The sequence below is a fragment of the Rhinolophus sinicus genome, chromosome 5 (assembly GCF_057876585.1).
Source record: "Rhinolophus sinicus isolate RSI-liver-muscle chromosome 5, RSI-T2T, whole genome shotgun sequence".
In the NCBI taxonomy this organism is placed as follows: domain Eukaryota; kingdom Metazoa; phylum Chordata; class Mammalia; order Chiroptera; family Rhinolophidae; genus Rhinolophus; species Rhinolophus sinicus.
Genome location: NC_142505.1, coordinates 107,411,783 through 107,536,746, shown reverse-complemented (window position 1 = coordinate 107,536,746; position 124,964 = coordinate 107,411,783). Strand labels below are relative to the sequence as shown.

The following is a 124,964-nucleotide window of genomic DNA, read 5'->3' as shown; positions in this document are numbered from 1 at the left end:
TACCGATAACCTTGGGAAAGGCAGTTTCAGAGATGTAGGTGGGAAGCCAGGCTGCACTGAGTAGTGCAGTGAGAGGGAGGTAAGACCTGAGTGGGTGCCCTTCTTTCCAGAAGTTTGGCTGGGGAAGGCGACGGAAATGGGGCAGGTGGAAGGAGATGGGGTGTTTCGTTCAGCTCTGAATCCCAGGGCCCAGCCAAGCATTATTATCCCCAAAAGACAAATGAGAAGACTGAAGCTTCAAGGGGCGGACCCATGGCCCAGGTTTCCAGAGGGGACTGTGATTGGCACTCAAGCATGCCCTGGCCTCTCCGACCACCACCCCGCCTGGCTCCACCACCTCCCCACCCTTGCCCGCTCATGCTCCTTCCCAGCATCCTATTTTTCTTTAATGAGCAGTCTCTATGATAATCACAGTTGGCCTTTTTATGAACTAAACAAACCAAAGCTGCAGGGTGTTTTTTGTGTTTTTTTAACAAAAGAGCTCATTGAATAAGCAATGGGCTTTTCTGCAACTATTTTTAAAGATGGAGCTGCAGGCTAGGCTATGAGGAAAATCACAGAGAGCGGTCTCCTGAAGGTCACCCAACACAGAGGGAAAAATCCAGAGCTGGTGGACACTTCTCTACCCCACATGCTGGGCCCCAGCAGAAAACGGAGGTCGTGGGTGTGACTTGTAGAACACAGCTCCATCCTGCCGCAGGGGCGTCCAGGGTGGCATTTTCCCACCAGTGGCCCTCCATCCTCTGCAGTGTCCCTAACCCGGTCCCTTTGTCCAGGACATGGCCTCTGCAAAACCCTGGGCTGCACACTTTCCAGAAGGAGATACCACAACTACACCCGCCCCCCTTCACTGCTCCCCACATTCCTTCCTCCTCCAGGTTCTCACCTCCGACACCCACATATGAGTTTCTGATCAATCCACTCCCACCGCGAGCCCCCCAGGAGCACAGCTCCCTGTATTTGGAGAATATTCAATGCATACATGTACCTTGCTCCACCCAGAGAACCGAGACCTCAGACATGGCCCCTGCCCTCCAGGAACTCCAAGATGGGGCCAACATTTCAGGGAACACAAACCTCACACATAATTCCCAACCACTTCCAAGGCATTGTCTTGGGAAACTGAGGCTCAGAGAGGTCAATAGCTGTCCTAGGGCTCAAACCCGGGGCTCTTTCTGTCTACATGATTCCAGCCTTTTTTACACAGTGCAGGGAGCTCTCCCACTCTAGTTCTCCCACTAGAGAGCTCTGGTTCAGGAGACTTGGAAGGTTCTGGAACTTTGTGTGAGGACATGCTTGGCAGGTGCTGCCAACTGGATTTTTGGTCAGCACTGGGTGACTATCTGGGCCTCAGTCTCCTCAGCTGTAGATTGGGTTGATAACAATATCAGTACTAACAGTAGTAGCTGTTAATATTTACTGGGTCCTAACTATGAGGCACATGGCACAGAGTCCTCTCTGGCACATGACACCATTATTTCCCCCAATTGAAACAAGGAAAGTGAGACTCAGAAGAGCAAAATGTCTTGTCCAAGGTCACACGACTTGCATAGATTTGAACCCGGCAGCCTTGCCTGGCTTACCTTGCAAGGCTGTTGGGAGGATGCAAGAATGGGGGAGATTGGGCTTGAACCCCCTATTTCTGCTCTCGGTTCTGCTGCAAGGCCTCCCTGCTCCCCATCGTTGGAGCCTGTGCGCCCCCTGCTGGTCAGAGCAACTCCTGCCGCTCAGCCTCTTTCCTGGTGACACCTAGGTCAGGTGGGCACCTCTGAAGGCCTGAGGAGCAGTAGGCTGGGGGCCAGCCCACCAGAGCAGCGTGGGGGCCGGCAAGCCAGGAGGTCAAACGCTAGCCTCATCACCCAATCCCCTCTGCGACCTTGGGTGAACAGCTCAGGCAGGAGAAACCACTGTGCAATTAATTTATGTTTTGTTCTTATTGCGTTTTCCCCTTCCCGGTTCCAAGAAGAGAGCAGACCTCCGTGTTCCTTTGCCTCCGGGTCTTTGTATCAGTTAATCACCACTTACTGGCTATTTTGGTAAGTGCTGAACTCGAGGAGATGGCCTTGGGACAGCTCAGCTGTGCTGTTTCCTAGAAATCACTCGGTTTTATCTGTTTGGGCAGGAAAACACTTCCCCAACAACTGTGAGCCCTGCCTACTGTGTTTCCCGGAAAATAAGACCTAGCTGGACCATCAGCTCTAATGTGTCTTTTGGAGCAAAAATTAATATAAGACCCAGTCTTATTTTAATATACGATACGACCCAGTCTTTAATATAATATAATATAATATAATATAATATAATATAATATAATATAATATAATAATATAATATAATACTGGATCTTATATTAATATTTGCTCCAAAAGATGCATTAGAGCTGATGGTCCAGCTAGGTCTTATTTTCAGGGAAACACGGTAGAACCTAAGGCAGGTGGGCAGGCTCTGACATCGCCTGCTCTGAACACCTGAGACTACAGAGTCATCAGCAACCGTCCCCAAGTTACTTTCTCAAGAGCATCAAATAAAAACAAATCTGGGCTTAGTAAGGAAGACTTTATTCAAAAGGATTGTTGCAAGGCAGGGGGAGGGGAGGGAATTCCGGCAAGAGGGCGGATGCACGGACCATCAGGTCTGCAAGCATCTCCAGAGCTAAGCAACAGAGATCTCGTCTATAAAAAAGAGAAAACACATGTAAGAAGAACCCGGTGTGGGAAAGTAGGATGAAAGAGTGGCATGATGGGATAGAAGATGAGAGAGCGTTTTACCCTGAGGCCAGCCTGTTTCTAAGGAGCTCTCTGCCAGCTCCGCTGAGGGCCTAAGTTCTAAGGGCCTGGAGGGAGGAGCAAAGCTTAACCAAAGGTTGGTTACCAAGCACTTTGTTCCGAATGACCAGTGGAGACAACTAGTTCAGGCAATCATTTATGGGGCAAAGGAAGGGGATTTTGAGGTCTGTGTCTGGCCTTGTCTTGTCATAGGTAAACGGGGGAGGGGGGCCTCTGTGACTCTTCCCCAATTCACATAGAGAAGGAGGTTCTTTGCAATAAGCCATTTTCCAGAATACAAAGGGTAGGGTGTTCCTTTAACCCTCTGTTTTCCAGGAGCACAGGGTTCGGGTTCTATTTAGCATCACCAAGAGTGAGAACACTGTTCTTAGTGGGTTGAATCTATAAGTAGCAAGAATGTTAATAGTGTCGGTGCTGGAATATAAGAGTAAATAGACCACAGGCATTGATGTTTTTCCTAATTGCTGATAAAACTCTGGCGGAAACGTGTATGTAGCCCCGGGTTGAGCAGGTGGTGGTGGTGGCTGTGAGAAGGCACCTGCTGGGATATTTGCTATTGTCTTCACCTCCTGGAGTTCAGAAGCCAAGAGCATCTCCATGGGGACCCTGAGCCTGGGGAAGCCTCGTGGTTTTCTGCCATCAGAAGAGCCACACATGGCCACCAGAACTCCCATCATTGCTGTGGTCTGGGCTGGAGTCGGGACTCTCGGTGTCTTCTGCACTAGGCGCTGGCTGGTGGCTATTTCGGTGATTCGTGGCTTGGCGTCAGACATCCACGGGGCAGGAAGCCCCAAGCGGCTGGCCTTGCCTTGTTTGTGGCTGCACTCCCAGCACTTGGCACAGTGACATTCACTGAATGAATGAAGGGTGAGCCCTAACGGCAATGGGGATGTGATCAGACCACACATGTCCTGGCGATAGCGTGAAAACGATAGCCCATGAGGCTGGAGAGGTAAGTGGGAGTGGCCTGAATGCCAAACTGAGTTTGGATGTGGTGCTAAAGGTCATGAGAAGGCATTGAGGGTTTTGAGCGGGAGATTGCGCTGACCCGACCTCTGTTTGGGGGCAGAGGCTGTGGTTTCTGTTTGAGAGAAGATTCAGCCCCTGCCCCCTTCGCCCCCATCCCCGGCCTCCTCCAGGATCTGACTAAGAGCGGCCCAGCACCTGGTCAAACGCTCACTGGGGATTGGCCAGAAACTACTGCCTGAGTGGGAACAACTGAGTATTTTTATTTATTTATTTTTTTGGTTTCAAGGGAGGCCTAGCCTTGCGTTCTTTGTTCTGCGGCTGTCTTCCTCTCAGAAAAGCTTGTAGCGCCCCCTGCTGCCCATTCCTGGAAGCACACGGTGGCTTTGGGGGAAGAAAATAAGGAAAGCAAAACCCTCCCACTCCCAGAGGGTGGTTTGCCTACCACTGTCTCCAAAATACTGACTCAGCACATGCCTCTCGTGACTGACTGTACCCAACATTCTTTCCATCGCCAGCTGTTGCAGCCCGCGTGCCTCTTCCCACCCCTGCTCCTGGGTCAGAGGGGCTCATCTCTCAGTGGAGGGGACCTGGAATCCCACGCACTCACATCATGTTCTGAGTACCTCCAGGTTTGGCCTATGTAATGGGTTGAATACTGTCCCTCAGAAATCATGTCTACTTAGAACCTCAGAATGTGACCTTGTTTGGAAAGAGGGTCTTGGCAGGTGTGATTAGTTGAGAATCTCGAGATGAGATCATCCCGGATTTAGGGTAGACCCCAAAGCCAATGACTGGTGTCTGTATAAGAGAAGGAGGAGCTCAGAGATACACAGGACAGACAGCCGTGTGCAGGAGGCAGACATGGGACTGATGGCGATTACAGAACAAGGAACGCAGAATGGCCAGCTGGCAGCTCCCAAAAGCCAGGAGAGAGACGCGGAGCAGAGATTCTCCCTCTGAGCCTCTAGAAAGTACCCTGCCAGCACGTTGATCTTGGACTCCTGGCCTCCAGAACTGTGAGATAATAACGTTCTGGGGCTTTAGCCACCTGTGTTGTGGGAGTTTGTTACGGGAGTCCTAGAACTCTAACACAGCCTGTTCCAGGATCTAAGAAAAGACCCGTGGGGCGGGAATGTGGCAGGGAGGGTCTGGGAGACCCCATAAAGCAGGAAGGGCCTAGGCTTATTCTTAGAGCAGTGGGGCCATAGGGGACGCTTCGGTGCAGCTTATGTTGTTAGAGGTCACTGCACAGAGGCCAGGGCAGGGAGGCCAGGGAGCAGCCCCCAGGTGAGGAATGGTGCCTGCAGGGGAGACAGACCAACAAGCTTGGATTGGGGGTATATTCTAGAAAGAGAGCCAACAGCACTAGCCAACATCGGAGAGGATGCAGGAAGGTAGAAGAGCAAGAATCAGCATCTCCCAGATGTTTAGCTTGAGTACCCAGTGGGTGGGAGGTGAGGTTCCTCATGGTGGGGAAGGTTCTGGAGATTCCTGCTCAGAGGACAAGACTGGGAGGAGACTGGAGCCCAGTTCTGGACCGGTGAGGATCAGAAATGTCCAGGGGGCGTGAAGTGGTACCTCACTGCGGTTTTGATTTGCATTTCCCTAATGACTAACGATGTGGAACGTCTTTTCATGTGCTTACTAGCCATTTATATGTCTTCTTTGGAGAAATGTCTATTTGAGTCCTTTGCCTATTTCTTCAGTGGGTTGTTTGTCTTTTAGCTGTTGAGTTGTAAGAGTTTGCTCTTTATACTAATTGTGTAACACAAAGAAACTAAAGCTCGGACAGATTAACTGACTTGCAAAGGTCTTGGGAGCCAGGCTAGGACTCCTATCCACTTCCTTAACCCACTTCCCTCCTCAGCTGCAATTAGATTTCTGCGGCTGGAGTTGTCTCGTGCTGACCTGTGGATGCCTCAGAAAAGTGATTAGGAAGGAAAAGATGAGGCAGAATAAAGGGGGACCCCTCTTCTGAAAGGACTTCCCAAGGACAAGAGTCCTGAGAAATGCCTTGTCCTGGAAGGGGCAGAATGTTCGGGAAGCTGATTCCCAGGTAGGCTGCTCTGCTTGTATGAGAGTGAACATGCATGTGCATGTGGCGTTTGCCTGTGTGTTCACACATGTGCACGTGTCTGCAAATGCCACAGCTACCAGGGCCCTCACCATCTATGTCCCCTGTCCTATGGCACCCATTGTACCGCGGGGAAGAGACTGCAGGAAGCACGGCCAGGGAGGGCTGCCACCTGCTGGTCATGTTGGGCACGGCAAGAAGACAGTGTGCAGGCCTGGAGCGCGGTCTCCTGGATCAGATGCCCAGGGTGGTAACCGCCTTTAGAGCCCCTAGAAGGATCCTTTTCTCTGGTCGGAAAACATTGAGTTCTTTCTTTAGAATCTTCTCTTTCCTCTCCTAAATTCTAGGTATTGTGAGGATATACGTTTTTGGGTTTTTTTTGTTTTTTTTTCTTGGGGGGGGGGCGGTGGGGAGAGTATTTTTCCTCCCTTTCTCCTTTCCTTGATGATATTTAATGAGCACCTACTATGTGCCAGGCATTGTTCCAGGTGCTGGAACTAGAAATAGTGAGTGCAGTAGGCAAAGGCTCTTCCTTCTGGGAGATTTTATTCTATGGAGGGAGAAGATGAAATAATTAGTAAAAGTAACAGCAAGTTCAAAGGTGATCAGTGCTATTGGAGATGGGTACCGGAGGCAGGGAGTGCCTCCCTGAGCTGGTGATATTTGAGCAGACGTGAAGGAGGTGAGGAGGGAGCCCCACGCATGTGTAGGGAAGAGCATCCAGCAGGGGGAACAGCCAGAGGAAAGCCCTGAGGAAGGCAGAGCTGGGAGAGGGATGAGGGCAGCGAAGTCAGAGGGCCAGGTCATGCAGGCCTTGGGGCCACTGGAAAGATTCTGAGCTGGGGCACAGTGAAGGATTTGAGCAGAGGAGGACATGGTCCTAGCATGGTTCTGAGAACACACTGGGTCAGCTGAGGGGACAGTGGAATGGGGACGGCTCCGCGGGGGCGGAGGCGGGGCGTGGGGGCCAGGAGGAGTCGTTGGCTCCAGGATCTGGTTTGAAGGGCTTCCGGTTGGATGGCTGGGGGCTGTGAGAGACGGAGCTGCCAAAACAGACACAGGGAAAGTGTGTCCTGTGGCCGCCGAAACAAATGCCACCAACTGCAGAAAACAACAGAAATCTATTTTCTCCTACATTCTGGAGGCCAGAAGTCTGAAGTCGAGGTGTTAGGATCTGAACTGTGTCCCCCCATGTGCATATGTTGAAGTCCTCACCCCAGCACCTCGGAATGTGACCGCATTTGGAGATGGGACATTTAAAGAGGTGATTGAGTTAAAACAAGGCCATAAGGGTGGGTCCTAATCCAATCGGACTGGTGGTCTTATAGGAAGAGGAGATTTAGGACAGAGACACACAGAAGGAAGACCATGTGAGGACACAGGAGAAGACAGCTGTGTACATACCAAGGAGAGCGATCGCAGAAGAAACTAACCCTGCCCACACCTTGACCTCCGGCTTCCACCCTCCAGATTTATGAGAAAATAAATTTCTGTTGTTTAATCCACAAGGTCTGTGGTACTTCGTTATGGCATCCCGAGCAGACTAATGCAGGCACAGCTCAGAGATATTTCGGGTCTGGTTCCAGACACTAAAATAAAGTGACTCATGATCTTTTTGCTGGTAGAGGGTCTTGCCTTCCATTTGTAAAATATGCAACATTTGCGAAGCATAAAAAAGCAAAGTTCAATAAAACGCGGTCTGCCTATACATAAGACTCTGTCCCATGCCTCTTCCAGCTTCTGGTGGCTCACAGCTGACCACTGAGTAGAAAGGTACCTGTGACAGTATCTGCACCCACGTGCCAATGACGCTGAAGTCCCAGAATGCTCCCTACATGGCTCTGCTCACTAAAAGTGGGGTTCCCCAGAGTGGCACAGGGGGAGGGAGGCAGGGTCCATTGCCACCCATGTCCAGCTTAGGGCAGACCCACTGAGTGCTGGGTGGTGGGTGGCAGGAGAGAAGAGGCAATGAAAAACAAAACCCTCAATCCTCTCTCAGAAGAAGAAGAGCTTCAGGGTGCAGACCCAGAGGTTTGCAATTGTGCGGGCCTCAGACCAGTAGCGTCAGCGGGACCTGGAATCTCATTTAGAAATGTAGAATTACAGGCCCCACTCCAGATGTCCTGAACATGTCATTGAACAAGACCTCCCGTGATTTTCATGCACGTTGAAGTTCGAGAAGCCTTGCTGGAGACGCGGGGCTCTCACACTTGAACCTCGAGGGCTTGTGGAAATACACATGGTGGCGACCCCATTCCTCAGGTGCTCATTCAAGGGCCCAAGGAGCTGCATTTTCAACAAGTGCCCAGGTGAGGCCGACATTCTCACTCGGATCTAGGGTCGGCCCAGGGTGTCAGACTTGGCTGCATATTGGTCACCAGGGGACGCTTGGACCCGCCTCCAAGAGACCCTCATCAGAGTCTGACCAGATGGCGATGCAGCTCGAGCAGCAGTTTGAGAACCACTGTTCCAAACCCCTGGACAGGTCCCCAGGCCCCAGACCGCAGCTCTATCCAGTTCACTTCACCAGAGAACATGCCAAGGATATCCCAATGCAGCCAAGAACCGCTCAAACTTCTGTGCACGGAAAAGAAAGCCTTGGGCCACCCAGCATAGGCTTGGCTATACTCAGAGCACACAAGCTTTATTTAGCAATTATAATAGTATGTTATGAAAATGAGCTTCACGACTGTGGGTATACAGTTTTCTGCACAAAATCTGAGAGCAAATGATTACAGCAACAGAGCTCTGCCCCCATGGCCTCAGCCCTCCACCAAACAGGCCCAGGTTGCTCCCAGCACCCCTGAATGGTTGGATGGAGACCTAATCGTGGTCTCGTCTATACTGAGAAACTGCTCTCTCTACCTGATCTGCCTACCCCAGCCACTGGGCCAGAGAGGTTGGTTCCCCTGCCAGGTTCTGTCTAGTCCTGCCTCTTCCTTCTCAAGCCACCCTCCACCCCCAGGTGAAACTGGGCAGGAAAGAACACCTTCCCCTCCCAGGGAACCCAAGTCCCCACTGGCTCGACTTCTCTTTTGCTTCAAGGCCTTTTCCTCAGTGGAAGTTAACATGGTCTCAATAAAAGGTGCTATTTATAAAGCACTGTATACTCACAAAGTACTAGCTCTACCTGCACCCAGCCCCCAGCAAGCAGGCAGGGAACAAGGTGTCCTTAGAATGGGACCAGGTAGCCACAGGGACAGCACAAAAAGGGAGGGGCCAGGACCAGGAGCCATTGGGGCCAAGTGAGGGAGGTCAGATTTCATCTTAGTTCTAATTCAGGGTACGTTCCAGCAACCTACTGGACGGATACAGAGGAAATCATCTGAGATGTCTGTGTGACACGTGCGAGTGTGCATGCCCGCTTGTCTCTATGCGTGACCTTTCATGCTGTGTCCTTAATCGTTTTTGACCTTCCTCCTAGCTCTCTGACTTTAGCGGGGCTGCCTGGAGAGGAAAGCTCAAATCCCAGATGGAGGCAGACGTGCCAACATGAGAGGATTGGGTGAGGGGCAGCCAGGCACAGCTCTTCAGAGGCCACATGGAATGTCAAGTCCTGCTTGGGGCCTTTTCAACGGCAAGGGGTAGGGTGGACTTGACTGAGAGGTGCTTACAGAAGTGGTTAGACTGGACAGGAGGCTGGGGGCGGGGGTGACTGAGGGGGGCTTGTGTCAGCAGCTGGACTGTACAGATAGATGGCTGGCCAGGGCGGATGGCCCCACACTCATGAACCCTCCTGCTGGGTGCATGCACCACCCTGCCCAAAGCATCGAGTCGGCAGTTAGTTAAAGCTGAGACGGGTTGTGGGGACGCTCACACCGTGTAAGTTTTGACAGACTTATAGAGGGGCGGCAGTAGCCCGTGGTGCTCGCGGGCTCCCTCCAGGTACTCAGACGGTGTCTCCAGCAAGAAGGGCCCACAGCACATCTGGCAGCAGCACTTGACCCCAGTGGGTGGCTCCGGATTCTTGTCAGACATGGGGGAAAAGTCAAAATCAGCCACCTACGGTGAACAAAACCCCATGGGTCAATCACCCCCAACCCTCCCAGCCTCCCCGTCCCCTGCCGGGAGCCCCTTTAGGTGCCTAACAAGCTCAGCTGCCTAGTGGCAACATGCACAGAAACACCCTCTGGGAGCCACACAGCACTTCGATGTGCCCTTGGCTTATCTCCCTCTGGGGCTCCGTCTTTCCACTGCCCTCTCCCTTACCAGCTCATGGGCACAGCTTCCAGGCAAGGCGAGAACACAGGAGGTAAGTCAGATGGGAAGAAGCCAACTCAATACATTTGCCTGGTCTATGGATGCCTCTTAGGCACATCTCCATCAGCCCAGGGCCTTGTGCAGACATCCAGACCCCTTCCAAGCTCTCTGGCCTGGCCCTCATGCCCTCCCCAGAGACCCTCACTCTCTCCCTCTCAGGGCCCGGTGGTCCAGCCCCCAGCCTCCTGAGCACTCACCTCCGCCATGCCCTTCCGGTGTGCATTCCTCAGGCTGATGTACATGATTAATGCCAGAATCATGGTGATAATCGTGGCACATGGGAAAGCAAAGACAGCCGGCTGCATGCCTGGGAGTGAGAGAGGGTGCCGTCACTGGCCTGGTAGCGAGTGCGGAATGCCAGCTCTCAGGAGCCCACAGCAGGGGAGAGAATAGTCAAACCCCTCCCAAGGTTTTCCTCGGCTACATGCATTCCAACTAGACAACCCAGAAGGGAAAGCCAGGATTTCACAAAAACCAAGTTGGCATGTGCAAGGGTTTTCAAATACGTCCACAGGTACTGATCGTAACTTTTAAGGGCTGCGGCTCGCGTCCCCACCCTGAGTGCAGGCTGGAATAGCCTGTGACGGGGTGGTGGCAGAGGACTTCTAAGCCCAGGCCATGGAGGCCTTCACAGCCTCCTCCTTGCTCTCTTGGGTGACTTGTGTTGGGGGAGGGAAGCCAAGCAGCCCTGTGATCTGTCAAATCTTTCCATTCTGTGGCAGCTCTGGGGTCACTCATTGATCCTGTTGCCAGGAAGCTGCAGAGCAGAGCAGGAAGAGCCCGGGGTCTGCAGTTAGGTGGTCCTGGGTTCGGATCCTGACTCTGACCAGGCTACCTGAGACTAATGTTAACCTGAGACGCTGCCGTGGGGACGTGACAAGGTGAGATGTGACCGTGCCAGGTGCGTGGCAGGGGATCAGCAGGTGTGAGTCCCCTCTCACTCTCCCTCACCCTCCTCCTGTGTCCCTGCCATATGACACCTGTGACACCACCATATGCCACGAGGATGTTTCCCAAGAGAAGGCAGCAGTGGTTACCTGGAGTGCGGTCTTGTCCACGGAATTCTGGGGGACCCCAGGCACTCAGTGCCCAGGAGGTGCTGGGGGAGGCATGGCCCACGCCCCCGAAGGTGCCCACAAGTCCCAGAGTCTGCCTGGCCGAAGGTCAGCCAGGGTCTAGAGTGGAGTTCAGCGTCTGCTCAAGGGCTCCGAGGGGTTGGGGAGACTGGAGGGGATAGTGGCAGCATCTAGTACACTCACAGGGCCAACCCTGGGGACAGTGCAGCTGGGAGGCTTCCCCTTTTGTACTAGACAGGTGGGACTCGGCTGGGCATCTGAAACCATCCCTTAGAGTTCAAGGAGCCAACTTGCTCCTCTACATAAGGAAGCACTTCTCCGGGTCACAGGAGAGTCCCCCTGGAAATGAAGGGTGGGACCTAATGCCATCATCAGCTAATCCTGTGACTGTAAGCCCGTGGCAGGGCCTGACGATGGCGTGGAGATGGGTGTTCCGGGGGAGGAGGCTGTGTTCTTAGGGGATGAGAGGGACCTTGCACTTTCTGAGCAGCTCACACAATAGTCCCATGAGTCTGGCAGTCACCGCTAGGGATGCTGGTTTTAGTGGTGGCAACAGTGCTGTGGCGGAGGCCACGTGCTTGGGGGAGGTGATAGGGGTGGTGATGGGGGTGACAGAGGGTGCATTGCAATCATTGTGGCTCATTTCGTATGGGAGCATTCACACTGGAGACCTGTGTGGCATTGGTAATGTCAAAGGGACGTTGACAGCTATGGTGGTGGCAACGAGAGAGCTGAAGCTGGGGTGACGTTGGGACGGCACGGCAGTGATGGCGTTGGTCCACGTGGTTGGCACGGGGGCTGATGGGAGGGGTGTAAATGGCTGTGCTGATGGCCATAAGGGTGTAGCAGTTAGATCACAGAGCTGTCTGCTGGCTCTGGACGGTGCTGGAAGAACTGTCAGTAGTGTGTATGATACTGGTGGCAGCAGTGCTGGCTAAGTTGGCTGCTGGTGGCTGAGTTGCCTGTTGTGATTGTTCATGGTGCTGGTGTCGAGGGGGTGTTGGGAGAACTGATGGGTGCTAGAGCTGGTTGTCGGTGGCACTGATAGAATTTGGTGGGGGCAGGGTATGGCCAGTCGGTCAGGGTGTTGGTTACTGATGATTCTCGTGTTGGAGGGGTTGGTTGTTGATGGCATCGGCAGAGTTGGCTGGTGGCAGCATACTGGTGGTGGTGGCAGGGTTGACTGGGTTTTGCTGCCTCAGTTGCTCTGGAGTGGAAGGGGAGGTGTCACTTACTGGAGGGCCACACCTGGATCCTGTGGTACTGATGCGTCTTGCTGATGACATTCTCGGCCCGAATGCTGAAGCAGTAGTCCCCAGGATCCCGGAAGACGTGGGTCAGGTTGTAAGCTGTGTTGGCCACGGACACCGGGTGACATTCCCCTTCCTCCAGCGGGAGGCACTCATGCTTGAGACGCCAACACACAGTCAGAGGGGGGCTGCACGGAAATGAGGGCGCTTTTTTCAGAAACGGCTCGGCCAAGAGAGTGAACACAGATCAAATGCAAAGGTCAGGTGGCCATGAACTTCAGTGTCCTTTCCAGGACAGAACAGCCCAGTGTCCTGGCCTCTGCTTCACACCTTCCAGACCAGGGAACACAATGGTACATAAGAGTCAATGAGACAAACAGGGACATGCACAGACTGTTAGACGACACAGAATGAGTGCTCCAGTGACACATGAGGTATGCTTTCTGGAGGAGGTGGCATTTGAGTAGGATCTGAAAGGGAAAGTAGGCTTTTGATCGGTCTAAGGGAACATTTCACGTTATCTGCCTGCCACAGCACAGGCTCAGAAGACGGAAAACGCAGGTCCATCTAAGGAACACCAAACCAGAAGTTCCATTCCACTCACCTTCCCAGGAAGTTCAAGGTCACCGTCATCTTTTGGAAGCTCTCAATTTGGGTGGGCCCCGAGACCTGGATGCCTTGAAGGGTTTCTGAAAGGCAGAGAGGACCCCGTTAGCCTGGTAGCTAAGGACAAATGTCTCAGGGCTCCTAAAGCCCGGGCTGTGTGACCACCACCCTGCCCTATCCAACCCTTTCCCAAGGGTGGGTTGCAGATCCGTCCTGGGCATGCTTGTGTCCTGCTTCCCCGGGGAAAGCAGCAGGCGCCAGAGCAGGCTCAGTGAGGGGGCTGGAGGAAGCAGGCAGAGCTCCAGGAACCAGGACCAAGGGCTGGCTCACATTCCCCCCCAAAACCCTATCATCTGTGCTGCGTGGGGAAAGCGCCACCCGTTAGTGGCCACAGCACAACGGAGAAATTTCCTGTAGCGCCCAAGGGCCCCCTCTCACCAAAGCCAGAGAGAGACGGGTCTCAGTGTTCCCTCCTGTGCCGTAGACTGGGGCACAGTCCTCTGTGCTTGTGCCCTTGAGCAGAGGCCAATGGAGCCAGGGAACAAGGAGCGCTCCACCCGCCCCCGCCCCCAGACACCCACCGTGCAGCTTCAGTGAGGCAGAGAAGTCTCCCGTCTTCTGCGTGATGCTCTTCCCAGCATCCAGTGTTGCCTGTTCCCACTCGGCCACCACTTTGAGCTTCACAGTGAAGTTTCCAATGATCGGATAGTTATAATAGACCATAGCATCTCCAGTCACCATCTGGGTGCTGTAAGGTGACAGGGAAGAAGTGACTCATGTGACTTCTTAGAGTCAGGGATGGCTCAGTTACCAAGGCCTCATGTGCAAATCTGTCATCACAACAGCAGCCCCCAGAGCCCACTGGGGCTCAAGGTCTCCTGTGCTCGGGTAAAGTGGCTGTTGGTTGTCTTTGTGCATATAAGGTACAGGTGGGAGAACTCCCAGCAACAGGTACCCGTCACCTGCCAGGAAGTGTTCTGCTGCCCCAGCCAGGAGTCTAGGAGAGGCTGTGTATTAGAGACAGGCCCAATCTGGGGAGGGGAAAAGCATGAACTTTGGAGTTAAAACACACCTGGTTTTGAATCTCAGCTCCAGATTTCCTATCTCATCTGTAAAACAGGGAGGGACATACCCCATCACAGGTTATAATACAACATATAAAGTATGTAAGTTATATCATGCTCTTTCCCTTCAATTGCCTGAATCACTTTTTAAGAAGTCTAATAGCAATTAAAAAAAAATACATTTGTGTTGATTTGTCAATGCTCTTTTTTATATAGATGAGGTTTAACAAACTTTTATCTATTGTATATCTTCCAATTACTTCCTCCCAGCTTAACCTTTGTCTCTTGGTTTGATTTACTTCTTTCACACTCAAATTTTAAATCTGGTGATGCCAAATCTAGCAGTTTTTCCTTTATAATTTCCACCTGTTTTTATTCTTAGACCTGCCTTCCCCATTGTCGAATCATCCAATTGTATGTGTTTATCTACATTTCAATCTAATCCTGGTTCATTATGTTTAATTTTGGAATCTATCTGGAGTTGCTTTTGTTTGGGATCAAATTGTGTTTTTTTCCCCCAAATAGTTAACCAACTGCCCTGCTACCATTTATTCAATTATCTATCTATATTCACTGGCTAGAAATACCACTGTTATCATATACCTACTAGATGTGTATATACACTTAGGTTGTTTCTGCCTTTCCTGGTCTGTTCCATTTTGAGCTGCCTTTTGTTGCTGCAAATTATCTGTAGCTTTAACAATAGTTATGTATGCATTTCCAGTTCCTGTCCCCACCCCCATTCATCGTCACTCTGCTTTTCTGATTGTTCCCCCTTCTTCCAATATTGAGAAATTCCCTTTTCATCTTTTAAATCTTTTTAAGGTTCTCAGTATGATGTGTGGTTTTATTAATGTAAATCCTACAATTTTAGGCTAAGTTTATTCTCTCAGTTTTTATGTTGTATAATTATTGTAAAATAATTTTTTGATTGCCATTACATGGAAAGCTATGAATTTTGTAGCTTTTTTGGTAAGCAGCTATATTACTAAAAATCTCTTTTTAGTTCTAGGATTTTTCAGTTGAGTCTCGTGTTTTCCAGGTAAATAGTATTGTCATCTGTGTGTGATGATTTTTTTTGATACTTACATTTCATTTCTTGTTTTATTTAGAGAGGCCTGTTGGGCCAGCCCCCTTGCGTTAGGGCGAGATGCTTGTCTCTCTTTGCACAGTCCCCTAGCAGTAGAGAATACTTCCTCCCCTCTCCAACGAGAGTCTGCATGTCTAAAATTGTCACCCAAATCCTTTTATCTTCAGAGGAGAGAGTCCTTGGGTTCTTGACATCTAGCCCAAGAGCAGCCTGTCCCTCCCAAGCTGTATCTCCATTCCACATTTTTCTGCCTTCCAAATCTTGGCATTCCTTAAGACCAGCTGTTTCTTAGGCTTGCAGAGAAGACACTGGAATACCAGTTTTCCAAGGTCATCAGAGGCTCAATAACCCTTCACCTGCAGCACTCCTCACCCGCATGGGACTTACAAGCTCACCTCCCTCCTCAGCCAGGAGCTTGGGGGGGCTCGAGTGGAGTGAGGGGTCTCCACTGGGCACTGCTCTTGCATGAATTTGAAGTGTCTGTGGGCTACTTGGGTTCAGTGCTTGACTCACACTTCCTGACCTGCCTCCTCTAGCCTGGCTTGTTTGGAGAGAAGGAGTAAGGAGAAATGAAGCCAGAATAAATCCCTCCAGAGTCAAATGGAGAAAAATCCTTCCGACATTGACCTTTGTTAAAGGGCTGTTGGGGCACCAGTAACCTCCTGTACGAGATTGCAGGCACCTCAAAGGTAGGTCCCATGACTGGCTCCCCCTGGTCCCCACACAGCCCAAGCTTGGCAAAGAGCAGGTGCTCAAGGAATGTTTGGAGTGAGAGTGGGCAGGTGAAAGTGGGACAGTACAGGGTACCCTGCATGGGACGATGAGGCCCCCACCATGGGCGGTGGCGTTGGGACATCGAGGGGGGTAAGGACATACCCGTCTCCGAAGTCCCAGCTGTAGAGAAACGAGGCGCTCTTGAAGAAGTTGCTCGGGTCATGGAGGAGGAAGGAAATTTTAAGGACTGTCTTGGCGAGATAGGAGTTGGGCCAGGGCAGGGACGAGTTCTGGGTGACAACGAGGTTCCCCACAAGGAGCTCTGGGAGAGAGAAACCAAGGGAGGGTGAGTCCACGCGAGGTGGCAGGAGGGCGGAGCCAGGGAGTGACCTCACACATGCCTGTGAAGCTGGGTGGTGGCAAGAGGGCCCCTCCCCCGAGTCATCACGTTGAAGGCTCACAGCAGGTGTGACATGCATAGCTTTGCTCCTGCACCCTTTTCACCAGGACCATAAGCTTGCTGGCACGAAAGATGCCCAGGAACAGAAGGAAATGCACAGGCTTTGAAAGTAACTTTTGGGAAATATTTCCAAGTATTAGATGAGCCTTAAAAAATTAGCAGTTCTACTGATCGTATCTCCACACCCAGTGATCTGGGCTGAGTGAAGACTTCTGCTCAGGTCTTCTGTTCTTAAAAAAACAACTGTAAGAGCTGATTTTTTTCACCACAAAAGCAGAGGGTAAGGCCTGCTCAATCAAGCTCATTTGGAAAATGCGGAAAAGTAGCATGAAAAGAAAGGAAACTGCCTGTCGTTCAAAACATAACCATCGTTGACGTTCTGAGAAACCGCAAAGTACTGCTGTGTGTACCTGTACGGTACATGGTGTATTAACACGGGTGACCAGATTGGCTATAGAATTTTGAGTTTTGCTTTTTAAAATTTTATAAGCACGGGTATGAGTGTTCGCTGAGGACATTGCAAACTCTTTGTAAAGGTCATTCTTATTCGTTATACAAATTATATCAATGTATTTAACAACTCCCCTTATGGTTGCAAACTTAGCTTGTTTATATTTTCTTCTATTAAAAACACTACTGTAATGAACACCTTTGTGCATAAATAATTACCCAAATGGAAGTTTATTTTCTGAAGATGAATTCTTTAAGAGACTATGAACTCCAAGAGAGCAAGGACTTCTTGAAAGGAGGGAAATTGGGGAAGAAAGAATGAGAACGAATGGGCCAAAGAGTAAAATTAATTTATAACCATTGATACATGTTAATCAGCTGCTCTCCAAGGGGTCGTATTAATTTATATCCCCAGTAGCAATATACACTATAAGTGTCCATTTCAGCGCAACTCTGCCAGCAGTGGGTATTACCATTTTCTGATCTTTTGTTAACTCAGCTGGCAACAGAGAAGGGACCAGGGGTCTAATTTGCATTTCTGTGATTACTGGCCAGGTGAGATGTTCTTCTCTGCACCAAGAGTCTGAAGGCAAATTAGCAAACAGGAAAGGTCCTCACCTGTGATGGAGGGGACGAGGAGGCTCCTTGCCACGGGCTGGCACATCCAGCAGTTGGCGGCGGTGACCCAGACAGAGACGGGGAAGTCCCCAGGCTCGTTCCCCACAGCGCGGATGGTGGAGCTGAACGCCTCATCCGTCTTCCCTGTGAGCAGCAGTGGCGCATGGATCCAGTGGAAGCGGTAGAAGTGAACGTTGGTGGGCAGGACCAGGCTGCCGTTGTCACTGGCCACCAGGCTGGCCGTGATGGTCACCTCTGCCCCCGTGGTAACAGGGCTATCAGTGGTGAGTTGGAGTTCATACATGCCTACAAGCCCAGGAACAAAAACTGTGTGTTAGAAGGGGACGTGGCAAGGAACCCTACTGCCACCCTCTAGGCTGGCTTCTGTTCTGTTTTACAGGTGGAGAAATGGAGGCCCAGGCAGCCCAAGGGACTTGCCCAGGAGGCACACAGCTAGTTCATTGTCAAGCTGGGATTCCAACCCGGGCCCGACTGACTCCAAATCACACGTCCTTCCCAGCGTCCCCAATTTATGTCACAGAGCATGTGTATGACATGGGCTGGACCTGGACAGACTGACATCTTAGTGATGCAGATGACAACTGTACATGTCACCCGAAGAACCACTGCGGCTGCTGCCAAGGAATGCCCACTATTACCCACTCTTTTGGACTGGTTTGCGTGGCACACAAAATTCCAATTTGAAACACAAAGCTGGAGGCCTTCCACCTTGACAGTGGAGAACGAGCCTTGGGAAGAAGGGCCACTGTGACCCGAGCCAAGCCCCCTCCTCTCTTGGCCTGAGTTTCGAAATCCACAAAGTGAGAGGTTCTGGATCAGCACTGCCCACTACGGCAGCCATGGGCCATGTGTGGCGAATGAAGTCGTAATTAAAATGAGACGAAATTTCAAACCCACTTTCTCAGTCACACGGGCCACCTTTCAAGTGTTCATTAGCCACACGTGGCTACGGACCAGCATTTTGGGTAGCGCACGTACAGAATATCTTCCTTCTCACAGGAAACTCCACTGGCTGCCCTGCTCTACATGACCTCAGGATTCCTGCCAGGGTCAACGCTGGAACTTTGTGATTCCAGCTGGGTCGACTCCTTGGGAACGTGAACTGAAATCCTGGGGATGCAGCTCTTATGGGGAACCCCAGAATTAGTCTTGCGGAGAATGGTGTCTTCAGCATATGGAATGGAGGCCAGGGAAGAGGGCTTTTACATAACACTTCCCTCCCGACCACCACATTGAAGGTAAGACTCATTGTACCTGAAAATAACGTGCAAAATAAAAAATTAAAATATGTTCTTAAAAAGTAAAATAATCAGTAACAACCATTGTTACCATATCTGGGCCTTTCCTACTATTTTTTTTTAAATCATGCTCTTACTCTGAGATTATATATTCTATTGTTTTTTCCAATTCTGTATCATAGGCATTTTCCTAAGTCATTATTCTTCCATTGCTTTAGGTGGTTGCACAATGTTTTATTATATGAACAAGGTAAGAGTCTAAAACTAAGACTTGCTTCCATCATAAAAGTAGCACGTATGTATAAAGAATACTAGAAATGTCCTATTATCCTACCTCCCTAAGATGACAGTTGCTATCATGTTGCCGTCCTCATGTCTTTTCCATGCATACACATTTCTAATTTAGTCAATCACACAGCACACAGTTTTGAACTATTTTATTTTCACATGGCAACATATCAAAGGCATGTCCATGGTCACATTGATACGAGTGTCCACAGTTGCATGCTACTCCCTCAGGCAGGTATATCTTCATTCGCAGCACCCTCCACGCTTGTCAGTACCACTACTGCACAGCTTGGTAACTCTTCCTGTAATTTGTCATTTTCCTCTGCAGGTGAGATTTCTGAAGGGCTTCAGGCTAAACAGTGCCCAGTCTGCTGCAGTGCACACCTGGGCAGAAGAGGTGAGGCAGAAGGAAGGGGGCCCAAGGGCTGCCAGCCCCACTTGCTCATTTCACTTCCTCCCACCCACCTTCCAGGTCACAGGCACCCCCTCCCGTGGCTTCAAGTACCTCCTAAACGCTGATGGAACCCAGTAAGGCAGACCTCCTTTCTAGGCTCTAGACCTGCACCGAGCAATACACTAATCTCTATCCATATGTAATTAAGTTTAAATTAACCAAAGTTAATTACTCAACATTAATTAGTTCTAAAAATTCAGTTCCTCAGTCACATTAGCCACATTTCAAGTGCTCACCAGCCATTGGTGGTTAGAAGCTATAGCACAGATCCAGAACCCTTCCTTTATCACCCAAAGTTCTGTTGGATGGTACTGTTCTAGACCCTCTGGACTTCTCCGCAAACCTACCATTCCCTTCACCTAGTACTCTGTGTTAGGGTTAGTGGACCCAGCGATCCCAAGCACCCACCCCAGGCCTCCGCCACTCTAACTCCCCCTTCGTGGGCACGCTCGTCTCCTCTCCATCACTACCAACCTGCTTAAGGCCAGCATTCAGCCCTGTCTGGTGACTGCTACGTCCTGTCCCTGACCCTTGGCTTCCAGTCCTGCCCTACTCTCAGCCACCCCCAACGACAAGCTTCCTGCACAGGTAATCTCATCATGAGCAAGTGTCAGGGTGAAGCCCGGATTCACACCTGGCACATCCATGCTCTAGCCGCCACTTTAAAACGTGCAGTTCCCCACACCGTGCTCGGAGCTCCCTAGCCTCAGGGCCTTTACACATGCTGTCCCCACTGCCCTCCCCCACCTGTCTGTCCACGGATATAATCTCTTCCAGGAAGGATTCCCTGAACCCCTCATCTCCTTGGTGCTCTCCCTGAGCACACAGTTGTTACAACCCCATGTCTGGATGATGGTTTCCTCATCTTCCCTACTGCACTGCAAGCACCTGAGGAAAGGGGGCATCTCCATCTCCCCTCTGCCTAGCAAAGTGCTTGGCACATAGTAGGTGTTCAACATTGCTGCTGCTGAGTGGCACTTGGACACAAGGGTGTGGCAGAAGGACCAGCCCACCTGGCAATGCCCCAGGAGACCGTTCACCCACATGGTACTGAGCCCTGTCCTTGCCCCACCCCCACAGGTGCTAAGGACACCAGAAGGACAGGACAAGCCTCCTGCCTTCAGGGAGCTCACGAGAGACCTGTTGGACTCAGCAAAACTGTGAGGTGCGTGAGTGTGTCCTCAGCTGCGCCCCATTCGCCTGTGGCAATGCTGCCTGTCCCCACTGCTCCAGCCTTTCACCTCACCCATGCCCCAAAGAGAGGATTCTAGACTCTGGCAGGAGCTGCCCCAGGAAGATAAGGTATGTATTTTACAATGAGGGACTAAGTCCCCTGAGCCCCCTGGGATCATGCTTTTGCCTGGGGCCACAGAGCAGATCTGCAACACCCAGGCTGAGTTCCATTCTATCTCCCTCTGGCTGCGCGGGTAAGTTAGCATTTGGCCGGGGCCCTGCAGAAAGAGATGCTCAAAGAGGTGCTCAGATAAGAGGCCATCCCCTCCCCTCTCCTTCTCGGTCCTGCCCACCCCCTGTCGAAGAGCGTGGGCCAGAGTGAAGCTGGCAGGTGGCGGGGACATTCGGCTGGTTGCGTGCTAATGGCCATAAAGCATCTGCAGCGAGACGGGCGCATGTCAGCACGACGCAGATCCGTTGCCAGGGGAATGGAATCGGGAGGGCAGCGGTCTCCGGTGGGAGGAGGGAGGGGCGGGGGGAAGGGCTGTGACTACAGCAGATAATGCGGCAGATGCTGGCGCAGCTCCTGGGAGACCCTACCTGTCCAGACACAGAACGTCTCCAAGGACACTTTTTCTCAAGCTTTTTTTTAAAAAAGCAGATGTTTCATAGCACCTGGGTGATGCTGTCCCTCTTCCTCAGGGCTCTGGGAAGTATCCAGGACATCCAAGCTGAAATGGACCATGAAAGCTTTGCCACATATAGCTGAAAGGGCCAAGTCCAGGTCCTGTTACCCGACCCATCCAAATCCATCTTTCCAAGTTTAGGAGCCCAGGTGACACAGCCGTAGAGTACAGAGCAGCCAAGACAGGGGCTTCAGGGGCACCACAGGTGCCCAGAGAGACTCAGTGCTTAAAGGGCCAGAGCAAAACGCAAAGGGACAGCTGCCGCAAAACTTAACCCCCAGGAGCAATGCCCACAGCAGGCCCCAGGGCTTCCACTCGCAACACACACATTTTCCCTGACACCACAGCACATGAGGCCCTGAACGTTCTAGAAAACGGCTACATCAGCCTTTTCACACTGCACATGTAGACAACCCAAAATACTTCCCAAGGAACCTCTGAAGCCTAGATAACACAATTGGGAATTAATTAGTGGTCCAGGATACAGACTTCTGACATCAAACCTTAGAAAGCACGCCATGTGGCCTGACCCAGACCCTATGAAGAGTGAAAAGGGTATCTGAGCCTTTATTTTTGTCCTGTGGGTTTTCCCCAACCCCATTCCTTGCTATTTGACCATATCCTGGGTGCAATAGGCCAGGTTGAGAACCACACATGACTTCCAAAGAATTCTTTTTCTTTTTTTTTTTTTTTTTTGGTAATTTAGGCCACATTGATCGTTTCTGGACACATGTAACCTAATAGAGAGGAGACCCCATTTTTATATGAATTTCTAAGGGAAAGCAGGTAGTCCTGACCAAGCACAAGTCCCACAAAATTCTCTTATTTCACCCCTGAAATGCAGTTTTTATTTTATCTTGTGGCTTTTATTTCACAAAATTGCCTTAGATCTCTTCCTCTCTGTCCCATTATTTTAAGGTGGGTAAAGAAAAATGTTGGATAATATTTAACACCCTCCATAGCTGCTCACGTCCCAACTGTCCCCCAACAACTCTACAATCTGGGGTCTTTTTTGTCATGAAAATGAGGCAGAAAAGTTGGTGCTAGCCTTCCAGCGGTGGGGCGGGGTGGGGGGTGGGGGGATGGTGGAAGCGCTACCAGGGACACCGGGTGGGACCCGGTGGAACCTGCTCGGGGTCCATTTTGGAAACCATTCCCAGAGAGGAAATGGCAGACTAGCCTCCTGGGCTCTAAAACTGCGTCCTCCTCTCAGCTAACACAAACAGGGTGGAAAGGTTCTCCAGATAAGGCGACATTTTAAGGCAAAAATCGCTGCTCCACGAGCAACTGGGCCGCGCTCCCTGGGGGGCTGTGGCGTGATGATCCACCCGGCACATTCTCAACCTCCCCATTCTCAACCTCCCCGTATTGTCCACCCCTCCCCCAGCAGCTGCGAGTTCCCCAAATATTGGGATGGATGCACGGGCCACTGCGCGCGGTTCCCAGGACAGCGCTGATCTGGGGGTGGTAGCAGGAATCGAGGGGTGCGGGGAACCCCCTCCAGTGGCGAGGCGACTTCCGGGGAGAGCGGTGAAGGAAGAGAGGAGAGGGCTTCTCGGCGCCCAGCTGGCCCTGTCCCCTCCGCAGAGCGGTGCAAGGGCTCGGGGGAGGAGAAAGGTGCGCGCAGGGCGCACGGCACCAGCTCCGGAACCCCGGCTCCTGGCAAGGACCCTGGGCGCACCATGGCTTGGGGAGGGCGGGCGGCCGGCCCGTGCGGCGCCTTACCTGCGGCCACCCCAGCCGGGGCCAAGGGCAGGAGGCAGGCGAGCCAGAGAATGCGGCTGACGCACGGCCACAGGGCCGGGGCCATGGTGGCTCCGGGAGTGGCAGGAGCCGGAGAGGATGTGGCTCGACGCGGCGGCGCGGGCCGCTCCTCCGCACGCAAGGCGCGGGCTGTGCGGGGAGGTGCAGACACGGCGCTCCCTCGTCCTCGCTTCGGGACGCGGTGTCGCTGCACACCGCCGCCTCCTACAGCCAGCAGTGCCGACCCCGGCCCACGTCAGCCACTCTGCATCCTCTCCCCGCGCTCCCTCCCGCGTCCCTCTGTCCCTCCGTTGCCTCGCTGCACCCTCCTCTCCCCCACAATCTTCCCCTCCTCTCCCCAAGATCCTCCCCTCCACTCCCCAGGTCCGCGCTCCTCCAGTCTGCGCCCCCTCCCTCGCCCCTCCTTTCCCTCCCCTCATCTGTGACCGCGGGCTCTGACTCAGCGTCCCCAGAGGTGCGCGCAGCGCTCCGAAGCCCGCGAGCGAGCCCCTTTGAATTCTTCTCCAGGTGACATCTCTGCTCGTGACGCACAGGGCTTGGAGATGCGGCTCTTCATTCAAGAAACGTTGAGCGCCTACTGTGTGCCAGGCGCTGGGCGACGGGCCTGGAAACACCTTACGTCCCTCCTGAGAGAGGGGCTTGAGCACAGGGGCCCTGCGCCAGCAGTTATTCCTCAGTTTACCCTCTCTGCGCTTGCTGTAAAATGGGGCTTATGCTCGTACCTGGGCCCATGGCGACGTCGCTGTCACTGAGGGCCTTGCAAGACTCAGGCAATCACGATGAGGAGTGACCAAGTGGCTCCTTGGTCACTCCTGGGACTGAGAAGGCATTTCCATGTGCCACAACAGAGCAGAGCGTGTCTTCCCTCCTGGAAGGTAGCCAGGCCTGACTGGCCTTAAAGACCGGACACCAGCAGCCTGGGTCCTGGTCCCAGGCCTACCTATGATTTACCCTGTACCTGGGCAAGGGATCGTGCCCAGAGGAAAGGGGTGGTATGGCTCCTCCAGCCTGGCAGGCCATGCGGGACCCTGATTGCATGACCCGCTGTATGTGAGTTACGGCAGTAAAGGCATTGATTGCCCTACTTTCCCACACAGCTGTGGGCTCTGCCATCTAACTCACTGGAATGGAGGTGACAATAGATCTGAGTGAGCCCGCTTAGGAAAGTTAAAAGTGCTAGAAAGATGTCACACTCCAGTTGCCTGTCACCATCATGGGGACATAAGAACCAGAAGGCCTAGAAACCAGACGACTGGATTTTCCCTGAGAGTTACATGACCTTGGGAAAGTCACTTTCCTCTCTGTGCCCCAGTTCCTTTTTCTTTCAAATGGAATAATAATAGTCTCTACCCCAAGAGATGGTCGTTCGTAAGGATAAAATGAGTGCTTTGAACGTAGTAAGCTCTCAATCGTGTTGGCTGCCATTAGAATTGCTTGAGGACTTGGGAGCATTTTGTTGTTTATCGAGAATTAAGAAAAAAATTATGCTTGAGAAAAAAATAATACTTCAAGTTTACAAATCGAGCTTCAAATATTTAACTCTTTAATATTATTCAAAGGTCTGGTTGTTAGGTCTGGTATTCAAAATGTACTAAATGCATAAAAAGAATAAGAAGATGTATTAATTTTTAAATGTGTAACTTTGCATTGAATAATAATTTTACAGTAGCCACCCTGAAGTTGATGTTGATGTGACCCCTCTTTGCCTACTTCCTGTCTATTGGCCAGGATTCCCCACAGGCACCCCTGACCCCAGAACCCTGCCCTCCCCTGGGCTCTCACAGCACCTGTCGGGATGTTAATTCTTGTCATTGAAAATCTTTCTAAAGCAGGTCAGTGGGTCTGTCGATCCTACCTAGCAAGGTGGTAGAATGAAAACTCCCTTTGGAAACAGAAGCGCAGCAGCCCTGGGGTTAATATACCCACCACAAATCCTCACTGTGCTGCACTGGAAATGTAATTGTGGGATGTGGGGCCACTGAGCTGATAATAATCACCCCCAGATCAGCTCTGGAGAGGCTTTGGGGCTACATCCTATGGTAGCCGGGAAGGGGCAAAATGGAATTCAGCATGAGCCCTTTGTTGAATTTACCATGGCTCCAGGCCTGGGTCTTGGTCTGTCAGGGCAGCTGGAATTTTCAGACCTCAGGACACCCAGTCACCCTGTTGAAATTCATGAGAAACTTAGGGAAGATAAGATGCTGGGTTATTAATTCATCATGGGGAAGGTTCTTGACAGGGGTGGAACCTTTAGGGCCAGTCTCCCAGAGGCTCAACAGGTGAGGCAAAGGTGAGCAGGGACTCCAGCATACCATGGGACAGTGGAGGGGGGATGGCCTCTTGGTGGCTTTCAAAAGGTCAGGCTGAGGCCCAGTGCCCTGACCCATTCTCTGCAGAGACCACCTGGGCAGACTGCTCATGCCCACCAGAGGGATATTTTGGGGCACACTGTATCCTCCTTTTTAGTGTTCCAGCTGACCCTGCCTAATGGGTCCATATAGTATTATTCCAAACAGGGTACAAATTTACACATATGTTCATGGACTGAATTGTGTCCCTTGAGAAATTCATATGTTGAAGCCCTAACCCCCAAAGTGACTGTATTTGGAGGGAGACAGAGCCTTTAAAGAGGTAGTTAAGGTTAAATAAGTTCATAAGGGTGGGCGCTAATCCAATAGGATTGGTGTCCTTATAAGAAGAGGAACAGCCACTAGAGACAGCTCTGTCTCTTCCAGAGCATGAAGGAAGAGAGGTCACGTGAGCACAGTGAGGTGACGGCCATCTGCAAGGCAAGAGAAGAGGCCTTCAAATGGAACTGCCTTAGCGGCACCTGGATCTTGGACTTCCGGCCTCCAGAACGGTGAGACACATTTCTGTTGTTTAAGCCTTCCAGCCTGTGGTACTTTGTTAGGGCAGCTTGAGCTGACTAAGACAAGAGCCGATGGGCAATAGGAATACATTGGTAAAGAAAGACAGAAAGACAGCTTACTGTCTAGGAGGGGAAACAGATGATAAGTGAGTAAATAAACCATTTCAGACTGTGAGGTTATTGGGGGAAAATACAGGATTGTGACAGTGGGGGCAATGGTTTTCTTATATTGAGCCTTAAGGAAGGCCTTTTTGAGGTGACATTTGAGTTGATCAAAGATGATAAGGAGCTAACTTTGTGCCTCTGAGAGGAGAACATTCCAGACAGGTGTTGGTGGGCATGAGGCACAGCAAAGCCATTGTTGCTGGGAGGTTCGCAGGGCCAGGTCGTAAGCTTGAGCTGAAAAGTCTTTGGAGGGTTTTAAGCAGAAGGGCGTGATCTAATTTACCTGCGAGGTATGACATTGACACCGTCCCCAACCTCTAATTCAGGTGATAGAAAAGAAAATAGGTAAAAATCATAACAGCATGATGGGTATTTTGCTAGAAGCTATGACCATGAGGAAGTGAAGGGATTTCACCAGTGTTAGGGCTAGGCCTAGTTATGGTTCTTTCTGGTGTGCCATTAAACGGAAACTTATCAAAGGATTTGCCTACCTGCTGCTTTTTTCTCTCCCCTCCCCGCCAACAATATTAAACAACCAGTCAGCATGCTGGTTTCAGCCCTCAGATTTTTCAACCTTCCCCAACTTTGCACCTCCTACTTCTTGTGGGAGAGGGGAGTGGGCCACTTCTTCCATGTGGAAAGGGGTGTTCTGACCTATTTTATTTCTCCTGGGGCAGAAATAATTGGCACTAAATACATCCACTCGCAATCTTAGCACTTCATTGGAGGCTTGTTCTTGAGTGGCAACATGAAACAAGGAAGGAGCCTGTTTCCCAACAGGGCACTTTGCCTCCAAGCTATCTGCAGGTATTGCAAAGCTCTATTTTTGCAAGGTGTGAAACGTATCTCTCTAGAAAGGGAACACAGAGATTTTGGTGAGTTAGTGATGCTGGGGAGTGCGGGTAGGAACAGTCAGGAAAGGGTAGGAGGTGGAGCCAGGCCCTGGAAGTGGTAGAGGTAGATCAAGTCAGCACTTTCAAGCTCTGACCAGCTAACATGGTAACCAGGGGTTACCAGGAGCAACTCACTCTTCACTCCCTCCCATACATGGAATGGAGTCTGTATGTGAGGCAATGACTGGGGTCTGAGACGGTTCAAAGGGCGCCTCTGGAGTCACAGGGCCAGGAGCCACCACGTGCCAGTCAACAGCTGTAGGAAAAAATAAGAATGTTAAGGTCCGCCTCCCCATCAGATCATGAAAGGGGCGGGGTAAGAGGACTTTGCTGAGCGTTATACGCAGGCGCAACCGCTCATTGCCTTCTGGGAGTTGTAGTCATCGGCACAGTATTGCTACAGGGAGGACTACATTTCCCAAAAAGCCTGCCAAGCCGGGCGCGCACCCGCAGGAAGGAGTGTGCCACGCCAGGTGCTGAGCGTGAGAGGCGCGGAATCTGAGTTGCCAGAGCGGTGCTCAGCACGATGCCCAAGGCCAAGGGGAAGACTCGGAAGCAGAAATTCAATTACAGTGTTAACCCGAAGTGTGTAAACCGGAAGGCTCGATGGAAGGCAGCGCCACGGATTGAGTGGCGAGGGACCCGGGGTTCAGGACACCGGGGGCCGGGACCGCCAGCGAGATGATGGTTCGGTTGTCTCGCTCGCGTTGCTTGTAGCTCCCACATCCGACATGCCTGGGACCACGTCACGTTGGTGCGGCAGAACCTGGCCGAGATGGAGTTGGCTGTGGATCCCCAATAAGGCGGTGCCCCTCCATAAGAGAAAGGTACTGACATAGCAGGGTCCTGGCTGGGACCGCACCCCGCCCCCGCCGTACTTAGCTGGGTTTCAGACCTTGTTCCTGCCCATTACCTTCCTCACGCCCTTCCAGGGTTTGCGACCCCCCCACAGCCAACTCGGCCAGCCTGCACCGATTGTGCTTAAGGGTCCCCTTACGACCTCCGTCGTACTCCCTCCCCAGCACACCTCCGACTTGGGTTAGAGCTTCCCCTTCCCTTCACTAATTTTCTCTCTGAAATGAATTTGTTTGGAGCCCTTGACATCTCAGTAGTATTTTCCAGAATTTATCTTTTTCTGCCCTTAACTTTCCTAATAAGGACTCCCCAGAGTTTGAGATCTTTACACCTTTACCTCTAGGCTTCCCTGGGGCTAGTTTCTCCCAAGTAAGTCTTTCTGGACCACCCTTTTTCCCTCCGTAACTTCATTCCTGCTTTATTTGAATTCACAGCGCTTGTGAATACTTGGTGGGTATAGTATATATTTATCTTATCTGTTCACTGTCTGGGCCTCTTTCCCCCAACATAATCTCCGTGGGGACAAGTACTGTGTTTCGTTCACTCTAAGTCCCCGGTGGTACTTAAGATGTGATGTGCAGTAAATAGTTAACCTAATGAGTGGGCTTGCTGACTGAATTCGTCCCATTGCCTTTACGCCAGTTTTTTATCCCTTCGTGCTAGAGGGAAATGGCACTATTGTTTCTTGAACAAATACAAAGCTGCAGCCAAGCACTTTCAAGTTGCTCCTCCCCATAGAGGAGATCCAACGTCTCCCCCTCATTGTAAATTATAAAGCACTTTCGTGTGCATTATTTCATTCTATTATCATCTAAGAAGTGAGGCAGACAAGGGGTATTATGCCAATTTCATGTAGGCACAGCAAGGAATTGCTTGCTTGAGTCTCTTGGGAACCGTGAAGCCTCCAGGGCGTTGGTTCTCCTTGTCATCTACTCCTGCCTGCTCTTGCGCAGGGATTCTTGCGGGTAATGCAGTAGTGTTGGGATGGGCATGAGCCGCTGGAATTTTACCTCATCCAGGGTCCTTTGTCTACTGGTCTCACTAGCTGTCCTCTGCAGGTCAAGGCCATGAAGGTGGACCGAGAGGAAAGGCCTCAGGAGCTTGTGCGGAAGCCCTCTCATAGACTACGTACGCTACATGGTGGAGAGCCATGGGGAGGACCGCAAGGTGAGTGGGTCGGCCCGGCAGGAAGAACCACTGGGCCCGTTGGCAAGGCACCCGGGCCATTCACAATCTGATCTGCTTGCCTAGTGCCTAGTTCCTGAGACTGAGCAGAAACAAAGGGAAGACTCTAGGAAAGCAAGCCCACTGACAGAATGCTTATCGCTGGGATAGGCTGAGTGGCTGTCCCACAGGTATGTTGTTTTATTTGCATGGTATTTTTAAAGAACTTGAAATAGTTGTCATTTTAATTATGGGAGGTTTCAAATAAACATCCATGTTTTTGGCTTCTGTTAAAAATCAAAAGATCTGGCTACACTGGACCCCTGCGCCTAGACCAGATTTGTTGACTGTGCATGGAGCCCACACCACTCAGCTCGCCCTAGCTCCTGCCTGGTCCCTGTGGGCATCTGCACCATTCTCCCCACGTACACCATGGCTTGGGAGGTGAGGAATCGAACCTCAGGGACCGGAAGTGGCTTGCCCAACTCCGGCTGAGCTAACATTTGAACCTCTGCCTGTCCAGCCTTCTAGTGGCTCTTCTCCCTTCTAAGTCTATGGCCCAGGATGAGAATTACTATCAAGATTCTCCAAAACAGATTCAGAATAAGATCAATGTCTCTAAGCATTTTTACCCAGCGGCGTGGCAAGCCTTCGTTCATTCTTTGCAGAAGAATGAGATGGCAGTTAAGTGACTGGTTTATATCTGCCCCAGATGATGCCTCATCCTGGACCCGAGAAGCTGGAGCCAGGGTTTAAGGCAAGGAGGGGTGTGTGGTTACAGGTGGATCTGGCCAAACCCCATTCTCTGGGGCCAGGCCTGCCTGATCTGGGTGAGGTGAGGAGGCGATTATTCGTAGGACTACAAGCAGGACGTGGGGTTGTCACTGGGCATTGTCTTGGTCTAGACACTTCATCCTCAGCTACTGAAAATACAAAAATCCTCTTGTTCCTGACGTTTCTCCTACAAGCACCTAAGATGTTTCTTCTCACTGCTCTAGTGAAGGGCTTAGTGTTTTTACATCGATTTCACATAAAACCCTGTAAGGTGTGTGATTTTATCCTCATCTTACAGGTAAGGAAACTGAGGCTTGAGAAGCATTAAAGGGCAGGAAATTGAAATCAAGTCTTTCTGACAACTAAGCCTAGGCTCTCCCTTGCTGCCCTCCCCTTTGGCTCCTGAAGGCAGCCCCTCTGTCCCACATGGTCAGGACAGGCTGGGCGAGTCCCGGAAACCCCTTCCCTGTTGGGCTCAGCTCCCTTAGACTGCAGTGACTGGCCACTAACTAACCCCCTCGAGCACAGGCGTGAGGCTCTGGTGTGCAGCAGGGCTGCTGAGGCCCCTCACTACTGGCCTTAACTTCTGTCCTTCACAGCATCCATTGATGCTTGGACGAAGCTGGCCCCTTACTGTTTTCCTCATTCAGGTGCCAGTGTTAGGAAGCCTTCCCTACCACTGTCCCGTGCCCCGGGCTGTGTAAGCGTCCTGTAGTCCCCATGCCCAGACTTCCTGTAGTGGTACCACCCCAGTCAGAACTGCCTTTCGGTCTGCTTGACATCCCCTACCAGACTGGGCGAGTGCAGGGACCTGGCCTGGAATCCTCAGAGCCCGACCCAGGGGGGCTGGGGGAATGCTTATAGAGTGGCTGACTGCATGGCCCTGTGACCTCCTTGCTGACCTCTGGCGTGGAGGCAGTCAGAAGATGTCCTTGCTCCCATTCCCACACCTCAGCTGACAGGGTCAGAGCCAAGCAGCGGGAGAGCCTTTGGGTACCTCCCAGAAGGTACTCTGTTAGCCCAAAGCTTACGTTCCTTACCCCCACATGAAGGGCCAGGGGACTGGGACTTGCTGTTGACAAACTATCACAGGAAGTGTTCGGGGACCGCCCTCCATAGCTGCCCCTCACTGGGACTGCAAGTACCCAGCACGGACTCCTCAAAGTCAGAATTCACTGAAACCACTTCCGAGTTTTTGGCATTTATTGTATAGTCCCTCAAACGCCACCAGCACTCTACCTTATGCAGTCTGGGTTTGCGAGGCATGGGCGGAAGCAAGGCCTCTTTACGTTCAGATGTTTACGGGAATCCTCCCTCTGTCCCTTAATGGGCCCATCTCCCAGAGGCAGCAGACGAGGAAAAGCGGAAAGTTCCCCTTTTCAGAGCTACCAGGAAGGATGGGCTGTGTGAGGGTCAGTGTCAGCGGCACCCTGCTCGGACGGTCCCGGCTGAGGTCTGGGCAGCTGCACAGGATGACACCACAGGCGAATTTCAGCAGCTGGTGCAAGATGCTGACAGTTGCCACTAAACTAGCCTACGAACAGGATGTTTTTCAAAGGCAAGTGGAAATGTTTTTGGGAAATCTGATGTTTCCTTTCGACAGACAGGCCAGAGTTGGGAGGTTTTCGTCAGCACCTCTGTGGAGGACCAGGAGGCAGTGAGGGGCTGACTTCTTTCCCTACCCGGTCTTACAGCTGGTTCCACGGCGTCCGCACAGGCTTATAACGGGCAGTCTGGGCACCATGAGGTATCAGAGAAGGCTTCTGGGGATGGGCAGTCGGTCCAAGGTGGGGTCCCAGCAGCCTCCAGAGCCGTCCTAGCCAGACCATCCACATGTCCAAGCTCTGGGCCAGATGCTCTCCTCCGCTCACCGAATGGCACATCAGAAGCCATGATTCCATTGAAATAACTTATTGAAAGAACAGATGCCCCGCACCAGGGTGAGTGATCCAGACACAGGTTCTATAAGCAAATAGAGCAGAGCCTTCTCGCCACCATCTTCATTATAATACGAGCTGCCCAGACACTCACTCCCTACCCCCACGCTTAGGTAGGTAGGTTGGGAGCTATAGGTCAGGGCAGACTGGGGAACAGTGTCATCCAGGCTAGCTGAGGTGAACAGCTCCAGGTAACGCCCCAAAGCAGTTACTGGGCCTGATCAGAAAGTCACATTCAGGAGTAACTGGTAAGAACTCCAGGCCAAGCGTCTAGCTGTTCTAATGGAAGGCCATTCTCCCGCTTTGCCCAGTCTGGTCCTGGTAGAAGTCAGAGCCAATGGGCACGGTGGCATTCTGCTTGGCAGACGGGCCAGCAGGCCCATCAGAGGAGCAAAGCCGTCAGTTACAACTGCTGAGGCCCACCCACAGGCCAGCAGAACCTCTAGTCCATGCCCGTGTCAGAGGGGGGCACTCTGGACCTTCAGCGCCCCTTCTGGTGCCGCTGGGACGTGTGGGTTCTGAGTGGGCTTTAAAAGTAGCTGAACTGGATAAAGTTAAACCCTATTCAAGTTCACCTCCCCCCGGGGGGGCTTTAAAACCTGTCCTACATAATGATGCTCGATAGACCAAAGGCAGATCTTAATGAGAAGAAAAAGGGCCTCCTCAGCGATGCTGGTTCCCTAGGTAACTTTCAAGCACTGGAGACAAGGAGGGGTTTGCAGAACGTAGAATAAGGTTTCTCAATCTTCCAATGGCAAAATGAAAAGTTGTCAGAAAAGTTTCAAAGGCTACTCTAAAACCCAAGTTATTCCTTACACACTTAAAAGCAGACCAATCACTTAATGCAGAAAGTCAATTGGGATTTCAGAGACAGTGATTCTGTTCTGGAACCCACAGCCCAGGAGCAGAGCAGCCCCTCTTCAGCTCTCACGCCCATTCAGGACTTCCGGCGCTTCCCTCCCCACCACTCTTCTTGCACGAGCCACAGAACTGAAGCACAGAGTAAATGTCAAACGAAATGAAGGCACGTAATCTCTAGTCTCAATTAAAAAGCAAACTGAACTGGATATCCGCTCTAAAAAGAAGTCCATTTGTGGCTGTCGATTATTCAGTGGCCCCAGACAGACAAAAGGCTCCTTCTTTGGCCTGCACTAAAGAGAAGTGTCAATGCAAAGATGGTCCTTAGACTGGCTGGTCCCTGGAAATAGGAGATTGATGGAATGTGCATTGGAGAGAATGCCAGAATCAAAGGGCCCAGAAAGGCTGAGCAATGTACCCCAGGGTACCCTGTGGGCTACTCCCCATTTCTTTTCACCTGGATTTACATGATTGAAATTTCCTCTCTGTCACTTGTTATCCACACAGAAGGAGTTTTGTGTCCCTTTCACATAAATGTCCATGTGGATCGACGGGAAGTACTACGATGCCAGTTAGAGCCTCAAAGGGCTGGGGAAGCTGGAGCTCTGTCTCCAGCGACACGGATAGTTATCACTTTGTTCATGATTCCACCTATTTTTCCCAAGACAATCACCTGGGGTTTTGATTACAGCACCTGGAAACGGCCTAAATCTATGGCCTGTTCCTTTTATAAATAAATAAATAATTACAAGGCAGTTCTGAGGCCAACGCCCAGCTCTGGTCGAGTCTTCTTCCCAAGGACATGGATTCTTTCCTCCCCCACTTATGTAAACATGGGCATTGGCACAGTTCATGCAAGAGCAGCAGCTTCTGTCTCCAGATTGGGGGGAAGACTTCAGGTTCTCTGATTAGGGCATGAATACCACTTAATCTGTAGCCATAAGAGACTGACGGGCCAGGCCTGGGCTTGGTGGCAGCAGGGAGGTTTCAGACAGCTTGCGAGGGTCTCCAGGTTTGTCCTAGCACTTCTAATCCCCCCGGCTGGGAAAAGCATCTCCAAGATAGAAAGAAACACAGAAATCCCCTTCTTTTAAAAATGATGGCCCTGGGCCAGAGAGCAAGAGACTAAGAGACTGCACAAGGCCACAGCCCACTGGGCAGAGCTGGGGCTGCAAGACAATGGGACTTGGAGCCAAGGCTCACTGCGGACGCCCAGAACCTGCCCACGTGAGGGGCATGGAGTTGCCAGGAACGAACAGTCTAAACTGTAAGTACTTCTGACATCTACACTGGTCCTCCACCACCAGGACCTGCAGGGAGGGAAGACCTCGCCGTGTACAGGTCAGAGGAGGGGGCCTCCACTGGTGAAAGCTGGATCCATCACCAGCCCAGAATGAGCCAGGCACCATCCTCACCCACCCTCTGCCTCACCCACCTCCCCGCTTCGGCCTTATACCATCTCACCAGGAAGGTTTCTGCATGGTTCTTGGCCTTGCCCAGGCCCTGCTCATGGGAAGGCAAGCAGGGGAGAAGGGAAGTGCTGCCCTGTGGTTCCAGGCCCAGGCCCAGGCTGGTAAAGAAGGAAGAGCAGCAGGACGGGGTCCCAGGGCTGGGCGGTGGGCAGGCGGTGCCAGTCTAGGAGAGAAGCTCCAAGAGCAGCTTCCAGATGTGCACGGTGCCAGGGTCTTCAAAGCCGGATCCTGCCGGGGCGATGCTGGCTGCCAAGAGGAAGACTTCCCGCTGGGTGGCGACGGCTTGCAGGCCCAGCTCCTGCTGCAGCTCCACCACGCTCATGGCCTCGCCCAGGTCCTGGGGTGAAACAGCCAGTGGGGACAGCTGTCGTTTCCCAGCACCCAGCCTTGTCACCCAGGAGATGAACTGTTCCTGGGCTACTTCAGGGAACACTGGGCCGCTCCGTCTAAACTCTCTTCCTCATCTCTGACTGCTTTGCGCGAATCTCCTCTCATCCCATCATCAGCCACGGTGGTGAGAAACAGCACTTCCTGTGCGCCAGGCATTTTGATAGGCACTGAAGTCTTACTAATTCTCAGTCTGCACTTAACTGATGGGGAAATTGGCTCAGGGAAGGTGAAGTCACTCAGTCAAGGAAATAGTGATTAAGTGGCAGAGCCAGGTTTCAAACTCAGGGTGGTGTGATACCCAAGCGTGGGCCCCTGAGAAGCATCCTAGCTGTTCCCTAAACTCAGCAGTGGAGAGACCTACCGGAGGGTCACTTCCAGACAAGGGCCTTGCCTCCACCAGACTTTGAGACACTGGCCGAGGAGAAAGAGGCCACTACAGAGCACAGCTGGTGAGGGTACGTTTTAATTTCAACCCGGACCCAAGATTAAAATGATTCTTGGAGCAACTCATGGAATGCTGGGACCTTAGGTGCTGTCTCCTATAGGTCCAAAATTGCTATAAATTATAGTTTATTCCTAGGATTACGTAATTTATTGGCCAAACTGGGGTACTTCTGAGACTCAAAGGGGCACTATTATTAATTATACCAGAAAAACAGGCATAAATGGGGACTGTCCCAGGCAGACCAGGACATATGGTCACCAATTTATAAATGATTGTCAAATATTTCCCACTAGGCAGGGGGAACCTGAGGTCAAAGACGTACAGCCTCTCTCCAGACAGGTTGGGAACATGTCCTGTGGCTCTCAGGGACATGGGCACAGGTCACAAGAAACATGACAGGCCTCCGTACAGTGGCAGTTGCACATGGTGTTGAGGATGGCACGTTAGGTCTGACACTGAGGGTTGCTGGGCCAAAGCAGCCCCCTGGCACCCAGGAGAGGTACGTGTAGTGCGTAAGAGCAGGGACTTGGAGGGAAACCTGAGTTCAAGTCCTGACGTTGCCACTTCCAGCTGTAAGTTGGCACTGAGTGGTAACAGCAGGGCCTATCGTGGGGTTTTGTAGGGCTGAAGTCCGGGCATGGTTGGCAGGTGCCTGGCACTGTGCCTGGCACACTGTAATACACAAGAAATATTACATAATCCATTAACTTTTCATCACTTCCCAGCTAGAGCTCTTGGATCTAGAACCGCAAGTCACAAGAACACAGCGGAGTGGAAAAGGCACAGGTTTTGGAGTCCGACATCCCAACTCCATGCTTTTCAAGGTGTACAACCTTGGCGAGGTTGCAGAATCTCTGAGCTTCAGGTTCCCCTTCTATAAAACGGGACTAGTCGCCCACAGCTTGGAGGGTCAACAGAAGCATAATATCAGGTGTCATTCAAAACCACACCTGCATCTTGTGGCTACTTAGGATTATTTTTCCCATTTCTCCAGGATGACAGGCAGGCACAGGGGAAGGCGGACAGGATGAGGACTCGGGGTGAGGAAAGAGCAGAGGCAGAGGTGGGGGACGGCGCTCCGCCAGGCGCCCAGGTCGCGGGCGGGGCCTGTCCCTCCCCAGTGCACCTGAGCCGGCCTCCCGCAGCCCTGACCTGCTCACCTGCTTGTTGGCCACGACGACGACAGGCAGGTCGGGGTCCTTGTCCAGCAGCTTGTGCAGCTCCTGCCGAGCCCAGGGCAGCCGCGGCCGGTCAGCCGAGTCCACCATGAACACCAGCACGTCCACTTCACTCACAAACTCCTTCCAGTAGAAGCGCAGGTTCTGGCTGCCACCGACTGAAGAGAGGCCACGGGCCAGCTCAGAGCCTCCCTGGGCCCTGGCTCTCTCCTCCCAGCCCACCCCTCTACTTCCGGCTTCCCAAGGCTCTACCAGCCAGGCGCAAGGAGGAGGTTCCAGGGCCAACCAGACCTGGGTTTAGCTCTAGCTGACATCTGAGTCTCCCTGGGCAAGTTGCTACCTTCAAGCATCAGTCTCCACTGAACTTAACTAATAGGTAGCAGCAAAACCCAAAGGTACCAGATGCACCTTTCAGATGACTGGCGTATAGTAGGTGCTCAAGAAATAGCACTCGCCAGCTCTTTCACTGACTGCCTTGCCTCCTGCCAATCCCTAGCTTCCTCCTGGTCTGTGGTGCCTGCGGTCAGAAGCCAGGACTCCCTGCTCTGCCTACGCACAGCCATTCTCCGTTCCGTTTCTCTTGTTCCACCTGGTCACCAGCCCATTTTCTTTCCCTAGGAATGCCATACTCAGGCCTACCACCACATACGTGGCTGTCCATGGATCGTCCCCGGTGTGGTTGTCTTCCTGTTCCTCTGTCCCCCTGCACAGCCCCAATGGTCACTGCCTCCTAGTGTTTCTGGTTATACTTCTGACACTTGTGGACTCTAAGCTCTTTGCGAGCCAGAGCCGTTTCCCTCTGGATCCCCCCAAAGCCCTCAGCACAATGCCTGGCACATAGCAGGCACTCATCAAGTATTTACTGAGTGCTTACTAGGTGCCAAGCACTGATCTGGGTGCTGGAGATACAGAGGAGCAAGGCGGGCAAGGGCCCTGCTCTCAAGGAGCTCCCTCTGCAACCAGGACGGACACAGCAGTAACACAAACACGTTTCAGAAGGAAGGAAATAAAACAGAAAAAGTGAAAGTGGCGGGTGGCTTTGGATTGGGTGGTCTGGGAAGGTCTCCCCAAGGAGGTGGCATGTCAGCTGAGTCTGCAGTGATGAGAAGGAACTAGCCATGGGGAGAGGCAGAGGGAAGAACAAGCTCGGTGTGTGAGAAACAAGGTGGTCAGCGTGGCTGAGGCACTGCCAGAGGGAGAGAGGAAGAAGCCGTGACCGGACCGGCAAGGCTAGTCAGGGCCAGACCATGCAGGGCCTGTCAGGCCACAGCGAGGCTGTGGGGAGCCCCTTACAGGTTTTAAGCAAGAGTAACATGATCTGAAAGATCATGTTGACACTGGCCGACATTGGAAGACCAGCGAGGAGACTATTGTCGTACTGAGAGAGGACGGTGGCTTGGACCAAGCTGGCGGTGGAGGTGGGGAGAAATGGACAGACCAGAAATGCCTGCTAGACAAGGCTGACAACCAGCTAATGAAATAGATACGGGAGGTGGGGGAAGGGAAGAGTTATCAAAGATCCACAAAGGCCCATTGCCAGTTGGGCTCCAGTACTGACAATGTAGGAAACCACAGAAGCTGAGTATTGTAGGAAGGGAAAGCCCCAGGACTTGAATGGGAGATCTGGGGTTGAATCCAGGCTGAGTGACCCTATGGAGGCTGGACTGGACTGGTCAGACCCTTGGGTACCAGGAAAACACCAAACGCCTTCTCCCAGGCTTGGAGGAGAGGGGCACTTCTGTCAGACAGAGTGGCCTCAAGTGTAGAACCCCCACTTGACCTTTCTGTGTCACAGGCACAAAAGAGGGAGATGGGGGAAGCTTGTTGAAAGGACCAAATCCCAGGTAAATGTCAGTGTTTGCTATTAATACAGTCAGGAAGGAAAGATGTAGCCAGGATAGACCAGCGAGTGCCTGAGACCAGAGGAACTGGTCCCCTTCAGGTAAATGGCCAGGCCCTCAGAGTCTGGTCCCCTACTGAGCATGTAACTAAACCCACCCAGTCTATGGTCTGAGTCCTCTGGCTGTCGGGAAGCCCACCTGTCCCCACCAAGCCTGTGGCTGGACTCAGGTGGCTAAGTACTGCTGCCCTCTCAATACCCTCTCTGCCATCCTCTCCCAGGACCCCAAGAAGCCTAACACTGAGGGCAGGGGGCTGCTCAGGCCCTCTGATCACTCACTCAGCAAGCTTCCCAGGTACCTGCTTTGGGGTGGGCCCTCGGGGCCAGAGCTGGATCAGACCCATCTGTGTCCCAGGGGCCTAGTCAGGGACAAGGCTGGTATGTGGCAAATACTGCAGCAGAAGAAGAGCTCAGAGGAGGCACCCTTAATCTAGCCTGGGGTCAGAGAAGACTTCACAGGGACATCATGTTTGACCTAAATCTTGAAGGATGAGTATTAGTTTATCAAAGGAAGAAGGGCTTTCCAGACTAAGGGAACAGTGCTCTCAAAGGGCAGAAGAAAACACAGCAAGTACCCTTCAGAAATAAGCAATGTGGATAGTGCTTAGCATCGAGAGCCAGTCTGCAGTTTCCCCGTGTGCGTAAGAAGGGCACTCGCTGTTCCCAGTTGTATGGAGTCGTTGGGAGGATTACTCAGTGCAGTCTGCACCGCAGAACAACATTGCTGTCAGTATCGGACTGCATATATCACAGTGGTCCCAGAGATTATGGAGCCTAGTGAGGTAGGGCAATGCACTGCAATTGCCCACAGTATTCAGTAACAGGCGTACAGGCTTGTAGCCTAGGAGCAATAGGCTGTACCACTGAGGTTTGTGTAAGTACACTCTGATATTCCAACAACGATGAAATCGCCTAAGGATGCATTTCTCAGACTGTATCTGGGTCCTTCAGCGACGCATGACTGTATGTCAAATGACTGGCATACAGGAAACTTTAGCTGTTGGTATCTGTGTCAGGCAGGTGGGCTTCAGAAGTGAGGGACAGGCAGGACCAAGCTGGAGCTGCCTGTTCATGAAGAGCCCCCACAAGTCAAAATACAGGGCTTGGACTGTATCCTGTACCCCAGGCAAGTATGGGAAGGATTTCATACAGGGGAGTGTTCTGCTTAGATACGCATTTTGGTGCCACCCAAAGACAAAGAGCTGCGACTTGGGTCCAATTCTGGTAATGGGGAGATGGGGTATGGATGGGGGTGGGGGAATCTGCTCACTCTCTAGCAGGTCCACCTCGAAGTCCTTGGTGGGCAGTCGCACGGAGTTGAAGCCCCAGGTGGGGATGTGGCCTTCCAGCGGTGGCTTTCCAGACAGCACGCGCAGGAACGTGCTCTTCCCGGAGCCATCCAGCCCCAGCACCAACACCTCGCGCTGCTCCAACTCCTCCAGCTCCGGGTCCTCGTCCTCCTCGTCCTCGGGCTGCGGGGCACAGGTCAGGCTGTGGCCTCATCCTCCCCGCGCCCCTCCCGAGGTAAGACCGAAGGCACCAAAGCTCCCGTCCCCTCCCTCCACCCATCAAGGGCCTGATGCAATGGGACGAGCGCGGCCTTTGAGTCATTATCCCCAACTCCAGGCTTTTCCTGAGTGACATCGGCCAATTCCTTATGCCCACGTCCCAAGGCCGCACGGACCATCGAGTCGGGGAAACAGCGTAGAGTAGCCACGGACTCGCTGAGGGGGCGGAGGACCTCTCCCGGCATCCCCCGAGCCGCGCGCACTGCGCAGGCGCCGGGAGGCTGCGGGCTGCACCCCGCGTGGGCCCGATGCTGCTCCCGGGCCGCGCCCTCCGAGCTCCCACGCCTGCGAGGACACCTGAGTCCTGCTGCGACGCTGGGCGGCGCCCCCAGCCAATCGGCCACCCGTCCCTGGCTTCCGAGGCTCACGATGGCCTGCTGGTGGGGACGCCAAGCCCTGGAACCAGGAGGGTCCCGCGCGCGCAGGGTCGCTGCCCACCCCTTGGCCGCTCGCGCGGAGGGGCAGGCCCCGGCCCAACACTCACTTCCCACTCGTCCCACTCGGGGAAGCGGGCAGGCTCCGCGCCCCACCAGCCCTCGCCGCGGTCCCAGCGCCGCTGTCGTCCACGGCCGAAGTAGGTCTTCCAGAGAATGAAGAGCACCGAGCCGAGCACGGCCGCGGCGCCGCCCAGCGCCAGCACTAAGGGGCTCAGAGGCCGCGGCGCCATCAGGCCGGGCGCAGGGCGCGGGTGCGGGCTGCACAGGCCAAGCCAGCCGGCACGCCGAAGATGGCCCCGCTGTGGCTGCTGTGGCCGCGCCCACCTACCCACCCAACCCAGTCCCGTCCTACAAGCCCCACAATGCACCGCCGCTGTCGCGACTGCGTCCGTGACAGCGGTAGTTGGGGCGCCGGCGGGAGCGCAGGGACCTCCCGCCCCCTCCCAAAGTGCGGAGTGGAGCGGGAGACTGTGCCTGGGCAGGACTGGTGACGGCTTGTCATCAACGGCACCTACCGAGCATTTGCTGTATTTCGATGTTAGCTCAGGACTGTTCTGGGTAACCCTTCAAACTGTGCCTCGTAGGGCAAATCGAGGCCCAGGTCTTAGTGCATTGATACAGCCTGCATTCAAACCCAAACGACCTGTTTCCTGAGCATCCCTCATCGCCTCGGGGAGGAAATGGCTACAGTAGCTTGTCTAATTTGTTTGTGGCTTTTTTTTTTAGCACGAAGATGCTCACCGAGGATTTAGTTCAAAGTGAGGAAAATAACTCCCAAATGCCATCTTTATGAAGATTATATGTTGTCATAAAGACATACTCTTGTGCAGACATTTAAACATACTCATTTTGATTCTGCAGTTTTTTGTTTTTTTTAAATTTTGGAACCAGTTATTTTACTTTTAGTACTCAAAGATTGTGTGTGTGTGTGTGTGTGTGTATTCCTGAAAAGCCCGTAGACTGTTACATTCCGAAGTACTGAGCTGCTGGGGACTGGGACTCCATATGACTTTTGGTAGGACACCATTCAGCCCAACACAGTCTTCCCCAGTGTATCCCAGGCACCCAGCATAGTGCAGTGCCTGACGAAAAGACACAAGAACCCGATTTCTATCTAGCCAGCTGCCCCAGACTAGTTGTGTGGTATTGGCCTGGTTCCTTCTGTTCTCTCTGCACCTTAGTTGCACCATCTGTAACATCAGATTGGATAGATTGGTTCCTAAGGACAGTTTGACAGTTAACCCTCTAGTCCCTCATCCTTAAATTAATTTCCTCAATTAAATCTTCCCCCGTACCACTAGAGGGAGCTGTTGCTTCCAGTTGTTTCTTTGGGAACGCGACTTCAACTCTTGCACCGGGGACGATTACAGTGGAAATGCTGTGTCCAAGGACAGCCAGCCGCCAAGCTATCAGCTAGATACTCAGCCCTGGGCTTGAATTTCAACCTTGTCGTTTCCTGGCTGAGGTTCCTTTGCCAAGGTCCCCTTGAGGGTGTTAGTTTCTCTGCTGCCAAATGGGCAATGGAAATGGATAATTACTGAGAACTGCTAGGTGGAATGCCTTATTTGATGACAGGGAGCAGGCTTCCAGGTAGAGTTCCCTGTCTAGAGACCCCAGAAATGCAAATGCCCCCCTTGTTATCTTCCCAGTGACCGAGTTCCTGTCTGTTGATGGGTCATGAGAACACTGGCAGGTTTGCCCAGGGAATGGACCTTTCTGAGGGCTTGGCCATAGAGGGCAGACGCCCCCTCCCCCATGAAACAGGAATCCAGGATGATGTAGGGCATTAGGGTGGGTGCAAGAGAGATCCTGGTCAATTCCAATTTTTTGAGGCTCCAAGTTTATTCAGGTATGAAATGCCCACCGAAGTGCAAAAAGACAAGTCAGAGTCAAAAGCATTTAGAAAACTGGTTTCCTGGTATGTGTATGTTGTAAACATGCATAAAAAAGGCAACCAGATTTCCTGGTCAGCCACACACAGGGCCCCTTGACTGTTGTCTGCCCCCAGACAAGAACCATGCAGTCAGACCTCAAAGAACTTCCCAAATGCAGCTGCTGCCTTGGGAGAGTAAAGTGAGTTGTGCACAGACTAGAAGCAGAGTTGGCTGAGGACCAAAACCAGCGTCAGAACAAAAGCACAGAAAGGGAGTGGAGGGGACCTCCATTGCCACAAGAGATTCACCCCCAGGAGCTGAGAAAGATTGCCTGAACTCAAACAACTCGGAAGGTGCCCTTCTTGGGCCGCATGGATTCCATTGTAGCTGACTGAATCCCCTCAGCTATGCAACCAAACCATTTAGAAAACCAGTTTACTTGGGGGGAAGGCTTCTAAGACAGTCCAGGCTTTAGATGAATAAGCTCCCCAATAAAAAAATGCAATACCCATTTAAGGGGGAAAACCCCACAAGATTGTGAAGGTTAAACGTTTTCAATTAGTCTGTCCTTTACAACAATTTTCTCACATGGCTGCTCTGCCTTGATAATGCCATAGCTTCAGATATCAGTACCGCAAAAGTCAGGGATAAAGCTGTTCTGGTCAGGGAGTCAGTAACTTCCAGGAAAGGCTTCAATTTTCCTTCATTAGGGGGATAAGAATGAAACAAGGTGATCCTGTCTTCTGGTTTATGTAAGGGTGCAAGGTGTTTTCTCCCCTTCTGACTGAGGTATGATGTGCACCCCTTCTAATGGAGGCGGGGAGGGCAAGGTGTCAGCTTTACTTCCACAGAGGGTAGAAAATTATGGTATACAATATTTTAGAAGTTGAAATGCCCATGGAAGTGCAAAAAGTAATTAACGAAGTAATGCTTTTAATCCACACAAAGAATCACACTGCAATATAATTGTGCTATACATAAGCTAATTATATAATTTAGAAAATATTCATGGTGCACTCAAGTGTGGTGGCCTGGTAATGTCACTCAAGTTTAAAGTTGCCTGAGGAAAGCTTCTCAGCGCTACCAGTAGACCTGGAAAGTGTGAAATGCTGAAATCTAAATGTGAGATTCCCCCCAAGCCCATAGCTCTCCTATGATGAACGTTGATGGCAAGCTTGAGAGGAGGGGTAGAAACGTTGGTAGATTTTTTAAGAACTTCTTTTACTTTCTCAACTTTGTTGTTTTATCATATTTATAATGCTACAGGGAAAAACTAAGTCTTCCTTCAGGATGTGACTTTTGAGCTGTCACCTCTTCAAGCATTACTTTCCATAGTGTAAAAGGGAAATGACATTCGTACCACCTTGCTTAGGGGAAGCAGGTGAGGTTTGCTCCTTTTTTCGGTTCTGCTACTTGTATGAACCCTGCCCGACCCAGCCCTTCGTGTAAAAGGATCCCTGCTCATTTCACCTCTGACTAGTTGACGTGTCCATAAAGTCGTGGGGCCCTTCGGATCATGGACTACAACTCCCATCATGCTCTGAGTGCCTTCCGGGCCAAGTATCGCGGGACGTAACGCGGTATTGGGAGGCTTCATCACGAAAGCTGCCGGTCAACCCCGCAGCTTGCGCTTCCTTGTCGGTGCCCGAGGCCTTCGGTGTCGCTACGGGTACAGCGTCGCTCACACCATGGCTCGGGGCCCGACTGCTCCACAGCCTCTCGGGATACGTGGGCCCTCGGAGCCTCTTTAGTGCCGGAGCTCGGGCTGCAGGCAGCTCCGCGGCGGCGAAACAGGTAACGAGGTGGTCGGGGCCTGGCCGCTGGTGCTGCGTCCTCCGCTCAGCCTGAGGGGCGCGCAGCTGGCCCCTGCACCGTAGTTGCGGCAGGAGGCCTCGCCCCTCTCGCCCCCCTCCCCCCCTCCCCCCTTTTTACCCCTCTCCCCTCCCTTTCTCCTCCCTCCGCGGTCCTCCTCCCCTTTCCCAGGCGCGTATCTCGGCTCCGCCTCTTGGCCCTTCTGGCGCATCCCCGCCTTGTGGGGCCCCCCAGTGGGCCACATCTGTCCTGTCGTCCCCGCAGCCCCGGCACGGGGCCTCGCCTCTGCTTCATCCGACCGGCCCACCCCGCCCCACTTCTTGCCTAATCCCTCCCCTCTCAAGCCTCCTACTTGCCTCGCCCGCTGCCTTTGTCAGGCCCGGGCCCTAATCTTGTCTTTACCTGCCTCCTGCGGTGGGAGAGGGGGTTGAGTCAGATTTGGCCTTTTCCATCTGGTAGGAGATGCTTGAGCTCTGCGGGGGAGGGGAAGTGGAGGTGGAAGGGGAGGTAGCTGGGTCCGAATGCTCCCCGCTCCTGGAGGATGGCTGAGCTTTGGTTTCTGAGATGCTCTTTAATGAAGAACAAAGTAGTTTGCCCTCTGAGAGGGGCAGTGGAGCAAGCTGAAAAGCATGTAGCTCGGCTTTCTCAGGGCTTTAGTTGAACTTCCCTGTAAAATGGGGGTGAACTATCTGTCTTGCAGATGGCCCCCTGATCTGTGACCCTGGACAAATCACTTGTCTCCTGATTTTTAGTTGCCTTTTCCTTAAATTGGGGATAAATAATGCCTGTTTTGCAGGGTTGCTGCAAGGGTTAAAACACAAGATAAGTATTGTGTAAAACCCTCATCAATATTAGTCAGTGTTAGCAACAAAGAATGAATTTACCCACTTGCCCCTTGCTGTGGGTCAAGTTATTTGGACCCTATCCCTAACTTACTTAAAAACGAAAAAAAGAATAAAAATAAAAAACTTAGAATCCCTCTTGCAAGACTGTGAAGGGAATACATGAACGTACAGGAAGGTCCTTGTTCAGCAGACTCTGACGGGCTGTAGCATTCAATGTTGGTTGTTTGTTGTTCTTAGAACCTCTGGATGGATGGACTCTTTCCGAACAACTTCCGCTAATTTGCAGCAGCTGCTCAATGTTCCTCATTAATACCCACCTGTCCGCCTAATCACATCATTTCACTCCGGTAAGGTGGGTGGTCTTTTCACCAGGGGTAGCATCTTTGTCATATCATAGGTGTTAAGATCAGCCACAGGTGGGGTGACACCTTGGACTTTATCCTTTTTTTTTTTTAATCTCCCTTGGCATGTTTCTCACTCATTGGCTGTTACATGTGGTTCAACCTTGTAAATAAGCCATAAAACTTTGTGTGCCTGTCAAAAGAACAGTGTTGGAGCTATTCTTTGGTGTTCACTGTAAGAAAATGCTTTTTGTTATTTTTATTAGGTGGCAGGGACTCAGCTCTGAAATCTATATAGAAAAAGCACCTGGATCCCAGTCTTTCAATGGCTTCGAGACAATCAGAAGTGCCTGGTAAACTTAATTCTTTTTGGTAAAGTCGTGTTTGGGCTTAATGTTTTAAGCTAGACAGAAACCACTTTTTCTGAACCATATATTGATGGTTACTCTCTGCCACCAGGGAAGTACTTAGATTTAATGGATTGGCATCAGTTAAATATTATCTTATTAACCACCCAGCCAGGTTAGGAACTCAAAATCTAACTGGAAGGAGAGCAGTCATTCCACTCGCATGTGGCAGATTTATTACTTTCCTAAGGCATCAAATAAGAATTCAGAATAACTTGGGTAGTTCTTATACTATGTGCCACAATGATTATACTCACCCCCTTTTTGGGGGATGGCGGTAGGGGTCTGGGCAAAAACTTAATCATGAAAATGCTCACAGCAACATTTAATGAGTCCTGGTTCTGTATAGGGCCATAATTTCTGGGTTATGGAAGTTATTGATACCCCCTTGGACTGTTTTAATAGGAAAGAGAGTGATTTTTAATCAAATCTGAATCACTCAATTTTAGATAACCAGTGAAGAGAGACCTGCTTGTCTCTCAGGACTGCTGTGAAGATTAAACATAAAATATGTGAAAATGTGAGTTAAAAGTTAGTGATGAATAAGTATAAGTATACATTTACTATCCAGAAAATTTTGGAATTTCTATTTGCAGGAATATATTTCCTAGTAAATATTAGCTGATTTTATTTTTAGGAAGACTATTGGGAGGAGTTTTCAAGATGTTTTTGAAATTGCTCCCAAATTAAATGCAGTGATAAGGCGTCCCCCCATGTCTCCCAATATAGATTCCGCTCTAGTCTCTAACTTCATCAGCTTGCGTTTCAGTTTGTCTTTCATTGTTCTTGTGATGACCATAAACTTGCTGTAACCATCCCCATCCCAGGGTTGCACTCGTGATGTTGATGCTTTGTAGTGTGGGGAGCATGGCTTGTTGCATGCAGTGTGAGCGCTGGCTTAGATCTGTGTTCACGCCCCACCCAGGCTTGCTAGCTGGGTGTTGCCTAAGATCTATGCCTCCATTTCCTAAGCTGGAAAATGGGAAGAATATCTGCTTAGTGAGGTCTTGGTAAGATGAGGGGTGTAAGTGCCTGGCAAGGAAGGGTACTTGGTAATCATTTGCTTGTGTGTTTGGTTTGAGATAATGCACATACCACCAAATTCACCCATTTAAAAGGAATAATTTAGTGGTTTTTGGTATATTCACAAGGTTGTGCAACCATGACCACTGTCTAATTCTGTAACATCTTCCTCACCCTGAAAAGAAAAGCTCATACCTGTCAGGAGTCACTCCCCATTCCCCCCATCTCTGCCCCCAGCCCTGGGCAACCACTTAATCCCCTTTCTGTTTTTATGGATTTGTTAACAGTTATTGTTAATGTTTTTAATAGTAATAATGGTAGCTGCTTGGTCCCCTTGCTGTTTAAATGAAGTTCCTTGGCTGGTTTTGGACTTATTGCCACACAAGTTGATGTTTTGGAGAGTGACTGTATAATTTTAGCAACAGGCAAATGTCACACCAAAGGCAGGATCTGGACGTTTGCTTCTGCTGTGAAAGGATTAGCAAACAAACAACATGAGCTTTGCTTCCTGGTCTGGCCGCACTGAGAGTGCCCTTGAAGGAGGGTGCTTGCCTCACGGCGGGCATTCCACCAGTCAGGTCCAAGGGACAGGAATGGCAGGATCAGCTGACAGTGATTTATGGAGGGTCCGTCAACAATTTCTGTGCTGGTAATTGGCTCTGCTTTTTAAGTCATGCAGAACACTCAAAACAAGCAATGGTGCGGACGGTCTATCGTTTTAACTCTTCCTTGTAATCGTGCTCTTGTTTTCTTTGGTGAGTCAGGGAGGCAGAGGGTTTGCAGTTGAGCCCCAGCTGGCTGCTTTCTGTGTGAACTTGAGCAGATCACTTCACCTCTAGACACGATGGGAGCAAGAACTTCACAACCTCTGTCTTGCATGAGTTGAGAGCATTGACGTCGCCGTGGGGGCAGAGTCTGTCACATAAGGAACACCTGCTTTCAAATCAGACAGGACTGGATTTTGATTCCTTACTGCACTTTGACGTTGTGTGACCTTGTTGAGGTAAATTGCAGTTGAACTTCGGTGTCCTAGTCCACACAAGTGGATTAGAGCTGCGAGTGGGGTAAGAGGAAAACGCAAGTGTCAGGCATCCAGGAAGGCGTTAGTGCGTCGGATTACCTTTCCTTAAATGGATTCGCGGTTCCAGAACAAGCTATTCTGTTAGTTCGCTCAGTTGCTGACCCACCCTGACAGGTGTCTCTGTTCTTAGCTCTTGAGCCCAGTGGGCCTCTAGGCACGATGTCCCTGCCCATCGGGATGTACCGTCGGGCTTTCAGCTATGATGACGCCCTGGAGGACCCTACGCCCATGACCCCTCCTCCGTCGGACGTGGGCAACGTCCCCTGGAGGCCAGTGATCCCAGAGCGCAAGTATCAGCACCTCGCCAAGGTACTTGACCCTGCCGACCGTGTCGGGCAAACCCAGCCCCTCGTGTGCCCCCGTAGCTCCGGAAGCTCAGTGGCTCCTGCCACCTGTACACTCGGCTGCCACGGATCCCTGTATGTGTTTTCTGTGCCTCAGCTGGAGTTGGGGGGTCTTTGTTTTTCTTTTTAATTCAAACTAGAATGACCATGTCTTCTATCCCAGATCCTTCTGTCTACCGCCTGCTGCCCCCCAGCCCCCTTTCCCACAGCATTAAATGCAAGCTGTAGTCTGTCGCTTCCCCACTGACCCAGCCCTGCAAGTGAGCTCAGATTTCTTGACATAATAGGGTGTTTGATGCCTCGAAGTCTTTGCTTCAGTTGCTCGATTGCCTGGAATGTTTACAGTCCCCATCCTGTCCTCCCCCACACCTGCCTGACAAGTGGTATCCTTTGAGTCTTAGCAAACTTCTCTCCTGGGAGGCTTTTCCTCCATCTGCCCCGTAAGATGATCACTTCTCCCTGTACCGCAGGCCCCTGTCAGGAGCCCTGTGTTACTTTCTCACTTTCCGTTATCTTCTTGAGGGGACGAGCCATTGCCAGTTTTGTACTTGTCAGCAATATTGGGCAGAGGACCCAGCATAAAGCTGGTTCCAAAATAATGTTCCTTGTGGCTGGGGGAAGGTTGGCTCTTTCCTGAACACGCTGTGCTTCTCGTCATGTTCTTCCTCCTGCCACAGAGGCCTTTCCTGTGGGTGTTCTCTGTAAGAGCAGCCCCCTTCCTCTGGCCCGTCCCACTCACGACACCCACACCCCTCGTTAGGCCTCCACCTGCTCTTCTGTGCAGTTTGGCTTCATAGGTTCTCACATGCTCGTAGCAGGTGTGTTATTGAAGCTTGTGCTTCCTGCCTGCAGGGACTGTGTCTCTGTCCCCCCTGACTCTCTAAACAGCAAGAATGCAAGAAAGGTGGTAGCTGCCTGAATAAACTAGGCCTGCCAAGTTCAGATGAGGCCGTTTAACCTGCAGCTACAGTTTCCCTGAGCTAGGAGCTGTGTGACAGCTCAGGGCAGGACGGAGTACACAGGGAACAATTAAAGCTGTGAATCCCCTAGCGCTCTGTGTATTAGCAGTAATCTTAGGCGCACAGCTTCACCCCTGGGCCACAGTCTCCATCTGAGAGGTGAGAATACTTTTGTCATGGCGGTGTTGTGGGGGTTCAATGGAAGAGGATGGAAAGGTTTGACACGCAGTGGGCATGTGCCTGATACAGTGACTCCTGGCTCCCAACCTAAGTTTCACTTGTAGAGCCGTATTTCATCCTTCCTTTCTAATGGGCCCTCCCACACGCCTTCCCTTAAGCTCTCAGAACAGGAAGCTCCTTTCTACAAAAGTATCCCCTAGGGCTCTGGGGAAAATTCCCTGTGTCCATTATCTGCCGAAATCTGACCCAATCCATTGCTGAGTAGAAAACATTTTGTATAAGGATAGGATTGGCAATACTGGGAGAAAAGGACCCTGCTGGCAGCCTGCCTGCTGTGCGAAAGCAGCGGACTTGGGGACCGGAGCAGAAGTGAGGCTTGTGACAGTGCTTCGAAGGGTGGCACACGTGTCCCATTCATAAAGGCCGCTGCTTCCTTCACACGTCAGAGTGGGTTTCCCATTTGCGGTGTGCTCAGTTGGGACAGCTGCAGGTTTGGAACAACTGCTCTCAAAGGACAGCTCAACCTGACTCATCACGTGTTCTTTCATTTGCCCTGCCTGCCATCTCCCGAGGAAGGCAGCAGAGACTGAAGTTTTATTTGAGTGAGGTCACAGTTGACAAGTATAAATCCTGTTTTGTCACAGGGATACAACATTTCAATACTTCTGCCCCCCTCCTTTCTGACCGATCTTTCCTCTCAATTCCTTTGGAGAAGCAGAGAACAAAGAATAAAGCCAGTTCTCTCGTCCCGCTAGTCCTGAGGTTTGGGTGACAGGAGGTGGCGAGCTCTCAGCCCTCGCATTACAGGTTAGGAGCTACATAGACTTTTGATTCGTTTTAAATGACCATTCTGGAACCTTTAGAGCCGTGGTCCTCAAAGTGTGGACTTGGGGACCAGCAGCTTCAGCATCACCTGGGAATTTGTTAGAAACGTAAATTCTTGAGCCCACCCAGGCCTCCTGAATCAACTCTGGGCTGGGCCTAGTAACCCGTGTACCAGGCCCTCCAGGGTGTTGGTGTCCAAGAGCTGCTTAGCAAATGCCGTGGCCAGTTAAGTGAAAGCCAGTGTCCTGCCTGTGACGTGGTCAGAGCTTAGGAATAGGTCGTCATATAGTCTGTCGGAAAAGCAGGGCTGGGGAGGTGGGAGACCTGAAAGCTTCACAACTGGCTTTTCCCCACTTTTGTACATTCACGCTGTGCGTGTAATGTCTTTATCTCGTTGTTGTGATGATAACATATCTGATAGGGTGGAGACAACAAAGCCCTCCTTTCAAATAGCTCCTTACACATCAGATCAAAAGTATTTCAGTGGGGGGTGGCCAGTTAGCTCGGTTGGTTAGATCGCGGTGTTCTTAACAACAAGTTTCCCAGTTCCATCCCCACATGAGCTACTGTGAGTTGTGCCCTCTTTAAAAAAAAAAAAAATTCAGTGACTTCTTCCCCAAAGGAGTAAGGTTGGGTGTGCGACTCCCCGCTCTGCTCAAGTGCCTCCTTGCCTCTCTTGAACAGGTGGAGGAAGGAGAGGCCAGTGTCTCCTCCCCGGCCATGACCCTGTCATCGGCCATTGGCAGTGCGGACAAGGTCCCTGTGGTGAAGGCTAAAGCTACCCATGTCATCATGAATTCTCTGGTCACAAGTAAGCACCCTGCACCCTCAGAATCAGAATGGAGTAGGGACGGGAAGAGGTTAGGGGTTCTGCGAACACCCCTGCCTGATAGCCTGTCCTGATAATGCCTGGCAGATGGCAGCGTGGCTGCCAGTCACGTGTTGAAGCCAAACATTGGGCGTCTCAGGGGACTGAGGTGCACCCAGGTGTCTGCTGATGGGGTCTATTCCCGGCACCCATCAGTGTGGTCCGGGGCACGTTACTCAGACTGCTTCCCCCTCGTGAAATGGGGAGCCTGGCTGGCAGCTGGAGGGAGGGTTCGATGGCTCTGTGCTCAGTGGCTGGAGCGACACTCCGAGGCATCCCCCACCCCCACCGGCCCTGTATTATTATTATTATGTTTTCATTTAAATGGCTCAGAGTTGTTCCCCCTCTTGGACCTTTCGGAAAGTTCTGTGCCTGAAGCGCCTTTAGTCTTACAGATTTGTGTAATTTGTGGTCCAAATGAGATCGGATAAAAAAGAGCTTTTTTTTTTTAAAACCTTTGCTCTGAAAGTCCCCTCTGTTTGCTGTGGGAAGTTAACGGTTATTAGACACGCAGCTCTGCATGTCAGCAGCAGCCTCTGCCCACGACAGGCACACAGAGCTTCTTGGTGGCTCAGTTTTAAAGTTAGAAGCCCTTGTTTATCTGCTCTGGGAGGGCATGTTTGTCAGGGGCAATTCCTGGAGCATTCACCCAAGAACCAGAAGTCCAAACTCTTCTTGGACTTTCTCTTATTCACATGTAAATGCACCATTTGAGTCAGCGACTACTGCTTGTATTTTGCAAGCTTGAGAATGTGTTCTGACAGTGTTAGAAAGCAAGCTTTCTCACTGTTCTTTTAGCTCGGTACAGCTTCGGTATTGCAAATACAGTACGTCCCATGGCCCAGGACCATGGTACCACTGTCTGTACCACTGTCACTCAGATGCGTGGCTTTTTCACTTTCACTCATGTTGAGCATGTGTAATAGCAGATACGGTAGACATGCCATTGTTTTCGGTTCACACTGCCATGAACTTTTGATGTTGCTGTAGTCTGATATTATTTTAAAAATAGCTGCATTTAAAATCCTGGTGTTGGTGTGCTGTAATGCATTAAGTCCTTTCCTGCCTTTTAAATTTTCAGGTGACTTCTTGGTAAGAGAGGAAAACACCTTTATACGTTTACGTTTTTTTCCCCCTGTGCTTCTATTTCTGATGGAAATTAAATAGTCCCTTTAGCAGGAATGTCATAAAGGACATCTGGTATCTAGACTGTTGCTCCACAGCTGCCACAGTCCTCCACATAGAGGTGTAGTGTGTAGTATGTACAGATTAAGCAAAACATTCAGCTGTCAGTCATTCCACAGTATTTGATTATGAGATGAGTGGGTCAGACTGCCCTGACCTTGACGTGTCTGTCTGCTGTGCCAGGCACCCTGAGCGCCATTTGCACACGCGACAAACACTGGTGCAGGAGACCTTGGCTAGTTCAAGGCATGTTCTCTGTGGTTTGCATCTGATTGGTACCTTGGTGCCATCCAACCCAAATGTGGCCTGTTTCTCTTTGGTGATGGTTTTTGGGTGGGTCATGAAGGTGGTGAGTCTCTCTTAGGAAACTGTATTTGTAGAATTTTGACTGTTTCTAAATGTCAGCTGGCTTCTCCATGTTGCATTTCCAAATACAAAGAGAATGTCACAGTGTACAAATTAGAGGCAGGTAAGGAGTGTCCCTGGAGGTCATCTGTGTGCCTTCAGCTTGGTGTGAGGGAAGGCTTCCTTCTGGTTACAGGTTCAGAATTACTGATGGTCTGGGGGAACCCTCCTCCTTGATGGTCAGTGTGGTCTCTGGCTTCCAGGGAGAAGAGCGGATATTTGCGTCGTTCATGTTTGTGATGAGAGTGGGGTGGGCATGACCGTCATCTGCTCTGTTCCCAGGACAGACCCAGGAGAGCATTCAACGTTTTGAGCAGCAGGCAGGGCTGAGAGGTTCCGGCTACACACCCCACAGGGGCCTCACCACCGAGGAGACCAAGTACCTTCGAGTAGCAGAAGCATTCCACGTAAGCTTGTTTCTTCAGGAGCTTTCCAAACACAAAGCCCTCGTTAGTCATAGGCTGAGACGTGGCTGTGGTTTAGAAGTTGCCAGCTCAGCTCGTTGGGGTTGTGCAGAGTGATGGACGAGATCTGGGAAGCGGCTTAGAGCCGCTTCAGCCCCACCTGTGGGGGTCCTTCCTGGCTCGAAGCCCTGGAGCGCTCAGGCCTGCAGGTTCTGCTTCTCCGTCTATGCAGTGGGGGTGTCTGGTCAGGAGGGTGAGATGCGCCCCTGCACTTGTGCACATGACGTGAGCACATCACGCACAGTAAAGCCGGTGCCAATCGATCACTTCATGTACCAGAGGGATCGACGGGCGGGGGGGAGAGGAGAATTGGGCATCTCAACAGAGGTGACACTTTAGCTGGAAAGGAGTGTCATGCTCTACGTTTAATTTTTTAAAAATTAAAAGCAAATGTAGAATTGGAATGTTTTTAGCTCTTTTACTTCTAAAATTGGAGTAAATGAAGAATAATTTTTGTTAAGTTTAATGGTGACCAGACAGCTATATGAATAAAATAATTCCAAATGACTTCATTTCAGGGACGACCACTTTATACTTAATAGTGCTTTTTGATTTAGGAATCACTCACATTCACTTCGTCTTTGTATTAATCCTTTGAGGTAGAAACTATTTTCCACGTTTCATAAATGAAGACTGAGGACCAAGGTCATGTATTGAACCAGTCATAGCTCCTGAACTCAAGTCTCCTGGTGCCCTTTTTCCTGTTGTTTTTGCCCTTCTGTATTCCAAAGTTGTCTGAGAACGTGGCTCCTGAAAAGGTTCAAAGGATCACGATACACGATACCTAGAAGGAGGAATAAGGAGGGTCTGGTGGTCTGTGGGTAGGGACATACGACCTTGTGGACTGTCGCGTTTCGTAATGAGCGTCACAGATGATTTTCGCTGGAAGCTGAGTTTAAAAACCACTGCTGTGGGGCATCAGAGTTGGGTTGGTGGCATTTAAGTTCTCAAACAAGACAAATGCTCCCAGAGAGGGCCACTGTCGCTCTCTGACACTGAGAACTTTCCAGGCTAGGTGTCAGTCAGAATTCCGGTCGAGCAGTTCACCCTGTATAATGGTAGAACTATCTTTGGCCCCGGTCCTGCGTCTTGGCCACACGAGTAGCACAGGTAGATGGCAGAAATGCCGGCTTACACAAATTGACATGTTGAGTGTTTGAGAAAATTCAGTCATGGTCATTTGTTTGGAGCGTGGCTTGAGCTGAGCGTTGGCAGACTAGACATGGAGCATGGAGGCAGCGGGGGAGCCTCGATCGAGAACTGGGAGGTAGATTTGTCTCTCCCCCAGCAGCCTGCTAGTCTGTACATTAGAGGTGGGTTTACATTGCGGAGGGAACCCAAGGTGACGGGTTACGGGCCGGAAAAGGGAGCGAATGGGCAGGCTCCGCAGAAGATGCTGGTAGCTGGTGTCTTGGCTTCGAGAGATTGGCAGTGGCAGGAGACGCAGTGAGGGAAGAGTTCCAGGCCCGACTTAAAAGACCCAGAAGGGCTGCAGCTTGAGTTCTGGCTCTTCCACTTCCTGGACGAGCAAATACAGGAAAATTAAAATCTCTAGTGTGGTGTTTTAGTATAGAGATGTTTGAGGAATGTTGTAGAATGAATACTTTTTTTTGAAAGATGGAATTCTATCTAGTATGGCAGAATCAAAGGAATATCTGTTCTCTAGTCCAAAATTATTCCACCTGTTAATGTTTTCCTTTTGCCCAAAGTTGGTGTGAAGCAGGTTGTTGATACCCAAACCTAGCTGTTGTGCATGGCCTTGGAGTTTTAAAAAGTCTCTCTTACCCATCTGAACAGACACTGAAACTACAGACTGGAGAGATAACGAGAGAGGAGAAGCTGTCGGCCTCAGCCCAGTCCACGCCGAGCAGCAGCCCCCACTCTTCCCCTAAGCAGAAGCCCAGGTGAGCCCTCGCTGTGCCCCTTCCGCGCAGTGTGCTGACAGAAGGCTAGTGCTGCGTATGAAATTGGGACTTAGCCTGTGGTTGCAGAGCAAGAAGGGGGAGGTGACAGTTTCTCATCTTTCGGCGTGAGACACTTCCAGAGGTGTAGGAAGAGGCTATATTAGGATTTGTTTTATTGTTTCTCTGCCAGAGGCTGGTTCTCTTCTGGCTCGTCCACAGCCTTACCTGGCCCTCATTTTAGCACCATGGATTCTGGAAGCGGAGATAAAGACAGAAACTCGGCAGATAGGTGGAGCCTCTTTGGACCAAGGACCCTGCAGAAGTCTGATTCAGGTAAGGCAGCTCCTTCAGAAGAGAACACGGTGTGGCAGGCGTCTGACCGTGTGTCTCGGGAGCTGCCTACTGATTTTGAAATCGTTTGCTCTGGTTTGCTTCTGTAGGAGGCTTTGCCACCCAGGCCTACAAAGGAGCCCAGAAGCCTTCTCCAATGGAACTGATCCGTGCACAGGCCACCCGAATGGCCGAAGGTCCATCAACCTTCCAGCCACCCAAGATGGACCTCCCAGTGATTGAAGGGAAGAAACAACCGCCACGGACCCATAATCTCAAACCCCGTGACTTGAATGTGCTCACACCCACCGGCTTCTAGAGCTTTCTCTTCCAGGGACTCTGGATCAGTGGCTGTCTTGCACCCGCTTCCCTTTCACCTTGGCTCTGACATAGGAAAGGTTTTGGTTTTCTTTTTGTTGTTTTGTTTTTTTCAAAACCTCTTAATCCGAGGCTAGAGATGGAGACATAATTGGTTTTTGAGAAACATTAGTGCAAAACTTGTCCTTGTGGAAGAAGCCATTGTGTATTGCTTTAGTTCAAAGTTAGACTCAATAATCGCAGCAGTGACCTAGGGGCCTCAATACTATTTCGGTGTCATTTAGCCTAGACCAGGTCTGTGATCACTGCTTACTAGGTAACTAGTGTTTGTGTTGTTCCCAGCCGAGGCCACTTGATTCCTTGACCACGTCAGCGTGAGCATGCACAGGTTGCAGACAGAGGTGCTCACTGGCCTGGCCGTCCTTGGCCCTCTCGACAGGGCTGTGCTTGCGCGCCAGCCTTGTCAGTTATGGGGACCTGCGACCTGTTTGCCATCTGGGCACGGTTCAAAGCCAGACTTGGCAGGGAGCCGCTTCCTTGCCTCCTGGCACTGCCTCCAGGCCTGCTGTGGGAGCAGTCACGGGTCAGAGCAAACAAGCCCTGGTGTCCTCTGTTGCACTTTTAAAGTGAGGTTTATTTAACTCCAGTTTGGTTGAAAACTTTCTAAGGCAGAAAATTCAGCCTGCTGGTTTGATCTCCACAAATGGATGTTAAGCTCTTTTACACAGAAGGTGGGAACGATGCTAGTGATCGTCTTGAGGTTCGTGTGAGTGAAGCCTGTGTTTCTCGATCTGATTTCCTTGTTCGGGCCTGAGAGGTGGGAGGAGGAGAAAACTTCTATATGCAATCTTTGCCCCCAAATGAGCCTCACACCTGTATACACACATCGCTTCCGGAGGAAAGGCACCGGGGGACGCACCTGTCCTCGCCTCCCTGTGGACGTGCTCAGTCATTGTCACGAATAGTCTCAAGTCCCCTGTTTGTGCTTTGGACAGGATCGTGTCTGCATAGTGGAGCTGGCCTTTCCATAGGGAGGCCTGCAGCCTCCAAGGATCAGAACAATTAATTTATTTGTCTTCTGTGATGCTGGTATCTCTTACTTATTTTGACAATAAAAATCCATACCACTTTCTCAAATGTGGGTGGCTGTTTTCTTTGTCCTGTTAAGAGTAGTTACTCCATTCTGCTACTCAGTCACGGAGCCTAAGCATGGGAAACTTGATATTTTGAGAAACCATTGCCTTTTTATTATATCCTTTTAACATCATATTTTTTGTAACGTACTCATCCTTTTGTTGCTAACCCGCCCCCCACCCCACCCCCATTACATTAAATCTTAATACACTGGCCACAAAGTCCAAGTTCATAGGCAATATTAACAGGTCTAATATTGATGTTTATGTTCCATTAGGGAGAAATGAATACATCTTTCTCTTTTGAAACAGGTCATCAATACCTTGAGTAACAACATTGACGTCTAGAATTTGTTCCGCAGGGGGATTCTTTTTTCACATCTTGAATGGAAATGTTAAACATAAGCGCATACAGTAGTACCTGTTTCAAAAAAAGTATAAATAATTTATTTAAAAAATCTATACACCTTGTGTCCTTAAGCCACATTCGAGAATGGGCTAGGATAGGATTATAAAAAGAAAGACGTTTACTAAAGAGAAAGTGGGAACCTACAGATACAGAAGCTAGGTTTGGTCCTCGACGAGCTCTAACTCCTTTTTATGCTTGTAGGACTTCCAGGGAGTTGCAGCTAGTTCAGGAGGCATTCTTGGTGTTCAGTGCGTAGAAGGACCTCAGGGGCTGCTCCAGTTCTCCGGGGGGCGGCTCTGCGTCGGGGTTCAAGCCCGCGGCATAGAAGAGCAGGAGCTTCAGCAAGTGTACTTTGTCTTGGAGCTGGGGGACGAGCGGCTCCCCCAGCATCTGGACCAGGCGGCTGCGGAAGGCCTCGATCTGCTTCTCCACGTCCACGACGGTGATGTCGTCGCCTTGCTGCGGCTTGGGCTTAATCCTTTTGATGATCAAGTCTTTGCGATCGATCACCGAGCTCCGTAAGTGCTCTGCAAGAGGGAGAGGGTCAGTGGGGCTGCCCTGAACGGCGTTACTCCTTTAGGACTTACGATGAAGCCCCACTTTAGGAGGTAGGGTCTGGGCAAAGGCTTGTTGACTAGTTACTGGGATACAAGTGAAAGGCCACGCGAGGCCTGTGGTAACTCCATTTCCAAAAGGTCCTTTTGTTCTTGGTTCTCTCTGGTCCTCAAATTCTTCATGTTAAAAAAAAAAAATCATATTCCATTTGTTTTTTCCCTTTGTTGAGTTAAATAGTGAATCTATATTAAACAATGAAACTATTTAAAATTAATATAACTACTTGAAAAATATTCAGGTGAATTTTGAATATCTTCAGGGAGATTTCCTAAGTGTGAAAGAATTACAAAGAAATATTGAACTTTTACTTACTAAGTTCGTTGGTTTTGGAGTAATAATTCTGTTTATAAGGAACCATTTTGTATATATTGTCAGAGAGACCAAATGAGTAAATATATTTGTTGTTCAGAACAAGGGATCTCATTATGGGAGAGATTCAGTTATGGACTAGGAAGAGAGGGAGAATCCTGTGGGAGTGGAAACTGAGACATCAGTATGAACTTGTATTTTGTTTTTAATTAGATGTTATTAGCTCTGTTGTCAGAAGGGGCCTAGAAGCAGACATTCCAGTAGCAACCAGCATACTTAGCCCCCAGACCTGGGTTTCTAATACTGTTCCCCACTCCCCGCTAAGAAAGCAGAATCTGTTTTGGAGTAAAGGCTGATTCTAGGACCATTGCAAGGAAATTACAAGGTGAACCAAGGACGTCTTTACAGGGAAGTAAGGGAATGCTTAAAAACGGATGGGGACGTGTCAAAAGGACAAAGAATCCAGTTTGAAAGGGGCTCCTGTTGGCTACATTTTGGACATTGTGATCATAAAAATGACAAAAATGAATTATAACACACTGAATTTTAAAAAGTCTCAAGTTCATAGTTGAAAAAAGGAGGAAGAAGGGAAAGGTCCTTTTTTCCAGAAGAAGGCCCGTTAAGAAATGTAGAAGGAATGTATAAGTAGAAAGTAACCCCTTTTCAGTCTACAATGATCAATTCAGGTAAGAACTCTTACTAGAGGTTAAAACCATTGAGTGAAACAAGATACTCCTTGAACAAGATACTCAGTCTCAAAAGTTCTCCCCTCTGGATTACTTAGTGTGTTTCCCCGAAAATAAGACCGGGTCTTACATTAATTTTTGCTCCAAAAGATGCATTAGGGCTTATGTTCAGGGGATGTCATCCTGTAAAATCATGCTAGGGCTTATTTTTGGGTAAACATAGTATAATAACAAAGCACAATGGAGAAATCTGATAGACACGACCTTAGTCAAGTGGTCAAACTTAACATCACCAATAATGGGACATCATACACTGTGGAAGGAGGGTACATCTTCACCTACTCGGTGGCCTTGCTGATAGGATTTAACATGAACCTGATCACAAGGAAATAATTAGACAACCCTAATTATGGACATTTTGTGACATAACTGGCCTGGACTCTTCAAAAATGTCTGTGTTATGAATGAGAAGTAAAGGCTGGGAGCTGTGTTAGATCAAAGGAGACCAAAGAGTTAACAACCAAGTACAATGCATGATAATTGACTGAATCCTGGTTCAAAACAAAACCCGCCAGGTAGAAAGGATACTGGGCCGTATGAGATGATCAAGGAAAATGTTTTGAGTGTGATAATGAACAGTGGTATGTAGTAGAAGACCCTTGTTCTCAGGCTGAAGTATTTAAGCACGGAAGACAGGGATAGCACAGTGTGCTCTCAGCTGGTTCAGAAAATAGAGGGGGGTGGTAAGAAAAGTATCCAGACGGATCAGAGATAGACCAAATGGGGCACAATGTTAACAGCTGGGAAGTCAGCACAAAGGGCATATGGCTGTTCATTGTACTCCTCGTTCAACTTTTCTGTAGGTCCAAACTGTAAATATTGGGGGGAAGTAAAAAGTTATAAGGGTCTGTCATTCCAAATCTAGAGACCAGCCCTCGTAAGGGTCTGGAAGTGTGTGGAGTTGAGGCCAAGGAGCATGAGGTCACATACAAGAAATAAGTGGAAAGAGGAGAGCCCTGAGGATGGGGTGGCTCCCAAGGGACTGCACAGAGACCATTTCTCAGTGTCCTCATTTAATGGCGCTTCGTCAGTGGGTCATTACGACTGAACTATACAGTGTCCAAAATTTGCGAAACAGAATAAACTTATTTTTAAGCAGTGTATTTGGTTACATTTTCAAATAATATGCTCAATGTGTTTTTCCTCAACCTTTAGATATCTTTTCAGGTAAACTCCCTCAAAATTCATAGCAATCGATCTAACGCTAATCTGAAAAAAAGTACAATAAATACACTACAGTGTCCAAAAAGTCTGGAAACAGGAAGCAAAGCTGCCTTGAGATGCCATTACAGGGCCCTTTCAACATTCAATCAACAAACTTTTACAGTGAGCACCTACTATGTACCTGGCACTGACTAGACTTGGCATACAGTGGAATCAGAGACGGGCCCAGCCCTCATGAACTGACATTCTCATCACAGGAAGCCGGACAGGAAACAAGGCAACAAAACCATTATAGATTTGGTGAGTGCAATCAAAAAAGTTAGATGCTGTGATAACAGTAACATTGGGGAGATGAGGGAAGCAGCCTCATCTCCCCAATGTTATCCATCAGGAGGGGCCTTGTGGCTGAGTCGGGCAGGATGAGAAGGGCAGCCATGCAAAGGTTTGGGGAGAAGCTGTCAGGCAGGGAGAACAGCAAGTGAGGGGAGGGGAGGCTAGGCCCCAGATCAGAGGGGAGGCGCTCCGGAGTTTCTGGGAAGGGGTTCTATTTCACTGCCACCAGTGGAGAATGGTCACAGGGACAAAAGCCTTTTAGTAGAATTTGATTTTCTTAAACAAGGCATGTGCTACTCTGAAAGATATAAAAATGATTTTGAAAAAACGGAATTGGCTGAATAGTGGGGTAGGGAAGCGGGGCAGGGGCAAGAAGAACTTGCAGTTTGTTAAAAAAACACAGGAGGGCGGCTGGTTAGCTCAGTTGGTCAGAGCACGTTGCTACTAACACCAAGGTTGCCGGTTCCATCCCTGCATGGGCCACTTTGAGCTGCACCCTCCTTAAAAAAATAAAAGAATACAGGAAATTCAAAGAAACAAATGTCGGCAGTGCCCATCAAAGCACTGTGCAAGGGGGAGGAAGTCTTGGCCAGTGAACTTGAGATACCTGGTCCAGCTGGCAGGCAAGGCCTTGGACTTGATGCTTCAGTAGGGACAAGAATTGTTACAGCAGAGGTGGTTGTGGTAACTGAGGAGATTGATCAAAAGGGTTTAGCACAATGCCTGGCTCAAGATATTTTGGCTGTAGTTCCTGGATCAATACCACGGTTAGCTGTTAGCACTGTATCATCATCATCGTCACTGTAGGAATCTCCACCCTAAGTCACACCGAGCCCTTTATCTTCCCTGCAGACCTTTTCCTCCATTTATCTGCATCTCAGTTATGGCAGAACCCTGGGCGTCATCCTTCGGCCTCCATCACCCATGTCCTCAGACTGACCTTGACAGTGCGCTGTCCCCACTGCACAACCCACCCCCATGGCGCCATGACCCTTCCCCGACCTCTCTGGTCCCCCCTCAAACCATTCACCACATATCAGAGAGAGCAGCCTGACTCTAAACCACTTGGATGGTTTCTCTTCACTCTTGGAATCAAGTTGAAATTCCTTAACCCGGCCCAGAGGCCTCGCGTCCCAGCCTTGGCACTCTTCCATCTCGTCCCCATCTGTTCTCTTGCTCAGTACGTCCCGATCCTACTGGCTTGTTCTGTGCTCCTTGGACTTGCTGAGCAACTTCCTGCCTCGAGGCCCTTGGACCTGCTGTTCTTTTCTTTCTGGAAAACGCTGCCCTCCCTCTTTGCCTGGCTAACCCCAGTGCTTCATATCTCAGCTGAAGTGCCACTTTTTCAGACCCTTCCCGGTCCCTCCAGCAGTCGAGGAGTAGGGCCTCCTATTCTGTGCACTTGTACTGTCCTTCACAGCGTTTATTTTAACAGTGATTATGTGACTTGTGGATTATTTGTTTAGTGTTAATCTCCACTAGACGAGAAGCGCTGTGAGGGCAGGGGCCACGTTGGTCTCACTGACGTTTCCTCAATGAGCCAGGCCCAGGGAAGGCATTCGGTAAATATTTGTTGCCTGGATAAATGTACGAAGTGAGCTGATCTTGCGAGCGCCTGCTTTTCTCCTCTTTGTGGACAGGACTCTTTGCAGGAAGGCTGTGTGTGACTCCTCGGAATAAACTAGTGTAGGACTTCTGTGGGCTCCCCGTCGGAGCTGTATGCACAGTGGGGTTCAGGTAAGGCATGCCGTTTGTTCCTTTAAAAAGTGTATGTTTAAATTCCTAGAATTCATAGTTTGAAAGTGTGAAGCTGTAGCTATTCACAAGCATCAGGAAAACTCATGGCACATGGCAAACGTAATTTTGCTGAGGCTCCAACTTGAGCCTCACGGCTATGAAACAGCGTGCGGGTGGCTGTTAGCCAGAGGACGTGAGCTCAGCGTCTCGGTGGGGCTGCTCTGCCCTCTGGGGAAAGGTGGAATCTCAGGATCGACTTCTCCCCGAGGTTAAGCGTCTGTACAAAAGTAGTTTAACCACGTATAGAGAGTTTGGAAAATGGAAATTCCTTAGAATCTCACCTTCTGATCTCACCCAGTGATTTCCTAGAAAAGTAATTCCTTCTAGTGTGTTTTAATTGCACACAGACTTTGGCAACAGACATAAGTTTGAATCCTAGCTCTGCATTTACTTTTTTTTCAACCTTTGTTTTCCCATCCGTAAAAGGAGATGGCACTCACATTCACAAGGGCATCGGATGCTATAAGCCAGTGTATGTGAATTTACGTAGTCTTCCTTCCTCTCTCCCTCTCTTCCCGTCTCCCCAACCTCTTCCCTTCTTCTCCCACCCATGGAGCTGGACAACTCAGGCTGACCTCAGAATGCCCCAAACCGCGTCCTCAGACCACTTGAAAAGGCAGATGACTAAGGAGCCCTCACAGTGACATGCCCACTGACCATTTCAGGGTACCATTCCGCTGTGTTCTCTGTAGGACACTTTTCAAACTGCTGGTTCTAAATATTTTTTCTCCTTTTAACTCTTGGTCTCCAAAGCAACTGGAGAGGATGCCAAGGATAAAACAGTGTTGGAACACAGCCCATGTGTTCAATGTACTGGTCTGAGGCCTTCCTCACCCTTGTTCGAAGCATAAGAATATTCTGTAACAAAACCAGTCCGTGTTAGGTCACCACTGCCCATGACCCAGGTGTATTCCTTGGGAAGCAAAACAGAAATGAGCAAGAAGTGTTAAAGGTGAACTTTAAAAACAAGCTGCTTTAATATTCAACTTTGTGCTAGAGATCCAAAAGGAACAATTACATAAGCCTCAGTGAAGCTAAGGACACGTGGAATTTGCCTTTGGGGCTTTGTCCTAAGACGTGTATGTACCGTTCTGTGAGCGTGCTAAAAATGCACAAACAGTACAACCATATAATTGTGGCCTTGACGATGCACTCTGTTCAGTTTTAGTTACAAGAACCTGAAACGGGAAGACCCTCATGGCCCGCTCCTGGCTCGACAGACAGGCCCACTGAGATTCACTCGCATTGAATGAGCGCTGACTACTTTTTTCTCACACCCTTTGCAGCCAGCCTTGGCAGGGTAAATATGACCATCCCCGTTCAACAGAAGGAAGAAACTAAGGTCTAGGGACATAGAGTTAGCTGCCCAGCGCAGAGTTAAGTGCTGAGGTTGGAATTTAAGCCGTGACATTCTGTCTTAAATCTAGTGTTTTTTTTGAAAGTTCCCCACAGCAGCTCCCCCAGTTGTAGGCCTGAGAGGGTGTAAGGGCTGTGTGACCTTCCCAAGTGCCATTACGGAGCTAAAATCCATCCCAGCGTGATCACGCCAGGTAAATGCTGTGTCTGCACTTTCTCCCTTTGTTTGAGAAGAAGTTGCAGACACTGTGCCCCGCTATCCCTCAGTACTTCCGTGTGGGTTTCCTAAGATCAAGAACATTTACTTTCATAAGCCAGGACAATTATCAAAAATAGGAAATTTAATAGTAATACAATTTTATTATCTAATCGATGTAAATTTCACCAGTTATCCCAATAATGTACTTTGTAGTTTTTTTCCCATTCAGGATCCCATATAGGGTCATGTTTTTCATTTAGTATTCGTGTGCTTTTGTTTTTGTCTTTTTTTAATGGGGAACAGTTCCTCTGTCCTCCTTTGTTTTTAAGAAATTGGTACTTTTGAAGAGTACAGGCCAGTTATCTGTGAAAGGTCCCTCCTGATGAGTTTGTCTGATCTTCCTGTGATTAGATCTAGGTCATGGATTTCTGGTAAAAACACTACAGAAGCGATGAGGTGCCCTTCTCAGGGCGTCACTCAAGAGGAATGCCAGTTTTCTTCCCTCTAAAGTTAGTTTCTCCTTTTGTAATTAATAATTGCATCAGCTTCCCAAGAGCCTCATTAATCCTGGACCAATAAATCCTCCTCACTTGGAGCGGCTGTTGCACCACTACCCTGGTCGGTGTTCCTCTCCCGAGTGAGAGTCGGCCTCAGTCTTCCAGCCCCTATTGCCCACTGGCTTCGCTGTGGTCTTGGCAGAGCCGTGCTGACAGACTGTAGGGCGTCGCACACCTGTAAGATGTGCACGTCCCCCTTGCCACTGATCTGCTCTGTGTTGGCGTCATCCTGACAGGTGTTGGCAGTGTCCAGTCAGCAGCAATCGACCCACCAAAGACACTGCAGTGATGGCCCGGATAAGATGCCAGGCAGGGCTCATCAGGTTGTCACTGAACGCTTCCCAGTTATGGTGACTCGTGCTTATCTACACAGCCTACCGCCGTGAGGACCAGTGTGTCATCTGCCGTAACGGAAATGTGGGACTTCTTGTTTCTAGCTATGCCACTGCTTGTTCCTTATCGGTACAACCAAGGAACAAGCTTTTCGTGAGCTGACAAGTTGGAATCCCCTGTGCACCGTTCATGCATAGTAATGTCCACCAGCAGACTCCCGCACCATCTTTGTGAACAGATGCTCCTTACCTCTTAAAACATGCTGATAACTGGATAACAGAAACTGCAGGTGCTCAACCAGCTCGTCCCACGTCTGCCACTGGCTTTTATCTGACTGCGGAGACAGTGAGAGCACTCGGTAATCAATGGCCTCCTCGGCGACAGGTTTTGTAGTTTGCATGTAGTTTTGTACGTTTACATTACCCTCAAGCATTAGGGGAAAGGTTCGAGGCAGGGAAACACGTACCTGACACTTGAGCAGTGACGTGGAATTGTTCAGAAAATAGAGGGTCTGGGCCAGAGACAAGGGCAGGCGGGTGGGCGTCTCGCAGCTGTGCAGGAAGATGATCTCCAGCACTTTGCAGCGCAGCAGGTGGCTCTCCATGGTGGTGAAGAACATCTCTCTGTGGGGAGAAGGCGCTGCCCGTCACAGCCAGCATTGCAGGGACGCGTGCCACCATTCCCCCTGAAGGCGCCCGCCTGGGCCCCAGCACAGCGACGGCTAAGAAAGGGTATGGTGCACGCCCCCAAAACCACAGTGCTTGTGGACAGGGCCGAAACGAGTTTGTTCACAAATTCACAAGTGCCAGGAGCGGGGACAGTGTCTGACATTTGAACGAGACATGTTTAGGACACATTAAAAAGAATGACTTTGTACCGTGATTAGGAATTAATGCCGAGAATAAATATTTCCGCACACCCACGCTGTGCTAGCTACTGTGTGGCACAGCAAAGACTAGGAGGATGAATAACAGCACTGGTCTCGAACAGCTGGCAGCTGAACAGGGCGAGAGGGACACAACCAGGGTCAGCACAGGGCAGGCCTGGTGCACAGGTGCGTGAGGTGCTGTGGTCCCAGAGACACAGGAAGACTGCAGGCGACCGGGAGCGGCCTTCTCAGCGAGGAGCATCAGAGAAAGCTCCAGGCAGGACGCATCTCAACAGAGGGAAGAACGGGGGGCAAAACCAAAGCAGTAAGAACTACACAGCTGTGGGCCTGCAGCTTCTTACATTTCAAGTCTAGGACTTGAGAGTCCCAGAGGGACGCTTGCCCTTGGCTGTGGCGCCCTGCCCCGGGTAGTGCTCGACCAGCAGGGACGGGTTGGAGCCTGTTCAGAGGCCTAGAGCAGGAGGGCTACACAACGGGAGCGGCGCTTCAGGAGGGCGAATGGAGCGCGTTGTTCTAAAAGCGATGTCAGCTTCCAAAAGAAAAAAAAATTATGACTCTCCGATGCACAGTGTGCTTCCCTGGGCTGCCTGAAGGATTTGGCTGCAGGTTTGGAGTGGTCCTGGCCAGGTCTGCTCGCCAGAGCAGTGCTGGGAAGCACACGCTCCAGAGCGCAGGAGCGGCAGCACGAGGAGCAGCCGGGCTGCCCGTCAGCCGGCAGCAGAGCCGCCCCACATCCAAGGGCCCTTCCTCCTACACGTCCTGCCCCTTTGCAATTCTGCAACATCTGGAAAAAGGGGGCTCTTGCACCACTGCCATTTATAAAAATGATAAATAACAAAGTATTCTTTTTTTTCTTCCCCTTTCCCTGTGTTTTTCTACTAGGCACATACGTTATTTGTATAAAAGCGAAATTTAAAAAGCAGAATGAGTATTTTTTAAAACTGCTTTTTACTATTCAAATTTTTTAAAAAGTCTACAATAGTTGTGAAAAATCCGTTTTACCTCTTTAATGTTTAAAAAATCATTCTCAATATCCTCTCTGAAAAATTTTCTTTTTTAACACAAAGAACTCCAAATGATTACAGTTGAAAGATAGTCCCCAATTCTTTTTGCGTGTCATCCTTGCGCAGGGGCCATGCTAATCTTCTCTGTATTGTTCCAATTTTAGTATATGTGCTGCCGAAGCGAGCACCCCCAAATTCTTTTAAAGTCTAATTTCTGCCCTGATTACTCTCACAAGACAGTTTTCCTATTCAATAGCCTTTTATTTCAAACTGTATTTTCTCTTCCAATTTTTATTCCAGGGCCTGTATGTGTCCTTGTTTTATACTCTACAGATGGCAAACTCAGAGCTATATAGAGGACAAGATGGTCATTTTAATGTATTGGACATAGTAGGAAGTGGAGGTACAATTGTCTGTAGCAATTTAAATTTAAATTTTAAAAACAAGACAGAGGAAGGCTAATATCCAGATTCAACCTTAACAGAGTAGCAGGTATTGGATTTACCCTCGTGTCAGACAATTCTAAAATAACAAAATACATGGAATAACTTTCCAGGTATTGGACTAGCTGCTATAAAGGACTATTGTTCTCGAGAGAAGGGAAACACAAAGGTGCTCAACCCTACATTTACCCCAGATCTCTTGCTGGGGATACTTTCTAAGACAGAGGAAAGTGTGGGTCCCAAACAGAAAGCAGTGGGCTTGTGGGGCAGAGGAAGGAGAAATTGGAGTTCAGGACGTCTGAGGTGGGTGCTATTTGCGTCAGAGAAGAGGGAGCTCAAGAAATGTGTGTAAGGGGCCCCCTTGGCACAGATGCAGGGAGAAACTCCAAAAATCTAAGAGAACAGCCACTGGGGGGAGGGGCTGTGGCTGAGTGGGGATTCTGGAGCTTTCCCACTACTGAGAGACCCTGGGGCTTCAATAAGCTAGAGTGAAGAGGTCTCACTAAACACCTTGGGCCGTCAGCTGAGACCCCAGAAGGACTAAGCCTGAAGGCTCGAGCCCTTTAATGAGGGCTGCTTTAGAACCACCCTTACAAATCCTAGAAACAAGCCTCAATAAGAGAAAGTTACTCTGCCAGCAAATCGAATGCCTGCGAGAATAAAGCTCAATACCCTTTAAAAGAAGACAGCAAATTTCAGACTCAACAATGCAGGCATTCACAGTGTCCAGCACACAATAAAAAATAATTAGACAAGGAAAACGCAGGAAAATGTGATCCATACCCAGGAGCAAAACGTCCAGGAAAACAGACTAAGAGGTGACACAGGACTTTAGAACAGCTATTATAAATAGGTTCAAGGTTAACCAACCAACCAAACCAACCAAGATGTACATAATGAGTGACTAGATGGGGACTGCCAGCAAAGAGAAATGGCAACTATAAAGTGAACCGCAACACCAAATGCGGGCCAGAATGCAGAGGGACCTCATCACTCATGTATTATTGCTGGTGGGACTGTAAAATGGTACAGACAGTTGGGGAAAGAGTTCGGAAGTTTCTGCAAAAGCTAAACAGGTAACTATCATATGACACAAACTCACACCCTTTGGCATTTATTCCAGAGAAATGACGACTAATGTTCACATGAAGATTTGTACGTGAATGTTTATAGCAGCTTTATTCACAACATCCCCAAACTGGGAACAATACAGATCTCCTTCGGTGGGTAAATGGTTAAAAGGAATCCACAGTACACCCGTACCATGGAATACTATTCAGCAATAAAAAGGAATGAACTACTGACAGAACAACCTGAATGACTCCGGTGAAAAAAGCCAATCCAAAAAGGTTACACACTGTATGATTCCATTTATACAAAATTCACTTAATGGTCAAAGACTGAATGTTTCCCCGCTAAGATCTGGAACAAGGCAAGGCTGTCTCTCATCCCTTCTCCAACATTTTACTGGAGGTACAGCCTCATGTAATAAGGCAAGACGAAGCAGCAAAAGCATACAGATTGGAAAGGAAGATGTTAAACTATTTTATTTGCAGACAATATGACTGTGTGTGTAGAAAATCCTAAGGAAACCACAAAAACATTCCTATTAGAATGAACTTAACGAGGTTGCAGGATGTCTATATATACTATCCATGAGCTACTAGAAAATGACAGGTCACACGGGTGTGTGCGTTTGTCAAAACTCATGGAATGATACTTATGTAAATTAGTTTATATGATTTAATTGTGTGTCAATTATACCTAAACTTTAAAAAATTAAGATAAACCAAGGTAAAGGCCATATTAAGTATCTCCTAGTATAATTTGGGTGGTTGCCAATTTGCCCCTTCTGAGAGAGTTTTAAAGTAGGGCCAGGTTTTATTTAAATTGTTTTTGTCTCTGTTGAGTCTGAATTTGTTTATATTTACCCATTCCTTAGATTTCTCATCTCAGCAGAATCTGGGCTTCAATGAATGACTTAGGTAGGAGAGTTGGACTCAGATGAAGCAGTCCTGAAACAGTGGCAGCACAAGCGTGGCATCTGTGCACACTTCCTCTGACTGACCACTGTACCCTTCAGCCTCCTTTGAACCGTGAACGTGAGAGTAAGCAGTCCTGGGTTTAAATTTGGATTCTGAATCTGATTAGCTCTGTAACCCTGGGCTAGTTAGTTCACTACTTTGAGTATTTTTCTCGTTCATTAAATAGGAATAATGTTATAAAGTTTCACGGAACTCTGAGATATCATAGGGACCCAGTAAGTGCTTGCCTTAATCGTAGCGGGGCATTTTAATTACTCATTACAGTACGATTTGGTATGACATTTTCTTTTAATAGAGGAAGGAGAGCTGCACCAGAATTGTCTTGGCTGCCCACTGGGAGCTTCGGGGATGAGGATGAGAGGCAAGGAGCCAACAGATAATTTTCCCAGGGGTCACCACTGTACAATGGCTCTCTCATAGTTACTTCCTGTACCAGCAAGTGTTCATGAATTCAGATTCATTCCAGTTTATTTTTCTTCCTTTGGATTCTACAGTTACTGGTTCAAAGAAGGAATCATTAGTTCTAGCCAAGAACTCTATTTCTCTATCTTCTAATGGAATGCTTTACTAATTCACCCTTAAAAGAACTGAATTTCTTATTCTTACTATCTGGTCTGGTCCAGGTCCACACACTTACTATAGGTCCAACCCTATTCATTCTTGGGTCACCTCTTCTCCCCCTAATATCAGAAATGCCTGTTTCATTCATCCCTCAAGCCTTCAGTGAACAGTTACGCCAGGCTCTATGGCTGAGGGTCAGGGAAGAAGGTCACGCTAAACAGCTGAATCTTGAAGGATGAGTGAAGTTGTAAGCCAGAGGGACAAAGTAGGAAACGTCAGGCTCCATTTAAGGTATCCCACCTCTTCCCAAAAAGTTATGCCTTACTTGCAAATAATAATTAGTTGAGAACGGCTTTCTTCCACCCACTACCCAGGAGCTATCCCTCCACCTCTTTTCCACCTCAATTTATTATGTGGAATTTTCTTTTGAAGTTATGTACTCAGAATAAAAAGCGTAAACACAACTAAGACTCACCTCTGACTCCTCTCAGGAATGTCCAGCACAAACCCAAACATCATCTCAGCGATTTTATTGGAGCTGCAGGTGGGGGTCCGGTCTACCTCCACGGCGATGGACAGCATTCTCTGCAGCTGGCAGACAATCCTGAGTCCAGAACACAGAGCCCAAGTGAGCAGGAGGCCCAGCCAGGAGCCACCCTGCTGGCCGGAGGAGGCCCCCACAGACTACAGGGTCTTGTGAAGCACACACTAGGTCAGGGAGAACTACTCAAGCCATCAGCATGCTTGGAGTTAGCAATGTCACCTACCTGAATCCCTTTGCCAGATCATACTATCTGAACCTCTCAGAACCTGGGGTGAGCTGCAAAAGCAAGCTGCTTTTAAATTCAAAAATAGAAACATACAACCTTAAGGATCTAGAGAACTGTAAGATCAGCTAACCTACAACTTCTCAATTTTACAGATGAAGAAACAGGTCCAGAATGACTAATAATTACTTGAATTTCTTTGATCCGGGGAAAAGAGATATTTACCATAGAGTTTTCTCCTGTTACTGGTTCCTTTGCACTAATCGTTTACTAAGACTCGTCTCAGAACGTCAGCTGGTGGAACGTGACCCTCTCGCCCATCAGACCACACGAGGCTGACGTGGCAGAAGGAATCCGGGCAACCCCTCAGAAAGGTGAGCCTGGCCTGAAGCAGCCTTTTATAACACACAGTATTATTTGTGAGGGAAGAAAGGGCTCTGTTTTCAGAAAATGGGCAGCCGGTGACACAATAGGTAGACCAGGGGCTTTGGCATCGGATTCTGGGTCTACAATGACAAGCTGTTCAACTTCTGGCAAATTACTGACACTACCTATTTCATAAAGTTGTGAGTGTTCTGTAAGATACATGGCAGACGGGCACTCATGGTGAATGGTAGCGCCTGTTGTTGTTAAGACAATAATAAATCAACTGTTAAGAGGGCCCTATTTTTATTACTACTATTTATTTATAGTAAATTTACTGTTATTGTTTTTTATATGAGATCAGCTTCCATTGAAGGAACAGTGTCTGCCACTCTTGGATCTCCCAATCTGCCCAAGTACATGCTTCATTGTCCTAAAACATTCTCCTTATAGATACAAGATTGTCTACTAAATTAGTTAAAACCCATAGGTCTTATATGAAAATCAGCTTGGTGCACCTAGATTACACTATAGCATTGCAAACTTAGGGATAAATGTCAAGTATGTGGCTTTTAGCAGTATGACTGACGTGGAGTAAGGGGTGACTCATGCAAAGGTAGCTCCAGCCCCTAAAATCCTGGCATCTCTCAAAAAATGCCAGGACAACCCTCAACCCCATAAAAGAAATGCCAGGAATTTCTTTCCAGTGCAGTCTGAGGTCACGGGACCTGCCTGGTCTGAGCCATTGCTGTCATAACGTGTTGGAACGTGCAAGTTGAACTGCCATTCTAATCCCAGACTGGAGGAGACAGACACAGGTCCTTGCAGACCAGACGCTGCAGGAACACCCACTACCCATGGCTCTTTCTCTCCTGTCAGTGGCTAGCTGAAGGGGTGAGGGGCTGTAACCCTCTATTGACTCTTGGAACCCGGAGAGGGAGGGTCGTGTCCCTCTTTTGGTTCCACTTTAGCTTTGTAAATTTGTGTGCCCTTAGTGAAGTCCTAGCCATCTAGGGGGAAAATGTCTGCTCTTGTCCTACCTTTGGAATTAGAAATTGAGCCTAATCATTCTGTTACAAGGGCTTGTTAATTTGGGGGCAACTGCTCCTAGGGAGTGGTTGTTCTCTACAACGGTAAGTCCCAACAGCCCCAGGAAAGACAGCTTCCACCTGCCCCTTACAGCTGAGTGGTGTTCTTTGCCAGGTTAGGCTGGGGACAAGGGTGGCTACTGCTGGCCTTCAGGATTCCTGTTCGTGAAGAGGTCTGGCTCCCATTTGGGGGCTGAGTTAATCCGTCTTCAGTTACCACTTTGACCAACCACTTGATCACATCCCTGCAATGGAAAAAAGAGAAGGTTAAACGTCTGTTTGATTGTGTGGTGCTCAGAACTGCAGCCTTAACCTGGGTTCCTAGACCCCTAGGTTTCCCCAGTGGCACTCGGAGGGCCCATAGGCTGTTTTCAACATTGAAATAAGTCTAATGGAAACCATACATTTAATTGCAGTAGGGTAACAAAAGCTAATTAAAATATCAGCATTTTTCTTTCAGTTATAATTATTGAAAGGTACCTCCAAGGTCAAATAGTATTATCTGTGGCTTCCTGACCCAGAACGTTCCTTGACAAGGTTGTAAGTTGGACTGGATGACCACAGAAGTCCTTGCTAGCTTTCTATGATTAGGTGTCATCGATTAATGCTAATAACCAAGGTTTAGAGTATGTACAGTAGGAACATACGCAGACGCAATAAAACTACATGAGAAGGAAAGGAAATGATATACATTCAGGATGCTGGTTACTCTGGGTGCAGGAGGGCACGAAAGTGGGCAGTGGGGGATGGATGTGTGGTTAGATGTTGGTAATTGTCAAGGTCCCAGCCTTTGATTTGTGGGGCAAGTTAAGAGATGCTGATTACAAAACCAAAAGTAACCAATTAACTAAGTAAATAAGGTAAGTGAGTCATGTTTTAAGGATAATGTTTAATCTAAGTCTACGACTTTGGCAAAGGGATGTATTTTAACGGACTTAGCAGAATGAGAAAGCTGGGTCCTAAGCCCACAGTAGAGAAGAGCAATCTTATGTAAGCCTGTTTATCAACAAAGAGAGGAGAATCTTCAACGAGCTCTGCAAACCGTAGCACAAGGTTTCTCTGACGCACGAGGAGAAGGGGTACGTTCGAATAAGTATGACGGCTTGTACGCTGTCGGAGAAAATATCGACCCCTGGGTCATCTTCCCCAGCGCTGCAGACTGCAGGCTAACTTGTGGAGCAGTAACACAGGGCTGTGGGCTGGGGCAGCAGGCATGGCTGGAAGGAGGCAAAGGCTCTGCCGCAAACCCGGGCACTGAGGGAGCACACGCACGCCGAAGGCAGAGACGCTTTGCCGGCTTCCCCCAGCTGTCCTCCCAAACCTGGCTCCCGGTCTCTGTCCTTCACAGGGAGATAAGAAGGCTTCTGTGGAGAAACCATCCAGCCCAAGAGGAAAGACCTGGAGACATGGGCAAGGTCTTGTCTAAGAAATGGGCAGCCAGTTCCCTCTACAGGGAAGTTCAGAAATGACACGTCCTCCCCTGTGCTCAGACCTTCCGTCAGCTCTTGAGCCTGTCACCCTCAAACGTGGAGAGACAACCAGGGTTTTCCAGACACCTATGGAAAGGCTCTAACACGAGAGAAAGTCCAAAAGAGCCCAAACTAACCCGCCCCCACCCCCCCAAATAAGCAACTTGGAGAAAACAGACATTATGCAGAGAGTAAACAAAAATAAAAGCTACCATTAGTCTCATCAAAGATATGAGAAGATACAGATCCGTGAAAGAAGAAAACAAGAACAGAATACTGTTAATTTTAAAAAGGAATATTTAGAGAAATAAGTAAAAGACCTCTTGGAAATTAAAAACATGATGGCAGAAAGGAAAACTCGATTTTCCAGGAATGGGGGACGTGTTTCTAGACTGAAATGGCCCATTGAATGCCCAGCATAGTAGATGAATATAGACCTTCAATAAGCATACTGAGCAAGAAGAGGATTCTATAAACTTCCAGAGATAAAAATCAGGATACATAAAAAGAATCAGTAATCAAAGCTGACGATTTCTTAACAGTGATTCTGGAAGCTAGAAGACAGTGGAAGATTTCCTCCAATATTCTGTAGAAAAGTTATTTCTAAGCTAAATACCTATACTCAGTTACCAATGTGTGGGGAGATAAAGAAAGATGTTTTCAGATATACAAGATCTCAAAGATTTCACTTTCCACACCTTGTTCTCTTTTTAAAACCTTATCAGTGAGGTGCAGTTCATACACCACACATTGTACACGGTTGTGTGAGGAGTTTTGATAAATACGTGCATAATCCATGTCACCGCAACCTTAGTCGCATAACCATCCTGTACTGAAGCAAAGACAGCTGGTTTTTGCTCCATCTAGAACAGGTGACTTTTTTTTTCACTGGTAAAGCACAAACTGGAGGACTTGGCTTACATTTCGTGTGACTGTCTTGAAACCCAAGAATCACACTGCACAGTGAGAGGCGCACAGCAGGACATGTGGAAATGAGAGCAGCTGATGAGATCGGCTTGAGTGTGATCCTGTCCCCCATCGCCACCCAATCCAGGGCCGATACTCACACAGCAGTTACTTTCATTATTCAAACGACTTATTTTAAAATTTAAAACCCAATTACACTACCCTGTGGTCTTAGAGATTCTCTGCTGAATCTTTACCTCTATACTAATTAACATTTAAACTTTACATAAAATGGCACATCTTGGGAAATGGATATGGGCTTGCCAACTAAGGGGAAGAAGCTGAGCAACGCTCCAAACACAATGAAATCTATTTTTATCAAAGGTGTTATAATAGTCAATATCCCACGTTGGCCTGTATCATTGATTCTTAACAAATACACAAGAACATATGGGAACATATAAAAATGAGTGGGAGAATTTCAATTAATGCTCTGAAAAAAGGGATGCTGGTGTACCAGCCTGGTGAGGACCATTTCCAAAACAAGCAAGGGTTATAGTTCCAGGAGGATGGAGATCAATCTAAGTTTATAAAGGCCGTGGAAAGTTTTACGAGTTAAGGTTTCTCCTTGGATCTCATGATGTTCAGACAACAGTGAAAGAGACCCAAGGAAGTCAATGGCCTTGAGGGAAAAGCACACAAGCTCTGGGGCCAGCCATATGCTTGGCATTTCAGGACCGTCTGTAGTGTCAGTGCCAATCCTGTCACACTATCTCGTGACGAGACTCTGTCATCCACCGGATGTTCTCGGGCCCCCTTCCAGCCCCTGCCTCCTGTCCGCTCAGGGCGCAGGTGGCTGGTTACCTGACGTTGTGGGGCTGCCTGTCGCAGGACAGCATGGTGCTTGCAATGGATTGCTGCAGGTGCTGTCGCTGCTTCCTCAGTACCTGCTGGAAGTCATCTTCCAGGGTCTGGACGACATAACGCAGAAACAGGAGTCGCCCAGGCAGATTTTGTCCCTGTGGGAGAAGAAATGAGAAGTGGCTATTTCCTGTCCGTCTCCTGGATGACAGTGAGCAGTGAGCCCCCATAAATACTAAGTCCAAAGGAAAGCCATAAGCCAACACGCGCATCTGGGCCTAAAACGGACAGAGCAGGCAGCCTAGGTCATTACAAAGGAGGGCAGATGGCAATCGTAGAGCCTGGAGGCTCCGGACTGCAGACTTACTGATTTGAAGAGGCAGCCAGAGGCCAGTCGCATTCTCTCACTAACCCTGACTACCAGTGTCAGAATAAAGCCCAAACTGTGGCTATCAGAATAGGGACAGGAACTGGTTCCTAAGTGACCCTGCTGAGCTGCTAGATCAAGCAGCCAAGATGCCTGCCTCGCCGGTGAACTAGGAATGTGAGCTGATGCATACCTTTACTGCGTAAGCAGGGCTGCGTTGGGTTTTCTGTTACAGGTGAAATGATCCTAACTGATAAAAAGCCCAACTCACACAGGCAGAGCATGAGCTCTGGCGGCACACAGACCTTATTTAGTTGTTTTTGTTTGCTTGTTTAAGTACCTGTCACTCAGCAGGCAGGCCTGCGCAGTTTGGTGGTTTCCCTTTACTGGGAGACAAGTGCCGGGATCCAGGCCCAGGAGCTCAGGCTTTGAAACCTCAAGGAATGAGAAGGCACCAATCTGTGTCTGGGCTCTGTTGGGAACTTTTCGAACACAATCGGGTAGGCATGTTTCCTGGGAACAAACTCATGGAGCAGGGTACGGTTTGGTTGGCAGGAAAAAGAATGACCATTCTAAGGACCTACCATTTCCTTCCTTTTTTTTGGAGGAGGTGGGGATGGGATGTCTTGCTTTCCAAATACGTCTTTTTCCCTCTAACCTTTATTAATTGATAGGAGTTTTTAAAATTCAAGTACTTGTGCTTGATTTATGATGAAAGAAAGTCTTCCAGGGACACCACTCTCCACAACCCCTTGTCCACATTCTAGCTGCTGTTTCCATGACTACTGTAGATACCCCCACGTAAGTCAAACTATACAGTATTTGTCTTTTGTGATTGGCTTATTTCACGTGGGGTAATGTCCTCATCCTGCTGCCATCCATGTTGCAGTGTCAGAGGATTTCCTTCCTATTTAGAGCAGAAATAATATACCCCTGTACATATATATCAGATTTGTCTCTGCTGTGATATGTCAATGGACACTTGGCTTGCTTCCACCTCTTGGCTGTTGTAAATAATGCTGCTAATGAACAAGGCATGCAAATACCTCTCCAAAGTCCTGCTTTCAATTCTTCTGCATTTATACCCAGAAGGGGGATTGGGATGGATCATATGGTAATTCTACGTTTCATTTTTTGAGGAACCACCATACAGTTTTCCATGGCGGTTGCACCATTTTTCAGTGTTATCCACAGTGGACGAGGGTTCTACTTTCTCAACATCCTTGCCACTACTTATTTTCTGTTAAAAAAAATTTTTTTAAAGTAGCCACCTGAGGGGTGTGAGGTAATATTTCATTGTGGTTTTGATTTGCATTTCTCTAATGGTCAGTGATGTTGAGTATCTTTTCATATGCTTGTTGGCTATTTGTCTATCATCTTTGGAGAAATGTCTATTTAAGTCCTCTGCCCTTTTTAAAATCAAGTTATTTGTATTTTGTTGTTGTTGAGTTGTAGTTCTTTATATATTCTGGATATTAACCCGTTATCAGATACATGATTTTAAAATATTCTCTCATTCTGTAGGTTGCCTTTGCACTCCTGATTGTGTCCTTTGATGCACAGAAGTTTTTAACTTTGACATAGTCCTATTTGTCTATTTTTGCTTTTTTGTCTATTTTTGCCTGTACCTTTAGTATCATTCTCAGAGAAATCGATGCCAAATCCAATGTCATGAAGCTTTCCCCGTTTTCTCCTAAGAGTTTTATAATTTTGGGTCTTATGTTTAGATCTTCGATCGATTTTGAGTTAATTTTTGCAATTAGTCTTACATAAAGGTCCAACTTCATTCTTCTGCATGTGTATATACAGTTTTCCCATAGCATTTGTTGAAGAGATTATCCTTTCCCCATTGGATGGTCTTGGCACCCTTGATGAACAGCATTTGACCACATTTACAAAGTTTTATTTCTGGGTTCTCTATTCTATCCTATATGTCTGTCTCTATGAGCGTACCACACTGTTTTGATTACTGTAGCTTTGTAATATGTTTTAAAATTAAGAAGTATGAGTACTCCAACTTTGTTCTTCTTTTTCAAGATTGTTTTGGTTATTCATGGTCTTTTGAGATTACACATGAATTTTAGGATGGGTTTTTCTATTTCTGCAAAAAATGCTGTTAGGATTTTGATAGGGATTGTGTTGAATTTGTGGACTGCTTTGGGTACTTTTGACATCTTAACAATATTTAGTCTTCCAATCCATGAACATTAAGGTGTCTTACCATTTATTTATGTCTTCTTTATTTTCTTTCAGCAATGTTTTGTAGTTTTCAGTGTACAAGTTGTTCATCTCCTTGGTTAGGTTTACTCTTAATGTTATTTTATTATTCTTAATGTTATTGTTAATGGAATTATTTTCTTAATTTCCTTTTCAGATCGCTCATTGTTTGTATACAGAAATACAACTGATTTTTGTGTGTTCATTTTGTGTCCTGTAATTTTGATGAATTTGTTTATTAGCTCTAATAGTTTCTCTGTGTGGAATCCTTAGAGGAAAAGCTTTTAGTATTTCACCATTGAGTATGATGTTTGCTGTGGGTTTTTCATATAGGGCTCTTATCCTTATGTTCCTAGTTTGTTAAGAGATTTTATCATGAAAGGATGTTGAATCTTGTCAAATGTATTTTCTGCATTAATTGAAATAATCATGTGGTTTTTGTCCTTTATTCTGTTTGTGTGGTGTATTGTATTGACTGATTATTGTATGTTGAACCATCCTTGTATTCCCGGATAAATTCCACTTGGTCATGGTATATAATCCTTATGATATGCTGCCGAGTATTTTGCTGAGGATTTTTGCACCAATGTTCATGAGGGATATTGGTCTGTAGTTTTCTTGTAGTGTCTTTGGTTTTGATATCAGGGTGATGCTGGCTTCATAGAACAAAGATACTTTGTATGATATCCACCTTTTAAAATCTACTGAGACTTAATTTATGATTTAACATATGGTATATTCTAGAATATGTCCCATATGCACTAAGAAGAATGTGTATACTCTTGTTGTTGGGTAGAATATTCTATATATAACTGTTATATCTGATTGATTTATTGTGTTCTCTTTTCTTATTTATCTGCTGTCTGGTTGTTCTATCCATTACCGAAGTCTCCCTTCAATTCTGTCAGTTTTTGCTTCATATTTTGATGGTCTGTCATTAGGTGCATAAGTTTATAACTGTCATATGTTCTAGCTGTACTGAAACTTTTATTAATACATAATGTCCTCCTTTGTCTCTTGTAACATTTTCTGATTTAGAGTCTATTTTATCTCATATTATTATAGTCACCTATGCTCTTTTGGTTACTATTTGCATGGAATACTTTTCTCATCCTTTTACTTTAAATCTCCTTGTGTCTTTGGATCTAAAGTGAGTTTCTTGTAGACAGCATGTCGTTGGATCATGTGTTTTTATACATTCCGCTAATCTCTGTTTTTTTATTAGAGAGTTTAATCCATTTACATTTAAAGCACTTACTGATAAGGAAGGACTTACTTCTGTTTTAATGCTGTTTTCTCAATGCCTTATATATTTTTTGTTCCCTACTTCCAGCATTACTGGCTTTTTTCTTTAGTTAATTTTATTTGTAGTGAAATGTTTAAATTCCTTTCTCATTTCCTTTTGGGTATATTCTATAGCTATTGTTTTTGTGGTTACCATGGGGACTACATTTAATATTCTAAAGTTATAATACTCTAATTTGAATTTATACCAGATTAACTTCAGTAACATACAAAAACAAACAACATACTAACATAAAAAACTCTGCTCCTTTATAGCTCTGCCACCATCCCCTTTAGTTGTCGATATCACAAAACTACATTTTCATATATTGTGTGTCCCAAAACAAACTAATAAATCTTTTAAATGCATTAGTTATTTAAATTATGTAAAAAACAAAATGTGGAGTTACAAAGTTACAATACTAGCTTTTAGAATAATTTTTAAAAATGTACTAGTCACCTAAATCATATAGAAAACTAAAGGTGGAGTTGCATACCATTGTTACAATAATAGTCACTTTTATGATTGCCCATATATATACCTTTGGCATCTTTATTCCTTCATATAGCTTCAAATTACTGTTTAGTGTTTAATTTTATCCTGCAGAATTCCCTTTAGTTCCCTTTAGCATTTCTTGCTGGGCAGTGCGAGTGGTAACGAACTCCATCAGCTTTTGTTTATCTGGGAATGTCTTTATTTCTCCCTCAATTTTGAAGGACAGTTTTCTGGATATAGAAATCTTGGTTGAGTTTTATTCTTTAGCACTTTGAATAAATTGGCTCACTGCCTTCTGGCCTCCAAATTTTGTGATGAGAAATCTGCTGATAATCTTATTGGGGAATCTTGTATGTGGTGTGTCACTTCTCTGTTGCCGCTCTCCCTAATGTTTGAAGGACAGTTTTGCCAGACATTCATTCTTGATTGACAGGTGTTTTCTTTCAGCACATTGAATACATCATCCCATTACCTTCTGACCTGTAAGGTTTCACTGAGAATCTTATACGGGCTCCCTCGTATTTGATGAGTCACTTTTTCCTTGCTGCTTTCAAGATTCAGTCTTTGACTTTTGACAATTTGATTATAATGTGTATTGGTTTGGGTCTCTTGGTTTATCCTTGTTGGAGCTGAGCTTCTTGAATTTGTGTATCCATTTCTTCCCTCAGATTTGGGATGCTTGGGGTCATTATTTCTTCAAATAGGCTCTCTGCTACTTTTTCTCTTCTCCTTCTGGGCCTCCCATAAATGCATATATGGGTTACTTATGGGTCCAATAGTCCCTTAGGCTCTTTTCAGTTTTCTTCATTCTGTTTTCTTTTTGCTCCTATCTCATTGATTTCAAATGACCTTTCTTCAAGTTCACTGATTTTTTTTTCTTCCCTTTGATAAAGTCTGCTGAACCCCTCTGGTGAATTTTTTAATTCAGTTATTGTATTTTTCAGCTCCAGAATATGTTTGATACTTTCTTATAGTTTTTTGCTTAATATTCACATTTCGTTCATGCATCATTTTCCTGCTTCATTTAATTGCCGGTCTGTATTCTCTTTTACCTCTTTAAGGTAATTTTATAAAATTCTGTGTGAGGAAGTTGAGGGATCTGTGTTTCTTTAGGGTCATTTTCTGGAGCTTTAGTTTGTTCCTTTGATTGAGCCACATTTCCCTGTTTCTTTGTATGCCTTGTAGTTTTAAGCATTTGAAAAAACAACCACCTTTGCCAGTCTTTGTCCGTTACGTTCATGGAGGGCAAGACTTTCACCAATCAGCCTGGACAGAGGTTCTGGGACCGCTCAGACCTTTTGTAGGGATGTGTGTTCTTACGGCTTTTCTGTTTGCTTTTATCTAATTTCCTGAACGGTTTTCCTCTATTTCTTCTCAGGAGCCTGCAGTCTCTTACTCCCTTGGTACCTGCCGATGGAACTGCATATTCTCTGATATCTGACATGCTATAGTGCTAACCTCTCTTTTCAGCAGCTTCCAACTATGCCACTGTTCCCATCAGTGCTGAGTCAAGTGAGACAGAAACCATCCCTCGGGCAGCCCCCTAATAAGCTAGAACACTGGACTCGAAGTCCATTCTTTTGTTTCTATCCTGAGGAAGGCCCTGGGGCATGGGAGATTCCTTCCGAGTTGTGCTGTGCTATGCCAGGTGGGGGGAGGGGTACGGACACAAAATACCACAAGCTTTCAATGGAGTCCCTTCTTGGTTATGCATTGGCCTGGGTACTGTAACTTCTCATCTGGTCTCTATAGTTTTCACAAAGATGTTCTGATCCATATATTATTGTTAACATGGTGTCTCCGTGGGGGAACAAAGGCCTGGAGCTTCCTTGTCTACCATCTTGGTGATGTTCCCCAGATCATGCTTTCTTAAAGCCCTATGTTATTTCACTCCAGTCTGGACTGGTTGCTCTCCAGGTCTACTAGTCACTGTAATCTTACTTTTCTGGAATAGATCTAGTGTTTCCTGGATCCTGTGACTCCTTCTTTTTTCATTTTTCTCCGATTCTTTTGATGCATATCTTTAAATAATCTCCTAAGAAATAGGGTGTGGGGACATTTTTCAAGTTCCTACATGTCTGGAAATGTCTTTATTCTCCCCTCACACTTGGCTAATAGTTTAGCTGAGTATAGAATTCTAAGTTGAAAATAATTTCTTCCATCCAAGTGCTTTGGGGTGAGCTGACAGAAAGCTGGAAAGTTTAGGGATCCCTAAAGGTCAGAATGCAGAAGAATTTTTTTCTGGAGTACCAACTCCACACTAGCTGCCTTCATTTATGACAGACGGTTCATTTGATTTCTTTAGACAGTGAATCCTTTGGCTTTTGGCCTGAAGGGCAGGTAACCTAGCAACTGAACTTTCTGTACTCAAGAAAGGAGAGGTGGTTGGTTCCATCTACAAACTTTCAACAAATTTACAGCCCATATCCAACTCCAATGCTCTTATATATTGTATTTCTGAGTCCAAAAGCTCTGTGCTGTAATGGGAAGATTTCCTCTCTCCTGGCTACAGCCCCTCCCAGATGTATTCTAGCCTCTGACTTTCTCTGCCTCACGTCATCAGTCATCAGTTACATTGCCTTTGATCTTCCAACCTTTATTGAGATCTATTGTCCTTCCTGTTATTTTTATTGCCATGGATTTATAACTTTCTCTACTCATTTACTATGATTTTTAATGAGATCTCGAGAGAAATAAGTGAATATATTCAGTCTTGACTTGGAAGACAGCACATACCATGTCCATAGGAATTTTTTGGTGAGAATGAGAGTATAAGAAGGGAATAATGGCAAAGACTTTACTACCAGATTTGCTATTACTTTTGTTTCTAGTTAAAACTTCCTCTGCAAAAGATACACCCTCACAATTGTTATATTACCTCCTCTTCCATGACGTAAGTGAGCAGCTTCCAGTCCCACTCCACTGTCTTGGCATTGGCTGGATGTAACCTGAAAGTCAAGTGACATCGGTTAGCATTCTGGAGACTTTAGTGGAAGAGGGGATGGGATCTGGGACAGGACAGTCGCAAGAAGCCTCCCCTTACCCTCAGCTCTTGCCCACCTTTTGAGACATACAATACCACATCATCTGAGAGTAGTGGAACTTCATATTTCTTTTGCTACCCAGTATCCACTTCTCTTTTGGGAGGCATTTGTGCCCCAATTTCACCTTGAAGAAACCAAGTTTTTATTAGTCAGCCTACAGGCCTCCCTACCAGTACCGTGGCCTGAAGCCTGGGAAGCACGTTGAGCCAGTCAGTCATGCTGTTCTGCCCCTCAGTTCACAGTGACTGGCTCAAAGATGGGCTCATCGCTTACATTATGCCAGTGAAAGCCTGCAAGACTCAATTTCAGAGCTCTTATGTGATTAGAAGGGAAGCGGACTTTCTCTCCCCTGAGTGTATCACAAAAGCTACAGGCTGAGAAGGCTACCATGTGGAGCCTGAAAATCGAAGCAAAGCAGAGCTGAAAAATGGATCCTTGCAACTGTTTTTAAACTGAATTAAGTCACGTCTTATTCCTGGGTTCCTCGTAACATGGGTTATTAAGTTCTCTTTTACTAGCTGTTAGAGGCAGTTTGGATTGGATTTCCTGTCCCTTGCAACCCAAATAACACTGGTGTACTAAGTCACCCTCTCTAACGGTTAGCTGAATGAAGCTTAGGGAAGAGAAAGCTGTGCCCAAACCAGGTGCCCTAGGTATGCCGACAGGTAAGGCTCATACTGTTGAATTTTCATGAGAAGCATGTAGGCCTCCTTTAGGACGTCCACGGCCTCAGAGTCACTGAGCAGGATTTTCTGGATGATGTGAGATACAATTTCTCTGGGTGGGTAATGTTCGGGTGACACAAAGTCCATCAAAAACTGTACAGTCCCCAGGGGAAAATTTTCTTCGATAGTGTTTGTTACCATTCTTAGTCTTCGATGAGGGATGGGTTCTAATTTTTGACCCTTGCTCTGTAGAGATAAAAAAGAAAGAAATCAGGATGGGTTTCTACAGACAAAAACAAGACGTTCTGGAACTGGTTGAAGACAGCATAGTTTTCCACACATTTGAAATACTCATTTTTTTTAAAAAAGAGACTGGAAAGGCTTATCTAAAAAACTTTTAGTGACATGGGGAAATACTTATATTAAATTAAAAAAAGAAGCATTCAAAGTTCTACATATAACATGATTTTATCTGTGTTAAAATATAACACAGAAAGAAAAATTCAAGAGGCAAGAGCTAGCCTTTAGATTTTGGAGTGAGGCTGATAAGATATTTAGGGGTATTCATAAGAGTACATCAGATACTGAAATAAAAATGTTTTAAATATGTTTTATCGTTAGGAGAAGAATCCCATTTGGTTGATGTTTTTTTTTTTTTTTTGAATCCACAGTAAATATTAAGTTGATTTTTCTCCTCCACAAAAGTATGTATATGAAGTCTGGTACAAAATATGTGAAAAGTGGCTTTCTGTTACCTGGGTGGTAACATGATGATTGATATTTTTCCTCTATATGTTTTTTTGTATTTTTCAGTTTTTCTATACTATACATGTATTACTTTCATAATCAGAAGAAGAACAAACATTAAAAAGTTGGTTTGACGTAGGAATATAACAATTATAAAACAATAATTTTTGAACGTTTAACTTACCCTCAAGTCTCATGACAAATCCTAAGAAATACATACTATTACCGTGCCTGACTTATAGATGAGGACACTGAGATTTAGAAAGGAAGCATTTGTCATGCAGCAAATGTCAGAAGCTCACATATGTCAGTGGCATCCCTCCAGAGCTATCCTGTAAACGCGTACTCTCTAGAAACACCAACAATAATACATACATTTTTGTTACAAATCTCAATGAAAAAATTTTAAATGTGTATGTATGAAAAGGCAACCGGGAAGGAAATACACCAAATTATTATTAATAATAAATGCTGACTGATAGCATCATGGGTAACTATTTTTTATATTTTAAAATGTTTTATATTAAGCAAGCATTATTTTTAAAGTCTGAGAATAAGTATTAATTTTACAACACCAGCCAAACGAAGACTTGACAGCTTATATGTAACAATAAAACAGCGACGGCTGGATTTGCCCTTTCCGGAAGTCTCCTGGAGCACAGACGCCCCGTCAGCTCTCCTTACATCTCAAATCACCTGAGGGAGACCCCTGACCTTGCTGATGAGACCAGTGCTGCAAAGTGGCGGGTGGTGAATAGTGAGAGAAGGTAAGAACAAAAACCTTGCTTTGGTGACTGTTTCACATGTGATGCATTTCACAGGCTTGAATCTGTGCTATTCGTTTCCTGCCTACAAATGGGGACATCTACAAACAGATAAAGTTTATGTTTTGATGCCTGTAACCTTAAAGGGAACGAATATTTATAGAGTCCTTTTATGAGCCCTGAAGGTGGCTGTGTGCCTTATGTTTACCTTTAAGTGAAACGACTATGTGATGTGGGCATTATGACTTATTTTAGAGCCAAACAAAAAGAGTCTGAGGAGTTAAGGCCAATGGCTGGTAAGTGGCAGTGTGGGGACTGGCTGAGAAGTTCTGGGGGGAGGTGACCGAGTGAAGAAGTACTTGGTAAAGGCCCCGAAGAAATCGGGGGAGAGACAGAAAAGATGTCCAGGTGTATTCTAGACAGCTGAAGTAGGAAGGTGAGAAACAGGTGAAGAAGAAAAACCCACTTTGTGTAGCCTTAACTGCACCTTACAGTATGTGTACAGAGAAGGGGACCCGGGCTCCCCACCTGCACCTCCTGACGCCTCCTCTGGGCGCGCAGCACCGACAAGCCTACAGCCTTGACGAGGGCAACACAAACTCTTTCATGTCCCCCAAGCGCTCCTGAGAGTGAACGGACAGACAGATCAGCAACCTGAGACAAACCCATGGGGACAAGGGAACGGGCTAGTGGTTGGGGAGAGTCATTCAGAAGAGGACATAACCTACTAGAAGATATAGCAACAGTTAAAAGGAGAGAGAACAATCCACTCTCCAAGGCCCACGCAGGGGGAATGCCTGACGTGCTAAGCTGGGTCACCGACGGCTCCAACAAGGAGGATACACCTTGTGATTCCTTGAGCCACTTCAAGCCAGTGTCTTCACGTCGGCCTTGTGGTTACGGGTAGAGAACAGCGTCATGTTGTGGGCTTAGCCACAACTTCTTTGCTACACGTCTGGTTTCATTCTCATAGATCAACGAAGACCAATGGGAAGTAGCAATGCCACTAAAATCTTAACATTGAATTTCCTCCCCCACAGTCAGAGATGGAGGCACTGAAGTGTCCAGAGTATGACTATTTTGTTAGATGGGAGCTGTAATAAGAGCATCACGAAGGGAAAGACACAGGAGTGAAGTGTTGGCTGAAGGCCCGCAATGAGCCAGACGCTCTAACAGGCACTGCACGTCATGTTGTCTCATTGAACGATCGTGTGAGGTATGTTCTTACCTCCATTTTACAGACAGGAGAGCTATGGCGCAGAAAGGTGAAGTGCCTTCCACAGTGCCGGCACCACAGTGTGGGGCTGAAATTTGAACCCCAATCTGACTCAACACTGAATGGTTCCACAAGTCGGGGAAAGATAAAAAGGTCAAGTTTACACTGGACCTGTTTTCTCACGTGCGGACTCCTTCTAGCATGCTAACCTTATGCTAGGCCTGTACAAAGGACCTCTAATCCCCAGGAGAAGACAGATTGGCTCACCTCTCTTATGTCTTTATCGGGAACTAGTGTCTGGAAGAAGAGGTGATGCACCGGAGGTCGTAAGAAGTACTTCAGTCTATGCAGGCACGGTTTGTTGTACAGACCATGGGGACCTTCTGGGGCTCGGGCGTGCACCTGGCCAGACCCGGGGATGGCAGGCTCTGACAGGGATATCTCTTTTCTGGCTGGCGTTTCTGTGGCAGAGAGCCACGGAACTTTCTCTAAAGAAGTTTCCGACTGTGGAGACGGTGGGCTGGGCACGCAGCGCGGAGAGGGTGGAACTGAGACATCCATAGGAGGGTCAGGGGTCTCGGTATCATTTTGGAGAGAATCAGGCCTGTCTTGTGGTAAGCGAAGCAAGTCTCCAAGTGAGTGTGGCATGTCCTCCGGCACGTGAGGCCTGTCTCCAGGTGATCGCAGCGTTTCTCTTGGTAAGTGTGGGACTTCTCTAGGTGACCGTGGTGCATCTCTTGGTGACTGTGGCGCATTTCTTGGTGGTTGTGGCACGTCTCTTGGTGGCTGAGGCACATCTCCCGATGACTGAGGCATGTCTTTTGGTGACTGAGGCACGTCTCCTGGTAACCGTGACATGTCTCCTGGTGACTGTGACATGTTTCCTGGAGCTTGTGACACGTCTTCAGCTGACTGTGACATGTCTCCCTGTGACTGTGACATGTCTTGCAAATGCGCCACATCTTGTGGATATGACACGTTTTGAGGTGGGCCTGGTACATCTTGAGGTAGGCCCAGAGGTGGGCAGAGTGAGTCTTGAGGTGGCCTTGGCGAGTACTGAGGACGCCATGATGAGTCTTGAGGTGGGTTTGGCATGTTTTGCTGAGGGCGTGGCACATCTGGAGGAGGGCATGGCACTTCTTGAGGCAGGTGAGGCAAAGCTTGTAGCGGGCACTGCACGGTTTGTGATGGGCATGACAAGGCCCGTGGTGGGCACGAGGAGGCCCGTGGTGGGCATGAGGAGGCTCGCGGTGGGCATGGCAAGGCTCGCAGTGGGCAAGGCACATCTTGCTGTGGGCATGGCAAGGGTGCCCTTCGATTGCTGCTGCTACCATTATTGCTTGTTGGGGAGAGGGAGTGAACATCTGAAGATAGCTGTAGGCTGGCCAAGAAGCCGAGGTCACCTTTGAATGTGGTTGAGCTACAGTTTGGCTCACAGAGTGAGCTACAGTTTGGATAAACAGAGTCCCCACTGATGGATGTAGGGGGTTGGGGAGCTTCAAATATGGTTTCTTCCAAAAGGTCCAAATCCACAGGATCACTGTGAATGATTCTCCGAGCTGTGGGCCGGGAGCTTCTGTCCACCCGCCCTTCCATCACCTCTTTGCTGGAGAGGCTGGCACATGTTTGAAGACTGGTTGGCTCCTTCTGGGAAGGAGCAACAGCTTCTAGAGTCAAGTCAAGAGTGGCAATAGGTCTATTGTCATCCTCAGTCCTTGTCAGGTCAATTACACAAAGTCCATTGCGATCCTTTGCTCTCGGTCTGGTTTCTCTCGTTAAGTCAATGAAGTCCTGTGGAAGGGTTGGGAGAAGATAAAGCGTCAACAGGGAATCTCAGCTTTACCTAAGAAGACTTAAATCTTAGCTTTTAAGGACAGGCATACTTTACTTTTTCACTTCACTGACCATTTGTACATCTTGTATAACATAAACATCGTCAATTTCCACACCCTCTTAAAATATCCAGATGCCACATGCACACCACTGAGGGCATAGTGGAAAATGTCTTCAGATCCAAGGTGGACAGGGAGTGGTAGAGAAGATTTCAACCTTAAGTCGTAAAGTAAAAAGCAACCTTTGTTTGGCAAAACAAATACATAGAATAACCTACAACGGGAGCTACAGAAGGGAAGCTAATATAAGAGAACCTACTATGTGCTAAGAGCACTTTGAGTGCTTTCACGTATCTGTAGTTTTCACAATGACCCTATCAGGTAAACATTGTCATCTCCACTCTATAGATGGGAAACTGGAGTTCAGGACATAGTTATTTACCTAAGGATTATACAGCTAAGTAGCAGAGACAAACATGCAAACCCAGGTCTGGTTCCTTCTTTCCCTGTTAGAGCCCAGGAATGTACAACTTCATTCAATAATATAGCCTGTAGTCAGATATGGAGGATAATAATAGAATAAGGATTATAAAATCAGCAATGTACGTCTGAGCCCTAAGTAGATGAATTACTGGAAAACCTCCTATCGTCACTGCCCATTCCTTGGCAAATGATTAGGCAGCTCACAGAGCCAGATGATGCCAGCCAGAGGCACTGCACGCAACCTCTGTGCCTTGAGCCTGGAACACAATCTTGCTCTCCTTTCCCGGTGTTTCCTCACCTAGTTGGGTGCCTGGCCACTAGGAAGCGGGGTACCAGTTGCGGGGCTCCCTACCACAGCTACCATGCTATTTGTCTTAAGAGATGTGATGGTCACCACCATCAACACCACCAAAGCAGGGCGCAGGATTGTGGGTGGCTCGTGAGAATCGGCATGCACCTCATCCTGGAACAGGCATTTCTTGGTGAAGCAGCCAGACGGCATCACTGCCTTTGGTGGCTCTCTACTGCTCGCTGAGCTCAACATGAAGAGTTGCAAGGCCACAGAGGGTCTGAGTTCACCTCCTCTTTCATCCCCAGCTGCTGAAAGGCAAGGGGGCTACACTGTCTCCAGTACCTGTGTCCTCATCTGCGTTTGCTTCTGTTCTTTCTTTTGCTCCGAATGACGATTATCCCCTTGAGTGTTGGGAAGTTTCTTGTGTTTCAACACTCAACACAGATGTCACAGTGCGTGAAATCCCTGCAGGTCACTTCTTGTCACAGATTTAATCATTTCCTCTCATATCCCCACTGCCTCTGTACGAACCTCGTTCTTTATCCCAAAGCATTGAATGCGCTTTGATTATATTGAAAACGGAAATGTGTCATTTTCCAATTGTTGATTACTAGTAGGCAGAAATACTATTGATTTATGTATGTCATCCTTGTATCCTCCGACCTTGCCAAGTTCCCTTAATTGCACCAGTGACTATTTTTGTAGATCCCGTAGGGTTTTTCATGGAAACAGTCATGTTGTCTGCAAATAAAGAAGTTTTACTTCTTCTTTTCCAATCTGTATGCCTTTTATTTCTTTTTCTTGCCCGTTTGCAATGGCTGAGGCATCCAGGGTAATTCTCAACAGAAGCGCTGAAAGCAGACATTCTTGCCTTGTTCTTGAACTTAGAGGAAAGAATCTCAGACTTTCATCATTAAGTATAATGTTAGCTGTGGGGTTTTCATAGATGCCCCATATCAGGCTGAAGAAGTTCCCTTCTGTCTCTACTTTTCCAAATTTTAATTGGGACTGGTTGTTACTTTTGTCAAATGCTTCTTCTGCACAACAGAGATGATCATATGATTTTTTTCTTTGTCCTATTACTATAAAAAATTATACTCATTTTCTAATGTTAAATTAATCCCGAGGGAAACTCCACTTGGTTATGATGTATTATTCTTTTTCTGTATTATTGGGGTTAATGCATCAATATTTTATTAAGAATTTTTGCATGTTCATGAGGGATATTAGTTTGTAGTTTTCTATTCTTATAATGTCTTTTACTGGTTTTGCTATGAGAATAAAACTGGCCTCATAAAATGACTTGGGTACTATTCCCACCCGCTCTATACTGTACAGTTTAGAGCCTTCTTTTGCCAGCTTCCTGTTGGGAAAGCTTAGATAATTGATTTTTGACCCCTTTCTTTTCTAACATTCTAAAAATTTCTCTGTAAGTACTGCTTTACTTCATTCCACAGTGTTTAATATGTAATCATGTTATTACCATGTAGCTCATATTTACTTTCATTATGGTTGGAAAACAAACTGTAAGAGTTCAGCCTTTTAACATATATTGAGACTTGTTTTGTATCCTAACACATGAGCTACCTTTGCTGAATGTTTCTTGAGCACTTGAAAAACAATGTGTATTCTGCCGTTGTTGGATACAGCTCTGTACGTGACAATTAGGTCTTGTTCGTTGATAGTACCTTTCAGATCTTTGACTTCTTATACTTTGGGGGGAATCCAGTTGTGCTATCAATTACTGAGAAAAGCATATTAAAGTGTCCAACTATGATTGTGGCTTTGACTATTTCTCCCTGTAGTTCAGTTAGATTTTTCTTCATGTATTTTGAAACTCTGCAGTTGTTGGGTGGAGTGCCACCTGTCTTTTCAAAGTTTTAAGGTAGTTCTTGGCTTAATGATGTACTAAGAAGAAGGAGAACAGTGATACCCCCTAACCCCCAGGCTAAGAGAAACTGATCTTGTTTCTAAATAACTAGGACCAATTTTTGGAACTTTGGAAACTTAAAAATTGCATTAGAAATCAGAGTCCAACGGATTCTAGAGCAGGAGACTCTCCCTTCATCACTGCAGTTACAGAAATCTCACTCAAGTCAAGCTTAACTCACTCACGATATTAAGATAGTAAGTACGGTATAGGTGCCTCTTACTTGGGGATTTGTTTCCAAAGTGAGCCAATAAGACAGACATAGTGCCTATTCACAATTACCCTGGAGCAGAAGCCAGCAAAATGGGGCTTCCACTGGCCAAAACTGAGGCAATTTGAACACAAAATGAATAGTAATTCAAAGGGTACTGGAGCAAATGGACATCCACAGGCAAAAAATATGACCCTTGACATAAATTTCATACCTCATGCCAAAATTAACTCAAAACAGATTATAGACTTAAATATAAAATGTAAAACTATGAAACTTGTAGAAAAAAATAGGAGAAAATCGTTGGGCTCTAGGGCCAGGCAAAGAGTTTTTAGATAACACCCAAAGCACTATCTATAAAAGAAAAAAAAATGAATAAATAAGATCTAATCAAAATGAACAACTTTTACCTTGTGAAAGCCTATGTAAAGAGGATGAAAAGACATACTATAGACTGGGAGAAAATATTTGCAAGCCACATATCCAACAAAGGACTAGTAAGTAGAATATATAAAAAAACTCTCATAAAAGCAAAAAAAAAGTTTAGTTAGAAAATGGGTAAAAGATATGAACAGATCTTTCACTGAAGAAGATAGATAGATGACAAATAAATACATGGAAAGATGTTCAACATTATTAGCCATTAGGGAAATGCAAATTAAAACCAAAATATCACTAAACATATCAAAATAACTAAAATAAAATAAAAATACTATTAATACCAAATGCTGGTGAGGATGCAGAGAAACTGGATCACTCACATATTGCCAGTGGGACTGTAAAATGGTACAGCCACTCTACAAAAGTTCCGCAGTTTCTTAAAAACTAAATGTACAACCACCATAGGCCCTAGCAATCACAGTCCTGGGTATTTATGCTAGAAAAATATTCACAAAAAAAAGTGTACACGAATGTTCACAGCAGCTTTATTTGTAACAGCCAAAAGCTGGAATCATCCCAGATGTCCTTCCAAGGGTGAATGGTTAAACAGACTGTGGTACATCCATATAATACTAGTCAACAAAAAGGAACAAACTACTGATACACACAACTTGGATGAATCGTTCAGGAAACACGCTGAATAAAAAAGCCAATCCCTAAAGGTAACATACTACATTATACCATTTAATGAAGGCTAGATTAGTTGTTGCCAGGAGTTAGGGATGCAGGTGGGATGATGGTGGCAGTGGAAGGAAGTGGGTGTGATTATAAAAAGCAAGATGACGAATCCTTATGGTATTGGATCTGTTCAGTATTTTGATTGTGGTAGTAGATAAACTTACACAGTGATACAACTATAGAACTTAATACACACAAATGCTCCAATGAATGCAAGTAAAACTGGGAAATCTGAGTAATATAAGCAGATTGTATCAATGTCAATATCCAGGATGGGATGTTACATTACAGTTTCGCAAAATGTTACCATTGGAGGAAACTAGGCAAAGTGTACAGGGGTTGCTCTGTATTATTTCTTACAACTGCATATGAATCTCTAATTATCTCAATAAAAATAAACAAATAGTAATTTTTATATGAAATATTTAAAAATCTAGAATAAATAAGTAATTATGGAGAATAACAAACTACCAAACTTATTCAAGAAATAATAGAAATAACAGAAAGGCTGGTAGACCAATAATCCCAGAAGAAATTAAAACTCAAATCAAAGATCTACCTCAAAGAAACAAAACAAAACAAAAAAATCCCACTAAGCCTAAATATTCTAAATTTATATTCATTTATTATTTTTAATAAAAACTAATATAGGGTTTAAAAAATTAGAAAGAACAAAAGGTAGAAGGTAAACAATTTCCCTCTGACCCCAGTCACCCTCCCCAGGAAACAATGACTGTTATCTACTTCTTGTGTACAGAGGGTTTCTTCAAAACAAATTCTACAAAACTTAAGAGAAACAGATAATATTATTTATCCTATTCAAGATAATTGTAAAAATGCACATAAGCTTACTGTTTCGTTTTGCAAACCTCACATAATACATAAAAATGTGATTGAAAGAAAAGAAAAATTGATAGGGTAATCCTTGTTTGCCCTGGATGGTTCTGGTTTATGCCTCTTGTCCTAGTGTAATTATTATCAGCACTCTCTTTCACTGTGAAAATTGTTCAGTGTGTATAATAAATAATGTCATCCTAATTATTAACCAGTATCACTCATGAATGTGAATACCAATGTCATCTATAAAATATTAGCAAATCAATTCCAGTATTCTTTTTAAAAAATGAGTTCCATTTTTGATCATAAGGACTAACTGGATACTCTGATCAACCAACCTAATAAAAGCTAAAAGTGATACATAAATGCAAAAACATGGGAGAAGATATAACAAGGAAAAACCCACTAAAACACAGCCAGTGTAGCTATGCTAATCTGAGACAAAATAGACTTCAATGAAAATAGTGTTACTAGCGATAAAGAGGGGCCACTGCACAACAGAGCTTCACCTAAAGGACTCAGAATTATTATTCACAATTACATGAAACATTTACAAAAATTAACCACATACTAGGAGTCAAAGTACATCTTAGTCAACGTGAAAAGGTTAACATTAGTCAAACCAACATAGTAACTAATAGGTTAGAAATCAATACAAAAAAATAATTAGGGAAAACTTCACACAACCACAAATGAAGAAGTATGATCAAATAACTTACAGATCAAAGAAGAAATTATAAAAATTTTAGAACTGAACAATAACAAAAATACTAGGCATTAAAACATGACATGCAGCAATTTATTAGAAAATTTAGAGACTTAGACACTTAATTATAAAAGAATGAAAGGAAATTAATGTACTAAGCATGCATCTTTAGACAACAGGGGGGAAAAAGAGCACAAAGAAAACAGAAGGGAGGAAATAATAACAGAAATGAATGAAACAGAAAACAGCAGAGATGAGCAGCAATGCCAAAGTTTTGTTCTTTTAAAAGACTATTAATATTGTCAAACATTGATAAGAAAATTAAGAAAACAAAGAGAAGGCACAAATAACTAATATCAAGAACAAAAAGGGACAAAATTACAGATGTTTTCAAAGTAAAAAAGATATATTATGAATAACTTTATGTCAAAAAACTTGGGAACTTAGATGAAATAGATAAATTCCTGAAAACATAAAGCTTGGCAAAATTGACTTAAGAAACTGGGTGCTAGGTATATGGGGAATCATTATATGATTTGCTCTATTTTTTCGTGTTTGAAATTTTCCATAATAAAAAGGTATTTTTAAGTTGACTCACGAAGAAAGAGAAAATCAAAATAGTCCTTTAACCAATAACGAAATGAAATCAGTAGTTAAATTTTTTCCTTCACAAAAATGCCAGACCCAGGTGATTTTAAAAGTTCTGCTAAAAATTCAAGGAAATAAATGATTCTAATTTTATACAAGCTATTTACAAGTATAAAAAATAAGAGGATACCTCCAACTCATATTATGAGCTAGCATAAACTTAATCCAAAATCTAAAAGAACAAGAAAGAAATAACATAAGTCAATGTCACTTAGGAACATGTAAAAGTGCTTAAAAATAGTACTATTAAACTAAATCCAGCATCATCAAGATGAGTTTATTCTAGGAATCAAGACTGTTTTTTAACAGTTTTAAAAAATCAATTAATGTAATTCACCATATAAAGGAGAAAATCATATGCTCCTCTGAAGAGGTCATAAAAAGCAGTTGATAACATTCATTATCCATTCTTAAAAAAAAAAATCTCAAAGTAGAAATGGAAGATAACTTCCTTAATCCATAAAAGTTATCTACAAATTACATGTAACAAATGTTACAGGGAAATGCTGAAAACATTCCCTTTAAAGTCAGGAGCACAACAAAGATGTCTGCTATTGCTTATTGTATCCAGAGTTGTACCAGCATTGTACATGCAGAGCAGGAAAAATAAGAAAAAGATATAAAAAGCATAAAGGTTAGAAAAAATAAAACTGGTTAATTTTATAAATATTGGGGTAAAAAGAAAGATAATAGAGAATAACAGACAACATGATTCTGTAATATTGCAATATAATAAATATATATTTGGTCTTTGTCCCGGCTTCCTGGCACAGAATTCCTAAAACCCATGTACTTTCCTGATAGGGTAAGAGGCACATATTTTGTTATTCATAATAAGCCCCTTTCAACCACATGAGTTTGTTACTGACAAGACTGATGGCTGAAAGTCCCTCGATAGCTTCAGAATTGAGGCCAGTTGCCAGGGGAACCAACCATGGTACAGAGTTAAAATTTTCAGCCCCATTCCCTCAGCCTCTGGGGAGGGTAGCAGAGCTGGAAATTGGGTTAATCATCAAAGGCTGCTGATTTAATCGATTACACCTGTGTCATGGAGCCGTCATCAAAATCCTAAACAATGGGGTTTGGAGAGCTTCCGTGTTGGGGAATGCATCCGTGTGCCAGGAGGGTGGTGTACACCAAATCCCACGGGAACAGAAGCTCCTGCTATCAGGACCCTCTGGACCTTGCTCTGTGTGCCTCTTCATCCGGTGGTTCATTTGCATCCTTTGTAATAAACTGGCAATACTAAAGTGCTTCCCTGAGTTCTGTAACCATGATAGCAAATTATTGAACTGCAGGAAGGGGGTTGTGGGAACCCCTGATTTGTAGCCAAGTTGGACAGAAGTGTGGGTAACTTGGGGACCCATGACTTGAGATTGGCATCTGAAGTGGGGGGGGCAGTCTTGTAGAACTGAGCCCTTTACCTGTGGGTTCTGTGCTAACTCCAGGTAGTGTCAGAATTGAATTAAATTGTCGTACACCCAGTAGGTGTCCAGAGAGTTGGAGAATTAGTTGGTGTGGGTAAAATTCCCTACACATTTGGTGGTGTCAGGAGTGTGAGTAGAGAAACAGTGTTTTCTTTTAACTTCCATTCATATACAGTTCCAAAGTAGGCAAAAGTAAACTATGTTATTTAGACACACACACAGACACAGACACACACACACACACACAGTAAAACTACAGAGAGAAGCAAGTGATTACCGTGGAAACCAGGAAGCAGTTGGAAGATGGGAGGGTAGCAGGGTATGCCAGTAGAATATATATTGAACCAAGAAACATATTGAAGACTGGCAATATGGTTACTGTATTGGCATAGAATTAACTTCTGGTCGTTTGCAGAACGTGAAAGCATTCACGAGACTCTACAAGAGTAAGAAAAGATTTATTGAAAGTCAAAAAGAGAGAGTTCTGTTTGGAATAGGCAAAACTCCTTTTGCATGGCAGAGTCTGGTGGAGACAGCTGCCCTGATGAGGAGTGCTGGGATTTTATATTTTTCCACCCAGGATGTAGGGTGCTTGTCAGCTTGCAAAGGGGCTGCCATTATAATTGTCTTCTCCTGGGAACTGTCCTGTTCCCATCTATGATGGATGTCAGCTTGCAGGTGTTTGCTGTTGGGATTGGGAACTGTTCTATTCCTGCCTATGATGTAAGGTGCTTGCAGCCTGCAGGTGCAGTGCTGGCCTGGGGAGTCAGAGCCAAGCGGTTAAGGTTTATCTCATTCCTGTTAGCCCAAAAGCTCACTCCTGTTAACTCCTTTCAGGTCCCATCCTGCCAGCTCACAAGCCCACTCTGGTTAACTCTACTTGTCTCATCAATTACATGGGCTTTAACTTAATTCACTCTACTATATGTATGCTTTATACATTTTCCTCTGTGTGTGTATGCGCACGCACATATGTGTCATAGCTCTCAATAAATATCTTTTAATAAAAGAAAGTCTCTGGAACAAACTTACTGGAAAATTTCATGACCTACATGAAGAAAATTTTAAAAGCGGTATTGTAGCATGGTCAACTCTTCCTACGTTAATCTCTTCATTTAGAATGTTGATGATTTTTAGAAAATGTGACAAAATGACACTAAAGTTCGTTTGTTTGAAACTTTGATTAAAAACTAAAAACTTTGTTAGTGAGCTAGATGGGAGGAATCTTTTCACAATGTATATATCAAATGTATGTATATCAATGTATATATATCAAATCACGATGTACATGTAGTTTAGATATCTTACAATTTTATTTGTCAATTATACCTCAATAAAGCTGAAATTAAAAATAACTAACTTAAAAAATGTGACAAAAAACCAGAAAAACTGGAAAATAATGAGATGGGGAGTAATGCTATCCTAATTTTCATTGTATGCCAATCTCTAATATTTGAATTTTTCAGACTGGTACATATAATTTTTTTAATTAATAAACTTCATTTAGAGCAGTTTTAGGTTCGCAGTAAAACTGAACAGAAACCACAGAGTGTTTTCATATACTCCCTGTCCCTCAGATCAGCACCCAACACCACTGTGGTGTATTTGTTATCAGTGATGGCCCTAGACTGACACATCATTACCCGAAGTCCAAAGTTTGCAGTGGTGGACAGTCTATGGTTTGGACAAAGGTATGATGACTTGTACCTCCCATTATAGCATCATACAGAGAGTTTCACTGCCTGGAACATCCCCTGTGCTTCATCTTTTATGCTCTCCCTCCACGCTAAGCTCTGGCAACCAGTGACATTTTTACTGTCTCCATAGATTTTACTTTTCCAGAATGTCATATAGTTGGAATTGTACCGTGTGTAGCCTTTTCAGATTGGCTTATTTCACTTTGTAATATTCATTTAACTTTCCTCCATGTCTTTATGGCTCGATAGTTCATTTCCTTTGAGCTCTGAATATTCCACTGTCTGCATGTCCCACAGTTTCCTTGTCCATCACCTATTGAAGGACGTCTTAGTTGCTTCCAAGTTTGGGCGATTATGGATAGAGCTGCCATAAACATCTGTGTGCAGGTGCTCCAGTTCATCTGAGTCAATACTAAGGAGCATGATTGCTGGATTGTATGGTAAGAATATGTTTAGTTTTGTAAGAAAGTGCCAAACTGTCTTCCAGAGCGGCTGCACCATTTTGTATTCCCACCAGCAATGACTAAGAGTTCCCGTTGCTCCACATCCTCCCCAGCATTTGGTGTTGTCAGTATTTTGGATTTTGGCTATTCTAAAATCCAAAAGTAGTAGTATCTCATTATTGTTTAAATTTGCAATTATATAATGACATATGATGTTGAACATCTTTTCATATGATTACTTGCCATCTGTGTACCCTGTTTGGTGAGGTGTCTGTTTAGGTCTTTTGTCCATTTTTTAATTGGGTTGTTCATTTTCTTATTGTTGAGTTTTAAGAGTTCTTTGCATATTTTTAATAATTGTCCTTTATCAGATGTATCTTTTGCAAATATTTTCTCCCAGTCTGTGGCTTGTCTTCTCATTCTCTTGACTTTGTCTTTGGCAGAGCAAAAGTTTTTAATTTTAATGGAATCCAGTTTATCAGTTCTTTCTTTCATAGATCATGTCTTTGGTCTTGTATCTAAAAAGTCATCACCATAGCTAAGGTCATCTAGGTATTCTCCTATGTTATCTCCTTGGGGTTTTATAGTTTCACATTCTACATTTAAATCTATGATCCTTTTTGAGTTAATTTTTGTTAAGGGTGTAAGGTCTGTGTCTAGATTCATTTCTTTGCATGTGAATGTTCTGTTGTTCCAGCACCATTTGTTGAAAAGACTATCTTTGCTCTTTTGTATTACTTTTGCTTCTTTGTCAAAGATCAGTTGACTATATTAATGCGGGTCTATTTCTGGGCTTTCTATTTTGTTGCACTGATTTATTTGTCTATTCTTTCACCAATACCACAGTCGATTACTGTAATCTGTAGTAAGTATTGAAGTCAGGTAGTGGCGGTCCTCTAACTTTGTTCTTTTTCTTTAGTATTGAGTTGGCTATTTCTCGGTCTTTTGCCTCTCCATATAAACTTTAATCAGTTTATTGCTATCTGCAAAATAACATGCTAGGATTTTGATTGAGATTGCATTAAATCTATAGATCAAGTTAATAAGAACTGACACCTTGACAACATCGAGTCTTCCTATCCATGAACATGGAATATCTCTCCATTAATTTACTTATTTTATCTCATGATTTGTAGTTTTCCTCATACAGATCTTGTACCTATTTTGTAAGACTTTACACCTAAGTATTTCATTTTTTTAAGGTTCTAATATAAATGGTAATCTGTTTTTAATTTCAAATTCCAGTTGTTCACTGCTGGTATATAGGAAAGTAACTGCTTTTTATAAATTTTCCTTGCATCCTACAATCTTGCTATTATCATTTATTAGTTCCATGAGTTTATTTTATCAATTCTTTTGGATTTTTTTTTTCTACATAGCATTCATTAGCTAGGATTTCCAGTACAATGTTGAAAAAACGGTGATATGGGACATCCTTGACTTATTCCTGACCTTAGTGGGAAAGTTTCAAGTTTCTTAGCTGATCTTTATCAAGTTGAGTAAGTTCCCCCTCTATTCCTAGTTTGCTGAGAGCTGTTTTCATTGTTTGAACCACGAATGGAGATTGGATTTTATCAAATGCTTTTTCTGCATTGATATGATCATGTAATTTTTCTTTTTTAGTCTGTTGATGTCATGGATCACATTAATTGATTTTCAAATGTTGAACCAGCCTTGCATACCTGGGATAAATTCCTCTTGGTTGTGGTGTATAATCCTTTTTATGTATTGTTGGATTCAATTTGCTAATATTCTGTTGAGGATTTTTGCGTCTATGTTCAATGAGAGTTATTGGTCTGTAGTTATCTTGTAATGTCTTTGGTTCATTTTAGGGTATTGGGGTAACGATGGCTTCACAGAATGAGCTAGGAAGTATTCAGTCTGCTTCTGTCTTCTGTAGAGAATTGGTATAATTTCTTCCTTAAATGTTTAGTAGAACACACCAATGAACCCATCTGGGCCTGTGCTTTCTGATTTTGAAGGTTATTAATTATTGATTAAATTTATTTAATAGATATAGATCTATTCAGATTGTCTATTCATAGAACTTTTATAACAAAACATTTAAAATTTAAAAAATATTGGTTCTTCCCTAATTAATCTATAAATCGAACAAATTCCAAACAAAATTCCAATTGATCCCATAAAGAATGACATTATATCCTCAACAGCGGTAGATATTAAAATTATAAACAGATATTATTCTTTAACTCCAAAATTCCACCGTAAGAAACTTGTCATACAAACATATTTTTATGACCATGAAAGAGAGTTCATCACATCATAGTCTGAAATACAAAAGAAAAATTAAATTCAGTAAGAGACTTGTTAAATAAATTGTGATTTTTAAAAAATATTGGATAAGATGCAGCTGATAAAACATTTATTTATGGAATACTCACCATGTGCCAGGAACCATGTTATGTGCTGGAAATATGATTGTGAGTCAAATGGACAATAGTTTGAATGGGATACTAATAGTTTTTTAAATGTTGAAAATATATGAAGTGGTTAAAAAAGTAAGACTCAACTGGGAAAAAAATTAGACATTAATGTATTTTTGTGTATACACACAGAAAACTTCTGGAACAATACACAAAAACAGGTATCGCTGGAGAGTGGGAATGGACATGGGTGAGTTCTTACTGATTGCCTGAATTATTTCCTTTGTTTGTTTGTTTATTTATTTATTTATTCAAGATTTTATTGGGGAAGGGGAACAGGACTTTATTGGGGAAGAGTGTGTACTTCCAGGACTTTTTTCCAAGTCAAATTGTCCTTTCAATCTTAGTTGTGGAGGGCGCAGCTCAGCTCCAGGTCCAGTTGCCATTGTTAGTTGCAGGGGGCGCAGCCCACCATCCCTTGCAGGAGTCGAGGAATCGAACCGGCAACCTGTGGTTGAGAGCCCACTGGCCCATATGGGAATCGAACCGGCAGCCTTCGGCGTTAGGAGCACGGAGCTCCAACTGCCTGAGCCACTGGGCCGGCCCCTATTTCCTCTGTTTATAATTTAAAAATATTTTTTATAATTTAAAATGGAGTATTTTTATTTTTCAAATGATATGATTGTATACCTAAAAAAACACCCAGAGAGCCTATTGGAGGATACAGGGTTTCTTTCTGCAGTGAAGAAAATGTTCTAAAATTAGATAGTGGTGATGGCTGTACAACTCAGAATTTTATGGGTGAATTTTATGTACGGTATGAAATTATATCTCAATATAGCCACGTCTCTCAATGCCCCTGAACTTTTACATGGTTATCCTATCACCCTATCTAATTTGTAAGAAAGATAAAAGGAGAAAAGCTTGGATTTTTCTTAGAAAAGAGTAAAAATATCTGGGGAAGCAAGATTTAAATTGGGTACTACTCTCTGCAACTTGCCTTCATTTCTCTTCAACTCAGAAGGCTCAAGATCAAAATGCTTTGGTTGGGTGGTCATGAGGAGGGGAGCAGTTTGAGAGTGCACCCACTTACGGTGAAGGGCCACCACAGACACACAGACTGGGGTAAGGATGACATCTGTGCTCTTGAAGAAGGAAGCTGGACTAGGTTGGATATGGGGAAAGGGACAACAGCTGGCACCAAAGGAAGCAGGCAGGGAGGACCACGTTCAAGGGGCACTGAAAGAAGGGGCAGTAGGAAACAGGAGGAACCAGGAGCAAAGGCAGCTGTGAGTTCTTCTGCAGTCTTTTTTCCTTCCACCTTTTCCCTCTCTGTACTCTTTGATGAACTGTCACTATTAGGACTTTGATGCTTTGTACTTCGGTGATTAGCAAATCTCTCCCAGTCCTGACTTTTCTCTGGAGATCAATGTCTCTGGACTGGCCACACCCACGTATGTACATTTCCCATCAGCACTTTAAATCCAGTAGGTCCAGACTGAATTCAGCGTCTCCTTCACTCCAAGTCTGTGACTACTCTTGTGCCCGATTTCACTCATCAAACATCCACCGCAACTCTCCCCCATTCATTCCTACAATCATTCTTTCGCCCAACAAATATTTGTTGTGGACCTACTATGTCTTACAACACTGTCACAGCACTAGGTACATCCATTCACTTACCAAGCTGAATCACTTCTACCTTGAAAATCTTTTCTCTCATCTAAATTCTTTACTGAGGTTTATTGACAACCTCTCTAGCTTGAGCCATGGCAACAAAGCACTATATGTTAGTTGCTTTTGCACGCCATTCATTCTGTAGTGGCCACTAGATCTATACCTGGGGCACAGAAGGGGCTCGCTGTGGAGGCTTAGGGACCAAACTGTCTGGGAAGGGGATTGGAGGAGCAGAAGTTAGATTTGTCTTGAAGGAATATTTGCATATGAAGAAAGGCGTTTTCCTTTAACGGTATGTTACAGATCTATAAAGGAAGCACGACCATTCTTCTGTTTCTGGGGTATGGCTTTGGGAAGCTGGGAAGGCTACCGGAAGTCTGAGATGGAGAGTCTTCTGATAGAAAGCCTGTACATCTCCCACCCCTTGAGAACGCAATAGCCACTTGTTGAATGTATCACCTTCTATGAGCGGGACCACGCATGTTGTGTTCTCCACTGTACCCCCAGCCTCTGAAACATCTGGCCCAGTGCAGTGGCCCAATAAATATCTGTGGAGGATTCTAGAAAGGCAGAGACCATAGATGTTTTATTTACCATCTTAGCAAGGACAAAGACCTGGAGCCCAAGGGAAAAAGAACTAGTGCAAGATGTTTCCCTTCCTTTAGAGCTTGGTAAATGTTTGCTAAGCGATATAAATCACCCTCCTGAACTCCAAAATCGGGCCCCTCGCTCGGCCGCCAGGCCCTGGAGCAGGGCCACCATCTGGCCCAGGCCCGCAATTCCCTCCCTTCCTCCCAGCCCGGGCTCCTGTTACCTCCCTGCACACATCTGTACCCACCACAAGCCAAACAATTACACGCTCCCGCGTCCCGGCCTCGAGGTCGGGGGCTCCCCCCAAGCCCCTCCGTGCCCCTGCACCCCTAGGCCCGGGGAAGCCCGCGGCCCGGCCTGATCCCGCCGCCTGCTGTGGGCTCTAGAGGTCCCCACCCCCGGCGCGCCCGCACTTCGCCCATGTGCTCCGCCGCGGCTCTCCAGCCTCGGCCCACTCGGGCTTGAGCGCGCAGCCAGAGGCCTGGCCGCCCCCGCCGGGGCCCGCCGCGCTCTTCCCCGCCCGAGTGGCCCGAAAGGCGGCAAGGCGGGAAGCGGCTGCTGCTGTGAGGCGCCCCCGGGCAGGCGGAGGGGGCGCCGGGGACAGCGGCCCGGGCCGAGGGTCGCAAAGCTGCGCGGCCCGAGCGGAGGCGGCGCTGCGGCTGCAGCCGCTCGCTCACTCACCACGGTCCGGCGGGACAGCGCGCCGGAGGTCCGGGACAGGGCCCGGCGGAGCCGCCGCGCCCGGCCCGAGCGGGTCCCCTCGGAGCTCTCGGAGCCGCTGTCGTCCGAGATCACGATGAAATCATCCATGGCTGCGGACCCCGCGCAGCCAGCGCGCGGGTGGCCGGCGACCCAGGCGGCGGTGGCAGCGGCGACTCGGTTCCTGTTGCCGAGGCGGCGGCGGTGGCGACAAACCTGGCCATCACCCCGCAGGCCCCGCCCCTCCCGCCCCAGCCCCGCCCCTCCCGCCCCAGCCCCGCCCCTCCCGCCCCAGCCCCGCCCCTCCCGCCCCAGCCCCGCCCCGTCCCCACCCCGAGTCCCGCCCCCAAGGCCGCGGGCCGCGGGCTGCGCACGGCAGTTCAAGGCCGTGGTCACTGAGCTTGGCGGTGGCACTCGTCCTCCCTTTCTGAAGAAACGAAAAAAAGAGAAAACCAAGTTGCAGCTGGTTTGGGCCGCTGTTAGGGGCAGGCGTGCGAGACGCTGCAGCTGCGAGGGCTTCCCCACCTGCTTTCGACTGACTCAAATGTGAAGCGGTGTGAACAAGCCACACGGAGAGGGCTTCGCTGACTGATCCGGAGGGGCTGGCGGGTGGAGGCCTGGCCTGGAGCTGAGGGGGGGGCGAGCCTCCGCCTGCGTCTGGGAAGAGAGGCCCCACTTCTCTTTGTGCACGTGTGAAAGTACATCTCTAGGATAAATTCCTCCAAGTGGAATTACTGGGTGAAATGAGATGTTTCTGTTGTTTCGATAAATTATGCCAAATTACTCTCCTAAATTGTACCAACTTGCAGTTTCAGCAACAATCCATGTCACTCGGTGTTACAAGCGCCTAGAAGTGCAGTTGCCACATTTCAGTCTCTTACTGAAAGTCAAGGGGACATTAACCCCTTGGCAGAGTCCTACGTCGCTGTGTGGTACTCGTGACGCGAGTGGGGAACAAAGTCCAGACACACAGGTTCAGATAGAGTGAGTAACACAGCTTTACTTGGAGACCAGTGCCCCTCCGGAGGCCAGTGCTCTGGTCAGCACGGAAGGTTATACAAGATAAAATAGAATTTAATGACAAACCAAGTCCCAGAGTCAATTGAGGTGGAGAAGGTTACTGGTCTGGGAGAGGCGACTGGGCCCATGGCGGGTCTGAGGCGAGCTGGTCTTGCAAGGAAGAGCTTCGGAGAGTCCCGATATCGTGGCTTCCACCTCCCAGAGGGTCTGAGCCAGAGTGCCCAGTCAGACTGCTCACAGCATTGCTCTGGAGTTCTGCTTTTATCCTCTTTTCCTTGGACTTGTTTACTTTTTATGTGATAACCAGAAGTGGTTTGGTGAACGTGTTTACCACTCCATAAACATGTTTACTTTCACTTTTATCAGTCTCACAACTAATATATGATATGATATGATATGATATGATATGATATATGATAAGATATGATATGATACCGGGCCTTATATTAATTTTTGCTCCAAAAGATGCATTAGAGCTGATGGTCCAGCTAGGTCTTATTTTCGGGGAAACACGGTAGTTGTTTTTTTTTTAGATTTTTATTGGGAAAGGGGAACAGGACTTTACTGGGGAACAGTGTATACTTCCATGACTTTTCCCAAGTCAAGTTGTTGTCCTTTCAGTCTTAGTTGTGGAGGGTGCAGCTCAGCTCCAGGTCCAGTTGCCGTTGCTAGTTGCAGAGGGCACAGCCCACCATCCCTTGTGGGACTCAAGGAGTGGAACCAGCACCCTTGTGGTTGAGAGCCCACTGGCCCATGTGGGAATCGAACCAGCAGCCTTCGGCATTAGGAGCATGGAGCTCTAACCACCTGAGCCACCGGGCCGGCCCCACAGTAGTTGTTTTGCAAACTTCAATGCAACAACAACTTTGTTTATGTGCTCTATACACTCAGGGATTTAAACTGTGAGATGGAGACTTGTTCAGTTGGTAGCAGGATCAGAAACTGAAAAAAACGCACAGAGTAGCCATGAGGTAGCAGATGCCATAAATGATTAGATGTTATGAATGAGCAAAGTTATAAAGATGGAAAATGATATACCCGGTAGAGGGAGCAGCAGTAGGTAGTTGCCTGTAGGACAGGAGCATTAAAATCAAAACAGGATCTGTGTTACAATAAATGTGGGGTATTGACAAAATCCTGCCTCTCAGGCTCCAGCAACTTGGAAAAATGGATTAACAGATTCAAAGGAAAATGTGTTTATTAGAAAAGGGGTTGGTTCCTAAGGGATGGTTATTAGCTACTATCTAAGCATTGTCTAGTGCCGTATTCCTCAAACTAACTGTACTGAGTATCAGAATCACCCAGGAGGCTTGTTAAAACAGATCGCTGGGTGCCACCCCAGAGTTTCTGATTTAGTACGCATGTGGTGGGGCCCAAAATTTTGAATTTCTCACAAGTTCCCAAGTGAGGTCCATACTGCTATTCTGGGGACCACCCATTGAAAATCACTGGTCTGGGTGACAGGGAGTCTATGGCCAACAGATTTCAGAATGGCTGAAACCATCCTTGCTGTGAAGGGATTCAGGCATTGTCTTCTCCAAATGCCATTAAACATTGAGTCTATTTGACTCCCTGTGTCGTGGAACACTTTATTTTCTAGGCTTCTGTGAATCAGTACCACTCTCAACACTTCTTTTTAGTCTCCTTAGCTGATTCCTGCTCCTCTCTCCTCTCCTTAAGTCGTGATATTCCTCAGAGTCCTGGCATAGGCCTCCTTCACACACAATCTCAACTCTTCCCATGGCCTTCATGGTAATTCTTATGCTGATGATTTGTATGATTCTACTTATGTGAAAGACCTAGAAAAGGAAAATGCATCGAGACAGAAAGTGGAATAGAGGTTATCAGGGTTTGGAGGAAGGCAGAATAGGGAGTTATTTCATGGACAAAGTTTCCATTTGGGATGATGAAGAGTAGTCTGGGAATGGACCGTCATGAAGGTTGTACAAAATTGTGACCATTAGTACCACTGAATTGTACATGTAAAAATGATTATAATGGTACATTTTACCACAACAGAGATATGTGAATATTTTTCTTTTATTAACAAATTGAAACATTATAGATCAGGTTAAAAGGCCCCTTGACCACCTCCTCCATCCTGACCGCTATTTCCCCTCTTCAGTGCTTCCGTGTTTACTCCTAGAGCTTTTCTGTATATTTACCTGTATTCATAGGTACTGGTCAGAATGATGTATGTTTTTAGCTGTATGCAAAAGGTAAGTCTGCTTTCTTAGAGAAATTTGAAACCATCATTGGCAGTGAAAGTGTTCCAAGCAATAAGGTTTCCTGTCTTATTAATGGGGATTTTGGGGTTGATATACAACTTTGAAAGGTTTTTTTCTTTCATTTTTCTTTTTTTCATTATATGGCAGTGTTGGTGCCTGCAGACCTGCTTTTATTTGTGCTAAAGCTAGCCAGCTCAGGTTTCTCCCTACACTAGGGAACACAGTCCCTTCTGCTGCATTCCAGGTACAATCTTCCAGTTTCAGGACCCTCCTAGCTGTTCTGGACTGCTTTTGTAGGGGGCCTCTAAGTGTACATTACTTTATTTAGATTATTTTCTTATCCTTTTCCCCTTTTCCCTCCCAGATTCTAGTTTGCTGAGATATCAAGTAGATGTCAAAATTTGTGTAAAACATTTTTTTTATCCTCTACGTTCGAAGATGATGCATACTCGGTTTGAGAAAATTAAAGCAATTCAGAGTGGTTACAAAGCAGAGTGTACAACCATGTCACACTCGGATAACCTCTTTCCATTCATCTCTGAGTAGTCAAAACCCGCAGGTACAAATACGTCCATAATTTTATGTAAGTGGGATCATATCATGCTCGTTGTATTGCAACTGGCTTTCTTAAATTAAAAATCATGACTTACAGTTTTCTGTGTCAGTGAATATAGGTCTACATTGTCTATATTACCCATTTTATTGGCATGTAATAATATTCTTAAAATAGTATGACATTAGCTCTTCTTATTTTATAGAAAAGCACAAAGAAGCAAGCAAAAAAAAGTCACATTTTCCTATCCCTGATTCCTACAATGAACAGTTTGTAAAACTAAAAGAAACATATCTATGAGATTAGAAAATTCATGCTACAAAAAAATTACAAAAAGATAAGAAATTTCGCCTTCCGAAGGCTAAATGCCAAGTACCTAAATACCCAAATAAATAGTTTCTTGTGAATGCTTCAAAACATACAAAATTACTATATACCGTGTATACTTATTTCTTCTTTTATATCTTTCTCTTTTTGTTTGTTTTTAACACAAGAAAGATCACACTATACACAGTTATTTACTTTGCTTTTTTTCAGTTGATGTATCTTGGGGATTGTTCCATAACTGCAAGATAACTATATCTTTGTAACTCCTGCATAAAAACGTCGTTTGTTAGGATGTGCGGCAATTTATTTAATCAGTTCCCCATGATGGATATTTTGTTTCTAGGGTTTTGTTTGTTTGTTGTGTGGTTTTGATTTTACTATTACCAATCATGCTACAAGAATCTCTTTGTTATTAAACTTAACAAATCTTGCTAGCATATCCGCAGAGAAATCCTTAAGCCTCGGGGACTGGGTTAAAGGCTATACGGTACGTGTTTTATGTGTTGATAGAAATTACCAAATTGTCATCTAGAGAGTTTATACCAAACAACATTCCAATAAAAGTGTTGAGAGTGCTTGTTTCCCAAAATTCCACAAGCATTGGTTATCAAACTTTAATTGTTGCCAATCAAAGAAATTGAAATTGGTGTATCTTGTTCTGATTTCCATTAATTACGAACAAAGTTGAGATACTTTTAAAATGCTCATTGGCCCTTTGTAGTTTTTTTGTTCATACACATTCACTATATATTCTCCTAGTCTGTTCATCTTTTTCAATAGCTGTTACTAGAATTTGTATAACTAACATTTACTGAGCAAAGTATTACATTGCTTGGATAATTTATTCAACTAATTATGTAACAATGAACACTTAGGATGTTTACAATATCATACTGCCATTTCAGGCATTCTTGTACTTACGTTTTTGTACTCTGAACCAAATATCTCTGTTAAGTTAGATTTCCAGAAATGGAATTGCTGATTTAAAGCTGAATTCTTTGTCACAATTTTCAAAATAGCATTGTGTGCTGGGGCAATGGTCTAAGTGGGAAAATGTGAGAGAAAAGAAAGAGGAACTAATACTTGCTCCCAATTGCAAGGCAAATCAGCTCTAAGTTAGAGTTCAAGTCAAGAAAGAGGAACTAACAGTCTAAGTCAGTTGACCTCTCAGGCTCTTTGATGTTGTTTATCAGCCGCTGTCATCAATAAGCTGCTTAAAATTCTAAATCTCCTTCTCTATTTGAGTGTCCAGACCTCCTGGGAGCCCGCAAATTCGGTGAGGGAAAAAACCAAAAAAAATAGTTCTGTAATTTTTGAGTGAATAATAGTATTAAAAATAATTATTAAGCACATTCTGAATCGTTTTATGGCCACGCAGTGTTAATGGTGGCTTTACATTTCTGTTTCCAATTGTCTGTTGGCGCTTACTGTTTGAAGGAACAGTTGGCAGGATATTTGTGAATGTAAAGTGAATGGAGGGAAATAGTAGGAGAATTGAATCAGCTTACTTGTGGGACCGGTGGACTCTTGGGGAAGCCGGGTTCAAAGAACCTGTGCACAAAGCAATCCATTCAATTAGAAGAACGTAGGAAAAGATTTGGGGTAGGATGCATTGCATAAATCCTGTCTTTGTACGTAACAGCTCATTCATTAGCAGTCAGTGTAGCAGAAAATAGAGTGAAGAAGTTTTACATTTCTGATTCAGGCCAAATTGCATTCATGACTGCAATGCCAACTTGAGCTTTCCAGGTGACATCGGGTGACACTGCACTAAACTAGGCATTCCAGGATTGCTAGGAAGCAGTTTTGACTAAGTATGAGGTCTGCCTTGAGTGAGTAAATAACCTGGGTTATTAATCCCATTGTGCACAACAGAATTATCTGAACGGACATGTTCTGCATTAGTGTTACTTATATAGACAGAGTGAAATTGACAAAAATTGGTTTGCTTGATTTATTCTAGTACACATTTGATTATTATGAATGTACACACACATACACACACACACACACACACACACACAAAATTAATCTATTTTTCTTTTTTCCCAGTGTTACTTTCTTGTGAAAAAAGTCCAAGATAAAATCTACCACTTAGATCAAGTTGTGCTTCATCCCTGTTACTACTACGTGCATATTCAGTTTGATATGTTTGAGGCGATACTATGGCTAGAGACTTTTTAAAATTATAGTTGACATACAATATGATACTAGTGTCAAGAGTTTTGATTTTTACATTTCATTTAACATATACCATAAATATTTTCCCCTTTTGCTAATCGGTTTTAATTCTTATTTCTTCTTGCCTTCTGCTCTCCCCCTTGACCACTATCATGTAACCACTGTCGTTTGCGGAGGTATGTAAACCCACACATTTTCCTCCGTAACCATGTAAACATTTACAAAGATATACAGACGTGTATGCATTCATACAGAGGGTGCAAAAAAAAAATGTATGCACATTTCAAGAAAGGAAAAAACTGTATTAATTGTAATCTCAACATACACCAATAACAAAAGATGAATACAAATCATGTGTGACTTCTGCAATTATAAGAGGTGCTCAGAATGGTTCCCATCAGCGTCCAGACACTTCTGATTATGGCAAAATAGTGCTTGTGAAACCAGAGGCCAAACAAGTCCGGGGCTTGTGCTGCCTGCACTGCTCAGCCAAGAGGCCGACACAGGGGCTGGGTCATAGAATAAGCGTTTATTATCAGAGCACCGGTGGTCTGAGAAGGCAGCGGGCTAACACCTCCAAAAACTGCCTTCACATTCTCACACCAGCCTGGGATATTTAAGGGAAAATCTGGGCCTTCCTCCAGAGGCCACGTGATGTGCCAGGGGTCTGCATGGAGTCTTCCCTCAGGTGATGTGGCTCCAATGTGGTCACCAACCCAGGAGCGGTGATGACAGTACCCTGGAAAGAATGCTGGGCCACAGAGATTGGGATCAGTACGCAAGGGGTATTGTGATCATAAGCAAGCACAAGTTTCAGGGTAATTATCTAAAGCAGGGAACTGGGCAGGGAACATTTCAAGCTCAAACCACAAGGAGGAGTTTTTTCAATTGTTAAGCTCTAGGGCAAGGAGGGGTGAGGCCTCTTTTGTGGGGGTCCCAACCGGAGCGTTTCACTTGAGCATAGATAACATCTTTTAAAATGTGTATACATTTTTTTTGGCATGCCTGGTATAAATAAATGCATATATAAAATTTATATGAAAGATGGTGAATTTGGCATTTGTTTTTACAAAGGTGAGATCATAAACTACATATATTCCTCAGTTACTATATTCTTTCTTGCTTAGTTCATCAGGGCAACCCACCAGATTAGTAACTACAGCTACAACTTGATTTTTTAAGAGCAACAGAGTTATCCATAATATTGATATACACATTTATTCACCCTTCCTCCACTGAGGGACATTCAAGTTGTTTTCAAGATTTTTGTCATTACAAACAATGCCACCATACAGATTCTCACAGATGCATCCTTAGGTTATCAGGACTAGGGTCACTGTATCAAGGGATATGTATGTTTTTTGTTTTTAATGTCAAAGGCCACGTTCCTTATTTTAAAAAGCTTGTGTGTGGACCTCATTTGGATCTTGATTCAAACAAACTATAAAAAGAAGTATGACATTTATAAGACAATGGGAAATTTGAACACTGACGAGATATTTCATTACATTAAGGAATTTTTGTTATTTTTCAGATGTGATAATGGTAGAGATACATACTGAAATATTTATGAAAGAAATAATTTGCTTCAGAGAATATTCTTGGAATAATCCAGCACAATCCAAATCCTGTGAGAAGCTGCCCCTTTGAGTCCTCTTGCTGAGGCCTGTACAACTCCTCTGGAGAACTTTCCTTTCTCCCTTACTGCAGCAAGGTCCATAAACCGAACTTTTCAAATACAGATATGTTCCTGGAGGCCTTTGGTCAGTGGACTTGAAAGCAATCTTTTCAAAGTTTATTGTCCATTTGGATTTCCTCTTCCTTGGGACTGAACTCCCCAGTTCACTGGGGAGTTCTGACGTTTTCTCTTTTGTCTGAGTCGTCCGATTGTTTGCCTTCCCCATTCTTCTCTAGGAGCCATATGCACTACTTCTTAGAAGAGGTCAAAGTTAAGGATTCTCGTTCAGGCTGGATCATCCCAGGTTTGATGGCATTAGCAAGAATTTTCAGGATCTTTTCCGTTCACCAGTAAGGCTACTGGGTGGTGAGGTTGAAGGTAGGAACTGAGCTAGTTTGGACCTCTCTGTTTGCTCCAGACAAATCTGGTTATTTTCTTGGGCATCTGTCTAGTTTGGCTGATGTTCATGATGTGTGTGAGTGTGCGTGTGTGTGTGTGTGTGTGTGTGTGTGTGTGTAACATTTATTGCTCATCTCATTAGGTATTAGAGGAGAAAATTCATCGTCTTAACTCAGAAGTCTGATATTTATATTAGATTTTGTTTTATATATTTAGAAGCTCTGATATGAGACAAAAATTCAGTACCTCTTAATCGTTCTTTTATTGATATGAAGTATCACTATTTGTCCATTTTAGTGCTTTTCATCTTGAATTCTACTGTTTGTTACATTAATATTGTAACATACATAACACAGTCTTTTGTTTGGTGTGCTGGGAAAATATTTTGATCTTTAAACCCATGTGTTTTTATTCACTGTGTAACCCTTTCTCAATTCAGATGACTAGACTGTGAGTCACTCTTTGCCTTAGAGGAGATTGTCGAAATGCAACCAGAATACAAAAGAAGCAAATTCTTGGTTTGTGAATGTCAGAGCTGTGGCTCAGGTGTAAGACATTCTCAGCCAGTTTCTTCACCCTCAGAGGAGAGAAGAGTCAAGTCACATTCTGTTTGCCCTGTTCTATTTCCTTAGGTGTTACTTCTCTTTTTTGTGATGTGTGGGGTTTCTCATTTCTGATGTCAGAATTTTACTCAAATATTTTGCTATTCTTGGGTTGGGTGTTTTCACTTAATTTTTGAAGTTTCCTCATTAGCCCACATGTGAGTGCTGGATTGGTTTATGGCATCTCATTGCCAGGAATTTCAGGAAAGTGCTTTGCTGCTGGGGGGGGGGGCAAATGGGTGGGGGTTGGTATGTTAGTGTCTAGTCTTCTGGAAATGGGGACAACCACAGTACATGTCACCTACTAGTTTGCTTTTCTGGTTGAATCCTGACTTACACACACCTATATGTTGAGGCTCTGCCAGGAGTGATTTCTTTAGCACCAATAACTTCTCCAAAGTCTCCCACCATCAAAGGACTTACACATCAAATCCCCCTCCTTCCTTACCTACTCTTCCTTCACTGTAGGATGTCTCCCTCACCCCCTGAAAGTTCCCTCACACATCCTGTTATTTCTGACATTATTTATGACCTGATTCTGCTGTGAGTGATCCTAAAGGTCCTAAGACTCCCATGTGTAAAAACATCCTTCAGAGTTGCAGCAAAAATCAACTCCTGCAAGGTGGTAGGTGGGACTATAAAAATGGACTATAATGGGAGGGAAAACTAGACACCAAACAGTCTCCTACCCAAGAATTTAGTGACTTCATTGGTATTCTGTGGAGTCCTAAAGGCTTTGAAGTCTCTAAGAATTTCTGGGTGTCGTGCGGGAGGGAAGAGAATTGGGAAAAGAAAAGGGGCTCATTTCCTCAGGCCCTTCTGGGAGCGATGCACGGGCTTTATATGTAGACTCATTTAGTATTTAGGACCTCATGACGCTCCCCTATGCTTCTGGTGGAAATGCAGATTGTTAGAACCTCTTCACAGGTGGTTTGGAAATGTTCAAATAAAAAAGTGTGTATGTGCACGATAAAGTTTGTATAGAGTCACTGCAGTATTGTTCCACAAGCAAATGCATGGGCACCAAATGTCCCTGAAGGGGACCAGATGAATAATACCAGTTGTATAAATGATTATCCATCCATATCATTAAAGACTCCATCCATGAAGAATGAGACATCTGCATATGCTGAGAAGAAATAATGTCTTACATGTATTTATCATAGAAAGCAAGATATGTAAGGAATGCTACCGAACCATTTTTTTTTTGGGGGGGAGGATATGAACACACTGGTATCCCTCCCCCAAGGTGCTTATTTACACTTACACTATCTCTGGAAGTCCACAAAATAATTTGACAATATTTTTCTGAAAGGGAATTTGGGGACACACGAGGGAGGGAAACTTACTTTTCACTCTATTCTTTTTTGTGCGTTTTACACTTGTTCCCAAGTGTATGCATCCTTAAATTTTTTTTTTAAACTTTTTATTTTGAGATAATTGCAAATTCACAAAAGATTTGCTTTTAAACAAATTTCCAGCCTCCTCCTCATCACCCAAAGTCTCCCCCAGCCCACAGCCCTTCTCTAGGGTCTTGGCTGTAGCTGAAGCCTCCACTGGTTTCTTCAGCTGGACGCTGCTGGACCTGTGGTTTAAGGTAGGGATGTGAATAAGGGCATTTACCTTTTTACTCTGTATCTTTTATATTTTTTGCATATATAATCACGTACCTATAGTATCTTTTAAAAGCAAAGAACTTGCTTATTTAAAAAACCCCCGACCCCTTCTCACACCCTGCTCCCCCCAACCCCCAGCCTTTTACTTGGGACGAGCTCACCAGCTGGCCCTTCTCCAGCAAGAAGTCAAGGGCGTTGTGCTCGGAGGGGGACTGAGGGGTGGGCAGCAACGCTAGAAAAAAGTATTCTGCTGATGGGGAACTGAGGTGTGGAAGGACAGCGTTTGTTTCCGTCTTCGATCACACAGGGATACAAACATACCTACCGAGCAATAGGTAAAGGTTAACTATGAAGCAAATTTGAAGCCGAATCACTACTGTTTGAAAAAGCAAAGGACGCAGCGCGCTGCATGCCGGGATTGGTTTCCCCTTTCCAGCTGGGCCATCGTGCGGCTGCGCAGAAGGGCGGCAACGCTTCCGAGCGCATGCGTGCGGCGGCGGCGGCGGCGGCGGCGGCAAGACTGACTGCGGCGGCAAGACTGACTGCGCCGGGGTGGTGGCGCCCGCGCGGGCGCCGGGGAGCTCGGCATGGCGGTGCCTGCGGCGGCCATGGGGCCCTCGGCGCTGGGCCAGAGCGGTCCCGGCTCCTTGGCCCCCTGGTGCTCCGTGAGCAGCAGCCCGACGCGCTACGTGCTCGGGATGCAGGAGCTGTTTCGGGGCCACAGCAAGACGCGCGAGTTCCCGGCGCACAGCGCCAAGGTGCACTCGGTGGCCTGGAGCTGCGACGGGCGCCGCCTGGCCTCGGGGTCCTTCGACAAGACGGCCAGCGTCTTCTTGCTGGAGAAGGACCGGTTGGTGAGCTTTCAGGGCCTGGCCCAGGCCAGGGAGGGGGCGCTGGTGCCGCGGTGAGGGGGGCGGAGGGGCGAGGAGTGTGGCGGGGAGAGGTGGGGGGACGTGGGGGGAGGAATGTGGGGGTGTCGGGAGGAGCAGGCTGCGGTGGGGAGGGGGCCGGGCTGGTGGGACAGGGGGGCTGTGTCAGGAGTGCGGTAGGAAGGTGTGAAGATGAGGGGTGGGGGTGAGGAGGGGTCCCGCTGGTGGGGAGGAGGATGGATGCGGCCGGGGCGAGGTGGGGTGTGGGGGTGGCGAGGGGCCGTGACCTGATGGGGGCGCTGTCGGGGGAGCAGGGCCCCTTGGACTGTGATGGGGCCTCGGGTGGGGATGAGCCTCGGTAGCGGAGTAAAGGTGGAAAACCAGAAGGAAGGAGAAAGGCGGGGGGGGGGGGGGGGGGGGCAGAGAGGAAGGCGTGGGTGTGGGACGTAGCCTCAGTGCATTGAGAGAGGTGGGGAGGGAGGAGGACATTGGGAAGAGTTTTGGGGAGGAGGCTTGGCAGGACTGGGCTTTTCAAAATGCTCCGAAGTTTTGTTGGTCTCCAGAGACCTTGGTTTGAATAAAGTTAAGAAGTTTCACGTGGAGGCAGGTAGATATGTGTGAAGTGACATCCGGACTCTGTTCTTTCAGGTTAAAGAAAACAATTATCGGGGACACGGGGATAGTGTGGACCAGCTTTGTTGGCATCCAAGTAATCCTGACCTCTTCGTCACTGCATCTGGAGACAAAACCATTCGCATCTGGGATGTGAGGACCACCAAATGCATTGCTACTGTGAACACAAAAGGTGACTCCAGAGAGAGGGCAATAGGAAGATAAGCGACTTATATTTATTCAACAGACATTTTCCAAATAACTTTTCTGTGCCTGGCCTTGTGCTACTTATGGGACATCCTGAGCTGAAAAGACACAACAGTTCAATGCTGGGAGAGACATATGCATAAAAATAAAAAAAAGCAACTAACATAATATGACATGGCTCATTTTATAACGGAGATGTCTACAAGGTGAATACCCAGAATGGAGATGCTTAAGTCTGTTGGGGGAGACAGGGAAGGCCTCACAGAATTTGAGCAAACTCATAGACATAGGAATTTGGTGGTGGAGGTATGGTGGGAGGGTGGGGCAGCTCTGAGGAGGGAAGAGTGTGTGCAGAGGCGTGGAGAGTTTGGAAAACTGCTGCTCAGCTAGAATGGCTGAAGCTTGGATGGTCCTGGTGGTCTGGGGGAAAATGACCTGAAAGTTGCGCAGGTTATTTATAGACTGTTCTTCATCAGATATTGTCCTGGAAACCTTGAGGTCATTTATTATATTTTATTGACTAAGATGTCATTGATTATAAGATGCACCAGTATTTATAAGTGCAATTAGGAATGAAAATAAAGCTTCCAAATAACCATGTATGTCAAAAATTCTGAGATGCATTTGATGCATTTTAAGATGCATTTATAGATAATAAAATGTGAAAAAAATATACATCTTAGAATCAGATAAGTTGATGACATTTTTACTGGGTGTGTTCAGTGTGGGCCACTGGACTTTGTTGACAAGACTTGTACCTGTAGGTGGAATGAAGCAGTGGTTTCCCCACGTATACAGTGGGTGATACATGCGTGATTTAGGTGGTATGTGGATGAACATTAAAAAATGGTTTTGTGTATGTTTTAATGTCTGTTAGAGAAAAAGAACCAGCTCATAGAATTTATTGCTAATGAAAGCTAAATTTTCTGAGCCAATTTTTAAAAAACTCTTCAATAAAGAAAAACATAGTTGTTACATGGATAGGACAAAATTTGTGAAAGTGGCATGTGAACGACTGGAGTTTGGGAAATGCTAGTGTTAAGAGAATAAATTTACGTTTAGATCTTGGCTCTATTACTTCATAGCTTTGACAGTTTGGCTCATTTTTCTTACCGTCCATTTCTTCCCCTGTAAACAGGGGACAGTAAAGTGATAGTAGAGTATTGTGAGGCCCACATGGGGAAATTTAGCTGAATATGCTGTGCTCATGGTCGATCCTTAGGTGGTGGTGGCCTTCCATGCACTACGACCTTAACGAAGGAGCTCTGGCGATCTCTCTGGTCTTCCTTCGAGGATAACAAAATAAACGTCTGGAGGATTAGGGGCAAACAGGTCATTTTACTGATTTACCTGGTTTCCTAGGGGAGAACATTAATATCTGCTGGAGTCCCGACGGGCAGACCATTGCCGTGGGCAACAAGGATGACGTGGTGACCTTTATTGATGCCAAGACACACCGTTCCAAAGCGGAGGAACAGTTCAAGTTCGAGGTCAATGAAATCTCCTGGAACAATGACAATAACATGTTTTTCCTGACAAATGGCAACGGTTGTATCAACATCCTCAGGTGAGGGGGTCCTAGCGTAGGGGACTCATATCTTTAACAGCTGGGTGTTCTGGTGGATACACAGTGAACTGGATGTGAATCTGTCCTGAAGGAGCTTAAAGGACAAATGGTAACAAAGGATCCTGACCTCTGTTGAGCACCTTTGAGTCAGGCACCTTGTATTTTGCTGGGTCCTCACAGAAATTCTCAGGGGTTGATGGCGTGCTTTCCATTGGCTAGATGAGGATCTGGGATTCAGAGAAGTGAAGTCACTAGTCAGCTGGTGAGCACTAGCACTGGATGCGTCTTGAATGATGGCTGATTTGTACGCTTAAAATCTCAGCCTAAATGTTGTGTTCCCTCCAGGGAAGCCATCTTCAACACCCTCTCCCCACCAAGGTTAGAGGCTTTTGTGCTTCCTTTTGGGAGCATTTCTCATTTTATATTGTAATAGCATGTTTACCCGTCTATATCTTCCATTGAACTTGAGTCCCATGTGTTTAACTTGTTTACTGTTGAATCCTTACTGCCTAGGCTAATACCTGCTTCACATAGTAGGGATTTCGTTAAATATTTGCTCTCTAAAGGAATGAAATTGTGGAATTGAAATTCAGGTCTTTCAGGTTCTATTCTTTCTACTATCCTGGGTGTGCAATGCAAGGCAGAATGAAATAGGTTTTACGTTAGAGAGGCTGGGAGTTTGCTGTGGAATCCCAGGGAAAGAAACTCATTGACTGTGGGCTTTGGGGGTTGAAAGATGCAGGTTCTGAGATTGACCTTGAAAGATAAGTAGAATTTTAAGAATTAGAAAAAGAGAACTGCACAATTGACAAAATAGGTGTCCATGAGCAAGATTTATTTGGAGAGTAGTTTGTAGATCAGGGTTGCTGGTAGTGGTGGCAATTAAGGTATCTGAAGAGAGGGCCTGAAAATGGGAAGATAGAGTTGAAATATAATTTGGGACCAGCTGATGAAAGGCTTGGAATTCTGTGCTTAGCAACTTGAGTTTTATTCTCTAGGCAGTGGGGATTCTATAACTTCCTTTTAAAGCTTTTTTATTAGAAAGTAAAACACAGATACAGGAAGCCACATAAAACAAATGTGTAGCTTAATAAACAGTTACATGCATAACACCTGTGTAACCCCACCCACTTAAGAAATAGTACTTGGCTGGGGACCCCAGAAGTCAGTCCATAGGCTTTATCCTAATCATAACTCCTGCCCCTCAAAAGTAAGTACTATTTTGATTTTTATCGTCTTAGCTACCGAGTGTGCGTCTCTAGATACTCTACTTCTGCCCATTAAAACAATTTTTATATGTCTTTCAGGGTCCCCCTCCATCTCTTTCTTTTCCTTACAACGTAGCTGTTGAAAAAAAACAAGCCATTAACCTGTAGAGATTCTTCCACTCTGGATTTTGCTGATTTCATGTGCTTATTTATTTGTCAGAATGTAAGAGACACTTCCTCTCGTCTGCTATGTGGTTACCCAGGAATATAGTTTGTTTCGGAAAGACAGGATAAATCCTTGATTCTTTCCCTTTGTCATCAGATAATGAATGAGTTTCCTATCACCTTCCAAGGTGACCAGCTAAGAAGCATCATTATGGATGCATGTATTTAAGCGTGGTAGATGTCTTTCGATCTGTTATAATTATTATCCTCATCGATACTCAAATTATTCCATCACTGGCCAATGGAAACCTCCTCGAATTGATTCCTGAGTCATTTTTTTTTTTTTTTTGGTCTAATCCTAGTGGTCTTTAGTTTCTGGCTGTCTGGTATGGCGACATGTTTCAGCTTCATCTTGTACATTTCCTGCCCAGGCCTTTGATCAGAAAATTCTCTGTAAATCCCTGGACGTTTTTTACGAAATAAGAATAGTGCTAGGAATGTCCATATTGATGGGTTGGTCATTGTTTATAGACCTTTCCAGGGAACAGAACTGCGAAATACATCTATGTATTTTTAAAGATAAAATACCTTGTGAGTTTATACTGATAACTTCCAATTAAAATTCAGGACTACAGAAATTTTACTAAACCTCTTAATTTTACAAATACATCTCTTTCCTTCCAAACCGAGTATTGTGGATCTCAGAGATGCAGTGACATTAGGATATCCCGTGGTTACTCATCCCATGTTACGCATATACTTATCTCAGAATAATCACCACCACCACCAGTGTTATTACTTAAATTAAAACAGCAAATTACGGTTTTTGTATATGCTTTCCTCATTCTTCCTCCATTTAAAAAAACAGTTAATACTATATATTGTCAGACTATACAGCGATTTCATATTATATTTTTCCTTTTAACCATATACAGTTTCTACAAGAAACTATGTAATGCTCACTACTGGCCCTATGCTGATAAGTCTCTAGTCATTTTCTTGTCAAAGCTCATTCTTTAGATTCCTCTGGAAGGGTTGGTTCATGGGAACAATATTCCCTGAGTTCATACTATAACATATACTTATAAAAGTTATAAATGCTTTATTATATTGCACTTACTATTTGAGCTCTTCGTAATTAATAATTAGTTTCACTAGACGTAAAAAGCCTCAGTTTATGTTTTCTCGTGTATCTTAAATATTATTCCATTTTCTTTTGGCATGAAGTGTTACTGTCAAAAAGTAATAATCGAATTTTCTTTTTCTTTAAATCTAGTAATTTTACTATGTGTCTTCACGTATGGGTTCATGTTCTCCGGTGTGTGGTGTGCTGTTTCGATATGTTGTTTGAAATCTCTATTTCGGGAAAGTTTTCTTGAATGATAGTCTTCGATAGTCTGTTTTATTTCAGTTTTCTTCTTCGTGTCTCCTATTATCATCTTAGCAGCGCAGTCCTCGTCCCACAGTTTCATTGCTGTCTGTCTTGTTTTTCAGCTACCCAGAGCTGAAGCCGGTGCAGTCCATCAATGCCCACCCTTCTAACTGCATCTGTATCAAGTTTGACCCCATGGGGAAGTACTTTGCCACAGGAAGTGCAGATGCTTTGGTCAGCCTCTGGGATGTGGATGAATTAGTGTGTGTTCGGTGCTTTTCTAGGTAAATAACTGCCAGCACCTTCCTTGTTGGAAAGATTAATGTTATTTCATTTTGGGTGAATTGTGCCCTCTTCCTGGGTTACTCTAATGTCTAATCTGTGTTGCAGGCTGGATTGGCCTGTGAGGACCCTCAGTTTTAGCCATGATGGGAAAATGCTGGCATCAGCGTCAGAAGATCATTTTATTGACATTGCTGAAGTAGAGACAGGTAACTAAAACTCTCCCTACCTTAATCTTCTGTCTTTCATCTCTGGCCATCAGGACTTTTCTTGTCATGTATTTTCATCTTTGCACATTACTAATTCACCAGCATTAGCATAAATGAATTTATTTCCTTAATATGACTGTGATAGTCAGTAATGAGGGAGCAAAGAGTTAGGAAAGACAGGGGCAAATCTGAAGGAAAGTGATGTAGGAAAATAGTTCGCATTTTATTAACTTTTAATTCTTTCACTATAAAAATTAAAAAAAATATTTAAAATATAAATATTTTAAATTTAAAATATAGAAAATTTAAAATATAGAAAGTAGAAGGAAGAAAAAAGTGTCATCTGTGGTCCCACTATCTACAACCTCTTTTTAGCATTGTGGTATATTTCTTTGTATCTTTTGCCTGCATTTCAACACACACACACACACACACACACACACGCACGCACATATGCACACATGTATAATACATATAAAGCAGCTTTATTGCAATATAATGTACATACCACGGTTGGCTAATTTGAAGTGTATTGAGTGTATGCTGCATTTTTAAATTGGCAACACGCTACATGCTTTTACTACATTAATCTTTACTCTAAGATGGAAAAAAAGTTAAGCGAGACTAAAGGAATAACAGCTTTTGAGAATCATGTTTAATTTCAACAAGTGGAGGAATGCAATTGGGGGAAAAGAGCGTGTATGACTCTATTACAAGGCATTGAGGTTTAGTGGATGGATCTGTAGCTTTGGCAAGAGACTGACTTCGTCTGTTGACTGTCTTGCTTCCTTGCGGTGTGACTGACTTGTTAAGTCACCTGTTTCTTTATAAAGGGGGTTTAAAATCATTATCTGTCTTGCTGCATTGTCATTACACTTTATGGAAATAAGGATAATCTGTCTGATTCATACGGGTGCTCAACACACACCAGCCGCTGTTGAGTGTTTCTCCAGGGAGTACAGAATCGGGTTCAGAGCACAGGCTCTTAAATTAATCCGCCCGCCTTCAGTTCCTGCTCTGCCGCCTACTGGCTCGTGACCTCTCTGCGCCTCAGTGTGTTCTGTAGAAATGGGGTAATGATTGTATCTATGTCTTGGGGCTGTTACGTGGATTAAATGAGTTACTACAACTGAGAACTTAACGAGTGTGGTCTCTTATTATTAATGTATTCATTGGTTTCTCTACATTGATTTTTATAGGAGACAAGCTATGGGAGGTGCAGTGTGAGTCCCCGACCTTCACTGTGGCTTGGCACCCCAAAAGGCCTCTGCTGGCATTTGCCTGTGATGACAAAGATGGCAAATACGACAGCAGTCGGGAGGCGGGCACTGTGAAACTGTTTGGGCTTCCTAATGATTCCTGATGGGGGTCTGGCACAGGGAGAAGGCCCTGGCCTGCCCGTGTGTGCATTTGGTCTGCTCTCCTGGAATGGGGGGCACCAGAGTATTTGGAAGTGGGTATAAAATGTAAAGTGTTCTGTTGGGCGGCGTGTTCCCGTTGCCTTCCTGTTGTGTTGGCTGTCCCATCCTTTCCCCCTGCATGAGGGCTTAGCTGTGTGGGTGCGGACGCCAGCATACTACCTCTGGGGGCCTCCTGCCATCTTGCTCTTAGGGTGGACTTCGGGGGGCTGGCTTCTGCTTGGACAGCACCTTATCTGGAGGGGAGGGTCAAGAACGGTGAGTTGGGGTTGGAGATTTTTTTTTTTGAGTGTTTTTTAATATAAAATGTAATTTTGAGAATTGAGCATTTAATAAAACTGACTTGTGTTATGAGACTTCTAGGACTTTGAAATTATGGTGTTATTTTTATGTTATTATAGGGAGATGTTGCAATTTTGCATTAAAAAAAAAATCTCTAGTTTAAAGGTTGTAATTCAATTATTTAATGTCTTACCACAAGAACTCCGAAATGCAGGGACAAAATGGGAAGTGCGTGGGCAGTGGCCGTCCTTTTAAGTCATCAGGTGTGTGTGTGTGTGTGTGTGTGTGTGTGTGTGTGTGTGTGTACGTGTACCTGGCCTCGTTCTTCAAAGGATTTGTAGATTACAAATTTATAATAAGTACTGAGAAAATGAGTAAAATACAAATAAAATCAGGATAAGAAATATAAATTAGAATAGATAGTCAAGACTAGGGAAATTAAAATAGAAATATGCCAAGAATTAGGACCTAATTGAATGTGTGAACGACTTTTCCCTGCTGGCAGTGTGAAGAAGGGGGTAGTTAGTTAGCCAGTTAAAAGAAAAGCACCTGCCAGCAGAGCAAAGCTTTGGTCAGCTCTCACCTCCAAAAGAAATGGCTCATGTAGGGGATTCTTACTTGTGAGCAGTGTCTTGATTTTCATTATATTTGAATGTATTTTGGCATTAAAAAAAATAGGAAGATGCCTCAGTAAGTGATGTTTGTAGAAAAATTTGGGAAAAGCAGGTAAGCCAAAAGAAAAATCATATTCCTAGCACTTCAGTTGCAATGGTTTTTCTGTCCCCATTTGCCATTCCCGTTTTACAGGTGAGTGACCCAGGGCTCTGAGCAGTCGACTCTTGGCCTGGGTTAGTGTCTGATGGCTTGAGGCCGGTCTTCAGGCTCAGCAGTATTTCCTCCTCCAGCCCCCGCAGCAGCCTTTGCCCCCCGCCTTTTCTGACAAAATGGTCTTTCTTGTTGGCAAACCAACATGTGTCAGAAATTCAGTGTTGTTTATGTCACTAGGTGTAAATTTTGGTGCATGGTTTCTTGTTTTTGCAATTATTTGTCATTCATGTGGTTGCTGCTGTGTTTATGTATCCCCCTTGTCATTGGAACCAGATGCTAAAGGTTTTGGTATTTGATTGCGTCCCTCCTCTTCCATCCATGTGGATTTTTTTCTCTTGGTTTTTGTAGTGATCCATGCCACCTGTCGCTTAAAGAAGAGATTTGTTGCTTTCAACTAATAGGAGTTGCAGCAACAGGAAAACATCTGTGAAGGAAGAGCTCCAGCTTGCGGCAGCCTTCACTGACTGTCAGGGTGGCGCTGACGTCTCTGTTTGGGCTTCAGAGTCCTTTCCTGGAGAAAGAACATGATTTGGCCCAGATCTGAGAGCCCTGTGGTTTGAGTGAGTTTTCTATTCAGCAGGAAAGCTGCTGTTCAGAGTCGCGTCGGGGTGTGTTGTGTAGTTACAACTCCAGACACTAGCAAACCAGACGTGGTCAGCTCTGACCTAGACTGGAGTTGGCAGGGAAAGTCGGATTTGCTGTGCCAATGACCCATTTCTGTTGACTTGGAATTACACGTCAGGCTAAGAACTAGGTAGTTAAGATTATGGTATTTCAGAAAAAAGAAAAAAAAGAGATACTGTATCTCCTGCTGAGATCCTGGATTCATTGTGGCTTGAGGGCCAGGAAAGGATGAAACGTGCCAAATGGTGAGCTTGTGTGAGGTGTATGTGACTTGAGGGTTGTTCCCTCCGTGCTAACCTGTGTTGTAGTGAGGCTGAGCAGCGGGGGGTGGCAGGGTGGGGGTAGTTCCTGGTGGCGTGTGTAGGGAGGCTCCGTCCTGGTCAGAGGCACTTAGATCCAGGGAGCAGGCGAAGTCCAAAGCAGGCTGTGCTGCCCACATCAGACGACAGGTGTGGCGAGCCAGAGGGCGAGCCAGGAAGAGGCCCGTTCTGGGAGGGCCCAGGGCGCGGGGTGGGGGGTGAATGTGTGTGTTACGAGCTGGTTGGGCTGTGACTGGGTGGGTTCAGTCTAGAATGACCAGGAATGGGGCACATGCACTCTTAACCTCTTTCCTGTGTGAAAGATGTATTCTACTCCTGAAGGACTTTCGTCACAAAAGGGACCACGTAACGTCCACCTTCTGGGGAAGGGGAAAGCCCATCTTTCAGAGGGGAATAGAGGTCACACATGGAAGTGCATTGCACATTCAGTAGGTGGGTGAGGATTGCCTTTGTTTCTCCCTCTGATGCTGGAGCGGTGGAGAGCAGGCTGCCTGCATCCCTGAGCAGAGCTGGGTTTGAACCCAGGTCCAGCGGGGGCTGGTCCTCCTCACAGCAGGGGTGATGGATCCTCTCATCCTTCGGTTGTTAGAAGAATTGAAGGAGATCAAGTGTGTATGGAGTGTCCGGCACAGCACTTGGCACACGGGAGATGCTTAATAAACACCTGCCTTGCCCTTGAAGAAGGACACTTGTAATGAGGACGGTCTGGCCGCAGGACACGCCCCCGTCCATCAGCCGCCACGTTCATCATCGCAGGAGTGGGGGCTGTGAAGGGAGGACACGTCACACCCCGAGCGTGGCGGGAGAGCGGGGGAATAACAGGTATGCTCTCTGCTGCGGCCTGTCTGGGCCCATGGTGGACACGTGTGCCTGTGAACAGTGGAGCGCACGTCAGAGCTGCACGTGTCGGTGGTGGAAACAGCAGGGCCAGGGGCAGCCCTTGTTAGCTGAGGTTGCTGGGAAAGTGTGGGGAAGAGGGGACGTGTGAGAAAGTGCTGCAGCTGGGAGCAAAGCTGAGGTGGTGGCAGTGTCCTGGGATGGGGGTAGTGGTCAGGTGGCACAGGAGCTGGGCTTGGAGAGAGAAGGGGAGGGAGGTGGCAGCTGCAGGTTGTTTCGTTCCCCTCTGGTTGCCAATGTGGCCTGGGGAATCGGCAAGAGTAGGATAGACCTCAACTGAAATCCTTGTTCCGCCACCACCAGCTGGGAGACTTTGGCCAAATGACCTCCCGTCCACGAGCTGCAGGTTGCTTGTTTTATAGTGTCCATAATAACAGTACAGCTTACGAGGGTTAAATGACTTGACACACGTCACATGACTGCTAGGTTGTGACGCTCAATACATAGCTGTTCCTGTTGTGCAGGTGTTATCACCACCGCTGGGGGCCTTGTGGACCTTAACCTTTCGAGGCTTTCACTGCCCCCTAAGCTTAACCTCATTTTGTGCAATAAGGCGGTGGGGTGGGGTGGGGTGGGATTTGGAGAAAAGGAGTAGTTAACACATTTTGTAATAGCGATGTGTAGGCGAAGGCCCTTTGCTCTCACTAACTTGAGAACCGGTCAGCCAGTGACGGCCAGTTTCCTAGCAGTTCACACGTCTGACGTCGTTGCTGACCTGGAGCCTCCAGCTGTTGGATTTCACGGCATCGGCCTCTTTGGAGAAGCAGGCAGAGTGTGAAAACATGCCCACCGGCCAGCAGTGCCCTGGCTGGAGTGCCAGGGGGTAGCGGGCCAACGTGGATTTGCCAAGAACAAGTTCTAAGCTCATCTTGTTTCCTTTCACCCTCTTGGTAAGGTGCCTACAATACGGGGCAGGCAGGGCGCTGAGCCAGCAAGCAGTCTGGCAGGAGATCTCGGGGTGTCCTTGAGGACCGAAGCAGTGGGCGGGGCACAGGCCAGTGTGAACCTGGTCATCGCGGCTGTACCCAGGTGGGGCTTCAAGGGAACCTGGAGAAGGCGCTCCTGAAATGGGACATCGCCGTGGAGTCCAGGGTGCAGGTGACATGCTGCTGATTGTTTACTGGACGTTTACGATGGGCTGCAGCTCCCAAACGGCGGCTCACGGGCTGCGTTCAGCATGCGGAGCGGAGGAGGCCCTCTTGCCCTCTTTGTAGGAAGGGTCATTGCTGATGGACCAAACGTCTGACCTTTCTGAGAGCTGGGCAT

At 46.6% G+C, this 124,964-nt stretch overlaps 5 protein-coding genes, 2 long non-coding RNA genes and 1 other non-coding gene across 26 annotated transcripts; 4 read left to right on the top strand and 4 right to left on the bottom strand.

The window, feature by feature from the left end:
• Positions 1 to 8,442: 8,442 nt before the first annotated feature.
• On the bottom strand, positions 8,443 to 23,492 carry TMEM130 (transmembrane protein 130). 2 transcript variants are annotated; one of them, XM_019716490.3, is made up of 8 exons: positions 23,003 to 23,492; positions 17,418 to 17,723; positions 16,052 to 16,211; positions 13,603 to 13,769; positions 13,020 to 13,104; positions 12,401 to 12,603; positions 10,287 to 10,396; positions 8,443 to 9,831 (listed from the first exon to the last, which is right to left on the bottom strand). In XM_019716490.3, exons 1-8 carry the CDS (start codon positions 23,085 to 23,087, stop codon positions 9,643 to 9,645), a joined length of 1,305 nt encoding a protein of 434 aa, XP_019572049.3. In that variant the 5' UTR covers positions 23,088 to 23,492; the 3' UTR covers positions 8,443 to 9,642. The 2 variants fall into 2 exon arrangements, with proteins under 2 accessions (XP_019572049.3, XP_019572052.3); XM_019716493.3 differs by having other exon boundaries at positions 8,443 to 9,795; positions 23,003 to 23,347.
• A 3,797-nt stretch (positions 23,493 to 27,289) lies between these two features.
• Positions 27,290 to 30,953, top strand: LOC109437300 (uncharacterized). Its single transcript, XR_016021387.1, has 3 exons — positions 27,290 to 27,795; positions 28,882 to 29,178; positions 29,292 to 30,953. It is a non-coding gene; the product is annotated as an uncharacterized LOC109437300 (long non-coding RNA).
• Positions 30,947 to 40,269, bottom strand: ARL10 (ARF like GTPase 10). Its single transcript, XM_019716488.3, has 4 exons — positions 39,994 to 40,269; positions 39,212 to 39,413; positions 36,024 to 36,199; positions 30,947 to 34,365 (listed from the first exon to the last, which is right to left on the bottom strand). Exons 1-4 carry the CDS (start codon positions 40,174 to 40,176, stop codon positions 34,192 to 34,194), a joined length of 735 nt encoding a protein of 244 aa, XP_019572047.1. The 5' UTR covers positions 40,177 to 40,269; the 3' UTR covers positions 30,947 to 34,191.
• A 3,134-nt stretch (positions 40,270 to 43,403) lies between these two features.
• Positions 43,404 to 56,248, top strand: KIAA1191 (KIAA1191 ortholog). Of its 18 annotated transcripts, none has more exons than XM_074313916.2 (9): positions 43,404 to 43,614; positions 44,715 to 44,824; positions 45,085 to 45,171; positions 47,460 to 47,638; positions 50,322 to 50,448; positions 52,378 to 52,502; positions 54,357 to 54,463; positions 54,705 to 54,796; positions 54,904 to 56,248. In XM_074313916.2, the coding sequence occupies exons 3-9, from the start codon at positions 45,144 to 45,146 to the stop codon at positions 55,110 to 55,112; spliced, it is 867 nt and encodes a 288-aa protein (XP_074170017.1). In that variant the 5' UTR covers positions 43,404 to 43,614; positions 44,715 to 44,824; positions 45,085 to 45,143; the 3' UTR covers positions 55,113 to 56,248. The 18 variants fall into 18 exon arrangements, with proteins under 18 accessions (XP_074170017.1, XP_074170021.1, XP_074170022.1 ...); XM_074313920.2 differs by having other exon boundaries at positions 44,715 to 44,829; positions 45,085 to 45,190; XM_019716477.3 differs by having other exon boundaries at positions 43,405 to 43,614; positions 54,654 to 54,796.
• An 87-nt stretch (positions 56,249 to 56,335) lies between these two features.
• SIMC1 (SUMO interacting motifs containing 1) lies at positions 56,336 to 96,005 on the bottom strand. The gene is made up of 10 exons (XM_074313912.2): positions 95,021 to 96,005; positions 85,526 to 87,049; positions 82,545 to 82,777; positions 81,701 to 81,770; positions 74,462 to 74,616; positions 71,315 to 71,467; positions 69,480 to 69,608; positions 64,529 to 64,685; positions 64,312 to 64,396; positions 56,336 to 57,180 (listed from the first exon to the last, which is right to left on the bottom strand). The coding sequence occupies exons 1-10, from the start codon at positions 95,096 to 95,098 to the stop codon at positions 56,879 to 56,881; spliced, it is 2,886 nt and encodes a 961-aa protein (XP_074170013.2). The 5' UTR covers positions 95,099 to 96,005; the 3' UTR covers positions 56,336 to 56,878.
• Positions 61,190 to 65,805, top strand: LOC148758304 (uncharacterized). Its single transcript, XR_016021386.1, has 2 exons — positions 61,190 to 61,557; positions 62,780 to 65,805. It is a non-coding gene; the product is annotated as an uncharacterized LOC148758304 (long non-coding RNA).
• On the bottom strand, positions 66,040 to 66,143 carry LOC148758303 (U6 spliceosomal RNA). Its single transcript, XR_016021451.1, has one exon. It is a non-coding gene; the product is annotated as a U6 spliceosomal RNA (small nuclear RNA).
• A 17,311-nt stretch (positions 96,006 to 113,316) lies between the features above and the next one.
• On the top strand, positions 113,317 to 121,103 carry THOC3 (THO complex subunit 3). Its single transcript, XM_019716216.3, has 6 exons — positions 113,317 to 113,692; positions 114,356 to 114,512; positions 115,889 to 116,093; positions 118,961 to 119,122; positions 119,229 to 119,329; positions 120,529 to 121,103. Exons 1-6 carry the CDS (start codon positions 113,426 to 113,428, stop codon positions 120,690 to 120,692), a joined length of 1,056 nt encoding a protein of 351 aa, XP_019571775.1. The 5' UTR covers positions 113,317 to 113,425; the 3' UTR covers positions 120,693 to 121,103.
• Positions 121,104 to 124,964: the final 3,861 nt, after the last annotated feature.

Excerpts from the sequence above, each read along its gene's own strand:
- TMEM130 (XM_019716490.3), bottom strand. The coding sequence starts at position 23,087 with ATGGCCCCGGCCCTGTGGCCGTGCGTCAGCCGCATTCTCTGGCTCGCC. Across the intron at positions 13,105-13,602 it reads TGCCTCACTGAAGCTGCACG|AAACCCTTCAAGGCATCCAG; the intron begins GTGGGTGTCTGG and ends TCTGCCTTTCAG. Across the intron at positions 9,832-10,286 it reads ACCGGAAGGGCATGGCGGAG|GTGGCTGATTTTGACTTTTC; the intron begins GTGAGTGCTCAG and ends TGTTCACCGTAG.
- ARL10 (XM_019716488.3), bottom strand. The coding sequence starts at position 40,176 with ATGGCGCCGCGGCCTCTGAGCCCCTTAGTGCTGGCGCTGGGCGGCGCC. Across the intron at positions 39,414-39,993 it reads CCGAGTGGGACGAGTGGGAA|CCCGAGGACGAGGAGGACGA; the intron begins GTGAGTGTTGGG and ends TGTGCCCCGCAG. Across the intron at positions 36,200-39,211 it reads CGAGGTGGACCTGCTAGAGA|TCGGTGGCAGCCAGAACCTG; the intron begins GTGAGCAGATTC and ends GCCTCTCTTCAG.
- KIAA1191 (XM_019716477.3), top strand. The coding sequence starts at position 45,144 with ATGGCTTCGAGACAATCAGAAGTGCCTG. Across the intron at positions 45,172-47,459 it reads GAGACAATCAGAAGTGCCTG|CTCTTGAGCCCAGTGGGCCT; the intron begins GTAAACTTAATT and ends CTCTGTTCTTAG. Across the intron at positions 47,639-50,321 it reads AGTATCAGCACCTCGCCAAG|GTGGAGGAAGGAGAGGCCAG; the intron begins GTACTTGACCCT and ends TCTCTTGAACAG.
- SIMC1 (XM_074313912.2), bottom strand. The coding sequence starts at position 95,098 with ATGTTTCTTGGTTCAATATATATTCTACTGGCATACCCTGCTACCCTC. Across the intron at positions 71,468-74,461 it reads AGGCAGCCCCACAACGTCAG|GGATGTGATCAAGTGGTTGG; the intron begins GTAACCAGCCAC and ends TTTCCATTGCAG. Across the intron at positions 57,181-64,311 it reads TTATCAGCATGTTTTAAGAG|AGCACTTACGGAGCTCGGTG; the intron begins GTAAGGAGCATC and ends TCCCTCTTGCAG.
- THOC3 (XM_019716216.3), top strand. The coding sequence starts at position 113,426 with ATGGCGGTGCCTGCGGCGGCCATGGGGCCCTCGGCGCTGGGCCAGAGC. Across the intron at positions 116,094-118,960 it reads GGTTGTATCAACATCCTCAG|CTACCCAGAGCTGAAGCCGG; the intron begins GTGAGGGGGTCC and ends CTTGTTTTTCAG. Across the intron at positions 119,330-120,528 it reads CATTGCTGAAGTAGAGACAG|GAGACAAGCTATGGGAGGTG; the intron begins GTAACTAAAACT and ends TGATTTTTATAG.